The sequence below is a fragment of the Heloderma suspectum genome, chromosome 1 (assembly GCF_057233095.1).
Source record: "Heloderma suspectum isolate Gila_16-S chromosome 1, 16-S_ref, whole genome shotgun sequence".
NCBI classification, from domain to species: Eukaryota; Metazoa; Chordata; class Lepidosauria; order Squamata; family Helodermatidae; genus Heloderma; species Heloderma suspectum.
Genome location: NC_139458.1, coordinates 353,671,025 through 353,799,527, shown reverse-complemented (window position 1 = coordinate 353,799,527; position 128,503 = coordinate 353,671,025). Strand labels below are relative to the sequence as shown.

Sequence of the window (128,503 nt, the reverse complement as noted above, 5' to 3'; positions counted from 1 at the left end):
CTGGATGGCCACTGGGTGAACAGAATGCTGGACTAGATGGACCCTTGGTCTGATCCACCATGGCTCTTCTTATGTTCTTATGACTGTTCTAATTGGGCACAACAGTTACTCTTTTGAAGTGGACACAGGCAGGGGTTCTGAAAAGGAGGTAATAACTGGTTTATAATATATGCCGGAAACTGTTGATAGGCAACTTCGCGGTCCTTGCCCTTCTCTCCCTCCTTATGGTTCTTTGACTTTAAACCAGAGTTGGACTGGTCAGCCCAGGGCCAGCATCAAGGGTAGGCATGGTTGGACACCTCCCAAGGGTCCACACCTGAGCAGGGGCTCCCTGGAGTTGCTTCTCCTCTTCCCCATTGCAACCTGCCTGCTTACCTACCTCTCGCTCTGGCCAGACAATGGTGGTGGGAAGAAAGAAGAGTACTGCCTATTTGTTCACTGCATCTCTGTCAAGCAAGACAGTGGTAGAAATTATGAAAAATAGGATGAGGAGCAATAGCAGCTGGTGATGATGGTGGTGAGGAGGTAGACTCACTGAGGGAGGAGGCCATACAGGGTGCCTTGCCCAAGAGCCCACAAAATATTGGAGTCAGCACTGGGTCAGCCCATCAAATAGAGGATACCTTCAAATAGAAGATTTTCTTCTGAAAGCTCTTCAAATAGAGGTCTGTCCTCTGTAAAGTAGAATACTTGGCCACCCTATACTGGCATGCCACTGCCAACTCACATCTAAGGTGATTGGCCCACAGTGTCCTTGTAGCACATGCCTGTTACTGTGATGTATGTGCTTATATTGTTTTATATAATCAAGGTTAATACAGAGTTAGGGAGTGAGTGAAAGGTGGGAGGGGCGTGTGTGTGTGTGTGAGAGAGAGAGGGGGGGATTCTGAGGTTATAAAAGGAATAAACTGACAGTTAGGCATCACATAAGGCCTTGGGGACTGAAGAAGCAACATCTAGTTAGTGGGGTTTGGGAACTAGGATTTAGAAAGGGTAGAGTAGGTAGGTTAGGACCAAGCATAGATTAATAACATATAAATCAATCTTCCTGTATTGGATACTTTTTTATTTCTTTGTTTTTAATATACAGTCCAACATGTGCCTTATTGCACTACCATTATAAAATCTATTTCCTTGTTACTTCTCCTTTAGCAGGTTGAAAGAACCAATTGAGCATACTGAGTTTCTGTAGAACTCAGAGAGAGTAAAAGGGCTGAAGCTTGGGTGTCAGTGGGAACAACTAAACCAGGAGAAAGCAGGTGTTTCCCAAGGGTTTTGTTTCTCAGTTTCAGAGGTGGCAGCTGAAGAAAAGGTGGAACCCAGGCAGAAACATCACAGTCCTGCTTTCCCAAGGCTCAGGTTTGACTAGCAGACCAAGGTCAATAACCAGGAGACCCTTGAGAGTTCCACACAGATTAGAGAGCAGAGACAAGGCAGTCAGCAAGAGAACCAAGGCATTGCAGCAAACAGGGTTCAGCCAAGAAGAATAGTCAACAGGCAGTCCACAAGGTGCTCACAATAGATTCAATCCAAGGGGGAGTTAGGTAAGGCACCACAGCTGACAAGGTTCAGGCAGGAAGCATAGTCAAAAGCCAGTCTGGAGATATTCACGAGGGGCTCAGTCCAATAGAGAGGTATGGGGCCTAGGACTGGAGCCAGAACAGTAGGACAAAGAACGTTTCCAGTAACTCTTCAGGCTCCCAACTGCTGTTCTTAAGCAGAGGCTGTCAAACCACACTCAGGATCCAGCTGTTGCTTGTTAGTAGCTTCTGGACAGAGTCTCCTCTTGAGGAGCCCCCTTATTCCCAAGGAGTCCTCTGCTGAAGCCAGGCACTTCTGAGCTCGAGGAGTCTGGCCTGCCTCTTCAGGCTACGTTGCTCCCAGGAGGTTGGGGGTCTCTCCTCTCTGAGGTCAAAGTGGGTCCCCCTCCTCCTGTGGGGGTAGGCCCTGGCAGGTATTACTGAGGGCCCAGGCTCCTCCAGGCCTTCTGACCTTGACAGGTCCTAAGCCTCAGCAGCTGCTGCAGGCTCTGGGTCTTCCTCTGAGGTGGATCGATCTAGTGGTGGCATGACACACAGTATGCCAAAACCTATCAGAGCTGGATCTTGTATATGCTGAACACTTCCCACAAGCACCTTGCCATGGGCTAATGTGAGTGCTGCCTTCCTGAAGATGACTTGGGTCAGATGATCACAAGAATCAGCTTCCATTATAATAAAAAAGCACATTGTTCCTTACAACATTCAAGCCATAGAAATAGTGCAACTGTATATTTGATAGGACTTTTCCTTTTGCAGCGTATATTTATATTTTGACCAATGAGCAACAAACACACAGAAAATATTTATATGGAAATTCACAAAATTTGCTTTTAGAGTAAACCTCATTGTCTGGACTGTTACCAAATGTGCGCCTCTAGACATGTGTACAAACTTCTGCATGTTCTCAAGGCACGCATTCATTAAGAGAACTTTTAGCCTTGGCAATAGGGTGTCTGCCAAGAGGGGAGCCACTGACCTGGTTCACATGACAGCCCACTGTGGGTTACTTTACCCATGGGGGCTGTCATGTTGTGCTGGGCACCCACAAGCGCCATTTTTGCATGGCCCCCATGGGCACCCAGCTTGCTGTGGGTTGCCGTGTTGTGGCAACCCCAGTGGCAGGGGTTGTTTGAGGGTTAGACAACCCCCAAATAACCCATGGCCTGTTTTAGGGTCATTTCAGGCTTGTCTGACCCTCAAATAATCCCTGCTGCCTGGGTTCGCACAACACAACAACTGAGAGCAAGCAAGGTGTTCATGGGCACCTTGCAAAAAATGGTGCCCATGGGTGCCCAGCATGATGCAACTGCCCCACAGGTAAATTAACCCCAGTGCGCTGTTGTGTCATGCAAACCAACTCGCCCACACACACATACACGCTGGCTGCTTCAAAACAGGGGAATTTATTAAAGATACTCAAGAATGTAAGATGTACATGCATTAGTCAGGGAAATTAACTTGGTAGAGTGTTCATAAACCAAAATAAGCAAGACATACACAGTGCTCAACAGATGTGGAGAGAACCAGGTCATGGGGAAATTAGCTTAATTCTCTTAGTGGCTGAACTGAGGGATACAGTCCATCAGCTAGGTGGTAGAAATGCATGTAAAATTTGGGCTGATGTGGGCCAGGCTTCTGAGTCCAAGGAGGATAAGGATAAACAAATAGGAAGCCCTAATGTTATTGGGAGAGGAACAGAAAGATGTGGGGTGAGTTTGTAAGATCAGGGAGGAAAGGAAGGATTTCAGAGAGGCATGTCCTAACAGTGGGTAGTGTGATCAGGCTCGCCCTGGTACACAGTGCTATAACAAAAGGGGATGGTAAGACAAGGTTACCTATGACTAGAACACACCCACTCTGGTTTCCAGAGCCTTGTGTACTTCTGACCTTGTTTGCAGCCTCAGATGATGAGCACATCCACTGTCATGTGTCAAACCAGCTTCTTCAAAGGCATGATGTAGTAAAGAGCAAACAATGTAGGAGACCCAGACGTAGTCCTTCCCACTAGATGGTCTGGGAAAGGTTTATACTACATGGGTTGAATGATAGTATAACTATTAGGTTGGATTATACTATAATCCAACCTAATATTGTCCAAAATTAGACTGAATTTGTACATTTGCGCACACACATACACACACCAGAAAAGAAGGTGCAGAGTAGGAAGCTATGAATTGTAGGTGAAGGCCCTCCTGAGCAATATAGAGTTTCAAAAGACACCCCTCCTTGTTTTGAGTAACCTGCTTCTGAAGCTGAAGACTATGATGCATTGAAACTCCTGAGTCTCAGTGGGCAAAGGAAAAAAATAGGTCTGTTTAAAAAGGAATCACGGAGGGTCTTTGTGATGACGTGAAAAACTGACCGACCAGGCTGTGATGAGTCTGGGCAAAAAGTAGCAGAGCAGATGGCAGAACAACAGTGTACCATGACTCTTAATGTTTCTATCTGGGCCTGTCCGAGAGCAATGGAACTCTGGGGTTTGCCACGCTCCAAAAAGCAGATGAAATCCTGCCATTGCCAACAACGGGGGAGGCTGGGAGACCAAGCTGGGCATAGTCCCAGTATGTTACTGGTCCAATAGGCATTGATGGAACTGAAAGGTAAGCCGAAACTGTACACGGAGAACTCAGAACGTGGGATTTTTATACAGTTTTAACAAAAGTTTCAGTGGGACAAAAGGGTGGCATTTCTATCACAACAAAGTCACAAAGGAGTTACAGGAAGTTCTCTAGGTGTTGACAACAGCCATTCTGGGCTGAAACAATAAAGTTGTAACACCTCTTGGCTTGAGTCATCACTAAAACAAAGGGTGATTTGGAAGGGGCAAACAAATCAAGAAAGTGCTGAGCCTCTACCTATTCAGAAACAGTGACCTTTCCGAAAACTTAAGAAATTCCTGGTCTTACACCTGAACAGGTGATTATAATATGCATGGGAATATCACTTCAGGGTTGGCACATGCATGCATAATTATATTAGCATTTCCTCATCCTAGGGCAATATTTGCAGTTTTGTTTAGATTGGTATTGCTAGAAATGACCCTGTGTAAGTGACCTGAAGGGTTATTAGGCAAGATCAATTTGCTGTCACTTTTTCTGCCCTGGTCTTGCTGCACTTAGACAAGGTTTTCTTGAACTACCACCTCCATGGTTGCCAACTATTACTGGAGTTTGCAGTGCCTGCCCTACCACTGAGCAGCCTGCTAACAGAAGTAAATTCTGTCTCTATGTGCCATCCTTACAGTTTCATCCTAATAATGTAATTAGGGTGGGGCAGCATAGCACCCTTTTTATTACTTAGCCTTTACTGAAATTTTCCCAAGAGATTTTTGTATTTTATCATTCATGTTGTAATTAATACAAGAGATCACTGGCACATTTCCTACCCAGCTTAACATTTCCATGAACTGCTTCCAACAACATCAGAAAAAAGAAAGGAACATTGTTTCTATTTCTTTTTTCTTTCTTTTTTCTAATACTTTTTATTCTACTTTTATCTTTATAAATGAAATAAAGAACACCAACAACATAATCATCTTCTACAGTTTCCAACATTACAGTATTCTTAAGAGGACCCATCAATAAAATAGAGAAAAAAAGAGAGAAGGAAAAGAGAGAATATAAAAAGGAGAGAGAAGGACAAAGGGGAAAGAGCATTGTTCCTATTTCTAAAGGGCAACTTCATCCTTCCTTCTCTGCCAGTTTCCCACCTCCAAACAGGCCAACCCACACAGTTTTCAGCCCCATAGAGAAAAACAAATAGGCACATGCATCTTTTCCCCTATAGGGTCAAATACGGCTGGGAGTATATTTGTGGATGGGAAATTTGCAATGAAAGTGTCAAAATGACCCTATTCGCTCCCTGCCCCTTTATGCTGGTGTCCCACTGGAATTTGGAGTTGTGCCTGCTGCTTTCAATTCAAAAAGAAAATAAAAACATTCAGAACATCCTTGTTATTTAACACATTTGTATCAAAATTCACATAGATGATTACATCCCAGGGTGAAAATTAGAGCTGAGCTGAAAGTTCTCATATAAGATCTTTCATCTCAAATCTTAGGAATGGTAGTTGGCAAAAGGATGACACAAAACCACCTTCCACTTTTTTGGGGGGGGGATTAATTCTTTTCAGTGGCAAGGGTCTACCAGCTAGTGTAGCAGTGGCCTTTTCTTTGTTTCAGAATAGTGTCTCCTGCTGCAAGTGGTGGCAGCATAGCTCAGTGGCTACCATTTCCCCAGAATCACCCCTCGGAATGATGCGTGTGGGCGTGAGAGACAGAAAGTAATCTGTTTCGCACACATTGCAATCTTCCCAAACAGGGAAAAGTCTACGTTACTTCTATAGAAAGCCAATGTAGCTTAGGGGACAATCCTATGGCCGCTGGTCAGTGGCTAGACGGCCATAGGATAGGTTGGTTCCCTCACCCCCTCCCGCACTGCCTCGTAGGCAGCGCAGAATGGCCCCGCACTCCACGCTCAGAAGAGCGTGGAGCGGTGAAAACGGGGCGTTCCTCGGGGCATTCCAGGGCGGGAAATTTGGTACGACACATCCAACATGTTGTCTGGCCGCTGCTGCCAACGCTCCGACTTGCCACAGCTAGACAGCCGAAGTCGGCGGTCTAGCCGCAAATGCAGGGTGGCTGAAGCATGGAGGGGATGATCCCCTTCATGCTTTTCCTGCCCTGCATTGGATAGCTGATCACCTCCGAGTTTGGAGGCGGCCGCCTATCCTGGTACAATCACTTCCTCCGTGGTTAAAGTGCTGTATGGACCAGAGAGACCTGGCTTCAAATCCCTGCTCAGCCACAAAGCTTACCCAGGTGACCTTGGGCAGAACTTTTGCAAAGGCAAAGAGGGCAGGGCAGATATGCCACACTGAGCCACTTCGGAGAAACGCTGGGATAAAAATATAATATACTTGTACGATATATAGATATATTTATAAAAGTATGAGTCAGCTTTTAGGCCCAGTGGGGTTCCCAGGGTGACTTAGAGTTAAAACTTGCAAAAAATTAAAGACTTCAATTTAAAAAAAATTAATACAATTTAAAACAATATTTCTAAACCAGATGAGATGGACAGGACAGCTAATTTTTAGGGAAGTATTTGTTCACACACACACACTCCTCCTCCCAGCACTGCCTATGAAGCTCTCCCTCTAAAGATGAATGCAAAATTCCTTTGATAGCATGCAGAGAAGTGAATCAAGGTTCTAAAAGACAAAACCATTCCCTTAGAAGAGATGAAGTAATTCAAATAACATGCAAGTTTTTGTTGTTTAATTTGCTAAACTTCCTGGGCCATTACGGAAGCTTTGATTTTGTAAGAAGCTGGCTGGCTGGCCCCTCCTGTTATGTGTTCAAAGCTTGCAGCTTTGTGCAGTGCCTCCTGCTCATTAGGATTAAGTTGAATGGTTAGTCAGGTGTCTTACCTATTCATTTCCAGCTTTGCCATGCATGCACCTGTAAGCTCCTCACACAGTTTGATGTCTAATCCAGTATCCAAGAGTGGAGTGCGAAGAGGAAGCTATGATGATATTACTACAAAGAATCCAGTGAGTACAAGAGCATCAGTGCTAAATATTTTGTCTATTGTGCATCAGAGGACATGGGTATCAATCCAAGAAGGTGGCACTTCATTCTGATTAGTTTACAACAGTAAACCCAGCGTCTTGTGCCTTTAATTAGGCAGAATTATCTTGTGTGGCTTGTTGTTCTTCCGGTAAAACACAATAATAAGCAAAGTTTTGAGCCTTAAATCTCGGAAAATCTTCCAGCTAATGTTTATATCTTGCAGTTGCCATTATCCACATTACACACAGTTGTAGTTTGATTAGTCTATTTGTATTTATTTTAATACTAATTGCAAAAATAAGAATCTAACATATGGAGAAATAGATCATCTGGTACATATGGATAGCTTAGAAGTGCTAATTCAAGAAAAGCACTGTTTGGTTATGAGAGAGTAATAATAGTATATACAGGAGTTTTAAAAAGGATTAGCAAATTTTGTAGGGGAAAGACGGATATCAAGAATTGCTCAATATTCATCCAAATTGCTTAGTGTTGTTCATTGGCAGCCACAGCCTGCGTGGGAGTGGATGGCAGGAATGGACTGCATTCTCATCTACTGCCTCCAACTTACAATGCAATCCTATGTGTCTCTCCTCAGAAATAAGCCTCATTTAGTTCAATGAGGCTTACTCCCAGGTAGGTGTGTATAGGAATGCAGCCTTAGTTGGAATTAAGCCCAACAAAGTAGGGACCAGACAGGCCTCAGTGGCAGGTCATTCCTGGCAGGTCAATGCCATACAGAGGAAGCCCAATTCCATGGCGTTACAGCTGGGGTGGTCAGAAGCTAGATCTCCAGAAGTTTTGGATGTCAACTCCCAGAAGCCCCTGCCAGCATGGCCAGAGGTCAGGAATGCTGGGAGCTGAAGTCCAAAACATCTGGAGATGTACTTTCTGTCCCACCCCATGCCACCCGCTTTGCAGTCCTCATTTTTAAAAGGAAGAAGACACAGAACAGGGATTCTGCCATGAAAGTGAGAGCATACGGAAGCATGAATGGGAGAAGGCACTCTCCAAAGATAGCTTTTATACACAGTTTGGCAAGTAGTAACAGCAATGTTTCTATGGTTTAGGTTAGTTTGATCTAAGGCAGTAAAAGCTGGTCTAGCTTGCTTTTATTGCTATCATTGTTGCCATTGCAGTGTAATCTAATATATAATAGATTAATGGTAGAGCTGGAAAAAGGGTATCCCCCTATTTTAAGTCTCAGCAAAAAAAAGTCAAACATTTAAATGCTGACTTTTAAAAACTTCCTTTCTATATTTATTTGGCAATACAGGAGTATCAACTAGGAAAATATATAACTGTTCGATAAAAGCAGGTTATTGTGCAGATAAATGGGTCCCTGTGTCCAGCATCCAGAAGTGGCCTGTGGAGAAGGCTCCCTTGGCTATATTTGGCTCGTGCACAATGTGCCAAATCCATATTTTGTTGTATGCAGCAATCAGCTGCCAGTCAGGGCCAAACTTTTAAACATTTGGGTCAACGCATTCTTATGATATATCCAAACTAACCTGAAAACTGCCTGTCTGTCTTCCGGGAAAAGATGGCCCATTAGTCTAGGGGCGGAAAAAAGCTGAAAGATACATGAGAACTGAGTTTCCTTCTGAATATTGTGGGGGAAACTGGATATTCACTGAGTTTTAATGGAGTTTTATTTTTCACATCAAAAGGTGCCTTGGGGGGCAGTGAAATTTCCTTCAACAAAGCAGTGCTTCTCCCCTATCCCCATGACATAAATTACAATCCATACCCCTTAGGGATGGATGAAAAATTCATTCGGTCCAAATGTTTTTGCAAACATGCCAAATTTGCACCTCCTGAACCTATATGAGAACTAGAATGCCCTTGCACACCAAAGTCCACATTTTAAAGAATTTTGTAATGACATTTGCAACTCAAGAAATGCACACACAAATGCGTATATTAAGGGAAAATGCACATAAATATGCATTTATTACCGAACCGATTTGGGTAAAATCTCTTGCAAAAACTGTGCAAACTAGGAAAAGTGCATACAAAAATGCATGTATTAGAATTAATGTGCACAAATGTACAGATGAATTGCGGGGGGGGGGGGTGGCCTCATGCAAACCAATTGCAAATGCAAACTTTGCAAACTCATGTAGAACCAGGTCAAAACAAACTTATGGTTAGGAAAATGAGAAACTACATGAAACCAGAAGTGAGAGGTTTTCCCATCCCTGCTGCCCTGTAGCACTTGCCAAGGTAGGGGAAGAAAACATGTGCAGGGCATCCTGCAGAGGGTTGCATCCTTTAAAATGGAGACAATCTCCAGGGTAAAACTTCTCCCTCTCTTGGAAAGAAAGGGCAGGGCCCCACTGTGGACTGCCTCCCTTAAAGCACCTGTACCTGTTCTTAAAGGAGGCGTTCCACAACACAGTGCCCAGAATCATCTCTCTCCTTCTCAGGGCATCCTTTAAAGCAGCAGCTGCTCCTTCCCCATCCCCATTTCATGGGTCCCTGAACAATCACCAAAATGGTGGGGGCTACATGAAACATTGCATGAAAAAGTGGACATGTTTTGGCTCAGCCATAGGGAAAATGCCTTCCTTATGAGCCACCACTCCCAATACATTGTGATAGCCTATTTTACCCCTTAGGCCATGTGCAACGTGGCCTAAGACCCCCCCTTGTGAGAGGCAGGGAAATTCCCAGGAATGAGCTGATGACACCTTGCCTTGCTAATGTTTGTACTTGCTCCAGTGAGAACAACCCAGTTTTTCTGAGCTATATTGAAATGTAGAATCCAGTGCTCTCTCCTTCACGTAGCTTGCTTCTTGAGATATGGGCCAGATGAAAAAACAGCAGGTAGATTCTAAAATTAAAGTATTGCATTAACTGTCACATGGATTGTTAAGTATATGACTTGCTGCCAAGAAATGGGCCTGAAACTCACCTTCTATCAGGTGAGATACTCTTGGTTTGTCTCGTGGGAGAGGGTCGAGAACCCTTTAGCCACCCATCACTTTTGTGCTATCAATTCCTTAGCCCTAACTGCTTTTCCCAGTTGGCTTTTACTCTAGGACAGGGAAGAGGAACCTTTTTCAGCCAGAGGGCTGCATTTCCTAGTGGCTAACCTTCTGGATGCCACATATCAGAGGTGAGCCAGTTCCCCTGCAAAAAGGAGTGGGGTCAAAGGTAAAGTGGACAGGGCCACTCACTCTCTCATATACACACACTGGCAGGTTGTTGATCAGATGAGCTTTATAGGACCAGGCAGGGCCCGAAGACAGTCCATGTTCCACTCCTCCTCACAAGTGAAGCTACAAGGGATGCAAAGTGGGGTGGGGTATTCTGACTAGAATCTGTGCAAATCCCTCTTTCTGCCTTCTCCACCAGGAGATTATAGAACAGGGGTGGGTAACTTTGGGGCTCCAGGAGCCACCTTCCATCCCCTGGACCCCCACCCCACTCTGGGGCTACAGTCCTGTTGCCGCCACACTGGTGAAATATGGCAGCATGGCAGTGGCAAAAAAATAGTTTGCTGCTGAAATTTGCCAGCAAACTGCTACAGATCCTTAAAAAGGACAAATTTAGCTTGTCCTTTTTAAGACTCCTTAGTGGTTTGCAGCTGAATTTTGGCAGCACACTGCCATTTTTTCCCCTCATCACACAGCATGGCAAGGGAAATTTCAGTGGTTCAGCCAGGGCCGTAGAAGAGAAGATGGGGCACATGCGTGTTGTCCACCCCAACTAGAAGAAGCCTTGGGTGCTTGGGGGGGATAATTTATCCAAAATGTCTATCCTGCCACTCCCAGAATCAGAGTGTGGTAACTCCTCTTCCTCTCCAAGAAGTCTGCAGAGAGGTCTGGTGAATTTGCGGGTTATGAGCTTGGCTCAAAGATATTCTGAAAAGCTGGAGGAGTCTGAGGGCCACGTCATAGTACCAGGGGTGCCATCCAGGGGCGGGCAGGATAGCAGGGAAGACTCTTCTGCAGTGCAGACACCAGCACTGGCCAATCAAATCCTTGCTTAATGGATCTAATCCTTCAATACAAATCACATTGCCCTTTCCCATATAGGCTTGTTTTCTCTGCCAGTAAAAGAGGCCAGGAACTGGCAAAGATCAAGAAGCTAGCAGCACACATATTGGCTAGAAGTCAGTACATTTTCTTCAGAAGTTCTTCATGAGTGCCAATGCAGGGGGTAATTAAAGAAGAACAGTACCTCGTGGGAAAACCAGTAGATGAGGCTCATCGGACAGGACAGGCTCTTCTGGTGCCAGGACAAGGAAGGAATAGGTTTGTTGTTGTCCTATATGCATCTGTGACAAAGTACAACTTCAAGGGACGAATAATCCCCATGCTCTACCAAGCACACCGTGGAATGCATTTAACTCTTTGCTTGTTAGCCAGAGATGCATCTGCTGCATACAGTCCAGCAAAACACTCTTAGAATGAGTTATTTTCAGTGAGAATATCACAGCGTTCAGCAGTTCTTTCTTTCTTTCTTTCTATCCTGCCTTTTTTCCTCTTGCAAAGAACCCGACACGGCTTACATAGTCTCCTCTTCATTTTATCCTCACAACAACAACCCTGTGAGGTAGGTTAGGCTGGGAGTCAGTGACCGGCCCAAAGTCACCGAGTGAGCTTCATGGCCGAGTGGGGACTTGAACCTGGGTTTCCCAAGTCCAAGGCCAACACTCTAACCACTACACAACACTTACTCCTTCCTAGCCCATGGGTCCAAGGCAGCTTCCAGCAATTTCATCGACATATAGCTCAGTTCCCAAATGACTCCCAGTCTTAGGGTGCGGGGCTGGCGTCAAGGGTTGGCATGGCTGAGTGCCTGTCGAGGCTCACAGCCTTGCAGGGGGCACATTACTGACCCTCAGAGCCATCTGTCCCTGCTCTTCCTCCTGGCAGTTGCAGCCTATTCACCTGTCCTCTCCAAGACTACAAGCAGGGATAAGAGCAAGGAGAAGGCACAGCAGACTCTGCTCGCTTTGCCCTGACAGAGATTAAGCCCAGAGGGAGTGCACAAGTAAATGAGCAGTAGCAACAGTGGCAAGGAGGGGGCCCCACTGAGTGCACTTGGCCCAAAGGCCTTCCCAAAATCAGGAGCAGGGCAGGCACACCGTTAGGGTGCATACAGGCCTACTTGGACACCGGAGGGCATGCAGGCTTCTGAGTATCCAGAGCAAAGTAGTAGGAGCAGAGAACTGAATGAGAGCTGTTAACTGAGCAAAGGCCCAGGGCCAGATTGAGGCCTTATATTCTTGCTGTCCCTGATTCACCAGCTGAAGTTGAGTCTGTTTCTTCATGGGCTACAGCTGAGACCTCCTACTCATAAGTAGACCCTTCCTCCTGCATAAAGGGACCAAGGCTATTTGAGCACCCAGGCAGGTGCTCCAGTGATGACTCTGTGTCCCAACTGGTCCATCACTGCCAACGCTCTGGACGCATGGATGCTCCGGATGGATGAGGGAGGAGAGTCAGGAACCCTGGTGGGGCTCAGGATGGGGTCAGAGGGATTTTTGTGGACCTCAGGTGAGCCATTCCTGCAATGGGACTCCTCGGGTTCTCCCATGTCTTCTGTGGGATGCCTTGCCCCATGTCTTGCTGAGGAATCCAAATCCTCCTCCTCCTCTGAAGAGGTCTTCCATAAGTTTGGGTTGCCCAGGAGCCTGACACCATACTACAACAGCGGACCCCAACTTTTGGGGGTGGCTTAGTGGTTAAGACGCTGAACTGCAGACTGGAAGGTCGGCAGGTCAGCAGTTCGAGACCCGAGTGCTGCGTGACGGAGTGAGCTCCCGTCTTCAGTCCCAGCTTCTGCCAACCTAGCAGTTCGAAAGCAAGAAATTGCAAGTAGATAAATAGGTACCGCCTCGGCGGGAAAGGTAACAGCGCTCCGTGTACCTCAGTGTTCAGTCATGCCGGCCACATGACCACGGAAGCGTCTTTGGACAGCACTGGCTCTTCGGCTTAGAAACGGGGATGAGCACCACACCCTAGAGTCGGACACGACTGGTTGGGGACACCTTTACCTTTACCTTTTTTAGGCACATTTGAAATTTGGAGAGTGTTGGGGGCACCATCACAAAATGGCTGCCATGGGGCATGCCCGTTCATGAAATGGCTGTTGTGGTAGGCATGGCCAGTCACAAAATGCCCCTTTCACAGAAGGCATGCTGGTGTGGCTAAAAGACAAGTAACCTGAGTACAAGGCAGAGGTGAGATCTGAGCCCTCAAGCAAAAAAAACTCTCCTAATTTGAACCTACATTAATAGCATCACCCTAAAATCAATTTCCCCCAAACACACACACCATGCAAAGCACACACAAACTCACATGAGAAGAAAAACCATGCCCCAAACACAGACACCCTACACAGGAGCTCCTACCCCACTTTTCCCCCTTGATTACCCAACACCCTGGTCAGCCCCACCCCATGATCCTTACCTTAACCCCACCATGATCATGCCACCCACCCACCCCATTGTTCCCACCCACCTGCCAAGCATACCTGGCTGCAGCGTGGGCCCTTTCCACTTCTTTTTGGTTTAACAGGTAGTTGGAACCTGCTGTCCTCATTTCCTAAGAATGGTGGCTGGGAGGCTTTGCAGTGTGCCACAGCTGCCAGATTTATTTTTTAAATTAAATTATGTTTAAATTTAAAAAAATAGGTGGGGATGGAGGGGTGCCAAAAGAGGTTTCTGAGGGTGCCCTGGTGCCTGTGGACCCCAAATTGGGGACCCCAGTGCTGCAGAATGATCTCTACTTTCCCCCACATTTACTCCTTGATTGACATATATAGAGCCTTTCTACATGAGGCTTTTATTGTGCACTCCTGATTGCTCACTCACAGCAGTTTGTGGGTCCTTTACATGATGTTGTCATCCTTCAGCACCTCTCCCATGCTTTGCCACCATTATTGCATTTTTTTTCCTTATTGGGGGAAGTGTGGTATTTTTTCTCAATGTCCTCTATAAAGTCATAGAAATCCTGTGTAATTGTGCAATTCTGCTATACTACAACACTGCCTAGTGGTTGTATAATGGAACATATAGAAAGGCAGAGAAAGAAAACCCCCAGCAAAACAAAATGTGTAAAGGAGCCAATCTTAATCCCACAAAGAATCCAGAAGCAGAAGCCTCGGTAAAGGTGTGGGTTAAAGCTTCATGTAGAAAAGCCCATAGAACCTCTGGATCAGATTCTGAGCACATCTTCCTCTTTACCCCTCCACCCACGCTTCAGGCTTCTGGTTTGTTTGTTTGCAAACCCTTTGCATGTTTATCGGCTGAGGTGTTTGCTCCACGCTTTAAAGTTGCGATGCTTTTATTAATGGGTTTTTAACCCTTTAAATATGACTGAGAAGGTGGGGGAGGTGCTTTTGTGACTGACCAAAGTGCCAGTCAATTGGCTGTATGCACAGCCTGATTTGAGAAGGCTGGGGAGGCAGCTTCATGACTGACACAAGGGCTGGCCCATCAGTGCAGTCCAAATCTGAACTTCTGCTGAAAACTAGAACAGGTCGTCCTCCAATCTCAGAAGGTTGTATGTGTGTCCAAACAGGCAGTGAGTGCACTTCTACAACAAGCTCACAGCAAATATTCTGTATATCTTTATCTATGTACACTTAAGTACTGGGTTTGGAAACAAAGGAGGCAAAGCTAAAAATACTTCCCACTCACGCTATTGTTCCTCTTAGCCCAAAATAAAGCTGTCTCCCAACATACGCTTTGTTCTTGTTCTGTTCACCTTACCATGCCTGAAATGGCTTCCTGGAATTCTGTCATGATGTCACATTTCACTTCCTCCTTCAAATCCCTCCTACGAACTCACCTTTCCTGTACAGCACCCCTAGATTCACCCTCATCCCCTCATCTTCATTCCCAACCACAGCAACGTTAAATCTGTGCAACTGAAGTTGCTCATATTCACCTGCTTAATCCATTTCCACCAATCAAGGAACCTATGCATTTCATCCAAGATGGAGGTAGTTCTGAGTAACAGCTGGACGTTATTTTTTCAACCATTGTTTTCTTCTTTCTTGTTCCCAGTAGTTCTAGAGGCAGATCCAGGTGAAACCTGAAACCACGTCACCTGGTACTGCCGAATGCCTGCAAACCCTCCTCCCCCATTTCATCTTAAGATTCTGACCACACAGACATCATGTTGATCAAGTTAGCCTTCCCCTCCTATTTCCACAGCACCACTTGCTTTTTGTAACATCTTGCCCGATGAAGCGATCTGGAGATCCCAAAAGCTCGCACATTTTTGTGACCTTTGAGTTGGCCTAATAAAGTTATTACACTAACATGGATTTTGGAATATTTACTCGTTCTTGCCTTAGGCATGGCCTTTTCTTCCATCCCCTCCTTTTCCTCTCCCCACTGTCAAACTGTAGTCTGTCCTCTGTGGGCTGTCTGGTGCATAAAAATAACTTCAGTAACTTCTTTTTCATTGATAATTTTGCTCTGCTCTATGCAAACGCAGAAGGAAAACTGACACAATGCTCTCTTTCTACGGACCGATCTACACTGCGCCTGCCATCGCAATGAATTTGGTGTCCCGTCGGGTTAAACGCTCTTGCATTAAAACGTGATTATCCACACTCACCCATTTTCCCCGTTGCGGTGCTTCATTGAATGTGCAAGCTCAGTTCACACTCAGTTCACACTTGAGCACGGTGCTGTTTTCCTGCTCTTAAAGACAGTAGCTCTCATTGGAGGATGAGAAACTCTTCCTGTTCCTGCTGATTCCACCCCCACCATGCTCACAGCTCTTGACGGCCCCATGTCTTCTTCTGGCTACTGATCGCATAGCTTCCTCAGCACTCAATGTTTCCTCAGCAACAAGCAAAGGTTTCTCATTTGAAGGTATAGAACAACCCCCTGCTCAATGCAGGAAGCCTGATTCCCAGGCGGTCGCCCATCCAGCTACTGACCGGGGCCAACCCTGCTTAGCTTCCGAGATCAGACAAGTGTGCGCACATCCAGCCCTTTGCTTGTTGCTGAGGTAACATTGAGTGCTGAGGAAGCTATGCGATCAGTAGCCGGAAGATGACATGGGGCCGTCAAGAGCTGTGATTGGACAGGAGGGAAATACAAACACCGCCATATATGGACAGGCAGGGGAGGGGACTACGAACAGATACAGTAGCGAAGGCGGAAAATCAGAGCACATTAAGGGGAAATACCAGGATATCAGGCTATTGAAAGCGGGAGCACGGAAGCGGGAAATTCCGGTTCCAATTCGAGGCAGGTACTGCATAGTGTGAAAGACGGACGGTGAAACCTCATTGGAAGCAAAAAAAACCTGTAAGTGTAGATCGGCCCTACTACATTACAAACTAAGGACCATTCTCTCTTGCAGAAGTCAATTAGAAATGTGTTCTGTTGAGAGATACAAAAGAACAGGCAATCATCAAGACAGCCTTTGAATAACAGAACTTGATTAGAACGTAACTTGACTGAAAGTTCTGTGTAGCAGCAACCAGTTACAGATGCCAGACAGGTCCAAAAAAGGCACTGACTTTGAAGCAGTGTGCTTCCTGGTGTACATAACAAAAGGAGAGCAGTAAACACCTTCTCAGGATTGGACGGTGATCTGGCCTGTTTCTTACTGGCACATAAAATTCTGGATATGTGGCAGAGGAAGTGACCCAAAACCAAAGATGAAAAAAGACGGAGAAAAGTTCTTTTTAATTTTAGCTGAATCATGTCTTTCTGATCAAGCCAAAGTAAGGGACAGTGTGTAGCTACACATTGCAAGACTAGGTAGAGGCCTAAATGGAATTCCGAAAACAATATGTTGGCTCCTGGAACATTCTCACCTCAAAGGAAAGAAGAGACAGGTCAGCACTTTTCTGGAAGCTGCTTAATCTTCACTATCAGTTCAGCAATGCCTACAGAGGGTGGTCAAGGAAGGTCAAACATCCCCTCTCTTACAGTGCAATTCTACGCATGCCTACTCAGAAGGAAACTTCCTGGGACTTGCTCCCGGGTTAGTGTGTATAGCGGGGTGGGCAACTTGTGGCCCTCCGGATGTTGTAGGTCTGCAATTTCCATCAGCCCTAGTTATCATAGCCCATTGGGAGGGATGATGGGAGTTGCAGTCCAACAACAGCTGGATGGCACCTAGTTGCTCACCCTTGGTGTATAGGATTGTAGCCAGGCAGGGCAATTGTAAGTGGGGTGGAGAATGAAGTGGCAGACAATCCACCACTTCCAAAGGCCTGCCGTGCAGGAAGTGTGGATAGGGGTGGGGCTTCCTGGAAAGAGGCCTAGTTGATCTAGGGGCAGGCAACTAGCGGTTCTCCAGATATTATTAATAATTATTATGTTCTTATTCTTATATACCACTTAATATAATAACATCTCTAAGCAGTGTACATACAAATATTTAAAAATCACATTTAAAATACACTATTATAAACAATTTCAACTGCAATAACAATAAAAGCAATACAAAGGAGAGTAAGATAGAACATTATATGATTAATTACAATTAATTAACTAGAAGGCAAAGAAAGCCTGGGTGGGCGAGTGTGTTTTTAGGAGATATTTGAAACATGCCTAATTTTTTGCCTCCTGAACTGCATGGGGGAGGGTTTTCCAGCGGATGGGCACCGCCACCAAGAATGCTCACCTTCGAGATATTATGCAGAGACATTCTTTTGGTCATGGAATGACCAGCAAGGCCTCCTCTGAAGATCTTAAAGGTCAGCTGGGTATATAGGGGAAGGCAATCTGCTAGGTTTCCTGGTACCATGTTGTTTAGGCTGCAACTCCCATCATCTCACACCATTGGCTCTGATGGCTAGGACTGGTGGGAGGGCCACAAGTTGCTGCTCGTGACCCAGGCTGGCATAGTTGATGGGCCTGATCCTGGGCTTTTCCACAGACTTTTCCACAGGTGTCCTGGGACCTCTGTGGGAGACATTCCAAGCAGAAGCTGGTAAACTACCCAGAGAGCTTCAGCTATTGGGTGGTATAGAAATGAAATGAAATGAATGAAGGCACACTTCCATCCCATTCTAACCCTCCTCAACCATCCATCCAAAGGGGATAGTTGCACTCTTAGTCTTTATTCTATCTTCCATGCCCCACCCATTTTCTTGCAAAAAAAGGAAAGAAAGAAATAGAAGCATGTCAGTGCCTGGGTCGATTCTAAGAAAAATTCTGAGGAGATTTTTAATCCCATTATTTTGTGTCATTATGCAAAGCGATTCACATTCAAGCCAGGTATAAAACAACCTCAGATTCCAGATGAGCTGCTCAGTTTGCCAGGCTGGCTTCTAAAACCCTTGATCATGTCAGGAAGTTTGTGAGTGGGGATTGGGGAAAGATGGCTTACTATCAAGCGTTTCACACCTGCTACAGAAGAGGAAGCCTTCACTCCCCTCTTCATAAAGGCTGTCAACCTCTAGTTCCATCGCTAATAATAACAACGTATTTTGTTTTGTCGTGGGTGCAGGTTTCAGACAAGAGGCTTTTTGGTTTTAAAAGCAATCAGCCAATCTAGTCCCATGAGACACCCTGGTGCATCAAAGGACTTCCTGCTTTCATAAGGAAGTTGGGCTGTCTATCTGTTCATTTGTCTCCTGGTGCACTATTTCCTTGCACACTTGCTATATTAGCCCTACAAAGGGAGAAAGTTATCGAGGTTAAATGACAAAGGGATGCATAAACCTACATCAGTTTTACTCCTGATGGTTTCACAGAAACCCCTCTCTACCTTGATATATATCTGTTTAGTGTCTGTTTATTAACCTCCTCTGACGTGGGTGTTAGTCACTTCAAAGTGGTTCAGAAAGTGACAGATATGTGGGCAGCTATTCACTCCAAATGTCATGCTATTGTAATGGCCCCAACTCCTCATTTCACTGAAATTATTTTCACTTTTTTAAAACCTACCATCTCAAGCTGTTTTAGAAGGTTGTCATGTGGGATTAGGCCAAAAGCCTGGATAAAATCTATTACACTGTGTTGATTGCATTCTTCCTTCTATGAAAACTGACAAATGATCAAAGAAGAGAAGCATATTATTCTGCCATCATTTTACATCATTTTATGTTTACATTTTCTTCAAGTGTCTATAGATCAATCATGTTACGCATTGCTCTAAATCTAACCCTCTGAGTCTTCTGTCTGCCTTAGGACCATTTCTCCTCAAATATAATAACCAGTATTTCTGACATTTCCCTAGAAAGCACCTTGACTGAATTGTTGGATAATGTTTTGGTTAGAAGCTGCACAGTTAACCAATTAAACAGACATTAATCAGTTGGCAGCCACTACAAGACAAATATATAGATACGGTTGGATCCAACAGTCACATGAAAGAAAGCCCGCTTGTGCAATGTGATTTCCACTAGCACAATGGGACTTCCCCTCTGTGCATGCCCCAAATCTGCTCCAAAGGGTTCCTCCAAAGCAGATTTGGTGGGGGTGGGCAAGGATGCAGTGGGGAGGGAAACTCTGTTCTGCTAGCAGATGACTAGCCTTGGATCCAACTCAGAGAAGTTGAAAACCACATGATGTTTTGTTTTTTTTAAGGTCCTATTAGATTTGGTTTAAATAGGGATTTTCAGCATCCTGACATGACTCAGCCAATGCAAGCTCCTCTAGTAGACAACTCTGGGGATAACTCATATGTAACTAAGGCATCACACTGGTAAAGTTGCAGCAGAACAGGCTTGTGTCAGCATTCTGTCTTCACACAGCTCAGTTACAAGAATTTCTCAGCAGACAAGCTCTCCAAAATGCATGTACTTTAGTATCAGTAACTAATAATATTATGAAAACTAAGGTCCTTGCAGTCTGCCCACTCTGCTGTGAAACTACAAAGTGTAGGTGAGCTCGGCTTTGACACGTTCTTTGCTGAACAATAGTTGGTGGACTTGTAAAGCATTTATGAGAATAATGAGTCAAAAACACCCCTTACATTCAGAAAAAGTGCTCCTCTCATTTACTGAAAAAATCAAACATAATAAGCTTGTCTTATACCATTAACCTTTATTTGCACAGGCTTCTGTGTTAACAGCTTTTGATGCATTTGCAAGGATTGGAACTTGCTGGATATTCATGGTGTCTGGATCTCCAGGGCTTGAACCAGTTGTCATGAACCCAAACTCCCAGCGGCAACTTGGACACAAATGTGTCAATGGGACCTTTTTTAGGGGGGAGGGATTGCAATGCAAATTGCAGGCATGCCCCACCCCCACCCCGATCTGGCCCACAGCGGAGGGGACAATGGGTTAAAGCCCTGGATCGGGGGGCCACACTAGCTGTTTGTCCAAAAAACCCAACCCGGGACTAGGTCAGACCTATGCGACTAACACCACGTGTAGTTTTGCCCTCAGAGGGAAAGGGGCCTAATGAGTCAGAAAGTGCAGTAGCAGAGATTGCAGAGTCATTGGATTGGGATCCTGACATCAAGGCTGAGTCCAGCAACTGGGGATCTCGCCAGCCAAAGATCCCATAAACCACAGTTCCCCAATCTGGGTATCCTCCCTGCAAAGAGCCTCATGCTTCACCAAGCCTAGTCATCATTAGGCAGCACGCAGGGTGAAAGATAATGGACAGGCAACAGAGTATCACGCTCCAGGCCAGAAGGCTGCCCCTTTAAGGCACTTCCTTCCTCAGCAAGGGGGTGGTGCCTGGGATGGGTAGTCAGGTCTAGGGAGTGTACAAGACCAGGATACCTAGCAGACCACCTTCCCCTATATCTCCTATATACACCCAGTTGACCCCTGAGATCTTCTGAGGAGGCCTTGCTGGTTGTTCAGTACAACATTCAATAGAATGTCACCAAGTAACAGCACGTAAGTAGTGGCATCCACTCTCTGGAACACTCTCCCACATGTGATTCAAGAGGCAGAAACTGTGGCACGCTTCAAATGCCTCCTGAAAACATACTTGTTCACAGAGGCATTCCCTGACCTGTAATGGATTGTGTCACTGCCTGCTTTATTGTCATCTTGCTGTAAAGTTTTTAATTACTTACTATTCAATATTGTTTTTATATTGTATTATCTAAACATTTTAAGGTGAACTGCTTAGGGATTTTTTTAAAATATTAAGCTCTATAGAAGTATTATAATACATATGTAAATAACTCTTGTGCGTGTGCATACTGCTTTGTTTAAGCTCTGGAAGAACCTCCCTCACCGTCGAAGTTCAGCTCCTTCACTTGTGTTCAGTAAAACCTTGAGCAAGTCCTGGTTGTCATCAAGCCGGTGAGCCAATTTCTTAAAACATGAGCAGATATGGTAGCCTAGAACAGGAGCCCCAGGTCATGATCAACCAGTTTCTCAGTGCTTTTGGATAAAAACACTTAAACGACACTGAAGATTTATGAGAAATAGCAAAATAGACTTGGTGGCATGCTTTCCCTTCAGAGTGTCTAAAGGCACGATCCTATGGCTGCTAGTCAGCACCTAGAAGGCCATAGGATAGGTCAGTTTCCAGGCCTGGTTCTCAGAGAACCGACCCCCACCCCCTCCTGCACTGCCTCATAGGCAGTGTGGATCGGCCCCGTGCTCATAAGAGCAGCACAGAGCGGCAAAAATTGGGTGTTCCCGGGGGCTGGGCGGGGAGGTCAGAAATGCTGGTACAACACATCTTATGTGTCGTCCAGCCACCGCTTCCCATGCTCCAAGGTCCCACAGCTAGATAGCCGAAATCAGCTGTTTAACCGCAAAAGCAGGGCGGGGGGAGCAAGGAGGAAATCTGCTCCTCCCCACTCCTCCTGCCCTGCACTGTTGCCCCCAGGCTCAGAGGCAACCATCAATCCACATAGGATTGTTCTCTTACATGCTTTTCTTCCTTCAATCCCACTTTCACTTGTAGGCTACAATCCGAGACTGACCTGGGAGGCCGTAACCCCTTCCCCTGGGCCCCTTTCCTCCAACCAAGGATCATTTGGTGGTTCGCTAGCTTTTGTGCATTCCCCCTGCCCAAGTCTAAAAGGTTGAAATGCCTCTCCCAAGGTTTTGTTACTGGCAGCTTTAAGCTAGAATGGGCTGGTATTTTTGGCCTCACTCCTTTTGCCTTTGGCCTCACCCCCTTTTGGCTCTTCCCAATGTGACCCCCAAGAGCTTCATCAAAACTGAATGTGGGCCTCAGGGTGAAAGGGGCTCAACACCCCTAGGTTTATGTAGACAATAATTTTAGGTGTGCATGGCAGCAAAGTAGGTTTCTATTGATTGCTTCTGCTTCCTTTCCTCCCTGTTTGTGCTCCATCTAATCCTTGTCTTTGCATTCTGTTTTTAATAAAGCCAAGCCAAAAATTTCTTAGAAGACGTTTTCTGAGAATATTTCTGGGTTTTTTCTTGTTCTCATTTTCCCTTTGCAGAATTTTCTCCCGATATTCTCCACCATTTTTTTTGTGGTGGCCACCATTCCCCTCACCCACCCAATGCCCTTGAATGATACTATCTCTGGAGCATTGTGGAGGATGCAAAATGGTGGCGAGGCTCTAGTTGCTGTGGTTGCCACTAACAGCCACACCCCAAAACCAAAAACTAAAGTATGAGGAAAAAAGAAAAGTTGTGTTACTGCCACTGCGAATGGTGAGCCCCATGCCCAAGAAACGGTTGGAGAATTTCTCCTCCCTCCTTGAAAAATGTGCTGAAATGGTCCCCCTCCACAAATCAGATGGATAAATTTCTAGAGCCATTTGCACATGGTTCTATTTTACGTTTAATTTTCACTGTGGCATAGCAACTATTTTAATCACATCATTCACCTTAAATTCCCTGGGACACACAGAACTGCTGCTCAGCCTGGCTCTTAGGTATGAAAAGATTAATCCTACTGTTTTGTTTTCCAGAGACAAGCCACGTTGCTCAGCACCTGTCGAGCAATGTCCTTTTGTGCTAGGCTTGAGCAATGGATGTTCAGAACTGATCTTCACAGAGAGCGTTCTCATAAGAGAAGGCCTGAAGACCAGAGAGAGGCATCTTTTCCTCTTCAGTGACTCACTTGTTGTTGTCAAGCTAAAGTAAGGCTATAAATGTAACCTTCTGAAGTTACCCTCACTGAACTAACTTTGGGTTTGCTTGTATGGAGGTTTCTGTCTTCCCCACCCCGCTCTATCACAAGTAGCCTGCCCAGGATTAATATCAACAAATTAGATAGCCATGTAATCCCCTCATAGACACTGCTTATATGGATTTCACACCTGTATGGTACTTTTAACCTGGATTAAAGCATGCCCTTTTCAAATTAGCCATAATCATCTCCTCAACAAGGCTGCCAGCTTCTGAACTGATGTTTTAACAGCTTCATGGTAGAGAATCTCTCAAGTGTAGCTTCTTCTAACATTGCTGAAACTAGAGCTGAGCTGAAATGTCTCATTTTGAGAGGATTTCTGAGATTTTTCTTTTTCTCACCCACCAGCATCCTAGAAAAAGGCCTTTTTACAGATTTTTCTCCAAATGTTTTCCACCGTTGTGTGTGTGTGTGTGGTGGCCATCATGTTCCCTTCTCAATGCCCTGGAACGGGACTAGGTCCAGGGCATTGTGGAGCATGCAAAATGCCGGCCAGCCTGTAAAGACAGTGGTTGCTGATGCCCCTTACAGAGGCAGCAAAAAAGATAAACCATAGGAAAAAAGAAAGAAGCAATGCTATTGTCACTGCTTATGACGACTCACTGATGAGCCCCAAACTGTTGGAGAATATCTTTTTCCCTGGAGAAATTCAGTGAAACCCTCCCTCGCTCAGTTTCTCTGCCTACAAATAGGGTGGAGAATTTTGAGAGGCCATTTGTATACAGCGCTAGCAAAAACTGCACCTGTTGAACTGCCATGCAGCTATGGAAAGAGCAGTAGGCCACTCCAGATCAGGAGCCAGCAGTCCTATTTCCCAAAAGGGCTAGATCAGGAGTGCACAACCTTTTCACAGCCTAAGGACTGCATCGGGTGTCAGCTGGGTGGCCAGGGCTGCAACACATGTTCACGCACATATACACAGGTAGATACATTCATGTGTACACACGTATGCATACATGCGTGCACACCCTCTCACACCTTCTCAGACCCACGCGCACACTTCAGGGATCACCGGCAATCTGGGCTGCGTGGGGATCACTGGGGGCGGGCAGAGGGTACAGCCTCCTTCCCACCCCAGTGGCCCCAACCTGACCACCGCATCACCATCTCCATTAATGGCAGTAAAGCAGCGATCCAGGCTGCTTCAGGGTCACAGGGGAAGGAGAAGGCTGCAGCTTACTCCCTGCTGCCGCAAACCTGACCTGATCACTGCTTTAGCGCCGCTCTTAGCAGAGGTAAAGAAAGCAGCAGTCCAGGCTGTTTCAGGGTCGTGTGGGGCAAAGGAGGCTGCCTCCTTCCTGGCCCACAAGTCCGATTCCACCCTACCACTACCCTTAGCGCTGTGCTGATGCAGTTTTTGGGTAGTGGCCGGTTTTGCACTGGCTTGTGGTTCATGGAGCTGCACAACCATGCTGGGTGGCAACCTGCGGGCCATGGGTTGCATATTCCTGAGCTAGACCTTACAGGAGAGGGCAAGCCAAATGATCAGGGGGCTGGAGCACATTCAGTATGAAGAAGGGCTACAGTGTCTGGGGCTTTTTAGCTTTGGAAAAAAGAGTGAGGAAGCAGGGACACAATCAAGGTTCACAAAATGATGCCTGATGTGGAGAAAATGTCTGCAGGCACTTTTTCTCCCTCTCTGCTAACACCGGAGCCCAAGGTCATACAGTTAACGCTGACTGGATGGACAAAAGGAAGTACTTCTTCACACAGCACATCATCATTAGCTTGTGGAATTCACTATCACGAGATGGAACGATGGCCACCCACATGGACAGCTTTAAAATGGGATTAGACAAATTCAGGGAGGATAAGGCTATCAGTGGCTGCTAGTCCTGATGGCTACATGCTCCTTCCAGGTTGTGAGGCAGCATGCCTTTGAATACCAGTGGTTGGGGAACAAGAGCGGGAGAGCGCTCTTGCCCTCATGTTCTGCTTCGAAGCTCCCAAAGCCATCTGGTTGGCCACTGTGGGAAACAGGATTCTAAACTAAGATATTCCTTTTGTCTACTCTAGCGGGGCTCTTCTTAAGTTCTTATGAAAATGGTGCTGTCTCTGTTGTATATTAAAACCTCGTGCCTAGTTTATGTAAACAAAGTGGAACTTCATTAGCTGGGTAGACAAATGGCTTGCTAAGCAAATGGTCTTTCCTATCATCATCTTTATCAAATTGAGTCAATGAATGCTGTCTTCCTGACTGAGATTGACGCTGTGGTGTTCAGGGAAGCCAACACACAACAATCAAAGCAGTACTGTGTTGTAAAAACAGAAGCAACTTTTATCAAATGAAATCAGTACCCACATTGCTTTTATAAAGCAAAATTGAGGTCTCAGTCAACCTGCTTCTTAATTTGAATGACAATGTAATGTAATAATTGGAGTTAGAAATGCACATGATCCAGAGGAACCATTTCTAGAAGCTTGACATACACGAATGTCCAAAACAGGCATTTTCCAACCTTGTATTTTCAAGCATCTTAAGAGATGAGAGGGACTCTTAAGGCCATTTTAGAAAGTAATATGAAGCTTGTTAGGACCCTTTGTTTGGATCCTCTTTGGAGTTCTCATAATGAGAGAAATAAAAATGGATGTAGAGCAAAGCAGGGCCTTTTCTGCACTTCTCTATGGCTCCTGCACTGCACCTTCTTTATTTCCTTTCAACATCCATGTAAGACAATAGGCTGAGCTAAGGCTGTGGCTCCTGGAGTAGTTTTGATTTTTTATTCCTACTACTAAACTGTTCCTTTTGTGTTTAGTTGTGGTTGTTCTATCAGCATTGGTTTGGGTCCAGAAGAAGTTAGTCAGGTTTTAGTTCCATTGAAATCAGTGAGCATCAAGTTAGTTGTGACTAACAGGTCTCATTGATTTCAACAGGACCAAAGTGTGACTTAACCACCTGTTGCTGCAACTCACTGTAATTACACTACAGCACATTTGGTTTATGGCTTGAGGCTGTTCCTATCTGCATACCTTAGAATCCATTCCTTGGGCTTCCTGGAAATGCCCCAAATCCAGGATTGACTTTATATCACTTAAGCACCCTCAGCGGATGTTTATAATGCTGATATAGGACCATGTCTTCATTTTTTTTATTCCTCTTTCTTTAGCATGTGTCTTGACTTTATTGTTTCAGTCATCTAAAGGAAATTATCCTACTGACATACTTGCTTTCTTATTCTGCCACCCTGTGTGTTGATCATTCTGTGTGTGTTGATCAATGTGTAGATGCCATTCCTTGTGCAAATGGGACTGGAGGACTTTTTGGTCCTTTCTAACTTTATACTTCTTATTTATTTAAATAAGTCAAACTGCACCAGCCAGGACACTGTTCTACATTTGTGAAAAACCTTTTTGGGTGGTTAAAAAAAAAATCCGAAAAGTTTTGGCAATACTGAACTATGTATTTGAATAAGAATAAAAATTTGACTTTTCAATCAAAGCCCATTGCTAAATATTACTGGGCATGATGCCATTGTCAAATGCCATTCTTTGGCTATAGGTGATAGCAATAAACTTGAGTCATTCAAAATCCTATGTTGAAACTCAAGATTGTCTTGAGTGCTTCTTTTTTCTGCAATTAGGTAATATTTTTACAGGTAACTCAAGGAAACCTTGCATGTGCCATATATCAATTTAAAGTCAAAAGTCCCCCAGTTTGTTGTAAACAGAATTTGGGGAAATCCTGAAGTTAATCAACTGAAGCAGAGTTATTCTTCTGGGGCTTTCTTGAAGCTTAGCTCTCAACAGGAGAAAAAGATCAAACTGAAAACAAAACTTTCTGCTGCTTTATTTAGAACACGGTGAATGAATCATGTGTAGACGTTTTTGTTCACAGCCTGCTTCATTGTATTACTGAAAAAGAGGGAGAAACTGTTACTGGGGCTGCACCAAATATTCACCTGTTTCGATTTTTGGTAGGAACTAGCCATTACAGTGCACTGGAATTACCCCCTCCCCCCAATATTTAAAATGTGTGGATATTCACCTTTTCTCAATCCTGTTCAGTACCATTGCTTCCCTTGGTGGCTGTTACTGCTTTGGTGCCATTTTTTTCTCCCTTGGCTGTTTTTTCTTCATCCATCCTGAATTGGTCACATAGAATCTATGTCATAGATGATCCCAGCCAATCAAGGGCCATACAGCGAACCAGATGACATCACAATATCACATAGCCAATCCAATTTGGTTATGTGATGACATCATTAAGGGTAAGGGCAATGTGAAAATAAGCCTTCCCCAACCTGGTGCCCCCAGATGTGTTGGACTACACCTCCCATTATCCTCAGCTACCACAATCATTGGTCTGCTGGCTGGGGATAATGGGAGTTGTTGTCCAATACATCTGGTGGGGATCAGGTTGAGGAAGTCTGGTGTAAGCAAACATTTTTGCTTGAAATGCTGAAGAGGCAGGCATTTTAGGGCTGCCAAGAATGTTCACCAAGAAAACCGAGAGGTAATTTAAGCTCGGGTCTATTTACTCCGCATATGGAGAAAGCAGAAGCTGATAAAATCCAGAGGTTTCTTTTGGACGGCAGTGAGCTGCTGCACTGAACCTTTTAAGGTGACTTCAACTGTGGTGACTTTGGTGACAACTACTTACTCTTGACTAACTGCTTGTATGCAAACAGTAGCTAGCTGCCTCCAATCAGATCCTCGTGTGTGCTACATTGGAGAGACACTGAGCTCCTGTGTGAGCAAACTGCCCAGTGAGCAGGGGAAAGCTTAACACACATCTACTGCATGCTCAGAAGTTGCTGCTGTTTTGAGTTTGAAGGGGAAGTCCTTTGTGGTTAGGGCAGTTCCGTGTATTCATTGGAATCCCTGTATCTAAAACAGACTACTGGGCTGGGCAACGGATATAGCTTAGATTATATAACTCAGATTTGCGAAATTATATTTGTCCAACCCCAGTAAATACTGCCACATATTTTTCATCCTGATCTTGAAGGAAGAGCAATTTTAGATTGTGAAAGTATTTTCTTTAAATGCAGAGACAGAATCCATACTATATCATTGCTATCCTGGAAGTAATTATAACAAAATCTATTGAAAGAACTGAATTTGCATACTGTTCTAATTTTGAAAATTGTTGATCACCTTTCCCAATTCACAAGATTAGAACAATATGCAAAGTCTCAGTGCCAAATTCAAGTATTTCAGTAGATAAATAGGTTTTTATCATATTTTCCCCCAGGATGTCATTGTTATAGTATGGAATAGATAGTTGAGCTGAGAACAAGCCATAAACCTAACATGGATGGATGAAATAATTAATAGCATATAAGGCCATCCTGCATGAGATCAAAGATACACCACCCCATCATTCATTGGATTCTGGATGAACTGGCCTATTTGCAGATCATCTGCACTTCTCATTTGCGAAGAAGAGAAGATGGTGCATCACCATTTTTAAAAGAGCTTGAAAAATGTATGTAAAATAATTTGTCAGAATTTCTCTTTGATCTTTAACAACCGATGTTATCTTCTCTTCAAATCATCAAAGATGTCACCAGGAGGCCAATGGAAATTAGGCTTCTGATATTGTCACAAATTTTGTTCACTTATTTAAGCATTTTACAGAGAGACATGGGAAACATGAATTATATGCATGTCTATGTTTGTCCCTATGCAATTCCACACCTGTGTAACTACAAGCTGATGATCCAAAAATTAAGTTGGGCAGAGGGGATGTATGGTTAAGTCCTAACCGTCCTGTCTCAACACAGATATGCCTACACGGGTCTGGGTGCTGAATTGCATGCCCACATTACTATCTCTCTTCATTGCACATGCAAAGCACATCAGAAAGAAGACTGGACTTGGAGTTCTTCTTCTTAATAGCTTTGCATATACATAAAATCCCTGTCCTTATTCCCTGCACATCTAACAGCCAAACTACACATATCTATGATTGGATCTCTCAACAGCATTTTTTTTCATTATAAGCCACTACTTTTAATGGAACTGCAGATGGGAAGCAAAGATAGGTCATCAATGGGCCAAGGGCCAAACTCTCAGGAGATCCATAATCAGATCTCCTGACTTCATTTTCTTTTATCAAAAGCAGCTAACTTACCTGTCTCTCCATCCCGCTGCTCTGCAGCTAACAACAGCTTCAGGGAACCTGTTTAAGTCAGAGAAATGGTATAGGGAGAAAGAGCTTTTTAAAAAATCTCCCACATCATGTGTGTCGTCTGAATCCACAGCTGCTTTTAATGGGGTGGGGGAGGGATGTGGGAAACCCAAGCACAGATCTCCCACATCATGTATGTAGTTTGGGACCAGCTTATCTGAAGAACTGCTCACACCCATATGAGCTGCTGGAGCCCGAAGATCAGCCACAGAGGCTCTGCTCTCTACCATTAAGGTGATCAGGTTGGTGGGTAGCTATTTGTCCTAATTATTTCTCAATCTGCATCTTTACATATAAATGAGCATATGCACATTTCCTGCAAATCTGTGTCCTCTTTTTTGATGAATCATAAGTAGCTACCGTATGGGTAGCAAGGACAGGGCCTTTTCAGTGATGGTCCCATGTTTGGGAGCTCCCTCCTGCAAGAACTCCACTTGGCCTTCACTCTTGCAGCTTTAACCAGACTCTGAAGACATTTTTGTTCCATCAAGCTTTAAATTTATTTAATTTATTTTTATGTATTTATTGAATTGAATTAACGCCTCATAAATAAAAGTCTCTAGGCATTTCACAGTCATAATAATGCTACAAATACAATCACAACAAAATCAACAGAATAAAATAAATAAACATACCTACCCAGCATACAATACACTATCAGGCACGGGAGGTAAAACCACATTGCAGGGACTAGGATAATGAAACACAAATACACTAAGGGAACAATCCTGTGACCCTAGACAGTGTCTGCGGGGCTGTAAGATTGTTTGGAGTCCTCCTCCGAAGTAGGAGACAATGCTCCAACCTCAGAAGGGAGAGTCAGAGATCCAGCCCCCCTCCCCCTCACAGCTGGCACAGAAAGAATTGTGCCAGCTACCTTCGGAGGTCAGGAACTCGACCTCGGAGAGGGGAAAGGGGGTATTTCAGTGGGTGGGCAGTGGAGGAGACTGGAGACACCAGGAGATGAGCTATCCTGAGCCTCTTCCAGCCTCCTTCCCTCCCCCTGCAAAACATCTTTGCTAGACAGGCAAAAAAGCCCATCTAGCAAACAGTCCAGGGTAGGAGGACAGGGAGGCGAAGATCGCCTCCGCTACTCCTCCCACCCTGCACAGGATGGCTGTAAGCTTCCAAGCTCAGGGGCTTACGATCACTGAGGGTACAATCGATGGGGTTGAGCCCTAATATATTTTAAAACACATTAAAAGATGTAAAAGACCTAGGAGAACAGGGAAGTCTTAGCCTGGTACCAAAAAGACAGCAGTGTAGGCACTGGACAGACTTCCCTTAGGAAAACATTTGAGAGTTTGAGAGCCACCACAGATAAGGCTCTCTCCTGGGCCCTTATATATGATTTTTTTTCTCTGATGCTGTTTTGATTATATGTTATACCTGGTGTTTGTTTGTTTTCAAATTTTTATTGTAAGTCACCTTGTGAGGGCTTGCCCTAAAAGGCAGGGTAGAAATTTCATCATCATCATGATCATCATCATCCAATTCCTGCCCAAGTCATATTAAAAGTTAACTGAATGAGTGCATGTGAATGTACACAGTGTACCTTATTTATTCCAGTTGTTCTTGCTAATTGCAGATCTGATGGGATTTAGAATCCCGCCATTACACATACTGCAACAAACAGATGCACACCCAAGTAACTCCACCAGAATGAGGAGCATAGATGTACCCAAACTAGGTTAAACCAGTGGCAATGATTTAACTGGAAACTGGACTGGAAACTAATTTTATGAGTATAATCGGAATAGTCTGTTTGGGATTTTCAGCCTCCACGCAAAACCCTACCAACCCATAACGCAGATCTTCTTTGCACACTAGATAAGTAATCTACACGTATTGGCTGAGGAAAAACTCCCTGTGCACGAGACTTAAGCCACACCCTTGCTGCTCTGTGGGAGTCGAGGGGATTGCATGGAGATGAGAACAGAAAGAGAGGTTGAGGGTCCCCCAGCCAAAATCATGTCCACAGGCTCTGGGCTGTTTCAACTGAAACCATTGCCCTACATACTTCAGCCCCTCAGGTCCCACCCCACTACCATGAGGCAGAGAGTGAGACGGTTGCCTCAGTGGCAGCTTTGGGATGCCATCAAAGGGCAACAAATTATCATTTATTTAATACAAGTGGGACCTGCAGCAAAATGCTGCAGTATGGGATGCTCCTGTTCAGTGTTCCAGCTACCCAGCAATGTCCTTTTCCAGGATCCTCCATTCCGTTCCCCTTCCCTGAATTCTCTCTCTCTCTCTCACTCTCACACTCTCTCTCTCTCTCTCACACACACACACACACACCAGATATGCAGCATTGCCTGACCACTGAGCATGCTCAGCTGTCATTGGGCTGTTTGGGGGTGGGGCTCACCTCTTATGAGGTATCCAGTTGTGTGGGTGGGGGTTCTTGGATAGCTTTAAAGGGGGATTAGACAAATTCATGGAGGATAAGGCTATCAGTGGCTACTAGTCCTGATGGCTATATGCTCCTTCTAGGTTGAGAGGCAGTATGCCTATGTACACCCATTGCTGGGGAACATGGGTGGGAGGGTCCTGTCGCACTCATGTCCTGCTTGTGGGTTTCCCATGGGCAGCTGGCTGGCCACAGGATGAACAGAATGCTGGACTAGATGGACCCTTGGGCTGACCCGGCGTGGCTCTTCTTATGTTCTTATGTCGTTCTGCCAGTGAGAGGGAGCTGCTGCCTGAATGGCTTTCCCTCCTTTCCCCTGCAGTCTTCATGTGTTCCCCCCAAATCTGCTCTGGAGGGCTGGGGGACCCTCTGGAGCAGATTTGGGGCATGCATGGGGGGCTGCCAGGGGGAGGAGCGGTCTGGGAAGTCCTGTTGCACAAGTGGAAGTCCCGTTGTGCAAGCGGACACCTGCTTGCATGAGGGTTGGATCCAACCCGGGGGGGGGGGGGGTCGCTAAAGATTTCTTTTTCATACTCCTGCACACCTTTGGGTTCCCCCAGGCCTGCTCAGATTGCCCTCTTGTGTGCGGATAGTGCCCTTTTAGCTACATAAAGATCAACATTTGAAGAACTGAATTTGCTCTTCGTATATAGCAGCCTTCCCCAACCTGGCTCCCTCCAGAAGTGTTAGAATATAAATCCTATCATCTCTAGAGAGCATGGCTAATGAGAATTGTAGTCCAACACATCTGGAGGGCACCAGGTCAGGGAAGGCTGGTATATAGGATATTATCGATGTTTTACTTCTGAGGAGCATACATTTTGCCATTCCCAAACTCAGAAATTTTTTTTGTGCTATGTATAATGTATTTTCAATGGTTTTTCATCTCTGTAAACTGCACAGAGAGCTTCAGCTATTGGGCAGTATAGAAATGGAATGAATGAATGAATGAATGAATGAATGAATGAGAAACCCATATGTCTTGGGGCTGATCATGTCAGACACCCTCTGGCAACAAAGATTTTAGATCTGGACCATATCCAAGAGAACGAATTCTTGTAATTGTCCTGCATAATAAACAAGTAAAACTCCCTCAAATTTCCACCTTTGCAGCAGCAGCTCCTTTTTCTCCTTTTGCCACACTCAACCCATACAAACAGATATCACACTGTTCCTCGAGTGGGCAGAAAGCCCACCAAGGTGACTTTGACCTTTAGTTTCCCTCCTACATGCTTCCAATAAAGTAGGTTGTCTTCAGAAGACAGCACTTCACAGATTACTCACAGATTACTTGGTTTTATCACTTATAAATGCTTTGGAAATAACAGAGCTCACCATTTCTGAACCAACCTTGATTTCAATATTTGCATTACTAATTGCAAGATCTGTTTGTCATCACTACTATTAATTTTACTGTGATCAACTTGCTAAGATATTATGGTAGTCCCTGAAAACTAAAGAGTATTATGTCCCGTTTTCACACTGGAGGTAATTGTATTAGAGCGAATTTTCTTATTTAAAAATCTAGTATTTTTTAGATCAAAATGGGCAGATGTCAGGCATGTCAGAACTGCTTTGATTCTTACTAGAATTTCAAGATCCACCAAGCAGAGCCAGGTGCAAAACACTTAGGGCTTAACATTAAATGTGCAGTCTGTAGCTGATGCTGATTCTAACTTTTTAAAAACTTTACTCTAATTGCATGAGACTCCAATCCGGAGAGGGGGATCACCATGTTCGCGGGGGGGGGGGTTAAACCTTCCCACCCAGCTGCTTCCCTACACCTACATTTGCCTCCCTCTGGGTGGAGGCTAAAGAAACAAAATAAACTCCCTTGGTGCGGGGTGAGGGCAAATTTAGGGAGGGGAGGTTTAACCCCCCTCCCCTGCACACAGTGGTCCCAAGATGGAAAAGTGCTTTTACTTACAATCCCATGTGCTTACACTAAAGTTAAAAAAAAAAAAGTTAAGATCAGCTATGCACGTTTTATCTAACGTAGTGTGTAGTTTAGCCTTTACAATTAAAGATCAAGGACCTTCTAGTCACCTCCTGAGCTTAGGAATTTGTTTTCCAGTAGCAGAACTGAACTGATCTCACACTATAATTGTTGCTATTGTTAAACAATTGGGAGTTAGGAACGCTGGCCAATCTATTATAAATCCCCGAGAGATACATCAATAGATCCCTATCTATCTTCTACACACACACACACACACACACACACAGAGTCCTCCTGCTTTATACTATTCAGAGAACTCCAAATATCATTGTAATCCATACAACAACCCTGTAATGTAGGTCAGTATTATTATTATCCTCTTGCTGCAGGTGTTGAGGGTGAGGGGGTGTGGCTTGTCTATGGCTGAGGCAAGTTCAAGCCCGCGGAGGTTTTAATTCATAGCTCAGCACCCTCGCTGCTATGTTTCCTTTTCATGTTCAACCAATCAAGACAGCAAGATGAATTTTAGATTTTGAATTAGACCATTTGGGGTCAGAACTGAACTGATGTGCAAGAAAAGCCACCGTTCCCTGTATTTTTTTTCCTAAGGTTCTTTTGGGCAGGGGGCAAGTAAGGTTGAGAAGGGACCCCCAGTGATGCAGCTAGGGACTTTGGGGCTGAACCCCAGGTCCCCACAGCCCGGGGGGGTGACCACCAACAGAGTGATGGTCCGATGATGGGAACAGAGGCAAACAAGTCCGGCAGCATGGGCATGCCACAGCTCACAGCATCCTTATTCCTTATGTTTAAAATCATGCTATAGTTGGGGCGGGGGGATGTCCATGGTTACAAATGCTCATTTTATTATTGTCTTTCCTTAAATAGATATTATCCCTTTCTTCAAGAAAATGGTGCTTATTCCAAAGTAAATATGTTTTAGCATCAGGGTAGCAGAAGCAAACTCCATTTTATTCCTGTTGTCATGATACTGCTATGATTTGAGTTTAAAATGCAAAACTAAAACTGCAAGTGCTCAGAGCATTTCTCTCTTTTAATTTGGGTTTGCAAACAGGGTTTTTGTTTTTCTTTCTAACATTATAAGGAATGTAGAAGCAATTGTACAGCATAGCATGACAGTGTTGGGGCGGAGATGAGAAATGTTCATTATGTGCCTCACAACTGACATAATACACATGGCCCTCTAAAGGGCAACGGGTGGCATAAAGCCATTAAGTCTAAAATTACCTAGCTGTACTCCTGGGAATCACATTTCTGATTGTGAGTGGTTTTTAACTTAGGAAGCTTAACCATGTTTGATGTTTTTATTCAGCCAGGGCTTTGGCATGTAAGCTGGTGTGTTGCTAAAGGGGTTTTTAGCTGGTGGGGTGCTGTTTATTTCTTTAACTTTGGGGTTTTTAATTATGCTTTAATTTATTCACTTATTTTTTATTACATTTCTATACTGCCCAATAGCCAAAGCTATCTTTTAATAGCCAAAGCTCTCTTCTAATCCAAATTCTGTTTTTTATCTATATTTTATTATTGTTAGTTGCCTTGAGCACCATTTTTGGCAGAAAGGCATGATATAAAATTTAAAAATAAATTATTACACAATTTTAAATTTCCATTATATTAGGATATTTCAGGGAGGGGTGCACACATGTTTTAGGCCCTTGGTAAACCCTGACCCCAAGATCTCCTTTGGATGCTTAAACAAGCATCACTTAAATAGATGTTGGAATTTCCTGCATTTCCTTGATGATATCACATCATTTGGCATTAGTCAAATGGCACATTTTTATTCTTTTAAAAATACCACCTCCAGTGTGGAAGAAGCCACACCCTTGAAGAAATGCCCGGATGGTATGCATTTCTAGGGCAAAATATTTCTAAGTAACCAAAATGCACATTTTTAGAACATCTAATTTCACAGAAGCAAGAAGACACAAGTGTGTATAGAACTGCAGCCTCTGATTTGGACTGTGACTGTTCAGATTTCACATGTGAAAGTGCATTTTGAATTTTCCAGAAAAGACAGAAAAGGATCTTTTGTCCAACTACTTGTTAGCGCAAACTAGTAGGTATTTGAGTAAAGGATGTGCATGTGATGGGCCAGTGCCCTTCTAAGGCTGAACAGACAACTCCCCCCTCCCCACCCTTCATAATGGTAAAGGAGGTGTCATTCCCTGTGGTTTTGGAGGTTTGGGTAGTACATCAAAATCCTGTGAAAACTTCTTGTCCAGAAACTGCACCCTTTTGGAGCTCAGGTCTCACTTCCTTGCTACAATAAGATGTCATAGATCTTACTAATTCTCCAAGCATTTTTCATCTCCTTATGGTGATTTGCATTTTCAATTCTAGGAACAGTGCGACTGTTTTGGTTGGGATGTATTTTTCATATGTTTTCTCATTAGTCATACGCAACCATGATTGTACACAAAATAGTTATTCATATATATGAATTGTATATTCATAATATAGTTGGTGGAGGATTTTAAAATGATTGCCTTCAGCTCTAATGTTTCATTTTTAGATATGATTGCAGGCTAAAGGTTGCTTATCTGGAAATCTTCCTACCTTATACCCAAACATAGATGTTTGGGGGCTGTCTGTGGATAAATGGTGATAAGAGAATGTGCTTCGATATACTCTCTTATTTATTACTGGCTTTGCATGGATGGAAATAACCCTCAGTTTGATACAGCGAAGCTTTCAAGCAAAGTTACACAGCTGTCAGAGTTGGACACATTGTGCCCGCCCCTTCTGCATGAAGCCACGCCCACTGGCCCCTCTAGGCATGGTGCACTCTCATAACCCCCTGAGGGAGGGGTCTGTCCAGTCCATTCCCTCATGGTTTTGGCACTATGGCACTGACAGACAGACACACATCCTCTTTCGTTATTACAGATTTCTTCCTGTCTTCCACAACAGAGCCCTGGCTTCTGGATCAGGTGGTTAGCCTTCCTCATTCAAACATCATTTATTAAACACTCACTACAGATGCACTTTGGGCCGCCTAACTAGATGTGATAGTATACTTGTGTTTGCATCTAAGGTGTAAGGGTTTTGTTTCTAAATGCAAATGCCATCAGCTGGGGGCAAGGGAAGCGGATAATTATTGGGATCACACCAGGGGGGAATCTATTTGGCGATGGTTTCTGAAGTGTTTTCTGGTTATATCTGCATTTTCATGAAATCAATTTAGTCTATCAGCAGCACACGGAGCAAGAAAAGTTTAGTATAGACTACGTAAAAACCTGCTTTCACGGGTCAAACAGCACTTGAGACTGCGATACTTTGAGGTTGGGTGGGCGGAGTCCAGTCAGTAGAATTGAATGTCATCAATTGTGTAGATGCTGCTCAGCGAATGAGAGAGGCTTGTTCCCTGCCCCTGTCCACACTCCCCAGCTCAGGTAAGTTTAATGGAAGCACTGAATTAAGTCCCTGTCATTTCCCCCACACCTCTCCCCTCTTGTCCACCATTGGGATATTGTGAATGGTTAAAGCAGTCTACTGAGATATTATGAATGGTTAAAACAGGCTGCTGTGATATTGTGAATGGTTAAAACAGCACTACTGCGATATTGTGAATGGTTAAAAGAGCTCTAGTTTACTCCACACCTCCCCCCTCTCATCCACCATTGGGATATTGTGAAAGGGTAAAACAGGCTACTGTGATATTATGAATGAGCATTATCTGTCATGAACAACCCCAATGTGCTCTTGTTCCACACACTAAATCGGCTGTGTAGATTGGGCCTAGGTGTGGAGGGCAAATTGAACCCTCTCTTCCTCTGCTGCGGTCTTGAGGAAAATCCGTCTTCTGAAGCTGGTATTTGCTTTGGGGAAAAATCTTGCGAGTTGGGATCTTTCTCAGGACTGCAGTAGTGGAGGAAAGGGTTAAATTCCCCCTCCACACCTGATGTGATCCTGTTATTTATCAGCCCCCACAGCTGATGCTGTTTCCATTTCTTAAAATCCTCTACCTTAGATGCAAGGACTCATTAAACATCACATATAGTTTGGCTCTGACTTGTAAACATTCATTTGTGCCACTGCACACCCATCTGATCACAATGTGCAAGATAAATTTTGCTCTGAAAAGATAGTCAATGAGATCTATTTGTGTCTCATTGTGCTTTGGCTACTCTCTGTGGTACAGATGGAGAGGTGTTTTGTGTGCATAGTGTCCCTTAGCCTATTATTTCCCCCCAGATCTAAACTGCCAACATCTAACTAGCAATGGATTTTGGGCCTCCATTTTGAAATTAATGTGACTAGAAAAAGTGCCCCAGCTTGACAAGAGAGATTAATTATTATGAAGGAAAGGCATTAAGACAGGAGCATGCTCCGCTGATTTTGGTGGGGGCTTACTTCCTAATCTCGTCTCATCTTCCCAGAATCTAAATTCAGTTTGCACAATCTGGATCGTTCCTGACTCATTTTTGTAGTAATTCATCCCTAACTTTCGAAACTGGAATCAGAAGTTCCAAAATACAGTAAGAAAGGTGGGTGTTTGTGGTATGTCTCAAACGGTCAGAAATGGGAAGTTCCCCAAAGCAGGCAGACTGGATTTCACAAGTTTGAGAGTCCATGTTTCATGCAGCCATCCTTCTGCTTCTTCTGGAGCATGAACCTTGACAACTTCCGCTATGAATATATCAGCCAATTCTGCTTATTGAGAAAAATTGATGTCAGACAACTTTATTGGGAAAACTCTCTTGATGTGAAGGCTGCAAGTTCAGGCAACCTCAACAACTTTGATTAACTTCTTAGGAAATGTTTCAGTTCCATAGCAGAGCAAGCAATAGAAAATATGGGATTATTGGACCAGTCAAGTTTAGAATACTAGTAAAAACAAGAATTTTGAGCAGAGCTGCTCTAAGGTTTTCTGTTGCCCAAAGCAAACTAAAAAGTTGGCACTCCTCCCTGCTTGGGTTTTGCCATTTGTTGAGCAGCGTATTATTTTCCCCAGACCCTCTGTAGAGCTTAGGATGGTATGCATGGTTCCCCCCCCCCCGCCTCACCGCCCACTTTCACTCGCACACCTTTCACTCTGTACCCTGTGAGGTAGTTGGTCTCAGGGATGGCAACTGGCCCAATATCACCCAATAAGCCAGGGGGCTGAGCAGGGGTCTGTAGCTGGAACTCTCTGGTCTTCGTCCAGCACTCTAACCACTACCCCACAAACATCTCATTTCATACAGTTGTAACATCTACACCTGCAGATCACAGCAAAGATCCCTGCAGCCAGATCCCTGGGGTGGGGGAGGGCCACTATACCCAGTCCTGGAGATCCAGGAGACTCAGCCTAGGCTGGAAGCCCCAGGGCCAGCCTACCATTAGACAAAGTGAAGCTGCCGCCCTGGGCAGGAGATGCTGGGGAGCCACAGTGGCAGCTTCCCAAGCCATTCCTGCTGAGCCCCTCCCACCCCCAGGCATTCCCGTCTCTTGGAGGACAGATCTCAGTGTGCCACACAGCCTACCTTGCACCACCTAAGCTGGACTGCTTCTCGGGTGTAGTGGAGGACACTGTCCCATTGCCGTTGCTAAAGTGAGGTTCAGCTGCCAAAATTGGACAATGGAACTACACACATACTCCATATATACACATATATAGAGTCAGTATGGCATACAGCGCAAGCCTATACATGTCTACTCAGACGTAAGTCCCCTTGAGTTCAATAGCGCTTACTCCCAGAGTAATGGATATCCCTATTTAATTTTCCCATTGCCAGCCGCACTGCCCTTTGCCAGCTCATTACTCTGTGACTGTCAGCGCATCCTAATAAATTGGGTATTCTGCTATGTACTGCTGCTCTTTGGTGTATGTGTATACCCATACAAGGGGAGGGAGGGAGATGGATGCTGACATTTTTGGACTCTCCTTGGAGCTATTGCTATGGAGACTGCTATGAGGAGCACCTGTGCTTCAAAATTCACCAGTACACCACTGCGTATAACTAGATTCTCAGAAGAACCTCTCAGTATATTGGACAATACAGACATTCCTCGAGAACACAACAGAGATTATCTTTGCAGATAAGAGGCTTAAGCAGAATGAAATGCAATTAAATCAGTGCTGTCATTCATTTCCTTCAGGTCTGGCACAACATTCAGATTAAAACACAAGGTGGACCTAAGTGAACTGGGGGTTGTATACAGTGAAGATGAAGAGAAGGAGGGCTCTTGTGGGTTTACCCTCAACCCTAGGAATTCTGTCATCTTGACGTGGTCCACCAGCACCTGCATTGCATCTTTCAGGTGAGTCTCAGTGATATTTCAGTCTTCTCTATTGGATTCTGATGATGAAGTGATGAATACTCAGAGTTGCCACAATTGTGCTTGAATTTCAAGGCAAATTTGCTACTAGGGATGTACGAAAGGCACTTACCTTTCGCAGATTATGTTGATGGTGGGGGGGAGGCGCTCCGTCCCTCCCCCCGGAATCCTGGATGGGGGGAGGCGCTCCGTTCCTCCCCCCCCCCGGAATCTGGCCGGCCGGCTGTGCTCCGCAGGGATTCTGCGGAGCCACTGGCCAGCTCCGCCAGCAGCCGGACATCCGGCTGCTGGCTAGCAGGGACGCAAATGGCGGCGGCCATAGCCGCCGCCGTTTGTGTCCCTGCAGTCAGCCGTGATAGGCTACGTAAATGTTTACATAGCCTATCACGGCTGACTTAAAAAACAACAAAAACGCACATACACAAATGGCGGCGGCCATGGGCGCCGCCATTTGCGTTCCTTATTTTGGCACGTCTTAGTCTACGTCAAGATTTACGTAGACTAAGACAGCGAAAATAAGGGGAACACAAATAGCGTAGCGGACGTCTTAGTCTACGTAAATCTTGACATAGACTAAGACGTGCCAAAATAAGGAATGCAAATGGCAGCAGCCATGGCTGCCGCCATTTGCGTACGCGCATTGTTGTTGTTTTTTAAGTCAGCCATGATAGGCTACGTAAACATTTACGTAGCCTATCACGTTTGTTTTTTTAAAAACTTAGCCGTGATAGGCTACGTAAATCTTTACGTAGCCTATCACGTTGTTGTTGTTTTTTTAACTGGAAATGGCGGCGGCGGCAGCCGGTCGGAAGACCGGCCGCCGCAGCCGCCGCAGCTGCTGCAGCCAGGAAGATCCACCCCAGGTAAGTCTCGTCCCGGGGGGGGCAGACCGTTCCGCCACCGATTTCGGGGGGCCGAATGCGCTGGCATTCGGCCTCCCCGAGATCCGTGGCAGAATTCTCTGACATCCCTATTTGCTACTCGCATGAAATACAGGAGTAGTTTCAAGCAGTGGTGCCATCAGGGAAGGACCTTGGGGTAGGACTTCAGGGCGCCTTTCAGCAGAATTAGCAGGATGGCCACTAACCTCAGCAGGGTTGGCTCACTACATTTTGAAGTGAATGAAGGAATGCATACATTGCCATCACAAGAGCTCCTTCCACCAATAATAGCTCCCTCCGCAATATGAACTCCCTTCACCAGAGTTCCCTCCACCCTGTCATTAAGTCCAGAGTCTAAAATTACCTAATTGCATCACTGATTTCAAGGGAAGCAAAAGGCAGCATGGGGCAGACATCTCTAAGTTGCCACTAAGTTTCATCAGAAACAAACATTCCAGGCAAATCTGGAGGTTCCTGCATGGGCCAAACATCTGAGAAATATTGAGGGGAAGGGGAAGTGTATTAAAGTGCTTCCAAAACACATAGAAAGCTGAAATGTGGATCTATTGTTTCAAACTCTCTGAAAATTTGATATTTTTACTTCTCCGCTAAAACCCAGGGCATGCAGGACAGTTCACACATCATGCTTAACCATGGTTTAGTGAGAGGTGCATGAACAGGAAGGAGCTGCTGTGAGTCTCAGCCTCGTCTACCTTCCCATTGCTTCTTCTCTTCTTCTGCAGTTTTTAGTTTCACTTTCACCGAAACTCGGCTTGTTGTATCATCCAGACTAGGGATCATGGTTTATAACAAACTCTGATTAGTTTTACAAGCCACCTTCTGAACTCATGATCTCAAGTTGGCTTATTTTGAAACTGACCTGAGTTTGTTATAAACCATCATCCCTTCTCTGGATGACATAACAAACTGAGATTCAGTGAAGGTGAAGAAAAAGCTGCTGAAGTTGTCCACCCAGCTACACAGTAGGAAGAGAAGGGAGGGGGTAGGGATGGCAGAGAATTCCACCAAAGATTCCAGTGAGGCCAGATTCTAAAGAACGGCCTCCTGCCCCCCCGCCCCCCCCACGGAATCCCCCGGGACAGCACTTACCTGGGGCGGATGCGGCGGCAGATGCGGCAGCGGTTCCAGCGGCGGCTCCCGCAGCTGGTCTCCTGGCCGGCTGCGGCCAGGCTGCTGTGGCCGCCATTGGCGTCTTTGCAGCTGTGATAGGCTACGTAAGAATTTATGTAGCCTATCACGGCTAACTCCCCCCCCCAAAAAAAACCAGCGTATGCAAATGGCGACAGCGACAGCAGCCGCCATTTGTGTTCCCTATTTTTTGCCGCTCTAGCCTACATAAATATTTACGTAGGCTATTACGGCGAAAAAAAGGGGATCGCAAATAGCGTAGTGGGTGCTATTTGTGTTCCTTTTTTTCGCTGTTTTATCCTACGTAAATATTTACGTCGGCTTTTATGGCGAAAAAAAGAAAGAAACGCAAATAGCGCCCACTACGCTATTTGTGCTTCCATTTTTTTCGCAGTAATTGCCTACGTAAATTTTGGGGGGGGTTGTTTTGGGGCATGCTGTGATAGGCTACGTAAATACTTACGTAGCCTATCATGGCAGCCTGGAAGGACGCAAATGGCGGTCGCTACGGCAGCCGCCATTTGCGTCCACAGCAGCCTGTCCATGGCTGGAAGTCCGGCTGTGGACAGCCCTGGCCGGCTGCTCCGCGGACCCACCGCGGAGCAAAGTCGGCCAGGCAGGATTCCGGGGGGGAAGACCGGATTGCCTCCCCCCCCATCGAGGATTCCAGGGGGAGGGACGGAGCGCCTCCCCTCCCCCAGCGGATGCCCTGACCGGAACCAGGTAAGGGATTCGTACATCCCTAGAAGAGGGTGCGTGAGCTCAAGGCTCATGGAAGCTCCTTCCAGCTTTGCTGTGATAAGTAAATAAGGATGTACAAAAGTCCCTTACCTGAACCCGAAACTTGATTCGCGGTGGGGGGGGAGGCGCTCTGTCCCTCCCCCTGAAATTCTGGCCGGGGGGAGGCGCCCCATCCCTCCCCCCCCAAATTCTGGCCGGGGGGGAGGCGCCCCGTCCCTCCCCCCCGAAATTCTGGCGGCGGGGAGGTGCCCCGTCCCTCCCGCCGCGAATCCTGTCCTGCCGGGACACAAATGGCGGCGGCCGTAGCCGCCGCCGTTTGCGTCCCTGCAGTCAGCCGTGATAGGCTACGTAAATGTTTACGTAGCCTATCACGGCTGAGTGAAAAACAAACAAACCTGCGCATACGCAAATGGCGGCGCCCATGGGTGCCGCCATTTGTGTTTCTTATTTTGGCACGTGTAGTCTACGTAAACATTTATGTAGACTACGGTGAAAATAAGGGGTACGCAAATAGCGTTCCCCTTATTTTCGCCGTAGTCTACGTAAATGTTTACGTAGACTACACGTGCCAAAATAAGGAACGCAAATGGCAGTGCCCATAGGCGCCGCCATTTGCGTACGCGCGGGTTTTTTTTTCTTCACTCAGCCATGATAGGCTACGTAAACATTTATGTAGCCTATCACGGTGTTTTTTAAAAATCTAGCCGTGATAGGCTACATAAAGACTTACGTAGCCTATCATGTTTTGTTGTTGTTGTTTTTTAACTTGGAAATGGCGGCGGCGGCAGCCGGTCGGAAGACCGGGTGCCGCAGCCGCCGCCACCACCGAACCGCCGCCGCCGGCACCACCGCCAGGGACATTCGCACAAGGTAAGTCCCCTCCCGGGGGGGCGGGGGGGCAGACCGTTTCACCACCAATTTCGGGGGTCCGAATGCGCTGGCATTCGGCCTCCCCGAGATTCATGGAGAAATTCTCTGACATCCCTATAAGCAAACCAGCCCAAAGTTTGTGTTTTAACAGTGGACAGCACTCTAGTACAGAGCAAGCCAGGGCACAGAGAAGATGTAATGTTGGGCTGTGGGAGTTCCAAGATAGGGGTGTTTGGGGCTGATCTCTGGTGCTATCCGGGAATGTATCTATGTTGGCAGAATGCAAGTTAGGTGTACTAGTACTGGTGCGCAGTCTGTCACAGTATCGTGTCACATGGGTTATCTTCACAATGGAATTCCATCCTCGTGGCATAAGAAAGGGTCAGATTCATGGCTAGCAAGCTCTGTCGCAAAACCCAAACATCTCCAGAATTACTGAGGCGCACGTACTTATGAACCATAGCAGCTGTGTCTCTCCGAAATCAGAACATTTCTGCGAACCCCCATTCTTCTTCAGTTCATGTGACAAGACCAGCAGTCAATTCCTACAGTCACCGGATCAAAGTTACGCAGTCCAGTTACTCTTCCTCTTTGTTCCAACTGTCACACAAACGGTCAGTGTTGTGTCACCCACCTTCCTCTAATTGCTGCAGCATTCTAGTAAAACGAGAGCTAGCAGAGTTTATTTACTTCCAAAAATACTGCATCCACTATCTGTGTCAATAGACAGAAAGCAGATGAGGAGTTCCTTTGCAGGAACGCTGGGGTGCTTCCAGACACGGCTTTCATTGTGCAATCACCCTGCCCCATTCATGGCATTTTATGTGGGCGTCTAGACCTCACTGTCTTCCACTCATAACCCTCCCATGTTTTCCCACTGCTTTTTCCATCATTTTTCTTCCTGCAGGAAATCTGTTAAGGAGACAAGTATGGGATAGCTGCCCAATGCCTTCTCATTGGTAGAGCAGGGAGCCTCTGGCAGGAGGCAGCCCTAGTCAGCAAGAAAAAATACTCCTGTCCGGAAGGCTGGACCCAAGTGATATGGCAGCAGACCTGTTTCTTTGTTCTATCCTACATAAAAAGTAGGAGGGAGGGCTGGTTTTTAAAGTCAAAGTGATGTGTGATCACTTTGTGAAGAACCCTGTGGCTTCTTCTTTCTGCAGTCTATCTCCCACCCCCCACCCCCCACCCCAAAGGCACTTTTCTCCTTACCTGAGTTCTGATACTGGAAATGAGCTTGGCTGGGAGAAAAATCCTTAGGGGAGGAGCTCAGGCTGCAAAGCAGTGAGATGAGTGCGGGAATGTCCCTCACCTGCATATCCCTTTTGCTCTAAAAATCAGATCCCAGTTTCTGCTTTAAATCCAGGACTGATTGGGGCAGACCTGGATTTAAATAAATGAGTCTGCTGACATCACATCTAGACTGGCCTCTGAATCTGAATGGATTCACACAACTATTTTTTTGCTGTTGTTTTTTGACAGCAAACGGTCTCAATGAATGGGGTCATGAGAAGAATCCGCAATGTATCACAGTTGTGTAGGGTAGCCACTTACACATTGGCAAAAAAAGAGGATTTTTCATCTCCAGTAAAGAGGACACCCAGTTGAATTACATTTTCATATGCAAATATATATGCATAGGTGCAAGTCTGGAAATAATAACTCTTAAATTATTATAGAAGTACAATGCATCTCACCATAGTGGAGAACCTCCTTATGGTTCTTTGACTTGAAACCAGACTTGGACTGGTCAGCCCATCAAATAGAGGACACCTTCAAATAGAGGACTGTCCTCCACCAGCTCTCCAAGATAGGGGACTATACCAGGGGCGTCGTTAGAGATAGCCCACCTGGTTGCAGGCCCTGGATCTTTTGAGCTATGCCCCGGATCTTTTGAGCTGTCCTAATTGCCATTCTTTTAACATTTTCCCATTGACTTGCACTGGAAAACAAAAACGGCCATAACGTTTTTAGTTTGTATGATAAATATATGAAATGTGGCAGCTTGGTAGCCCCCACAGAACTGATTGAATCTGCCAAATTTCAGGCAGTTCAGACCAGTGGCTTTTGTGCTAGTTGTTGTTGTTCAGTCGTTCAGTCGTGTCCGACTCTTCGTGACCCCATGGACCATAGCACGCCAGGCCTTCCTGTCCTGCGCTCTCTCCCGGAGCGTGCTCAAGTTCATATTCATTGCATCCGTGATGCTATCTAGCCATCTCATCCTCTGCTGTCCCCTTCTCCTTTTGCCTTCAGTCTTTCCCAGCATCAGGGTCTTTTCAAGAGAGTTTTCTCTTCGCATTAGGTGGCCAAAATATTGGAGCTTCAGTTTCATTATCTGTCCTTCCAATGAGCACTCAGGACAGGGACAATTTGCTATTTTCAAGAAAATGTGGCAAAGCAAAGAGCTATATTTTGTGTGTGTGCTTCCACATATATGCATGGAATTTGGCGACCTGCCAGCCCCGCTAGAGATGACTAAGCATGCCAAATTTCAGACAGTTAGGCCTAGTGGCTTTTGTGCTAGCCGCAGGTAAAATTTGCTTTTTCCAAGAAAATGTGTCAAAGCAAAGAGCTATAGTTTCTTTGTTCTTCCACATAAGTGCATAGAATTTGGAAACCTGGCAGCCCCTGTGGAGCTGATGGAACCTGTCCAATTTCAGGCAGTTAGGTCCAGTGACTTTTGTGCTAGTCACAGGTAAATTTTGCTATCTTCAAGAAAATGTGTCAAAGCAATGAGCTATATATTTTTTTCTCCTTCCACATATATGCATGGAATTTGGGGACCTGGAAGCCCCTGTAGAGATGACTAAGCCTGTCAAAGTTCAGACAGTTAGGTCTAGTGGCTTTTGTGCTAGCCACAGGTAAAATTTGCTTTTTCCAAGAAAATCTGTCAAAGTAAAGAGCTATAATTTTTTTTGTGCTTCCACATACATGCATGAATTTGGGGACCTAGTAGGCCCTATGGAGCTGACTGAACCTACCAAATTTTAGACAGTTAGGTCCAGTGGCTTTTGCGCTAGCCATGCATAAAGTTTTCTTTTCTCAAAGTCTAAAACAAAAAGTAAAAACTGTCAAGTCACCCAGGGGATTAGAAATCCTAATCAGAAGGTGTTTAAGGTGACCATTAGGAGGTCACTAATCTCTGGTGTAGGGGTTTTTTGAAGTGCAGAAAACCTCTCTCCCCCTACTTTTCTGCTCTTACATACCCACTGTTGTGAGCTTGCCTGCAATGAAATTTTGAAGAGGGAGAAGGAAGGGAAGAAAGAGCTCTATGTGAAATACTGGTATTTCACACAACATCTGATTTTACTGCCCCAAACTGGAACCTTTGGATTCTGCAGAAGTTTAGTAGCTTCATTACAGCAAAGGATCCAATCAGACTCCACAAACTTCTTTCTCCCCCTCCACTTTAATTTCTCCTAAATAGCTGTAGGACTCAAATAATCCCAAAGGGAGGGTTAGGACTATGTGGCATCATGATCGAGAAACTGCTGGGGCTTTTAAATAGGTTCTACAGTTTTAAAAAAGCTAGAAAAAGCCCTCTGCCACCTCACCTCATAAAGTTCATTTAAGTACGTGCAATCTTTACAAACCCTCCACAGCCTCCTAAATTCCTCTGAAGTACTACCTCTCCGAGAGGAGCCTCTTGGCTTTGGGAATTCTCTCTTCCCCCCCACCCCCATGCACATTTTCAATCACATTTTTCTTCTTTTCTTCTTCCCTCCCCTATCCTGTTCTTTCTTTCTATCTTCTTTATTCCACCCAGAGCATATCTTGAGGAATTCTTAAAGAGAATTCTCTTCGGTGGGCAAGAGAAGTTCTGAACTGTATTTGACTTTATACAAACAGACAAGAGGGTTGGTTTTTCTCCTTCTCACTCAAGCCTTTGAGAAAAGTGGGTTCACATGGTCACAGAGAAACAAATCTGGGGCTGTTCTGTTTGTCAGTTGCCATTATCCAGCAATAGGAAGGGCTGCAACTCAGTGACGGAGCATAGGGGTGCACGAAAGTCACTTACCTGGTCTCGCAGCTTGCTTCGCGGTGGGGGGGAGGCGCTTCGCTGCTCCCCCCGAAGTTCAGGCTGGGGGGGGAGGCTTCCCTCCTCGCCCGGCCTAAATTCAGGCCGGGGGGGGAGGCTTCCCGCCTCGCCTGGCCGAAATTCAGGCCGGGGAAGAGGCGCCTCGCCTCGCCCGGCCGCGAAATAAAAAGTTAAAAAAAAAAAACGCCCCCGTGATAGGCTACGTGACGATTTACGTAGCCTATCACGGCTAGATCTGCAAAGTCAGCCATGATAGGCTACGTAAATCGTCACGTAGCCTATCACGGGTGACTTAAAAAAAAAAAAAAGCGCGTACGCAAATGGCGGCCCCCATAGGGAGCCGCCATTCGCGTTCCTTATTTGGTCGCTGTAGTCTACGTAAATCTTTACGTAGACTACGGCGAAAATAAGGGCAACGCAAATACCGTTGCCCTTATTTTCGCCGTAGTCTACGTAATCTTTACGTAGACTACAGCGACCAAATTCTCCCTATGGCTCCCTAGTGGCGGCTCCCTATGGGGGCCGCCATTAGCCGTACGCGCTGCTTTTTTTTTTTTTTAAGTCACCCGTGATAGGCTACGTGACGATTTACGTAGCCTATCACGGCTGATTTTGCAGATCTAGCCGTGATAGGCTACGTAAATCGTCACGTAGCCTATCACGGGGGCATTTTTTTTTTTTACTTTTCTTGGAATGGCGGCGGCGGCAGCCAGTCGAAAGACCGGCTGCCGCCCCTGCCCCTGTCGAAGCCCTGCCGAACCGCCGCTGCGACCCGCCACCGGGAGCGACATTCGGGAAAGGTAAGTCCCATCCCAGGGGGGGGCGGGGAGGGTGCGGATAATTTCTCCCCGAAACTACTTCGGGGGGCCGAATACGTTGGCACTCGGCCCCCCGAAGTTTCAGGGAGAAATTCTCCCCCATCCCTAGCGGAGCACCTGCTTGGCATGCGGAAGGTCCCACTCTCAATCCCCGGCATCTCCAGGCAAGGCTAGGGAAGAATCCTGCCTGAAACCCTGGACAGCCGCTGCCAGTCAGTGTCAACAATTCTGCGCTAGATGGACCCAGGGTCTGACTCAGTATAAGGCAGCTTCCTATGTTCCTATGAACAGAAAGCTTTAATAAAAATAGGCGTTTGGGGTTTGGGGTTTTTAAGTGGAGGGGAGATAAATCTTGCTAATTTATGCAATCCTACTTATGCCTACTGAGAAGTCCCATTATGTTTAATGAGGCTTACCCTCAGGAAAGTGTGCATAGGATTCCGGCACAAGTTACTTTTGCAGGGAGGTTTGCACCTTGATGTTCTGCATGTTTACTCAGAAATAAGTCCTGATTTGTGAGCATGGTACTGCAAGCTTAATACAGTGCCTACCCAAGTCTGTCTAATGAATTGACTACCCTTTCAGCTCAGTCCTATGCATGTTCTGTTATTTGTGGGTTGGGAGGGGGGTTGCATGAACTCTAGCTTCAGTGGTGAGGGAAAGGCACTTAGTGCATGGTCAGATTTTCTCCATAACTAAGCTCTAGTTTTGAAAACAGACTCATTGGCTGAATCCTGGTGAAGTCTTGGCACAAATGAAGTTACGGGGAGGAAGATGCAATGAGAGCTTGTGCATAACAAGGAGGAGGTAGAGAGGAGTTGCACAAAACAAGACATCTGTTTTGATGAAGAGTTGCTGGAGGATGGTAGGATGAGGAGGGATGGTTGCATGGAGGGGAATAGAATTGGTAGGGGGAGAATGTAAGTGCTCAGTGGTGAGAGAGAAACGTTCTGCACATGCTCAGAGGCATTCTCTATTGAAGAACATAAGAAGATCTATGCTGCATCAGACCAAGGTCTATCTAGTCCAGCATTCTGTTCACACAGTGGCCAACCAGATGCCCATAGGAAACCCACAAGCAGGACATGAGTGCAATAGCACCTTCCCACCCATGTTCCCCTGCTGCTAACATTGGCGAAATGTAAATAGATTCTAATGATGCTAAATTAGAATGCATGTATATCCTTCAGAAACTTTGCAGGTTTCTTGCCTGGGGGACACCTCTAATGACCTGTGCATTTTCTTACAAATGTACCCAAAAACTATTGAGGAAGGGGTGAATGGAAGGGAAAGCAAATCACTCCCTCCCCCAAATTGGAGAACTCCCCTTCCACATGAACTGCTGCACCTATCCTTCTGAAACTTTGCTGGTTTCTTACTTAGGGACAACTCTAGGCTGTCTGTAATTTTCAGAACAATGGTCCACAAGGAACATAGGGAGGTAAGTATTTCTTCTTTTGGAGACCTCAAAATGTCAAGGCCACCCTTGCACAAAAACCCTTGTGGCTATCATTCTGAAATTTGGCAGACATGATCTCCTCTGATGGGGCAATGAATCCTGAAATGTTTATCCAATTCTTCCAAGTAATAAAAATGTTATTGGCAGTTCCCTTTAAAAGAAAATATAAACCCTGCACCTATTTTTCTGACATTGGGCAGGTGTAATCCCCTTCTAGGGGGCTACTATGCCTGAAATTATCCAGTTCTGACCAAGAGAAAAAAGTTACAGGTTTTTTTCTAATTTCCTATGGTAGTCAACAGGAAGCATAAAGACTAATTTTTCCAAACCTTGACTCAAGTTTGGTGCCGAGCTGAAGTGGTCTGACTACAAATTGGCCAGAGCAGAAGTGGGATGTTTTCCAAAATGCTGAATTGGGGTCTGAGTTGAAGTGGGGTGGGGGGTCAGTGCACATTTCTTATGTATGTATGTATGTATGTATGTATGTAATCTATACACACACGCAAGCACACTGCATGCACGCACCAAACACACACACACACATTAGACATGCGCTTAGACTCGTGTGTGTGTGTGTGTGTGTGTGTGTATGTGTATGCACATTTGTGTTATGGGCTTGTGCCCCAGATCTTTTAAGACCCTAGCAACGCTCCTGGACTATCCTCTGTAAAGTTTGACACCTGGCACATTCTTATTGCATGAATTGTTTTCTGACAAATAATAAGGGGTAAAGACATGCCAGTAGCACAAGACTCCAGATCTGACAAGGCTATCTTGTAGGCCAAGAACAAAAGTTGAGCACTTTCCAGCAGCCACTGTATGCTGAGGAGATATGATTCAGCCCTCTGTTGAGACATTTTAAATGAGAAAATTGAGTAGACAAAGATAAGAAAAACTGGAAAAGAAATTGGATTCCAGTGAAAACAATTACAAACCCAAAACAGAAGTGGAAACCAGCAAAAGCAATGTATCATGTGAAAGAGAATTTGGAATTTAATATAAGGAGCTAAAACTAGGGGTTGCCAGATAATATTGGAGAAAACATTTACATGACAAGGAAGAGAAGAAAAACAATGGGTTGGATGCATGCTTAGATACACTTGCAGTAGATAAATTTAAATCAGGGGGATAGGTTGGTCATGACTGATTTCAGCCCCATTGATTTCAGTGGTTGTACTCTAACCATAACTTAAATGTGGATCAAACCCAGTATATCAGTACAATTTCCTCTTACTGTGAATAAGAACTGAAGCCTCTGATACAAACCAGGAAGTCTGTAACTGTCAACATTCCAAAATAGTCAGTTCTCAGCTGTTTCACAACTGCCCACTCAACCAGGCAGTCCACATGAAGCAAGCCCTATTTTATATTTGTTCTGAATCCATATGCCTGATGAGCAATGTGCAATATTCTCTAACTGGTAGTTGGTGGAACTATAAGGAAGGAAGGAAGGAAGGATACCATCTTGCCTCTTCCACATCACTCCACTAAGGCCATGTTCACAGATGTATATTGATTGCCTTTTTTTACTTCAGAAAAAGGTTTAACATTCATTACAGCAAATATTTATCTATTTTTAATTATATTTATATCCCACCTTTTCTCCTAGTTGCTCCAAGTAGTGTGCATGGTTCCCCCTATTTTATCATCACGACAATCTTGTGAGGTGGTTTAGGCTGAGAGGTAGTGACTGGCCCAAGGTCACCCAGTGAGCTTCATGGCTGAATGGGAATTTGAACCTGGGTCTGCCTAGGCCTAGTCTGATACTCTTAACCACTACACCACACTAGTTCACTTGGCATGTCCAAGCATATTCTGATAATTTTCAGCAATTATACCCCTGAGCTTCTGGCACCCAACCCAGTTCACTCCACTTTTTAACTGTCTTACTTCCCTTCCCTTCTCTCTCTCTCTCTCTCTGCAAAATCACTCCATTTTGATCCTGTTCTAGATCTGGTGCTGGCTCCAGGTTTTTGAGGGCCCTTGGGCAAGGCATCTCAATGTCCTGCTCCCCCAGGGAGTTTACCTTCTCACCAACATTGTCACCAGCTGCTATTGCTCCTCCTCCTCTTTCCTATCATTGCTCCCACTTGCTTGCTGACTGGCAGAAAGCCACCGAGCAAGTAGGCAGTGGCATCTACTGTTCCTCCTTCTCTGGGCCAGCGAGGGAGGCAGGTCAACAAGCAGGTCACAATGGTAAAGAGAAGAAACAACCAGGGGCTCTTCTCAGTGGGTCCCTGCTAGGGTTTGGGCCTTCAGCAAGTGACCAACCATGCCTACCCTTGACACCAGCCCCGTATAGATCCACATACATACATGCATACATACATACATACATTACGGTACCAGTGTGTAGATGCACTTGGGTCCTAAATGGGGAGAGGCATGGGTAAGAGACCATTTATAGACCCCATCTGCCCTTGCAGGAAAACACTGGGGGCTAAAACAACCCTCCATTGGGGGCTAAAACAACAGCTTTTAGGGCTGTTTCTTTCCTGACCTTCCAATATGGCATTGCCTTACATGCTTGATGTGGGCTTTCCCTCAATACATTGGACACTAACAGCTACATAGCTGGGTGACATAATTCCTCCCCTGCTCTGAAGCTGGTTTGCCAAGCCTTCTCAAACTCTTATACTCTTACTAAAAAAGGATTCACCATAATTCAGCGAGGATAAGGTGATCAATGGCTACTAGTCGTGATGGCTATATATTACTTCCAGTAACAGAGGCAGTAAGCCTCTGTCTGCCCGTCACTGGGGAACACGAGCAGGAGGTTGCTGTTGCTCTCATGTCCTGTTTGTGGGCTTCCCATAGGCAACTGGTTGGCCACTGTGAGAACACAATGCTGGACTCGGTAGGCCTTTGATCTGATCCAGCAGGGCTCGTCTTATGTTCCAGTTTCTGTGTAATGTTGCAGCTGAGCCGTATTCTCAGTGGGTTCAAACAAACATTATTTTACAGTTCCTCAACCATGCAGATTGAGAGTCGTAAACTGGAGCGGACACTTAAGTCCCCTTTAAATGAGGCTTTCTCTTATTTATGGGTCTCCCAAATACTCCTGAATGTTGTAGATCACAAAGCAAAAGACCTATATTATGGGAAGTTTTAAGCAGATACCAAATAAGGCTCAGTTTGTAAGCCAACAACCACATGCTGTCATTGTTCTTGGAGGGAATGGCCTCGGTTTAATTTATTCATCTGATAAATGAAGGAAAAGGTGAAGCCAAAATTACTCTTTAAAAGGAAGCATACGACTGGAAAATGGGTTTGTTTTTTGTTGTTTTGTACAAGCAAATCTTTTTGTTGTGGTTACACAAACTCAGGCAAGATTTCATGAGCAGGGAAAGTGTGTCAGGGAAAAATGGTTCTAAAGGACACTTATTTTAGGCTGTGTTGTTGTCTTTTGTCACTTCTGAACGCAGATGAGTACATACACATATGCAAACACACACCATCCTCTTATGTGGTTAATTGAACAGGCAAGCAAGGGAAAAGCACACACTGGTGAACTTAAACACCCATCCCTTTTGCTTGGGATCTGGAAAACGGTGGGCTGAGACTGTACTTTCGACTGACACTCTGTTTTCCATCCCTTTTCAAAAGACGTCCTATGACATATGGAATACTGTGATGTCAGAGCACTCCAGAAGGCTTGAAGCAACTTGAGAAGTTATATGATGCCATTCCCAATCATAATCAGGTCACCAGTGCTGAAGTTTGCTTTTAAGTTTTAATATGAGCTGAGTAACTTCATGAATAGCATGATATGTTCTTATCTTTACTGTCATCCCTCACTGGTGGTCAGTGACAGTGAGCCAGGGCTCACAGGGACAAGCGTCAGGACGTTTTCATTTACAGGGATGCTGACGTCATGTGCCACCCCACTTCCCTCGGGCTTCTCTGTTCTCTCTGAGCTTAGCTGCAATTTTCACAGTAGCTGGTGGGAAAATGGATTTTCCCAGCAACAATATATTGTTGTGAGCTATCCCTGATGTAATACAAAGTATTTGGGGGTGGCTTGGTCTTGAATGAGCAACGAAGACCCACTCACTTTACAGAGGAGCTACAAAAGACACATATAGTACACGCAGAGAGAGAGATGGATCGACATGGCTTCCTGCATGTTTGGGCTGCCCTTGGGAGTGTGGCTGTGGGGGTTGTCATGATGAGAGCCTGCACTTTGAAATTTGCCACTACACCACTGCTGCTGGCCTGTTTTAGCTTAGGCGCTGGTTCTTCCACTTAACATAGGAACATAGGAAGCTGCCTTATGCGGAGTCAGATCATTGATCCATCCAGCTCACAATTGTCAGCACTGACTGGCAGCAGCTCTCCAGGGTTTCAGACTGTCCCAGCCCTACCTGGAGATGCCGGGGGTTGGACCTGGGACCTTCTGCATGCAAAGCAGCTGCTTGGCCATTCAGGCTTCAGCTACAGTCCCTCCCCTTCCTCAGAGGCATTAGACAGGGCACGTACAGCCGGAAGAATTACCCGGATTCTAAGGTTTTATTCCCCTCAAGGGGATAAAGATGTTTTTGCAAACAGAAGCTCTCTTAGGGCCAAGCTAAATGTTCATTAAAGCATGCATGGTGGAGCTATGTGTTTTAGCTTTCTCTACTCTCCTGTAAGCATGCGCTATTCAGATCAGGACCAGGGCACTCTGAGAGAGGAGGATTTAAGCTTCCTCCTACCCATGTTGGGGGTGAAATTTCACAACTACCCTCCTTGGGTGGGGGTGGGGGGGATAAAAGAAGAAGAAAAGGCCTCCATTGGCTCCAATGGATATGGGGTTTTTTGTTTTTTTTTTCAACCTTGACATGGGGTGGAATTTCATGGAAAAAAATGGGTTGGGGGAGCATAAATCTTCCTCTCCCAGAGCACCATGGTCCCAATCTGAATTGGGGTTGTGCATGCTTACAGGGGCATACAGAAAGCTAGGCATTTGTGCCCATGACCAGTTGCTGCTCTGTGCAAACATCCAATTACAATTGGATTTGATATCCTGCCCCTCACAAGCCCTGGGGATGCATAAAATGAATGGCATTCTCATTTTCAGTAGAAGCATTCACAGGGCCACACGTGAATGCATGATTTTTTCATCACAACACTTGCTGACTTACAGCAGCTGGATGTGCCAGCCATCTCAATTGGTGAGCTACAGTCATCAAGTGATGTGGATGTCTGTATGTGAACCACATATCCCACTACCCAAGCAACTGACTGCCTTGCCTCAAAGTGTTTTAAGGTGATCTGTGTTCCACTTTATTGCAACACTTCTGTCTAAAGGACTATATTGGTTAAACAATAGGATAGATTGTATTCTGGCTATCTGGGTACATTCTTAAGTGCTCTGCATTTTGAGAAACCTCCCATTCTGCCTTCTTTCTAGACTGTAGGCATACGAATGGAAAGATTTTGATAAATGAGTGAGGGAAGGCAGTGTAGAATATTAAAATTAAAATAGAACAAGGGAGACTTGCACCAAAATGTTGCAGGATAGAGTGCTCCTGATTGGTATTCCCCTCCAAGATCCCATCTCCCCTGCCCCCCACCAAAGGTCAGTCAGCTTTCATGGCCACTGAACATGCTCAGTGCTCACTGGGCTTTTGGAGTGTCCCCCCTCCCCAATTTGGTTTTTCTTTTGAGGATTTTTTGTACTTCTGCAAACCTGGGGTTTCCCCCAAGCTTGTAAATACCTCCCTCTTGTGCACTGGTAATCTTTTGGCTAAAAAGCAATGACACTTGCCTGAATATCAGAAACAGAGGATATAATGAGGAAAATCTGAAGCAATGGCATATATTTGTGGAATATCCCCTGTGCCCCAAAATTGGGGTTCTCACTCGCCACAAAATCCAATATCTATTATCTGGAGAAAGCAAACCTTTTAAAGGTTAATACAAGACCATATCATTTTAAAATATTGGTAGCAGTACAAACCTGAGGCGTCTATCTTAAAACGGCACAACAACAGTAACAGTTGCTAGCAGCAGTGACACAATACTTGGATCACAATCTACTTTCAAGATCAGTTCCTTATTTGTCAGCATGATTTTAATGAATGATGGACACTTCATACTTCAGAACATTTTGTTCTGCAATTTTCTTGGTGAAAATGTGCACAACTTATACAGTGGCTTCATGCAGCAAATAAATTTCTAACAATGCACAGCACAATCTAATATCGAGTTAGGCATACTAAACTCCACAGGAATCAGTGGGCTTAAGCATGCTTAATTCTGTGTTGGATTGTGCCCACTGAACCATGTTCACCTTGGGCAAGTAGTATTCCAACCTATGGAGTTCCTCAGTGTTAAACAGCTTTGGTTCAAGGAGCTGAGAAAAACGTATTGGCCTCAGTTTTTGTATGTAGAACATAGAAAGGTTCCCTCAATCAAAAATCTGGATTTGTCTATTAATGCATGTTTATAAAACCCTGTTTCTGCAAGGTGAGTAAATGTACATGTAATCAAGTTACTTTACCTTGCGGTGGGGGGGCTCATGGCACAATTTGCAACATTTTTTCAAATTTGGCGGGGACAGGACCTCAGTCTTCTTTTTGTCATTCACTGGAGAAAGGGTATTCTAATTCATGGAATGCTAGAAAGCAAAGGATAAAAGGGCCTTATTCAGGCAGTCTGAACATGAGAAAAGTAAATGGGTGAAGAGGGTGCAGTAGCCCCACCCACTCCCTCTTTGGGCTTTTCTACATGAGGCTTTTAACCCGCCATTTTACCGAGGCTTCTGCTTCCGGATTCTTTGTGGGATTAAGATTGGCTTCTTTATACGTGTTTTTCCCCCCTGGGGGTTTTCTTTGTCTGCCTTTCTATATGTTACATTACACAACCACTAGGTGGTGCTGTGGTATAGCAGAATTGCGCAAATACACCAGGGTCTCAAGCCGCCATTCACAGAAATACCAGACTTTCCTCATTCGGGAAAAAAAAAGTATAATGGTTGCAAAGCACAGGAGAGGCCCTGGAGGATGACGACAACATGCAAAGCATCTGCAAACTGCCATGAGTGAGGAACAGGGATGTTAGAGAATTCCGCCATGGACTCCAGTGAGGCCGGATTCTAAAGAAGTCTGCCCCCGGAGTCTGTGGCAGAACAGAGCAATCCCCTCCACCACCCCTCAAAACCTCCCCAGGACAGACCCTACCTTTTGTCAGCCGTCCGCTGCCCTCATCTGCGGGTACGAATGGCAGCCCCAATCTGCGGCTGCCATTTCCCTCACTATGTTAGCCGTGATAGGCTACATAAGTATTTATGTAGCCTATCATGGCAAAGAGCTATGGCAGCCGCCATTTGTGGCCGCAGCCTGGCACCAGACGGAGGTCTGGCTGTGGGTGGCCCCAGCCAGCAGCTCCGCGGACTCGCCACAGAGCGGAGCCGGCCGAGGAGGATTCCGGGGGGAGGGACGGATCGCCTCCCCCCCACTGCGGATCCCCAGAACGGAGCCAGATAAGGGATTCATACATCCCTAGTGAGGAATTACATGTGCACAATAAATACCTCATGTAGAAAGGCTCTCTATTTCCATTGTCCTCTACATGGGATGGTGACTTTCCAAATGGGGGAGCTTCATGCATCTGTGGAGGTTCTCCACATGATTTTGAACACTGATTTTCAAGGCTCTGGAAAGTCACCCTCCATATGTAGAGGGTGTTTACTTCTCACATATTTATGTTTCTCACTTTCAGAATGCCTGAATAAGGCTAAGGTGAGCGGGAGGGATTGGATGGAGTGAAGATGTCCCCCTGCTCTGACCACCCTTGAGTCCCTTTGAAATCCTCTTTGATTAACAAGCAAGCCTTTAGCAGAAACTGTCTACAGAACTTCAGTAATTTCTCTGAATTTGCTAGAGCCTTCACAGGTTTCATGAAAAACAAATTTATCAGTGTTCTACAAAATGTCTAGAGATAGCCTGACTCATATCTATCATTTTGAAAATTATTTTTGCTGCTGAAAATGCCACATCCAACCATCCTACACAATGGGTTAGTCCCAATTTAATGCACACTTTAAGTCAAAACGTGTGTATGAGTAAGACTGAGGGGGGCGGGGAAGAGAGAGACAGAGACAGAGACTACATGAAGCATTATACAAGTAATAGAGAAGGTACATTAAATTCGCTGTCAAGCTATGCAGTCCAAAATATTAGAAAAAGACAGAAGAAAAGAAATTGAAAATCACACTGTCCGTGGGGCCTACGTAACTGCACCCTTTTTATTTGGTCAGTATTTCTATTGTTTCCCAGGAGACGGTTATTCTACCAACTCTGAGGAAGCTGGACTACATTCTGTATATGAACATTCAGAGGCAGCAGTACAGAACTCTATAGTTGTTTCACTAGATTATACACGGGTTGGATGTGTTGGTGGTGCTGAGTAGCATCCTTTTGTCTGCTTGGCTATGTTAAAACTCTGCTGTTTTCTCATTAGCATGACACTGAAACAAACCCAGATTTGTCACCATTTGCTCACATGCAACCCCCTTTTGCAACGGTCATCAGGGTGCTTCACGTGGGTTAAAACTCTATTGAAACAGGCAAACATTTGCGGTCATTGGGATTTTCCCATTTGGGGTTTCACAAAAGGCTTAAAACACATGCTTCTAGAAGAGGAAGAATTAGAAGAAGAAGAAGAAGAAGAAGAAGAAGAAGAACAAGAAGAAGAAGAAACACTTAGCAGTTTGGTTCCTTATCTTTTGATTCCCAAGAAATAGCCTTCCCTCCTCAGTGTCGCAATGTGTATATGTAAGTTTTAATTATTCTTCATATTGTCTAAGAATGTGCCAGGCATTTCAGTTTGGGATGCTTCAAAAATATACCTGGGGCAAGAACAATGAACTGAAAGCATTACAGAGGAAACAAAGCCAAATACTGCTCTTGCCAGGGGGGTTCCCAACCCCCTTCCTTGTGAATTAAAAGCATGCTTGAGGGGGCCATGCAGCCCCCTAAAGCCCCATAGAGCTCTATGTAGCCCCATAGAGCTCCTCCAAGTGTGGGTGGATCCTGAGCCAATTAGGATCTCTCCTTGTGAGGAGAAGCAATTTGTACATACATCTGTACGCATGGCCACCAAACACGCAGCTATCAGGAGGGGAGTCTATCCAACACAACCTTGTGCCCCCCTCATGCATTCTTTCAATGCCTGACAGGTTTCGAGTGAGCCCCCTGCCATTACTTATTTTTCATCCATTTTTATTGGATTTGTACTTTATTGTTTTATGACATTTTGTGTTTGTTCGGGTGTCTCTGGGCAGAGGGCATGATTTATAAATGTCACGAATAAATTCTGGGCATGATCCAGCCTATGCTGTAGCACTCTGTTTGGTTGCACGTGGAAGGGAGGGCAGTGGGGGAGGAGTTGGCCAGAGGGCATTGCACATGCAGGAGCAGTGTGCATGGGAGGGGAGGATCTGGTGGGGCACTGGATTGTGCCAAAAACACTGAGGCAAACCTCACAAGGTGCTGGAAAAATAGCACAATTTATTTGCAAATATATAATGTAATGTATTTACAAAAGCATTCTAGTGAACTCCCAAAAGAGAACAGGATGGATCCAGACCAATCTAGTCAATCCTATGAATGTTTACCCAGAAGTAAGTCTCAGTGCTGCTTACTCCCAGGTCGGTGGGTATATCCTAAGTTAGTTGGACTTAGTTCCCATTTAAATCAATCAGACTTAAGTCGTAAATGACTGGTCCTATTGATTTCAGATTGAGAACTAAATGCAACTAGCTTACAGCACAACCCTACACATGTTTACCTGGAAGTAAGTCCTATTGTGTTCAAACGGGCTTACTCCCTGGTAAGTGTGCTCAGAATGCAACCTTAGTCTGGATGGAGACAATGTGACCACAGCCTCCAGTAATAATAGGAAACTGGAGTGCTTTGCTAAAGAAATGGCACTATTTTCTTCATTCCCTCTTAGTGATTTTTTTTATCTGGAATTGCTTCTGCCCTCCTTTCTTCTTAACTGCCCAGTAATGAAACATTCTAAAAGTAAAAATTAAAGTCATATTTTTAAAATGGGATGCAAAAATACTTTACTGCCCTATCAGATGGGGAGGGAAAGGTGCTAAAATTAAGATGCTGAGTGCATGACTCAGAATTGTTCATATCACCTCATCCCAAGCTTCCCCTTCCAGCCTCCTTTGTTGCACATCTTAGCTACAGTCTTTACTATAGCCAATAAAGGCTTGTAAGTTGTATCGGAATTTTCAATCCTCCTCAATGGAATAGGGGAGGGTTTATTTGCTCACCAAATGGAATGGAATAATTTTAGAGTGACTGCCATTATTCTGAAACAGTTGTGAGAATAAGGCACACGGGGCTATTTATAATGGGATCCTAAGCATTTTTGTTTGGAAGTCGCACTGAATGCAATGTTACTTTGTTGTTGTTGTTCAGTCGTTCAGTCGTGTCCGACTCTTCGTGACCCCATGGACCATAGCACGCCAGGCCTTCCTGTCCTGCGCTCTTTCCCGGAGCGTGCTCAAGTTCATATTCATTGCATCCGTGATGCTATCTAGCCATCTCATCCTCTGCCGTCCCCTTCTCCTTTTGCCTTCAGTCTTTCCCAGCATCAGGGTCTTTTCCAGGGAGTTTTCTCTTCACATTAGGTGGCCAAAATATTGGAGCTTCAGCTTCATTATCTGTCCTTCCAATGAGCACTCAGGGTTGATTTCCTTTAGGATGGACTGATTTGACCTCCTTGCAGTCCAGGGGACTCGTAAGAGTCTTCTCCAGCACCACAGTTCGAAAGCATCAATTCTTCGGCGCTCAGCCTTCCTTATAGTCCAGCTCTCACAGCCATACATTACTACTGGGAAAACCATAGCTTTGATTAGACGGACCTTTGTCGGCAAGGTGATGTCTCTGCTTCTTACTATGCTGTCTAGGTTTGCCATAGCTTTCCTCCCAAGGAGCAAGCGTCTTTTAATTTCATGGCTACAGTCACCATCTGTGGTGATCTTGGAGCCCAAGAAAGTAAAATCTGTCACTGCTTCCATTTCTTCCCCTTCTATATGCCAGGAAGTGATAGGGCCAGATGACATGATCTTAGTTTTTTTAATGTTGAGTTTCAAACCAGCTTTTGCACTCTCCTCTTTCACCCTCAACAAGAGGCTCTTGAGATCCTCTTCGCTTTCTGCCATTAGGGTGGTATCGTCTGCATATCGGAGGTTGTTGATAATTCTCCCGGCAATCTTAATTCCGACCTCTGATTCATCCAACCCGGCATTTCTCATGATGTACTCTGCATATAAGTTAAATAAGCAGGGTGACAATATGCAGCCTTGTCGTACTCCTTTCCCAATTTTGAACCAATCGGTTGTTCCATCTCTGGTTCTTACTGTTGCTTCTTGACCCTCGTAAAGGTTTCTCAGGAGACAGGTAAGGTGGTCTGGTACTCCCATCACTTTAAGAATTTGCCACAGTTTGTTGTGATCCACACAATCAAAGGCTTTAGCGTAGTCAATGAAGCAGAAATAGACGTTTTTCTGGAATTCTCTTGCTTTCTCCATGATGCAGCGAATGTTGGCGATTTGATCTCTAGTTCCTCTGCCTCTTCTAAACCCAGCTTGTACTTCCGGTAGTTCTCGGTTCACATACTGCTGAAGCCTATCTTGTAGGATTTTGAGCATCACCTTGCTGGCATGTGAAATGAGCGCAATTGTGTGGTAGTTTGAACACTCTTTGGCGTTGCCCTTCTTTGGAATTGGAATGTAACTGACCTTTTCCAGTCTTGTGGCCACTGTTGAGTGTTCCAGATTTGTTGGCATATTGAGTGCAGCACTTTAACAGCATCATCTTTTAGGATTTTAAATAGCTCGGCTGGAATACTGTCATCTCCACTAGCTTTGTTGTTACTAATGCTTCCTAAGGCCCACTTGACTTCACTCTCTAGGATGTCCGGCTCAAGTTCAGTGACCGCACTCTCATGGCTATCAGGGACATTCAGATCTTTCCTGTATAGTTCTTCTGTGTATTCTTGCCACCTCTTCTTAATCTCATCTGCTTCTGTTAGGTCCCTGCCTTCTTTGTCCTTTATCATGCCCGTCTTTGCACAAAACGTTCCCTTGAGATCTCCAATTTTCTTGAAGAGATCTCTAGTCTTTCCCATTCTGTTGTTTTCCTCGATTTCTTTGCATTGTTCATTTAAGAAGGCCTTCTTGTCTCTCCTTGCTATTCTCTGGAACTCTGCATTCAGTTGGGTATATCTTCCCCTTTCTCCCTTGCTTTTCGCTTCCCTTCTTTCGTGAGCTACTTGTAAAGCCTCATCAGACAGCCACTTGGCTTTCTTGCATTTCTTTTTCTTTGGGACGGATTTCGTTGCTGCCTCCTGAACAATGTTACGGACCTCCGTCCATAGTTCCTCAGGCACTCTGTCTATCAGGTCTAATCCCTGAAATCTATTCCTCACCTCCACTGTATATTCATCAGGGATATGATTTAGGTCATACCTGAACGGTTTAGTGGTTTTCCCGACGTTCTTCAATTTAAGCCGAAATTTTGCAAGAAGCAGCTCATGATCTGAGCCACAGTCAGCTCCAGGTCTTGTTTTGACTGACTGTATGGAGCTTCTCCATCTTTGGCTGCAAAGGACATAATCAATCTGATTTTGATATTGACCATCTGGTGACGTCCATGTGTAGAGTCGCCTCTTGTGCTGTTGGAAAAGAGTGTTTGCTATGATCAGCATGTTCTCTTGGCAAAACTCTATTAGCTTTTGTCTTGCTTCATTTTGTACACCAAGGCCATGCCTGCCTGTTATCCCGGTGATTTCTGGACTTCCTACTTTAGCATTCCAATCCCCTATGATGAAGAGGACATCTTTTTTTGGTGTTAGTTCTAGAAGGTGTTGTAGGTCTTCATAGAACCGATCAACCTCAGCTTCTTCGGCCTCAGTGGTTGGGGCATAGACTTGAATTACTGTGATGTTGAATGGTTTGCCTTGGATTCGTACTGAGATCATTCTATCATTTTTAAGATTGCACCCCAGTACTGCTTTTCCCACCCTTTTGTTGACTATGAGTGCTACTCCATTTCTTCTAAGGGATTCTTGCCCACAATAGTAGATATGATGGTCACCTGAATTAAATTCGCCCATGCCTGTCCATTTTAGTTCGCTGATTCCCAAGATGTCGATGTTCAATCTTGCCATCTCATGTTTGACCACCTCCAGCTTACCTTGATTCATTGATCTGACATTCCAGGTTCCTAAACAGTATTGTTCTTTACGGCATCGGATTTTCTTTTCACCGCCAGACACATCCACAGCTGAGTGTCCTTTCGGGTTTGGCCCAGCCGCTTCACTCTTTCTGGCGCTACTTGGAAATACCCTCTGCTCTTCCGCAGTAGCATATTGGACACCTTCCGACCTGAGGGGCTCATCTTCCGGCGTCATATCTTTTAGCCTTGTGATACGTTCCATGGGGTTTTCTTGGCAAGAATACTGGAGTGGGTTGCCATTTCCTTCTCCAGTGGACCACATTTTGTCAGAACTCTCTGCCATGACCTGTCCGTCTTGGGTGGCCCTGCACGGCATAGCTTATGGCTTCACTGAGTTACGCAAGCCCCTTCGCCACAACAAGGCAGTGATCCATGAAGGGGCAATGTTACTTACTCCGTAATAAACATGCTTTGAACTGCAGCCTTTCAGGGCCATTATTACCAACTGTTCTGTGGGTAGGATCCCAGAAGAGAGCATTAGGCAGGCAGGCAGGCAGAGATCACTGCAAAACCTGTTCCAGCAAAACTATCCCCCTCCCTCACAGGACCATCTGTCCTGTGGGAAGGATCCTGGGGGAGGGGGAGGGGGCACACAACTACATTAGAGCCAGCGTGGTGTAGTGACTAGAGTGCTGGACTGGGAGTCGGGAGATCCGGGTTCTAGTCCCCACTCAGCCATGGAAGCTCATTGGGTGACTTTGGGCCAGTCACAGACTCTCAGCCCAACCTACCTCACAGGGTTGTTGTTGTGAGGATAAAATGGAAGGAGGAGGAGGATTATGTATGCTGCCTTGAGTTCCTTGGAGGAAAAAAGGCGGGATATAAATGAAATAAATAAATAAATAAATAAATAAACTACATCTCAGAGCCTGCCCCCACAACAGGGCCAGTTGTCACCATCTGCCCTGTGGGAAGGATCCTGATAACTTGTTGTTTTCCTAAATATTGTTTATTGCGTTTTTATTGATTGTTGATGTTACTTATAAGCGGATGTGGAAGGATTTGCATCCTGAAACGTGGGATAGAAATAATTCTAATAAGTAAATAAATCTACAAGTCTCCTCAGAGGTAAGTCTCATTGATTTCAATGGAACGCCCAGCTATGTGGATGTAGTGTTATAGCCTTAGTTACATGTTTGGCTAGCTAGCATCTACTTCCATGAGGTGTAAAAACACTTCTGACAGCTCCTGCTGCTTTCTACAGGGAACCTGCTCACTCAGCCAGCTGCTATAAACCCATTGTCCCTTCCAAAGGCCATTTCCATGCTAGCGACCATTTTTCCTCCCCCACCTGGTGCTGCCGGCCCTCCACCCTCTCTTGTAGCAGCTGCTAGTCCAGCTTTGCAGACCTCACTGGTGTGATGTGGGACTGGATAGGAGCCAGGGCTTAATTTAACCCTCCCTGTTTATGAAGGATCTTATTTATCTGCACAATCACATGGCTGTTCTATTTGCTGAACGCTCAGGAGAAGGTTTAGGTATGTAAGTCTCAGGATATCCAAGTCTGTGATGCCCAGACCTGAAGACTGCACTGACTTTGTGGGGAAAGGAGCATTCTGGGGAATGTACATGTTTGGACAATTGCTTCTACTGTTTTTTTTTTTTTAAACTTAATATTTGATTTGATTTTTGGTCATATGCAATACATATGGGAGCAAATTTAACAAAGGATCTAAAGGCATAATCCTGTTCATGTTGAGACAGAAAAAGGTCCTACAATTCCCAGCATTCCCCAGTCAGCATGGCTGGCTGGGAAATGCTGGGAGCTGTAGGACTTTTTTCTGCCTTAACATGCATAAGATTGCACCCTTAGAGTGCTTCCGGATGAGACTTTTATCATGCCATCTCCTTGCCTCATTCATGGAATTTTATGTGGGGTGCAGACAATGTTGCCTTCCACTCATAACCCTCCCATGTTTTCCCACCGCTTCTTCCAGCTTTTTTTCTTGTTGTGGAAAGTCTGTTAAAAGACAGAATAGCTGCACAATCCATTCTGGTTGTTAGCACTAGGACCCCTCCATCTGGAAGCACAGCACCCCAAGACATAAATAAATGACATTCTATGTCTGAAATGCCCCCCACATCCCTCCCCCAGTTCTCCATCCAACTGCTTTTTTAAAAAGAGAAGATCTTGAAGGTGCTCTTTTTAAAGAGGTGTGGTTTATTTGACATCTTAGGGTGGTCAAGTGAACAAAGACCAACTCTCTTGGTAAGACTGTGATGTTTGAAAGAAATGATGTATTGCCCTTTAGAGAACCTTCAGACCAGCCTACACAGCAATACATTTTTCACACATCCCACCTGATTCCTGTCGTAACGTGGAACTGTTACCTGCGGGACATCTCATCTGTTCCATTGCCTTTCTGTCTATGACAACACTGGGCTTTCTTTAAAAAGAAGAAGAAGGGGAAAAAACCCCAAACACACACACCAGAGCTGCCCTAAAAGGAAAGAGGAAGCCAGAGAACTGGGGCGTCTGCCAGTGAGCACTGAGTTCTGCGTTCAAGCCGTGATGCTTCTTCCTGTCTCTCTTACGTTGTGAGTTTCCACCTGCTTTCTTCCACCACCGCTCATTTAGAATGCAGCACACGTGGTGCTGAAGCACTCTCCGGCAAATCGGTCTCAGCAGAGCATCATGCTGGTTCTCTTTTTCTCTGCAGCTCGCTCGAGGTGAAAGAACTCTGCCTGGATACCCTTCTCCGGTAAGCCTGTAAGATGAGCATATGTTAAAGTTTAGAGTGACTCTGTAGCTTGGGACTCTGCAATAGTAATATATATGTTTGTGACAAGGCAACCACTGCCCAACTTAACTATTCAGCTGGCTGAAGCTGTTTGTGGCTTAGCATTTTGCATGGGACATGACTCCAACCAAAGGTTTGGCTTGTTCATACAGTGACAGGAACAGCTATATAGTCCTAGCATATATTGCTCATTGTTCTTTGTGGGTTTACAAGCGGCTACTCTAGTGGCCTGTTTAGCACTACCGATTATCCCTTCAACTAATATTTTACAGCATGCTATAGTAGTGTGGCTGAAAGGCGGATGTTAGAGCTATTGTTTTCACCGGCATAGTTACTGTTTTTATGGTGTGTGCTGCCGAGAGAATACTTGTGTGTGGGACCGTCCTCGCAAGGCTGAAGAATGACAATAGTTGTTTTCGTTGTTTGTCGAGAGCTGAAGGCAGTATGAAACAGGGATTTTTGTCTGTGGTGTGTATGCAGCCCACTTTTGTCTCCGGTAAACAGGCGCTGTAGATTTTGTATTGTTTCAGAGCCTTTTTTTTTTAAAAAAAAGTCAATAATGAGGGGAAACAATTGTGCGTGTACACCATGGGAAATGAAGCCTCTCTAATCACTTTCAACAAACACTTAAAAGCTATTGTCTGTATCCAGCTTGAGAATGACAACAGGGAGAAGCGGCACAGCTAAATGCTTTAGTGGATATTGCTGATATTTGCCTCTTCATCCTAAACAGGCAAACAAGAGAAAGCAAAGGAGCCAAAATCACAAAAGTTGCATCAATTAAATTCCTGATGAAGGTGCTAAGCAGCTGCAATGCAGTGAGTGTCTTTATTATTCCTTAAGCTAATATACTTCTCTGTGAACACTATTGATATGTGTTATCACATATAACTGAAGGGAATTCTCAACATGCTTTGCCTTTGTTTTGCTCTGCAGCACAAAACCTTAAATGCAAGCGATATGGAGGCTTTGATTGCATGCCAGTCAGAGGTAAACAAACTTGATGCTATTTGCTGATTATTTGTTTTATTTATTTATTTAGAATATTTTTGGATTGTCCCTCCCCTCAATGAGTGCTTGAGGCAACATACAATAAAAATGTTATAGGCTGCAATCCTAAGCATACTTACTAGGGAGTAGGTACCACTGAACTAAATGGGACTCACTTTTGAGCAAATATGCGCAGAATTGTGCTGCGCATCATAAAAGACTACCTCTGCCTCTACAAAATCACAGTCAGTCAAAGTTTTGCTGACTTCAAGTCTTGGACTGTAGTTCTAGTTGGGGCGGGGGAGTTAAGTACCTAAAGTTGCATATGTGGCCCTTAGCCTGTGCCTCGATACTAGTTAAAATAATATTTGGAGATACAACCTTCTCAAAATTCAGTTAAAAAAAAAAAGTATTGAATTGCAATCCACAGCCCAATAACATGTGAGCAGCTCCTTTGAGGTCTGTTTTGGAGTAGAATGGAGCAATAAACTCACAAATGTGGAAGTAAGTCCCACTGAAATGAATGAGACTTATGCTAAATGAGTTTTGAACTGAGCTGTAAGGCTGCAGGCTGGATCATAATAATATCCAAAGCCTAATCCCAAACTTCAGCACCCCGTTAATTTCAGTGGGCCTGTTTCCAGTGATGTGCAGCTAGGAATCACTTCATCGCCTTACTTGGGTCTATGGCTCAGATCCAAGGAGGTTCACAAAAAGAGCTTGCACTAGCCCTGAGGAATTTTTGAGTTTGTTTCTTCCTGAAAACTACTAACTCCCATGCCAAACTGCAAACTGGTCTTGAAACTCCCCTCAGTTACAAAAGCTGTTTGTCATGTAGCATTTGGGGGAAGGGGGGCATTGTTTGAGAAAACAACTCTAAGACCCCCTGAGCTCACAGAACTCATTTCATGGAGTTGGATCCAGGCTTAGTCATGCTGAGAGTTCACCCACTGAAATCAATGGGACTTAAGCTAGGTGTGACTGATTTGTCCATTGATTTCAATGGGTCTACTCAAAGTTTGACTAAGCCTGGATCCAGCCCATGGTTTTTTGGATTAGTGTTTTCTGTAGAAATCAATAAAATTCATTCAACCAAGGTAGCACAACAGGGTTGTATGCAACATCCAGACTTAGTGCTGCCTTTATTTTATATTTGTTTATTCCTAGCTAAGGGCCATGCAGAAGTTATAAGTCGTTGCCCAAAGAGAACTTTCTTGAATCCTGTTTTCTTTCCTTGAGGGGGGGGGGAGGTTGGGGGGGGGAGGAAGAGACATATTGCAGACTTATTATAGCTCTCTGCTGCATGGATGACTACATTAGTCCTTGAGTGACTTCTTCATGATTGATTATTGTTTATTCCAGCTTGACATCAAGAAATGCCACTTGTTCCTGCCGTGCGATGGTGATGATGGGCTGTGTCATCTGACTGGTGCGTTTTTACAAGGGAATGGTACCCTTTAACAAACACAAAAACAAGAATTCGGCCAAGCCATAACTATGCTCCTTAACTTGACTATACAAGCTGGATCAGTGCATGTGAAAGCAAGCACCGATGCATTTACTCTGCTCTGTTGTACAGTAACAATAGGCATAATTAGGTTATCAGTCTTGGCAGAGGGGATACCTTGCCTCCTGCCCCATTCTGTGCAGTGGGGTAGCAGTAGGCTGGTGTCCCCATGTTTAAGATCTAGATTCCATTCAGCAACAGCATTCTAAATTGCCCCCTAGTGGCAATAGTGCATAGAACCAAACTTTCTACTACTCGGAAGTAAATCCCATTGTTTTCAATGTGGCTTACTGTATGACTTTTTAAAAATGTCTATGGGTATTTGATATTCCTCTGTATAATTCAGTAATCATGTATTCTTCCATGGTTGATGTTACTAATTAGTTACACACTGTTCTTACTTCCTTATGTTTCAACAGATAGTAATAAGAAAAGAAAGAAAGTAATATCTTGGCCATTTATGCTGAGACGGATCACCACTGGATCAGAGACTCTGGGACACCTAGAACCTGACTGGAAGCCGTCTTTGTTTGATCAGCCCTTGTCCATTGTTTGCAGTGAGGATGATATGCTTCCCAAGCCAATACAGGTAAACAGGTAGCAGGGTGTTGTTTTCATTTTGTACAGATGGAGCTCTCTGCTTCAGCTATGCAAAATAATTCATGGAGCTAAACAACATGAAGATTTTCTCCCAGAAGGAAGAAATTATTCATAGCCTCCAAGGAGTTTAAATAGGGCTATACATATTCTCTAACAAAACAATGTAAATTCTGAGCCAAGGTAAAACTCAGAATAGAATAAATCATATTGTTCCATATATTTAAGTTGTACAATATTGTTTCAAAGACTCTGATTTCTAGAGTGTGGGGGCAGGGCAGGGGGAGAGAGATGTTTCTTGCAAAATCTGGGGTAGCAGATAAGGAAAAAAATGGGGAGAGGAAAGAACATAGAGAATGGGGAAAATAGCATCATGGGCAGAAAGTAGTCAAGGAAGGAAAATGTGCATGGAATTGGAAGTCTTCCTCCTAGCCTCTTAAAGCTCTACTCAACCTCCTGATTTCTGAGTATTTACTTCTCTATATTTCCATAGACAGACAGACAGACACAGACATCTATATCTATATATCTCACAATGAGTACTTTTACCTTTAAAAAAAGAATGAAAATTGAGAATCACAGGACATAAAATCTCTATGCATTCAGTTTTTTTAAAAAAAACTTTCTTGCTCACTTCTGTTTCTCACTCATTGCTAGAAAATAATAATTCTCTTGAGATCAGTAGTATAGGTGTTGATCTAATAATCACTTTGTCTAGTTGGGGAACAAAAACTAGATGGTACCCCAATTTTGCAAATAAAAAGCTGTAAGTCAAACAAGTTCCTCTCTGATAGCTTTCACCACTGTGTAAAGAGCTTTATTTAGGCAAGCATTTGGCCTGCTTAGCCATTAATGTTAGCTCTGTTGGTATATGAATCTTTGGTTTTAAGTTATTTTACCTACTACCTCTACCGACTTCTTCTTTTTCTTAGCTATGATTTCTTGTTATTGATTTGTCTTTCATTGTATTTTAATGCTGTGTTGCAAGCTGTCTTGAACACTTTCTTGGAAAGGCAGGATATACTCTTTTGAATAAATAAGTGACAATATATGACAATGACTGTGTTCTGTTCTCTATGGTTGTTCCTTACTAAAATGACAAGCAACTTTTTTTTTTGTTCTCACACATATGTAGGATATCCTCACAATACTCTTCTTGAAAGGGCCTTTCACTGAAGGAGTATTCCGGAAAGCTGCCAATGAGAAGGCACGCAAGGAGCTGAAAGACGAGTTAAACTCTGGAGGAAGGGTTGCCTTCGAAAATGAATCTGTGCATCTGCTAGCGGTGGTGTTTAAGGTATACTTGAACTTGGCTTCTTGCTATAGCCACTGGTTTCCCAAGTACTAGGAAGAGACACCTTTGCTCACATTGTAGCAAAACATCTTACCTAAATGCTAAAGTAAGGATTATTTTCTTGCAGGATTTTCTCCGAAACATTCCCCATAAACTGCTGCTGTCTGAGCTTTATGATGATTGGATGACAGCACTGGAGAAGACGAACCATCATGAAAGAAATGAGGCAATGAAAGAGTAAGTTGATCCACCTTCAAAAAGTGTCTTACTGTTGTTCTGTGACATGAAACACAATGGGACATTGATCCTAAGCTTCTTTACTTTTCAGAAGGTTCCATTGATTTCAGTGGAAATTGCTTCTGAGGCTACAGTCCTATACCCACTTCCTTGGGCTGGGAGTAAGGAAAGGGAAAGGTTCCTCCTGTCAAGCACCGAGTCATTACTGACTCCTAGAGGGACACCGCTTGTGCTGGCGTTTTCATGGCAGACTATAGCGGGGTGGTTTGCCATTGCCTTCCCCAGTCGTGACTACCTTTCCCCCAGCAAGCTGGGTACTCATTTTACTGACCTCGGAAGGGTGGAAGGCTGAGTCGACCTGAGCCGGCTACCTGGGACCCAGCTTCCTCTGGGATTGAACTCAGGTCGTGGGGAGAGTTTCGGTTGCACAAGTATAGGATTGCACTGTGTGTTTAGGATTACAACCTTACCCTGTCTCATCTTTATTCTGGTTTGAAAGCATTTCTCTAGTTAAACTGCCTAAGACATTTATTTGTAATGCATGAGGGGAATAGCCAACCATCTATGATAGTGGATTGATATGGAATTAATGAAAAGCCTGCATAATATAAAAGAAAAATGTGCATGCCATGGGTTATTAACCTTATATGTATCAAATTATATGCTCATTTTTAACTTTAACCATAACTTCTACAACAGACAGCATTTCACCACTTGGTGCTTGGTCAGGTGTTTGTGGTTAGCTAGTTTCAAACTTCTGTCCAGGGGCTTTTTTTGTGTGGGAATTTTGTGTAGCCTCTTTGAATAAACATTTCCACATTTTAGAGGAAGTGTAGCCCATGCTAATGAATTTGAAGCTTGGTTTACAAAAAAGCAGAAGTTTTTGAGGATGACCTTTTATTTTCATTTGTTCGTTTTTGTAGGGTTGCAGACAAACTACCAAAGCCAAACCTTATTTTGCTCAAGCATTTGCTCTGTGTGCTTCACTGCATTAGCAAAAGCTCAGAGATCAACAAAATGGATTCTAGCAATCTTGCAATCTGTTTTGGGCCAACCATGCTGACTCCAGATTGTGACCAAAGCCTGCCACTTGAAGTCCAGAAGGAGCTGGCAGATAAGGTTAGCTTGGTTTTACTTCCTGCTACTCTCACATTTTCTTCTTACCCTTGCTATTTGTTTTCCATGGAACATCAACATCCCTCTCAATCAACCCTTCCTATCCATCAACCTTCAAACTGACTTACCATAAAGTAGTCCCACACCATGAGCAGTGGCCCTACACTGGTTTAAGAACGGTAGTCTGAAAACAGAACAAAAGCATTAGTCAATGGGGAGGTCCCACTCCTAAGAATATTCACATTGGTTTTTCGCCTCAGTGACTTTTGTCAGGGGGATTGTTGTTGTTATTCAGTCATTAAGTCATGTCCGACTCTTCGTGACCCCATGGACCATAGCACGCCAGGCCTTCCTGTCCTCCACTCTCTCTCGGAGTGTGCTCAAGTTCATATTCATTGCATCGGTGATGCTATCTAGCCATCTCATCCTCTGCCATCCCCTTCTGCTGTTGCCTTCAATCTTTCCCAGCATCAGGGTCTTTTCCAGTGAGTTTTCTCTTCGTACTAGGTGGCCAAAATATTTGAGCTTCAGCTTCAGTATCTGTCCTTCCAATGAGCAGTCAGGGTTGATTTCAGCTTAAATCTAAAACATCCAGTTGAATATTGGTTTGTAGTTCAGGGTAACCTCAATGAATGCTACAGATGAACCTTTAAGGGAGAAACAGTAACTCAGTGGTAGAGCACATGCTCTGCGTGAAGAAAGTTCCAGGTTCAATCCCCGGCATCTCTAGTTAAAGGTTCAAGAAGGAGGCAACAGGAAGGAGCTCTTTGCCTGAGTCGCTGGAGAGCTGCTACCAGTCACAGGAGATGGTACGGAGCCAGGTGGACAAACAGTCCAACCTGGAATAAGGCAGGTTCCTAAGAGCGGCCGGTGTGGCTACAGAAGAAAAGATTTTTACCTGTGGAATATTTTTGTCTGTTTTTATTAAAAGAAGTAATTCTTGGGGGCCCTTAGAGTCTTGAGTGTAAAGGCCTGCTGCAAGTGACCTGTTCAGACTTCTCACAAGCGCAATCTGTCCCTCTCCCAGAAGCCCACTGGGCAGGGGGTGGGGGAGAGAGAGAAAGAGGGAGGGTTGCAGAGAGAGAGAGAAGGGTGGCCCGGCCCACATTTGGCTCTGGCCTAGGGATATCGGAGAAATCCACAATGAAATCAAATGAGTTTGGATTTCTATGAATCCAACCAGCGGATTCCACAGGGACTGGCTTTTCCCAAGTCACACAGATTCTGCAGACTTGCAAACCAGTTTTTTTACTTTTCAACATTTTACACAAATTTGGTCAAAGAAAAATACATACAATTAAAAAAAAAATCAGCCAAAAATGCATATTTTCCTCCATAGGCTAAAACATGAAAATGTGCATTTAGGGGGGAGGCAATTTGCACATGGGGGATTTGCACATTTTTGCAAGTGCAAATTTCTGCAAATTTGGGAAATTGGAAAAAAAAACCAAATTCTGTCAGTGAGTGGACGACGGAACAAAAGGCACCTGACAATCCACGAAATGAAGATAGAACAAATTTTCAAAATCCATACATCCCTACTCTGGCCCCACCCACCGCTGGCATGTAGCCCCCAACAGATTACTCCTGAGGGCATGTGCCCCTCAACAGAAAAAAGGATTCCCCACCCCTGTTCTAAATGCTTACAGACAGACTATGAAGGTGATGCCCACAGCCATCAATCTAGCGTAGATGCCAGGCCTGAACCAATGAATGAGCCACACTGACCTGGGCAGATGTTAAAACACACAGCAGCTGAAAAACTTGCAGTTGTGGTTAGCCACCAAGATCCAATCCATGCTGCTGGGATCAGGACATGAACTTCGCAGTTGCACAACCAGCTCAGTCCATGGCAACCCAGTTGCAAAGTTATTAACAGGAGCAGATAAACCACAGTTGCCACAGGTTCAAATGGTAATGTGAACAGGCGCTCAGAAAAAATAGATGGGGAAGATCTGGGATGTACTTATCTCTACTGGAGGGCAAGGCAGAATTTATAAAGGAGAAATACCCCATGTATTTCCTTTCAATCCCATCTCTGCAGGGCTGTAACTTATATATCCTGTGGATTTCACATCAAGAGATACTTAATATGGAAGTCTATACAAATAACAGTGTTAGTTATGCAACAACGAAGACAAATGCTTGATTAACAAATATCTTTGTTTGATTTGCACAGGTAAACGCACTGGTGGAATTCCTCATTGATAATTGTTCTGATATATTTGGGGGAGAAATCTACTCACTATTCAGTATCTCTCCTGATGATTCCCTAGACAGGACAGGTACTGTAACATATACGCTATCAAGGCTCTTTAAGAGTTTATTTCGATTACTGTGTGGTTAATCATGTTTCTCTGAATGTTCTAGGATTCCACTGAAAATGCTATACCAAAAGCTTGATTCAATCATATACAGCTAGTTTATTTAGACATGTTCTATCTGCAAAGGAAGTGACTAGAGATAACTGGCAAACCACAATGTTGGATCATTTCCAAATGTGAACCAGAGGCTCAGATGAGAGCCTAAGATCACCGAAGTTCCTTTCACGCAGGATGTCAGGAGCGCCCTAGCTGCCTCTTGCAGTCCCTTCCAATAGCCAAGTCAGGACACAGACGACGAGGATTCTTTCCAAGGCTTTATTCCTTTATTACTTTATGACTCTTTTAGATACTAATCACTAGCAACTAAGCAAGGAACAGCACTGGGGAAAGATAGCAGAGTAGCCTAAGCTCCAGATAAGGCAGTTGGTCCCTGTTTGAAGGGGAACCACAGGAAGACCCTGAATTTATGGGCTATGGAGAGATCCTCTCTCTTTCCCTTGGGTCCTCGGGATGCAACCGTAGTTTGAGCGCCAAATGAGCAGAACGCCTCCTTTCAGCGCCCTCTATCTGTTGTCGCTCCCTGCGTCTGCGCCGAGCATCCAGCAAGCCCCCCTCCAGTGCTCTCTCACTGCCAGGGTCACTATCTATCCCAGGAATGCTGGCAGGAGGAATCTCTGCCAGCTGCTGTGCTTGTGAGAGATGAGCGAGCTCCTCTCCCACGGATTGCTGTTCTTCCTCGGAATCAGAACTGCTCTGGGTCTCTATGGGCTCAGTTTCCACCCTGACACAGGAGTTGAGAGGAAAGGAGGAGAGATGCTCCAGGAATCTTCAACTAGGGGTGCAATTTTGTGCTTGCTGCTTTTTGATATCGAAGGATATCCAGCCATCTAAGGATGGCTGTATGTAAGCTTAATATCAACTAGTTCCATTTTATCTCAGAACAGCTTCTGATCAAATTAGAATGTGAGATTGCAGAGTAAAATGCCTCTAGTTTTTTAAATATCAAAAATATTCTTGGAGACTTATATTCTGTGGTATTGCAGGAGGAGACAAATAATGTAAGCTTTGGTGAAAAGTAACAAAAAATAAAAGTAACTATGCACTCCCCAGTTTTTGGAAAATCCAAAATCTTTTTCTAAATCCTGTGCAGCATGGGGGCACTCATACTTGCCCCTTTTGGGAATTAAACAATTATGGGTTTTCCTCTTTTTTCCCCTCCAAGATCTTCTAGTCATATAGTCAAATATGCCAAGATGTGGCTTTTCAGTGCAGCTGAAAGGTTGTTAGAACAATGGTGTATCATCACTCTGTTTTACTGCTATTTATGTATGATACACCAGCCTTCTCCAACATGGTGCCCTTCAGATGTTTTGGACTAAGCTCCCATCATCCCTGACCTTTGGCCATGCTGGCTGGGGCTGATGGGAGTTGTAGTCCAAAGCATCTGGAGGGAAACATGTTGGGAAAGGCTGTAATACATGTACACACATTATATTGTTGGTAATGGTGATTGGCTCATTTATACAGGTTGAATCTACCTGTCCCATACCAAGCCCTAACATTTACTCTCTTTCCTCCAGAGATGCTGTCTGCAAGTCCGCAACATGATTCTGCCTATGACAGCACTGAGCTTGAAGGGGAATTCAGTTCCAGTGATCTCCAGCCTAATGATCTATCACAAGTCAAGGGGGCAGCCAGTAGGCTGTGCAGTACAGAGCTATACTCCCAACAGCCACTAGCCCAGACCCCCTCCCTCTCTTCGCTGACCCGTTTAAAACAATCAATAAACAAACTGGATAGGAGGTTCTCCGAACCAGACATGTTCTCTTCTAAGGACTGCCAGGAAGGCCGAATGAGAAGCCAGAAGCTCACCAAAAGTGAGGAGAATTTCAGCCAGCAAGAGGAACCAGGGTTGAAGTCCCAAGAGCTGAGAATGCAAATGGAAGGTGAACCTTATCTTTCAGGCCTCTATAGGAACAAAAAGCCACCAAACCTAACTATCAAAGCAAGTTTGCAAGCAGAACTGTCAAGCATTTCCTTGCCCAGAACATCCTCCAGCTGTTCACTAGACAGTGCCTCCTCAGTCTCAGACGGTTCTGTCTTCACCAGCTCACCACTAACATCGCCTTCCAAGAGAAATGCCTTGACTCGGCCTCTGTCCTTTTCTACCAAGACTTCAGATGGAAGTGACACGTCCATCCGAGAGCTCAAGAAGCATTCTATGTCATTTTCTGTCGCAACCCGTAAGAAAGTGCTAGCAAAGACCCAGAGTTGCAGTATGGGAGGCTTTCAAAGGGACAGTTTCAAAGGGGACTCCAAGAAAGAGAGACATCTTTCCTGCCGAATAGTTCAGGCAACTTGCACAGATAACTACAAGCCAAAGATGGTGGGGTGTCCACCAAGGTCTCGTTTCATGTCAGCAGATGAGGTATTTCGCCTTGTGGATCAAAAAAATCCTGGAAAGCCTCCATCCTATGAAGAGGCTACCAAAAACTGCTCAGTTCGTAGACTTCCTTCATATGGGAGCTTAACAGTTCAAAATATGAGACCCACTCTGCTGCCTCCAGAGTCTAAGCCTCAACTTCCCAAGCTCAGCAGAGAGGCTGCAAACAAAGTACATAAGGACCTTTTTAACGACGGGGTGTCTGTGAACAGCGATTCAAAGGACAAAGCTGTTGATGTTGTTATTGGGATACATTCCCGGGCAAATTTGCCTCTGACCCCTCAAGTCTGCCGCCTTAGGACCATGTCTGGGTCTTACCAAAAGAACAAACAAGAATATCTGATGCGGCGGTGCAGCCAGCCAGCCTTTGACCACATACAGTGTGCGAAGGAGTCCTATGTTTAACTCCTCTGTCATCTTTCCACACAATAGCATGAAAGCAAGTTTTTAGCCCAATATTGTTGCACCTAATATAAGCTCATCTGCGTCCACCTTTCCTGAAAAGATGTAGTTTTTGCAGCATCATATGGAATGCGTGTTGCTCTTCTATATATATGTAGATCTTGTACATAATGGATGTATCTGTGGTTGATGTCTGTGAATGTTAAAAGCACATTTTTAAAGCAGAGCAAGAGGATTGGTGGTTTTATCTATCTTGTTCTTATAGAAGCCCTACATCATGTGATGTATTCCTTCCCCCGTTAGAAATATAGCCAGGAGTCCAGTACCCACAGAATTAGAGAAGCTGAAGATGGCGGGGGCGGGGTGGGATGCTTTGGGCCCATCTCAACCCTTTGACAAAGCAAAATTGTTCTTTACAACATACCTGGTTCTACTGGCTTGTCTGGTTTTGCATTACTCAAGTGATACCATTTCCACCATTTCCTTTTTAGATGCTATTTCCTGCTGAAATAAACCTCAGTCTTATGAAATGGCCACTGCCAAAAGATGTAGGGGATATAAAAGCATTTGTACACTAAACGTGTGTGTGTGCGCGCATGCGTGAGAGAGAGAGAATTATAACTGAAGATTTGCCTTTGTAGATAAGACTAAATGTTCATCTAGTCAAGCATACTGTGTCTAAACGTGGTCCATTAAATGGTTCTTAGAACTCACAAGGTGAGCATGACTGGAGATAGCGATCTCTTGTCCCTTCCCCCTTTTATTTAGTAATCAGAGAAGAGGGATGCTGCCTTTGAAACTCATCTTCATTCTCATTCTTATTAGTTAAGCACCTGTAACAGTTTTCTGTACAGAAAATTAGTTTAAAAGCAAAATGCCCTACACCAAAGTTTACCATTTTGAATGCCATCTCCTCTCAATTCCTCCACCCCACCCCATGCACTCACAAGATTCCACTTATCTAAATCAGCAGATAATAATCCATCTCTATGTACGAAATCCTGAACTCCCACAGGCCACTTGTTGTACATACATTTAACTTGGCCATTAGAGGCTTCAGCTATTGGATGCTGCTGTTAAAGGCAATAACCCCAATCCAGCTCCTATTATCCATCTAATAACTAGTGTATCATCACCATCATCGTCATCCAAAGATGCATTAAGCCAACTCAGTGGGGCCTGGATGAGCATTGTGATGCTGATACTTAGGTGTATCAGTCTTGACTCTGGGTGCTTCCAGATAGAAGGCTTCTAGTGCTACCGGTACGAAGGCATTGTGCAGCTATTCTGTCTTTTCTTTTGTAATGGCTTTTCCATAGTCAGAAAAAAACAAGCAAGAAGTGGTGGGAAAACATGGGAGGGTTATGACTGGAAGACATCATCTGGACCCCCTGTAAAATTCTGTGAAGAAGACAAGGTGATTACACACTAAAGACCGCTTCTGGAAGCACTCTCTGTGTACCGAGGCCTGTATCCCTAGTTCAGTTAAGGAAAACGTGCATTGACATAACATAACCTGGTTGCTACTCTGAGGAGTGTGCATTCATGTTGTTGCAAGCACAAGGAAGCGGGGACTATGTGTGATTGCCCTGCCTTGATGAAGGGTTTCTGTGGGTACAGTGGGCTGCAGGAATTGCCGCACCGTGGAATTGTACTAAATGGGACGCGGAGCATGTTGAGTGCACTCTTCTGAATGTGTAAGATTACTACTCGAAGAAATACATTGTCACAATAGCAGCAGCCTTTGATGTATGACTCACACTAGTCTAGTAGAGTGGACATAGCTATGTGCCGGATTTTTTTCATTTTAAAAAATAATTTCACCAGAATAAAGCACTTTTCCTGCCTGAAAAAAATGTATACTGAAGTTGCTCTTTCTTTACAAAGACTCAACCAGTCTCTAACAAAGACATAGTCAGACAGCCAGAGATGGTAACACAGGAATTATCATGTAGTCTGCTCTAAAAACATTTTCCTCAACGTTTTCATGTTTACCCACAAATCTGTATGTTAAGGTGAGACTTTAAAAAAAAGAAAGAAACAACCTGAAAAAGAAAAGCAATTATATTCAGGAGTGTCTTCCGATTAAGTGAACAGATTGCACAAAAAGCCACCCCAGAAAATATTCAGTGAGATGCAGCTTTTGAAGTTGAAAGATCAATGCTGCCGTGGCTTCCCCATTAGCTTGCACCTTCAGTATCACCATGGAATAGCAGTTAATTAAAATCTGCACAAAGTGTGAACGTGAAAAATTCTCACAGGTCCACTGCACACATTACACAGAGACAACCCAGGATTACACTGCACACCTGGAGCTGGCATAGTTAATTCCCTCTCATTATGATCAAGGGAAAGGTGGGTGAGAAGATAAAACAGAGGACAAACAAAATAGAAGAGGTCACCCTATCTCCCATCCTGGCCACAGTGAGCTTGCAAGGGCTTTTGATGTGGCAACTACTGGGCCACAAAATCTCCCCACACAATCATCATAAGGTTGCTCTCCTTCCCAAGGGTAATCAGAAGTATTCATGTGGACAAGTAAACATCTTCAAGAGGAACAAGAGACATCTTTTCACTAGTTCTGCGCCTTGTCACTTGCAGGCTATGATCCAACTGTCAAGCCCGGATGCTGCTTGCATAAAACCATTGCATATCTGCCCATATTCCTGCCGTTAACACTTCTGCAATACCCATGGCAGCAACCTCAAAACCTCACACGCTGATCTGTGGCTTTCTAATTAAATGGTGCTGAATTGCTTTCAGTTAAACATTTTCCCCACCTAGGATGCTTCCAGGTGGAGGGCTCCTAGCACTACCACAGAGAAGACACAGGGCAGCTCTTCTGTCTTTTCCTTCTTATCAGATTTTCTGCAGTAAGAAAAAAGATGGAAGAAGCAGTGGGAAAACACAGGAGGGTTACGAGTGCCCACTGGTATCCCACCCACTGGTATTTTACTCCCCAGTAAAGTTCTGTGAATGAGGCAGAGTGATGGTGCCATAAAAGCCTGCACCGAATGGTATTGGACAACTACTGCCCAGTTGCAAATACCCCTTTCTTAGGGAAGGCTCTGGAGCAGGTCATGACAGAACAACTGCAGGCACTCCTGGAGGATACTGATTATCTGGACCCATTCCAATCTGGGTTTCATCCTGGTGACAGGACTGAATCAGCCTTCAAGAGAGGGGCAGGGACAGCGCAAGCCAGTTAATTCTGATCAATCTCTCATCAGCTTTGATACCATTGACCATGGTATCCTCCTGGATCAACTTCCTGGGATGGGTATCGGAGGCACTGTGTTACACTGATTCCAGTCCTACCTGCGGGGCCGATTCACAGAGTAGCATTGGATGACCATTCCTCAGCCCCTTGGAAAATGAGCTATGGGGTTCCGCAGGGTGCCATCTTGTCCTCAGTGTTGTTTAACATCTCTATGAAGCCGCTGGGAGCAGTCATTAGGGGATTTGGCGCCAAGTGTCATCAATACACTGATGACACACAACTCTATCTCCCTGTGACATCGGAATCAGGAGAGGCTATGCAAGTCCTGGATCAGTAGAACTGAACTCAGTAGTGGGCTGGATGAGGGCCAATAAACTGAAACAATCCTGGCAAGATGGAAGCCCTGTGGGTGAGTGGTTCCCGAGTCCAGGAGATGGGCTCATTGACTGTTCTGGATGGGATTGCACTCCCTCTGAAAGATCAGGTCCATAGTTTGGGGGTAGGGGTGTATAAATCCTACCTACCTGGCTCCGCTGGGGGTCCGCGGGGGCGGTGATCCAGTCCTCCCCCCCCACAGAATCCTCCCCAGCCGCTGCCAGACTTCCAGTGTAGCGGACGCCTTTTGCGCCCCTCTGCCTTACCGTGATAGGCTACATAAAGATTTACGTAACCTATCACAGTAAGGGGAAAAGCCCTTGGCTGGGGCATGCTGGGAGTTGTTGGACTTTTTTCTGTCTAAACATGCATAAGATTGCACCCTAAGAGAGCAATCCTATGGCCCCTAGACAGCATCTGGAGCACCATAGGATGCTGCAGATTGCCTCTTCCGTCCCCGTAGATGGAGCTACAAGCATGGAGGAGGAAATCCAATTGTGGATCTTCCCTCCCCCACCACCTCCCAGGCGCCGTGGAAAGCTTCTCTTCCAAGGTCACAACTCCAGCCTCACAAGAGAAGTCAGAGAGGGAGAAAAGGGGGCATGCTGGTGGGCAAGGACAGGAAGGGAAGGAAGATGCCAGGATATGCAGTGTCTTATAGCCTCTCTAGTCCCCTCCCCGCCACCACCGAAAGGTAAGTCAGCTAGATGGGCTCAGAGGCCAATTTAGCTGCTTTTTTAAATGGAGGATAGGAGGTGAAATCACCTCCATCCTCCTCTCGCCCTGCCTGGCTCTTGCCGGCAGGGCTTAGGATAGGCAGAGGGCTTTGAGATAGACAATCACGAGTACAGCCCACAGGATTGCATCCTAAATTATGGGGATCCACCCTGGTTTGTGTACTTTCAAATTAGATCTTGTTTGACTGTATTCATATGTGAAAATCAGTATTTAAGGGCACAATCCCTTAGGGATAGGTGGCCGCCTCCGAACTCAGAGGTGGCCGCCTATCCAATGCAGGGCAGAAGTACAGAGGGGATTGTTCCCTCTGCACTTCTCCGGCCCTGCATTTGTGCATTTCAGCTGTCTAGCCGCGGGAAGGCAGAGGGGGGGAGGAGGCTGCCGGACAACACATAGGATGTGTCGTACCGGCATTTCCGACTTCCCCAGCCCGGAATGCCCCCCAGAGCGCCCTGCTTTGGCCACTCCACACTCCTCTTCCAAGCATGGCACGCAGGGCCATTCCGCGCTGCCTACAAGGCAGCACAGAAGTGGGGGAAGGTCGGTTCCCAGAAACCTACATATCCTATGGTCGTCTAGCCACTGATTAGTGACCATAGGATTGCTCCCTAAGAGACCTAGCAGAATGTGAAAAAAATCATATGGAGGACAAATTTTTATTATCAAAACCTTATACATTATTTCTAAAACCTGAACAGGTAAAATATTATATGATCAAATGGGCACAGGATATAGGCAAAAAATATCCCAATGGAAATTTGGGGAAATGTTTAGAGGAAAAGTTATAATTTCTCTTTGAACATGACACTGTGACAAAATTGTTATAAAATTAAGACAAGATGGTACTTACCACTGGTTTGTATAAAAAAAAATTGTTGGAAGCGTAAAGACAAAAATGAGATTATTTTAATCTATGGTGGAAATGTTCCTTAGTTCAAATATACTGGAGAAAAATGAAACTTCTTGTAGCAAAGATCTTAAGTTATGAAATTCCCTTGGACCTGGTAATTTTTCTTTTGAACTTTATTGAGGGGTCAATAGTTCAAGAGCATAAGGAATTACTGTCTTTGCTGCTAGGATATTGTATGCGAAGAACTGGAGATCTCAAAAACGTCCCTCTGTGAAAGATTGGTATGACAAAATGTGGAACCTAGCAGTGATGGCTAAATTAACTCATTTTATCAGAACAACAGAAAATAGAAATAGATGGGATACCTTTAAAGAAAAGTAGAAACCTTTTATTAAGTATTGTAAAAATAAGTTAATATATCCCAAGGTGAAATACTATCGTTCTTGAAAGTTGTATTATATTAACAAATACTGTATGGTAAATATTTCGTAAGGTTCCCTCTACTCCCATATTTCACTCAAATTTATTCTTATATGGGAATTTATTCTGAGGCTATTGGAAGCAGAGTATATTATAGAATATGTAGGAACAAAATGAATTGGCTAAAACAGTAGCCATCAGTATAACAGGTGTGATACATGTAGAGATATAGTACATACCCTTTTGGACTGGTGTAAAACAGCCTTCCCCATGCTGGCTGGACCCAATGAGAGTTATAGTCCAGCACATCTGGAGAGCACCAGTTAGGGAACAGGTGGTGCCAAGTCTATAGAAATGCATGGCATTGTCCTCTTCGAGTCTGACTGGACTACTCCATGGCAGGGTTTAGGTATGTCACCATAAGGTTAGGTTATTTATGCAGTGAATCTGACTCTCTTTGAACCAATACAACAAACCTCCTGAAACATACACATATTAGGCAACCTGCTGGATAAATTGGGCAACCCCAGGGTTGCCTTCATTCAAGAAGGGTGCGGGGGGAGGTGCAGGAGTAACTTCAGCTTGTGTCTCATAGGAAGCAAAACATCATGGCAGGAAACTCAAAACCAAGCTCCGTCTTGGCTTTCTGTTTTCTCTGAACTCTGTTGTCATGTCAACATTTACCTCTCACAGCGTATCAGCAGGGAGTCAGAAGCTCCTCATCTATGTTTGTGAAAGCTTCAGTGTCAGGGGACAGGGTCATTTCATTTAGATAACCCACGGATTCCCATCCTTCATGCAGGCTTCCATTTTCGCGATCCCGTGGATTTGTTCTTTGTGCGCATTGCTGCATAGGCATGCCGACTACAGCTTCTAGGATGGTGACTCATAAGTTCCAGTCTGTCCATCAATCTCAACACTTTCCTCTCTGCTTCCCTGGGGTTTCAAGACAGACAATTACGGTGACGATGGTGTGTTTTCCAATTCATATCCCTGGCTCAGCTTGGGTACAATCAGTCCTGATTTTTTTGCACAGAAAAATAAAACTTACTCCCTGCTGAGATACATTTGTTATGGCCACTTTCTGACCAGCAAGAAACCAGCTGAATGGGCTAGGGATGCATGGCTAAGGCAAAATGAAAACAGAAAACTGTGAAGCCTGGACATAAATCATGCCAAGAAGCAACGGGTTTTTTTAGGATTCAGAATACAGTGAACACACTAGTGGGTGGAGGCTAAAGATTTTACTAAGCAGAAGCAAATTAAGAGAGGAGAAGGTTAAAGCAAAACACTGCAATGCAATGAGTGCAGCAAGCAATTACAAAGGAAGATCATAAGCTCACGTCCCTACAGTTCTCAGGGGATCCCAGTATCAAAATATGACAACAGATGCAACTCCTATACTGGCCTCTCCTCATGCAGCACCTTTCCGGATCCGCCTGCATCGAAATCCCCACCTTGGGAGTGTCTCAGGAATTCATATATACTATTATGCTAATGGAATTATTTATTTATTTATTTATTACATTTCTATACCACTCAATAACCGAACCATCCCCTATTCTGAAGCTCTACTCCAATGACTTCAAGAATGTTTGGAAGTAAGCCAACATAGATATAACAATCCCAGCTACCCTAATGAGAAGTGGCCAACCTTGAGATCTTGCCAGAGGCTTATCTACCAGCCTCTCAAGTCTGGTCCTGCTTGCAGGTTTCCCATAGACAGCTGTTTGGCCACTGTGTGAGCAGAATGCTGGACTGTATGGCCCCTTGGTCTAATCCAGCATGGCTGTTCTTATGCTATTAAGACAGGTGTCAAGAGTTGCCAGAGTTTTGTAAGGCCACTTAGATGTCTCCAAAAAAAGAGGAAATGCAACACCAAAAAAGAGGACAAAAGAGGGCCCTGATTTACAAATGATTTACATATGCTAATGCAGAGGTATTGAAACAGATATACAATCCATCTCACCACAGTGGGGGCAGACCTTGACCAGGTGGCCTCCTGCATGCCTGCTGTCCTGGTGCTCACTACCATGGACAACAATGCCACCACCGGATGTCAGCACTGCACAGGGCCACTGTTTGCCTCACAGCCTAGCAGAAATCATGTGGGGGACCCATTTTTGCACCAATGCCTCCACATAGGGCAGATGTGTGGAGCCTGTGGCCCTCCAGGTGTTGTTGGACTTGAGTTCCCATCATCCCTGGCCATTGGTCATGCTAGCTGGGGCTGATGGAAATTGGAGTCCAACAATATTTGGAGGTCCGCAGGTTCTGCACCCCTGATGTAGGAGATGTACACGTGGTCTCTGCCTTATGTTGAGCAGTTGTGATTGTATGAATCACAAGGGCTCTAGCGTACAGCCCCCCTGTGAAAGGCCCAATCCATACAGTCAGCAGTTTTGTGAGATTCCCACCAAGCTGGGGGTTTCTCCATGACAATGGAAGGAGAAGCCAATCATGGCTTACCCTGATTTTTCAAGGAGCCAGCTTTGGTCTGTGCAGGACTCCACCAGCAAATGTATCACAGTCGCTTCACAGAACATACTTCCGGGTGGCGAGGGGGGTTTGAGTGAACGTCACCTGACTGGCAAGGACTGCTCAACCAATAAGAGAGGCTTCCACTATGTCCAGGCTCTCCCCCCACTTTCTTCTTCTTCCTAATTACAAGCCTCATTGAACACAATGGGAGTTACTTCTCAGTAGACACTAATTGGTTTGTGCTAGGAAAGACATGCAGGGGAAACCAGCCCCCTTTCTAACCCAATGGTGCACAGGATTGCTGTAACGAAGATGTGAATTAGCTACATCCAAAGGCAATAAACCAAACAATGGAGAATTGCAGCTTGGGGAAAGCGCTTTACAGCCTTTAGGGAACTAGTGCTTTAAAATGTGCTAATTCGATTCAGGGGGATCTCTGTAAATTCTGAAGTGCACATTCAGGGGACAAGCCTCATTGAGCACAATGAGAAATACTTCTGAGGAGACACTAATGGGTTTGTGCTGGGAAACACAGGGGCGGGAGAAGGACATATCCCTTGACTGGGGTCATGGTGAAAGGCACACCCCTGGGCAGGGCTAGCATACCCGAGGTCAATGCCAGAGTTGGGGCACACAACAACTATAGTGTGGAGAACCCGACTTAAGGAAAATAATCAGACTTTAAGCAGTCTCAGGAAATCCTGTTTTTCCCTGATAAGCTCTGGGGTGGCTGCTGGATGGCCACGACGTCATGTATCCCTAACAACCTCCAAACACAGCCAGCTCATGGAGACACGCATGCACGTACGCGTGGCTTAAAGACACAGTAATGGGGAAAGTTTTGTCTGCTTAATTCCTACATATCAGGCTGCAACATGCTTACATTGTGTTGGCAGTCATTGGTCTGTCTGATATTTTTTACAGAGCTTTTTCTGCACACAAGTGCTTCTCTTTCATCATGGCAATTGTTAGCCTATTTACATCATATATAGTTCTTTGCAAGTTGATAAGTCAATGTGATGTATATGTTTTATATTCAGTTCCTTGAAGCATTATTTTGCCATTATTGTTTATTAAATGTTGCATTATATACAGCAGTGTATTTGTATCTATCTACACAACAGCTGTATGCCCAAGAGCATCTCACTGTCTAGGCAGTTCAAAGCACAGGAGAATATATACAGAGACACAAACATAAGGACTGCAGTGACATCTTGTGGTAAAATCCTCAGGAGTTATCAGTGACAAGTATCCTCTGCCTCTTACATCATACACAACTGGTAGTAAAAGAATAGCACTAGCCAGACCTGCCCTGCCATTAGGCAGAGTGAGGCAGCTGCCTCAGGTGGTGGATGCTGAGGAGCAGGGTGGAGCAATGGCAAGGTATTAGAGGACTGAGCGGTGTGGCCATATGGCCTGCCCTATACTTCCCTAAACTAGCCTGCTGTTCTCAGGTGCAGTGGAAGATGCTGTCCCATCACCAGAGTTGAACAAATATTCAGCTGCCAGTCCAGTCAGCTTCTGTACATCAAATGGGAGCAGTGGGAAGGCACCATCTTGTCCACCCAAGGCAGCAAAAACGCCTTGGGCCAGCCCTGAGCATTGGCATATTCTCATTTTCCTATTGTGCCTAACTGATGTAATCATCAAAGCAGTTCTTTGATTTCAGAAAGGTTTTGAAGAGGAAAAAAGATAACAGCATTTCTTTTTAAAATAAGCTTCTCGTCTAAAATGTCAGTATTTTATTGTAACATCTGGGAATCAAACTAAATGTCCAAAGATTTGGGGAGAAAGAATGAAAGAGCACATCACAACATCATCACCACCATATTTTGCTTATAACGAGCCTAGTTACTAGATGCTGTACAATATTTTGCATATTTTGACTCAAGATCTTAAATATTTTGCATATTTTGACTCATGATCTTAAATATTTTGCATATTTTGACTCATGATCTTAAACCGACCAACACAATAAGAAAAGTAAGATGGAAACGGGGTGGGGAAGAAAAGTAGAAGACACACCCACCCCTCAGCATAAAGACACACAAACAGCAAGGACCGACTGAAATCGAGACAGCCTCTCACAATTATTTTTCGATCAAGTCTTCTCTAGGTAGGGCCAAAACTTAGAAATATGGGGCACCTAATGGGATACTTGGGGCTGGCTCTCCCATGTAGGAAGGCAGCCCACAACAGACTTTGATGTACTATTAATGGGCAAAATAATTGTCAGTTGTATTAGCTGGAATCCTGAATTTGTTCCCACTGGTGGGAGCATCCCCTTGAGCAGAGTTCTGCTCAGTCACAGGACGCTCCCACCAGCAAAAGGGGGAAGGCAGCCATCAGTGATTCCCCCCTCCCCCTGCAGCCCCCTTTGCTCCCCAAAACGCTGCTTCAGAGGGCTGGGTAGAGTGGCCACTCACACATTGCCAAAAAAGAGGACAAGATAGGACACTAATTTGCACATTTGCATATGCAAATTTATATGTATAGGTGCAAATTTAGGAATAACAACTAGAATTTAAATAGCAATTCAGTACATCTCACCATAGTGAGGAAGACTGACCAGGAGACCTGCTTGCTGCCTGCTCAGTCAGCTGTCCAGATGCTAACTGTTGATGGGCAACTTCAAGGCCCCTGCTGCTCTCCCTCCGTACTCGTTCTTTGACTTTAAACCAGACTTCAAATAGAGGACCATCTTCTGTAAAATAGGACACCTGGCCACCATAGCACTGGAAGACCCTCTGGAATAGTGTATGTGTGGGGGGTCTACTGGGGGGGATTGGCAGAAATGGCCTCCCTGCTTCTACTGGCAGGGTCCTCCACTATCCATGAATGGTAGAAACTTTTCCATTCATGGAAGCCTAGTTAGAATCCAAGCCAGAGTTCATTGTGATATTTGTGTTACTATGAAGAACACAGTTTGTTTTTTTCTCAGGCATCAAATATCTTGATCTCTGACCGCTGCAATTTAACTGGGGCAATTAAGGGTGCAACCCTATCACATTGCCACCCACTAGATGGAAGCCTCCAATCTTGGCATTTTCCAAGTAACCTATGCTGCTGCTAACAGGGCAGGAGGAGCAACAGAGGTGATGTTCACCTCATTTTCACATTTTCCCACCAGACAGGCCTATGAGCCCATCCAGTGGAGCTGTGCTGGCAGGGGCAGGCCCGGGGCTGGAGAGGTCACAGGATGCAGTGTATCCTGGCCTCTCCTCCTCCCTCCCATCCCATCCCATCCCCTCCCACCAGCACACCCCCTTTTTCCTCTCCCTGTCCTCATCAGAGGTGATGACACCGACCTCAGAAGAGGAGCCACCATGGAGCTTTCTGCAGTAGCTGGGAGGGAGCAGGGGTGAAGATCCAAGAAGGGATTTTCACTTCCGAGGTCGTGGCTCTGTCTACAGCCTCAGAGGCGAAAATCCTTAGTATCCAAGGCCCCTCAGACAAAGTCTAGGGACCATACACTTGTGCCCTAAGGCACATTTGGAAAAAGGAATATTCACTGATTCTGCCTAAAATTCAGCAGGAAAAGTCTAGGACTTGGGAATGCTGAGGGTGTTCCAATTCACCATCAGAGCTGGTCAGCCCAGGATCAGTTTACCTTGGCAACAGTTGTTATGGATGGAATTCCATGTCACCTAGCAACAGTTGGCAGAGAGGATTGTTCTTCAGCGCCACTTAGACCTTGCTAAGTGCATTGGAACACAAAGTGACTAATACCCAGCATGACCTCAGTGATTCTCAATAGAGAGGATGCTTCAGCTCCTGCTAGAACCTACTCCTACAGCAGCCGCCCTCGAGCTGTGCCCGCCAGAAAGCGGTATCGAGAACACAAGCAGTGAGTAATGGTGTCTGACTGTCACAGTCCTGGCCTCAACACCCAATCCCAGAGCAGGTCTGGCTCATCCTGCCCAGGCCCTCACCTTTTCTTTCTCCACTATCATTTAGTCTGCTTCTGTTTTTCACATTTGTCCCCGGCGTTCACATGAGCATTAAGTGGATCCTGCTATTGGGGTGCCTACTACGGAGTAGCTGCATATTTCTTCACAGAGTTACACTAGAGTTCAAAGGAGAGGTGACAAGGTACATCACTGCACTCAAACATTTATCACAGAATTATTGTCTCCACTGTTATCTCTCTGCTACCATATGAGGAGTGTCGTTTTCCAGTAGGTGGTAAATGGGAGAATGCGATAATGCCTTTCACTGCCTTACCTATTAGTTAATGAGTACATAACAAATGTGTCCTCTTTGGTATCATGGGAGCACACAACATTGAAAGGGGTTATACATCTGGCCTTTTCTGTTACTGGCAAGCTATGAATGTCTACACACACAGTTATAAGCCAAGCTGTCCTATTTTTCAAAGTCCCCATTTGTTCCTCCTTTGAATTACTCCATTATGTTGTGGGCCATAATCCCATTATTCTTGACCAAAACAAGATGCACCAGCCTCATTAAAAGCCAAACCAAATGAATGTTTATTGATTAAAAACTTATTCCATTCAAAGCAAGCTAAGTATCTTCAGATATTTGTCTTGTCTCTTGTGATAGTCTTAGCTCTCTGGAGCTCCGTTTCTGGGATGGCTCGTCTTTTATCCAGATACTCAGGGATGAATTCACATGATCCTGAAACTACAGATTACCAAAGGCTCTCTGAGTCTAAGAACAGCTTAAATTCTGCCTTGCTACATGACACTAGCAGCTATTGACTATTGTCCAAAAACTTGTCCTCAGTGTTGGGGTTCATTTAGACATCTAGGGGACTTAAGTCAAGAAAATTGGGTTTCATGAGGAAATAGCCAACAAAAGCTTATTCAAATAGGTCATCAGGATCTACACAATAGCTTTTATTTTCCCTGGCTTGGCCTGTGAAATAGGCAACACCACAAAACACATTAAAGCTACTTGCTAGATAAATAAAACTAATGTCTTTAAGAATGAAACAAGAAAGGAATGTTTCCCTGCTTCCTTCATGAAGTTCTTTTCTGATTAAGTTAGCATAAAAGTTTTAGTTAATGGCTGACATGGAAACCAAACACAGGATAAATGGATTCAAGATGGCTCCTATTGTGCTAATACCACCACTCTTGCCACTCAGTTTGCCACATGTTAGGAAACATCCAGCTTCATGGGGAGAATCCCCGGGCAACACCCCTTAGCTTTGGAATGGCTTAGTTGTTAACAATGGATATAAAGTGACATGTGATCAGTGAAGCAAATCACCTCCATTCTTCAGATGGCCTGCTCACATCTGCTGTCTTCTGGGTGAGAGTGGACTGGGACAGGGAGAGCAGTTTGCATGTGAGGTGAAATGGCAAAAAGCAGCCCTTTGGAACTGGCTGGCAGAAATGCGAAGCCCGTTTTAGAGGATGTGAGGTACCACTGTTGAATTTGTGGATTTGGTCCTGCACCCCTGTAATGGTTGCTCAGACTGTAAATTTGTAAATAAAATAACTACTACAAAGAGAGCATCCATTGCCAATACTCTCATCTCCACAAGAAAACTGACGCAAGCTGTCCTGGGTTTAACAACTGCTTGAAGAAGCAAGGTGAAGGAAGAAAAACAGGCACAGCGGGGGATAGGGAAGACCTCCTGAGATCCTGGAGAGATGTAACCAGAGTTGACAACAGTAGGCCAGATGGAAAGGTAGTCCATCTAGGCAGTTTCCTATGTCCTGTGCATGTCCCAGTGCATGAGTGCAGTTTTCTCTGTCATGCACCTTGGTAATATTTGGGGCAGTCAGTCACTGAATTTTGTTCTTCTTTAGGTCTCTCTAATATGTATTCATTCATCCATTCATCCATCCATTCAATTTATGAGTCGCCCTATAGCCAAAGCTCTCAGGTCAACATATACAATAAAAGCAAAAGCAATAGAACTTGATTAACACTATCTTAAATCCCATTGAAACTTTCTTCCTCTTCATTTCATGTATTTCAGTGATGAAGGCCCAACTCGCTATGGGAACCTCATGTATGACCGGAGAGTGGTTCGAGGCAACACATATGCTGCTCACACATTCCCTTGGGTGCGTCCTTTTTTACATAAATCTTTGTATCTTTCTTGAATATGAGAAGGCAAGAAAATGATTACTGGAAATGTATACGCTGAACCCAGAGAATACCGTGGGGCCTGGCTCACACACACACACATTGCTAAAGTGATGACTTGTATGTGTGAATGGGCCATCACAGGTTTACCACTAAAGACTTAGGGCTTCTACACACTGAGGCTTTTTGTCCTGCGATTTTACCAGGGCGTCTGCTTCTGGATTCTTTGCGGGATTAAGATGAGCCCTTTTCATGAGCTTCCCCCTCCTCCCCCCACTCCCCCCCCCCCGTTTATCTGTGAGATCTATATTTTTCATTATACAGCCACTAGATGGTGCTGTGGTTATATAGTGCCACGTCCTCTTTTCACATGCAAATTCAGACTGATTGAAAGCTATTATTTCAGTTTCAAATTAAGCTGCAGAAATGCCTGGAAAGCTCTAGCGAGGCGGCGCTGGAGGTTGATGACATCATGTAAAGGACATGCAAACTTCTGTGAGTAGCCAATCTCAATCGCAGGAGGATAAAAGACCTGCGTGGAGAAGCCCAGAGATTTGCTTTTGCCTCAAACACAATGAATTCCAGATGAGTTAGTTAACACATTCAGTTGCCATTTATCAAGGTTACAGTAACCGATTGCGGAGAAATCAAGTGATATACATATATGTGTGAACCTGGCACCAGACCTCAGTGAATCTAGTGTGCATACTTGACTGCGGCAACTGGGGTGATTTTTATAAAGTGGCAAATACCTTTCATCCTCTGTGATTATTCAAGATGCATCAACTCGACATTTGTGACTTGTGAAACTACAGGATGTATCGACATGTAGACACACTGCCATGTGGAATAGCCTTCGTGGTCACCCCAGGGCTTCAGGACCACGTTTTAGAATGCATGGTGAAACTGCAAAAAGCCACAGAAAGAGTTATACAGTTATAAGATGGGGAAGCTGTGTTATTCGTCAGGCAGCATTAAATAGGGACCATGATGGTCACAGAAGGTGACACATTCACATTCCACTCAACAGTCACAATGGCAATGGATGCATTATTATGTGTTACATTTATTCATTCATTACATTTATATCCTGCCTTTCCCTAAGGAGCCCAAGGTGACAGCCATGTCCTCCTCTCCATTTTACCCTCACAACAACCCTGTGAGGTAGGATAGACTGAGAGTCAGTGACGGGCCCAAAATCACCCAGTGAGCTTCATGGCCACGTGGGGACAAGAATCCAGATCTCCCAAGCCCAACTCCAACTCTCTAACCACTATACCACACTGACTCAAGGGAAATGTTTCCTAGATGCAAAATATAGTTCATCTAGGGATGGGAAAATGCAACCTCCCCACTGCAAAAGTGCAACCTTGAGGGGAAATGTTAGGCATCTGCTCAACAAATGCGTTACAGTTTGCTTAAAACTGACCTTATGGAAATGCCTTGGGTGTTTCTAGATAAGGCATTTGTGGTGCTGTTGCCCTGCCTCGTTAATGGAGGATTAAGGGGCTCCAGACAATGCCATCTTCTACTTGTGACCCTCCCGTGTTTTCTTACTGCTTCTTCCATCTTTTTCCTTAACGCAGAAAATCTGTTAAGGAGAAAAAGACGGAACATCTGCACAATGCCTTCTAACTGCTAGCACTAGGAGCCCTCCATCGGGAAGCACTTAGTGTTCAGGAAAAGAAAAATGTATGAACACATCCGGAGGAATGATGTATGATCAAATCAAATCAAAATCTATTACGCTCTAGCAACTCAGGCTTTAGTACAATGTATGATCAGATTACAAGGAGATGGGTGGCAAATAGTTCGGGAGAAATAACCTTGGGAAAACACAGGCCTCCTGCTTCAGAATATGTCAGCTGGTGGTGCTAAAAGTGTGCAGGGCTTCAACAATTATTTTCTCTCTTAATTGTTCCTCACCAATGGTGGTTTCTAACAAAAGATGGTTTGGATCCTAAGACAGGTTAACTTAAGGAAGTTCATGGAAGGATAACTTTTCATCTCTTCCTCTTCTTTGCGGCCACCTGCAGCCCCCACCCCACAAAAGCCTTTCCGGAGGGTGAGGGGCCTTCCTGAGCAATATGGAATGGACTGGGGGCTGAGGGGAAGGGGGAACTGCCCAAACTCAGGCAGACCTCTGCCTGATTTTAGGTTATCCCCCAACAGCCTCTCCACCCTATCCAGTGGAGGATGGTGGCTCCGATGTCAGTGGGAAGGTAAATCCGCTCTGGGTTTCAGTCAGAACTCTAAAGGAGCTACCTTGGCTAGCTCCTTTAGAGTTCTGACTGAAACCCAGAGCGGATTCACCGCCCCACTGACATCGGAGCCACCAGCCTCCACCGACCCTATCCCACATTGTTGCAGAGGGTCCACCAATCCTCGGGGGGGGGGGCAGAGGCACTGCTAGGTTTGAGGGGGCCAGGCCAGTTGCTGCCTCAGCACGACCGCCCTGCCAGCCTTCTTTTTTTTACCTGGGCGTGGAGGGGGGATGGTGTGGCTTGGTCGCCTCTCCCTGCTAGCCCTCCTTCGTTTTGTTTTTACCTGGTGGAGGTTCCTCCTCCCAGCCAATCTGCATGCCAGAGGAAGCGCTATGGCAGTCAGTGAGTCGAAGCTGCAGCCCTGTGGCCTGCCATTTTAAATGAAAGAGGCTTTCTCCTTTCTCTCTTAACTTTGAGTAGCAGTAAGCTGAACCAATCAGAAGCTGCCTTCAGGGAGATGTGGCCAATGAAGGCACGGGAGCCGCAAAGGGGCAGTCTTTACGCCACTCCTGTGGCATGAACCTTTCATTTAGAATGGCATGCTGTGGGGCTGCAGCCTTGACCAGCAGGTTGCAGCAGCACTTCCGTTTACAGGTGAGTCAGCTAGGAGGAGGAGCTGTCACTGCCGCTTGCAAGGGAGGCGTTGGGGGGGCTTGCTGGACTGTGGGGCCCTGGACCTGTGGGGCCCTGCTGGCGCCATGGGAAATGTGTCATTTCGGATAGGAGGAATGTATGGGGAAATGTCCTTCTGTGGTCTTCCTCAAGTTAACGTACCTTAGGATCCAAGCCAGGGCACTTACCAGTAGTAGCTGGCAGGCACAATGAAATTCCTATCTAAATGTAAGAATGGGGTTGGATTCTTTCAGAATTGTTTCACAAATTCCACACAGCAGAAAAATCAGTCGACGTTTCTGGCTCCCCTGATGAGTCTACCGGTATAATACACATGGTTGCAAACACATCCGCACCTTTTTCACATTCACACTTTTCATTTTTAAAACAACCTTGCTGTACTCCAATGAACGTAAAATAAGTGAAGGCGCTCTCTGCCTGACGTATGGTAGATGACACACATGAATGCTTCGGTATTCAGACTCTAGTAAGCCATTCCACTGCTCAGAAGCAATAATCAAGGAAAAAATATTTCATTTGTTAATAGGTTTGCTCTTTATGGATGCTTGAATAAGATATGGCAATATTCCAGTGGTTTTAATCTGCATCCTGGTTTTACTGCAGGTCACTGCTAATCTGCAAATATGGGGTGTAAATCCAAAGATGATTCTACTGAAGCCCCATTGACCTTACCTCTGTGCATATTTACTCGAGAATATCTCACTAAATTCAGTGAAACTTAATTCTCAGTAAACATGCATCATATCAGACTGTATGTCCCATTGGTTTCAGTGGGATTTAAGTAGGCTTGATTTTCTCTGGATTCCCAACCCATGGCCCACAACTGCAAAATAAAGAGTCTACTGAAGTAAAAAATCTGTGATCGTCTGCATCATGGTCTGAGTGAAACTGAGCTGCTCAGTCCATTGCCTTGCGTAAGAGGACGTCAATGGGAGCTGTTACCTGGCAAGAGCCAACAAGGGAAGACTTGCTTCCATCACAGGCTGAGCAAGGTCCAGCTGATCAGCCCCACCGCTTTGTTTCAGAGGTCCTCAGTGGACTTCCTGCCCGGTAGGGGATGGCTAAAGGCTAACACGAGGGAAGACCAAGGATGAGGGCAAAAAATGCTGCCTGAACAATCCTGGCACCATATGGACACTAAGTATGGGGGCAGGGATTCATTCAGTTCACATGTTAATGCATTCTTAGGGCTTCTCTACACAAGGCTTCAATTGTACTTCATGATTGGTCATTCATAGTAGTTTGTGGGTCCTTTACATGACATCATCAACCCGCAGGGCCTCTCCTGTGCTTTCTGACCATTATTGCAACTTTTTCCTTAACAGGGAAAATGCAGTATTTCATTTTAATGGCTCTTTGAAGTGTTCCAACAGCTCATGTATTTCCACAATTCCACTATACCACAGCCATCCCACAGTGTCATCTAGTGGCTCTATAATGCAACATATAGAATGTGTAGACAAAGGAAATCCCCCCCCCCAAAAAAAGCACATGTAAAGGGGCCAATCTTAATCTTGCAAAGAATCCAGAAGCAGAAGCCCCAGTAAAGGTGTGGGATAAAAGCCTGGTGCAGAGAAGCCCTTACTTAATTTTGCATGTTCTATATATCAGGTGTGTTGAATCTCAGCCCTGCGAGTCAAATCTGGGATCCCAATCCAGCTCTCTGGGGTTCTCCAGACGGCCACACCCCTCTCCCTGGACCCACCCTTCCTCCAACTGCTGATTGTTCGGTGGTTGCCCAGCTTTTGCATTCTCACGCTCCATCCCATTCTAAAGGTTGAAATGCCTCTCCTAAGGCTTAGCTACCGGCAGGAAGAGCTTGAAGCTATAAATAAATAAATAATAAATGGATGGATGGATGGATGGATTATGCTGGTATTTGGGATGTTTTGGCCCTGCTCCTTTTGACTCCTCCACCCTTTGCCTTTGCTCCCACCCACCACTGGAATATGGTCCCGAGAGCTTTTCCAAAATTTTATTTGGCCCACAGACTGAAAGAGGGTTGATGCCCCTGCTGTACATGAACCAAAATTCAGCTAATTTCTAGTTCTGTACTTTTCTGAATTTTGCAATATTCTCCAAACAAAACTGCATACAAAAATGCGTGAATTGGGGGAAAGTGCACACAAAAATGTTTACATTAATGAAAATGACATTAACATGCATTATATTAGGGAAAACAGCTCGCAAAAATGTGTATATTAGGCAAAAATGCACACAAATTTTCATGCAAACTGATCTGGAAATGAAACTAAATGAATGTAAGATTGGAAACACAAGAAACTGAGAGAAACCAAAACTGACAGATTCATCTAACCCTCATGGACACCATGTTTTTTCTATCCCTGATACTTGAGTTTTATTGAATTGTGCAAATCTTTTGTAGGGTGCTTTGAGAGCCTCTCGGCACTATTAAATGTGATATAAGTATTCTAAAGAAATAAACAAGTAGTTTTTGAACATCTCTACTGCCCAGAGTAGAACACCACTTTAAAATAGCAGAGGAATTTCCCCCACCCCCTCTTTCCAGAATCCTGAACCTGATCCTGTTGAGATTCAGAAGCAACGAGAAGCCCACAGAAAAATGCTTGCTAGAAAGAGAGCAAAGGAAGAGAATGACATACAGCCCCCAGCGATGGAGAAGAGTGGAAGCTGTGTCGATGTGCAGACAGGTAGAGCACCAGAAAGACCTGTGATTGTCATATGTCAAAATTCCTTGCCTCATTATCAACTCAGCTTAAACAGAGAAACTTCTAGAATCGAGAGATGAGGTAATATGCAATGATGTCAAAAGGAATGGATCAAAATGAAGGTACTTGAACTGTCGAGGAAAGCATGGTTTAGCAGTTTGTAAAATTTTTCACTTTTAATTTTAACATAAATGAAGACATTATATACAGGCAGGTTGTCTAGCAGAGCCGGCACAAGACATTTTGCTGCCTGAGGCAGAGCGGCAAATGGTGCCACCTATCAATTACCAAGTCAAGGTGCTTAGCAGGCAAGTTACTTTGGCACATGAGGCAGAATATCTCACAAGCATCTCTCACCATCCCTGCCAGAAAAAAATACAGTTAACAACAAATGAAATAACTAACAATTTGCTGCCTTTTCACAACACCCAAAATCTGCTCCCTGAAAGCCAAAACAGACATTACTTTAAAGATGTAGTGAGCAGCTAGGTATTTCTTCCTTTTACTCTACACTAGATGCAGATGTTCTGATCCAGATCATGACCGTAGTGTATGGGGTAGGGGAGCTTTAACCCTGTCTCTCTCACTATGGGACAATCTGGATTGGGGGGGGGGGCACCTGCAATTTCTATTGCAAAATAGTGATCCATTTGCTTTATCACTATCCCTGTGCCTACTCTGGAGTAAAAAGGAGGGGGAAGATGTAGCTACTAGCTATGTCTTTAAAGTTGTATCTCTTTTGGCCCTGAGGCAACTGCTTCACTCTGCCTAGTGGTTATTGTTGTTGTTCAGTCGTTCAGTCGTGTCCGACTCTTCGTGACCCCATGGACCATAGCATGCCAGGCCTTCCTGTCCTCCGCTCTCTCCTGGAGTGTGCTCAAGTCCATATTCATTGCATCGGTGATGCTATCTAGCCATCTCATTCTCTGCCGTCCCCTTCTCCTTTTGCCTTCAATCTTTCCCAGCATCAGAGTCTTTTCCAGGGAGTTTTCTCTTCGCATTAGGTGGCCAAAATATTGGAGCTTCAGCTTCAGTATCTGTCCTTCCAATGAGCAGTCAGGGTTGATTTCCTTTAGGATTGACTGATTTGACCTCCTTGCAGTCCAGGGGACTCGTAAGAGTCTTCTCCAGCACCACAGTTCGAAAGCATCGATTCTTCAGCGCTCAGCCTTCCCTATAGTCCAGCTCTCACAGCCATATGTTGCTACTGGGAAAACCATAGCTTTGATTATACGAACCTTTGTCAGCAAGGTGATGTCTCTGCTTCTTACTATGCTGTCTAGGTGTGCCATAGCTTTGCTCCCAAGAAGCAAGCGACTTTTAATTTCATGGCTACAGTCACCATCTGCAGTGATCTTGGAGCCCAAGAAAATAAAATCTGTCACTGCTTCCATTTCTTCCCCTTCTATATGCCAGGAAGTGATGGGGCCAGATGCCATGATCTTCGTTTTTTTAATGTTGTTTCAAACCAGCTTTTGCACTCTCCACTTTCACCCTCAACAAGAGGCTCTTGAGATCCTCTTCGCTTTCTGCCATTAGGGTGGTATCGTCTGCATATCTGAGGTTGTTGATAATTCTCCCGGCAATCTTAATTCCGACCTGTGATTCATCCAACCCGGCGTTTCTCATGATGTACTCTGCATATAAGTTAAATAAGCAGGGCGACAATACACAGCCTTGTTGTACTCCTTTCCCAATTTTGAACCAATCGGTTGTTCCATGTCCGGTCTTTACTGTTGCTTCTTAACCCTTGTACAGGTTTCTCAGGAGACAGGTAAGGTGGTCTGGTACTCCCAACTCTTTAAGAATTTGCCACAGTTTGTTGTGATCCACACATTCAAAGGCTTTAGCGTAGTCAATGAAGCAGAAATAGACGTTTTTCTGGAATTCTCTTGCTTTCTCCATGATCCAGTGAATGTTGGCGATTTGATCTCTAGTTCCTCTGACTCTTCGAAACCCAGCTTGTACTTCTGGTAGTTCTCAGTTCACATACTGCTGAAGCCTAACTTGTAGGATTTTGAGCATCACCTTGCTGGCATGTGAAATGAGCGCAATTGTACGGTAGTTTGAACACCCTTTGGCATTGCCCTTCTTTGGAACTGGAATGTAAACTGACCTTTTCCAATGTGGCCATTGCTGAGTGTTCCAAATTTGTTGGCATATTGAGTGCAGCACTTTAACAGCATCATCTTTTAGGATTTTAAATAGCTCAGCTGGAATACTGTCATCTCCGCTAGCTTTATTGTTAGTAATGTTTCCTAAGGCCTACTTGACTTCACTCTCTAGGATGTCCGGCTCAAGTTCAGTGACCGCACTATCATGGCTATCAGGGACATTCAGATCTTTCCTGTATAGTTCTTCTGTGTATTCTTTCCACCTCTTCTTAATCTCATCTACTTCTGTTAGGTCCCTGCCTTCTTTGTCCTTTATCATGCCCGTCTTTGCACAAAACGTTCCCTTGAGATCTCCAATTTTCTTGAAGAGATCTCTAGTCTTTCCCATTCTGTTGTTTTCCTCAGTTTCTTTGCATTGTTCATTTAAGAAGGCCTTCTTGTCTCTCCTTGCTATTTTCTGGAAATCTGCATTCAGTTGGGTATATCTTCCCCTTTCTCCCTTGCTTTTCGCTTCCCTTCTTTCCTCAGCTACTTGTAAAGCCTCATCAGACAGCCACTTGGCTTTCTTGCATTTCTTTTTCTTTGGGATGAATTTAGTTGCTGCCTCTTGAACAATGTTACAGACCTCCGTCCATAGTTCCTCAGGCACTCTGTCTATCAGGTCTAATCTCTTAAATCTATTCCTCACCTCCACTGCATATTCATAAGGGATATGATTTAGGTCATACCTGAATGGTTTAGTGGTTTTCCCTACGTTCTTCAATTTAAGCCAAAATTTTGCGATAAAGAGCTCATGATGTGAGCCACAGTCAGCTCCAGGTCTTGTTTTGACTGACTGTATAGAGCTTCTCCATCTTTGGCTGCAAAGTACATAATCAATCTGATTTCGATATTGACCGTCTGGTGGTGTCCATGTGTAGAGTCGCCTCTTGTGCTGTTGGAAAAGAGTGTTTGCTATGATCAGCGTGTTCTCTTGGCAAAACTGTATTAGCCTTTGTCCTGCTTCATTTTGTACTCCAAGGCCATGCTTGCCTGTTATCCCAGTGATTTCTTGACTTCCTACTTTAGCATTCCAATCCCCTATGATGAAGAGGACATCTTTTTTGAGTGTTAGTTCTAGAAGGTGTTGTAGGTCTTCATAGAACCGATCAACCTCAGCTTCTTCAGCCTCAGTGGTTGGGGCATAGACTTGAATTACCATGATGTTGAATGGTTTGCCTTGGATTCGTACTGAGATCATTCGATCGTTTTTGAGATTGTACCCCAGTACTGCTTTTCCCACCCTTTTGTTGACTATGAGTGCTCCTCCATTTCTTCTAAGGGATTCTTGCCCACAGTAGTAGATATGATGGTCACCTGAATTAAATTCGCCCATGCTTGTCTATTTTAGTTCGCTGATTCCCAAGATGTCGATGTTCAATCTTGCCATCTCATGTTTGACCACCTCCAGCTTACCTTGATTCATTGATCTTACGTTCCAGGTTCCTAAACAATATTGTTCTTTACAGCATCGGACTTTCTTTTCACCACCAGACACATCCACAGCTGAGTGTCCTTTCTGCTTTGGCCCAGCCGCTTCACTCTTTCTGGCGCTACTTGGAAATTCCCTCTGCTCTTCCCCAGTAGTATATTGGACACCTTCCGACCTGAGGGGCTCATTGTCTGGCGTCATATCTTTTAGCCTTGTGATACATTCCATGGGGTTTTCTTGGCAAGAATACTGGAGTGGGTTGCCATTTCCTTCTCCAGTGGACCACATTTTGTCAGAATTCTCCGCCATGACCTGTCCATCTTGGGTGGCCCTGCACGGCATAGCTTATGACTTCACTGAGTTATGCAAGCCCCTTCGCCACAACAAGGCAGTGATCCATGAAGGGGTGCCTAATGGTAGGGCCAGTCTATTGTTTATTTATATTTCCCATTCTAATACCTTGCAGCCAATTTGTATCACTTTTTTCACATTTCAGGATGAAATTGTCTATATTTTACATCTGTTTTAGCCTCAAGCTGCCAACCAAGCATGAATTCAGGAAATAAGTCCCCCACTTAACTCAGTGAGCCTTGCTGCATAACAGCTGGGCGATCCATCTGTTTTGTTGTGATGGTTTGAAGTCTAATGCAAAGAATGCATTTGTTTCTGACATGCAACTAGTGAGAAATAAACAGCTGGTGTGGGAGTGCCCTACCTTTATTAGATATAGTTGTACCTCTAATACCGAGTTTAGGCATAACTTGTTTTCAACTTTTTCTCTTACAGCCTGACTTAGATCGTAATAGGTGCTATATATTGTTGCATAGCACACATAGAATTAAGTCCCATTTTGTTAAATTGTGCTTACTCCAGGGAAGTGTGCATAAGACTGCAGCCCTACTGTGTTTAAAACCCTTCACATCCTTGATTTTGTTGTAATTTTGAAACCAACCTTGTCAGGAAGGTCAGCATCACAGTGTGCTGCAGCAGGGGAGGGGGTGGTTTTTGTTCTCCTTCCACCACATGCTCCTTTCTATGTAAAAAATAATAGACCCTCCCATGTGTTATATGCAAATGGGACAGACCCATGGATAGCTGTCCCATCAAATCTAATTTGTCTATATTATTAATATAGTAATAGTGGTAGCAGTAGTAGTAGTATTTGATGATTAATTATATTATTATGTTATTATTAAACTGTGAATTGCTAGTTTTCATACATTGAGCATTTCAGAAACTAAGGGTGGCTCCAGATGAAGTTTATGTTGTGCTCATTCACAGAATTTTAGGGCAGGGCACACAATGTCAACTTCCACTTATAATCCTCCTGTGTTTTCCTGCCACTTCCATCTTTTTTCTTACAACAACAAAAAATCTGTTAAAGAGGGAAATATCAAATAGCTGCACCATGCCTTTTGATTGGTAAGTGCTAGGAGCTGTCCATCTGGAAGCACCAAGTGAGAGGGCCAGCCAAGTACATTTTGCTGCCTGAGGCAAAGGACAAGATGGCGCCCCTGTCCCATTCCATATACAGAAGCTGACCAGACTGGCAGCTGAATCTGACTTCAACACTGGTGACAGGACAGTGTTGCACCTGAGGCCAGCAGGCTAGTTTAGGGAGTACAGGGCATGCCACATGGCACACTTAGCTGTGTCCTCCACCATCTTCCTGCCGCTCCCCACCATCCAGCATCTGCTGCCTGAGGCAGTTGCCTCACTCTGCCTAATGACAGGGTTGGCCTTGCCTAAAGCAATAACAGTTGCTATGGAAAGAGGATGTGTGTTCCACAGTTCCTGTTTCATGGCCTTCCATGGAAGAAAGGTGGTACATCAGTGGAATAAATAAGTAAAAGAGGAATAAATTCATATTGTTTCAGTAAATGTTCCATGGAACACATGTTGAATAAGGAAGATAGATAGAAGCTCCCTAAAAAGACTCCTCTTCTGTCATTGTTTCAGAATTGTACCTAGAAGAGATTGCAGACCGCATTATCGAAAATGATATAGAGTGTCAAACAGATGTTTTCCTGGAAAGACCAGACTCGCCGTTCTTCATTCCACAGAAGACTGGGGCTGATGCAGCTACACAAATTGAAGAAGGAGAGGTATTAAGGAATCTAATATTGAGTTGCATAATCTCAAGATAAGGTGTCCCCAACCAGTCGTGTCCGACTCTAGGGTGTGGTGCTCATCCCCGTTTCTAAGCCGAAGAGCCAGCGCTGTCTGAAGACACTTCCGTGGTCATGTGGCTGGCATGACTGAACACCAAGGTGCACGGAACGCTGTTACCTTTCCCGCTGAGGCAGTACCTATTTATCTACTTGCAATTTCTTGCTTTCGAACTGCTAGGTTGGCAGGAGCTGGGACTGAAGACGGGAGCTCACTCCGTCACGCAGCACTCGGGTCTCAAACTGCTGTCCTGCTGACCTTCCAGTCTGCAGTTCAGCGTCTTAACCACTAAGCCACCGCGGCCCCTTAATCTCAAGATAGCCACCTAAATTGTGCAAACCATTCTCCCCATACATTTAGCTTTCTTTTATACTTCCAGAAGTTAAAGCATTTGGAAATGTTCTGCACTTATTGCAGAATAAAATTCAGTACTGGAAGAATGGAGTAGCATATAGGACAGTTTGGATGCAAGTTTCATCCTCTGCAGTTAACAAGATGCTTCCCAATGCTCTTTGGGTCCAGCAGACATACCAAAAGGTACCATGGTTATAGCCCAGCTAAAAGCTGAACAAATAGTTCAGTCATTATGGCATGCCAAGTGATGACGTTATGGAGCTATGGCAAATGCAGCATGGGTAGTGCTAGAATTTGCCTCTCTGCTGTGAGGGGAGAGATGTTGGAGAAATCCACATCAGTTTCAAATGAGTGAAGATTCCGCAGTTGACTGGCTTTTTCTGAGTCACGCAGATCCTGCAGACTTGTGGTTTAGTAGTATAGTTTTGCAAAACATCTTCTGCATTTTGCTACTCCTGGACTGTGGACAGGTTCAGAAAGGTAGCAAATTCTGGTAAGATTTCTGCCCCTGGCAGATTTTACTACCCCTCTGTAGGGATGTACGAAACCCCTATCTGGCTCTGCTCTGGAGTATCCACGGGAGCCACCAGCCAGGACTGGCCGCAGCCGTTTGCGTCCTTGTAGTAAGCCGTGATAGGCTACGTAAGTATTTACGTAGCCTATCACGGCAAAAGGCAGGGGTGCAAATGGTGGCCGCTATGCCATTTGCGTGGCTGCCTTTTGCCGTGATAGGCTACGTACTTACGTAGCCTATTACGGCAAAGAGCAGGGGCGCAAATGGCATAGCGGCTGCCATTTGCACCCCTGCCTTTTGCCGTGATAGGCTACGTAAATATTTACGTAGCCTATTACGGCTTAATACAAGGACGCAAATGGCAGCTGCTACGACGGCCGCCATTTGCAGCCGCAGCAGCCCGGCAGTGGCCGGGCGACCAGCCAGAGCCGCCACCACCACCGGAGCCGCCGCATCCACCACCAGGTAGGTCCATCCCGGGGGGATTCCGCAGGGTGGTGAGGGGGGGAGGCTGTTCCACCACAGATTCTGGGGAGCCGGATTCTAAAGAATCCAGCCTCACTGGAGTCTGTGGCAGAATTGTCTGACATCCCTACCCCTCAAGCAAAGGAGGCTAGAGGAGAGAAATGCAACATTGGTTGGATGCAGACTTGCACTCAGCGGAGTTCTACTAGTGCTGGAAGAAGATGATTTTTCTTGGATTCCTCCTTCCTGCTGCAGCCCCTTGTGCTCCCTGAAAAGCTGTTCTGGAAGACTGAGGGACCATCCAGAAGCGTGATGGAGGTGGCACTGAAGATGCAGGGGGAAGGGGAATCAGCAAAAGTTGCCACCCCACCCCCTTCCGCCAGCAGAAAGTCTCTGCTGCATCCTGGTTCCCTGCATAAATGGAAGTAGCTCTTCCATTCATGGAGGGGCATGTTTGATCCAACCCCATATCTCCCCCTAGTAGATCTTATTATCAGCACTTTGAACAGATTTTGTTTCATGCTCAGGATAACATATCAATAACAATGAATGTAGCAATTATTATTGTTGTTATTATTATTAGCATTTACCTGACACTTCAGCATGCTTCACATACATTGTTTGTCTCAGTAATCCTTACAGCACCCTTGTAAGCTAGGTAAATATTATTAGCCCCACGTTACCAATGAAAGGCTCATCTCATCCACTGTTTCAGGCGTAAATGATTTCTCTTCCTCTTCATAAGACATGACATTGAGTGGAGAGATGCTGAACAGCGTTTGCTTTTATCTTCAGCTCTTTGAGTTTGACATTGAAGTCAAACCGATGCTTGAAGTTTTGGTTGGGAAAACCATGGAGCAAGCTTTGCTAGAAGTCTTGGAAGAAGAGGAGCTGGCCAATCTTCGGGCCCACCAGCATGCGTATCAGGAACTGCGCAATGCCGAGATGGCTGAAGTGCAACGCCTTGAAGAACGAGAGAGAAGACGCAAAGAGGAAAAGGTACACATGAGGCAAACTGCAGGTGGCCAAGCATTCTGTGGTTGTTCTTTATGTATTAATGTTGATGTCTAACTTCTTCTCTACTGGGTTCAACCTTGATTTTAAAAATATTAATTATAGATCACTGCCTTGGTTCAGATACAATGGAAAACCATGGTTTTCTGCCCTAACAAGCCCTAATAACTCTCATGTTCATGTACTCAACCCTCTCCTCCTCATCTGTGCACCAGAGGAAGAGATTGGAAGCTTTGACTTCTAATTTTAAATAAATCTCAGTGCCCTTTGACATCCAAACTCAGGGAACTATGGTTTATTTATACTCTGGATAGTGAACAAACCGGGATTTAAAATGACAGTTTGATCTCACTTGATCCTAGTTTGTTCTCACTTACTAGAGTTTTAACAAACAACACTTTCTTGAGTTCAGATGTCAAGGAGAACTGTCCATTTAAAAGCTTCCAATCCCCTCCCAGTGGAGAGGAAAGTGCAGGGTGACGCACATAAGCCCAAGGCTCACTGCACCTCATTCACATAGTGGGAATCCATGGTTTCTGATGACATCTGAAATGGGCCACTATTATCTACCTAGTATATACATACGCTCATGCAGTCACCTATATATTGTTGTTGTTCAGTCGTTCAGTCGTGTCCGACTCTTCGTGATCCCATGGACCATAGCACGCCAGGCCTTCCTGTCCTGCGCTCTCTCCCGGAGCGTGCTCAAGTTCATCTTCATTGCATTGGTGATGCTATCTAGCCATCTCATCCTCTGCCGTCCCCTTCTCCTTTTGCCTTCAGTCTTTCCCAGCATCAGGGTCTTTTCCAGGGAGTTTTCTCTTCGCATTAGGTGGCCAAAATATTGGAGCTTCAGCTTCATTATCTGTCCTTCCAATGAGCACTCAGGGTTGATTTCCTTTAGGATGGACTGATTTGACCTCCTTGCAGTCCAGGGGACTCGTAAGAGTCTCCTCCAGCACCACAGTTCGAAAGCATCAATTCTTCGGCGCTCAGCCTTCCTTATAGTCCAGCTCTCACAGCCATACATTACTACTGGGAAAACCATAGCTTTGATTAGACGGACCTTTGTTGGCAAGGTGATGTCTCTGCTTCTTACTATGCTGTCTAGGTTGGCCATAGCTTTCCTCCCAAGGAGCAAGCGTCTTTTAATTTCATGGCTACAGTCACCGTCTGCGGTGATCTTGGAGCCCAAGAAAGTAAAATCTGTCACTGCTTCCATTTCTTCCCCTTCTATATGCCAGGAAGTGATGGGGCCAGATGCCATGATCTTTGTTTTTTTAATGTTGAGTTTCAAACCAGCTTTTGCACTCTCCTCTTTCACCCTCAACAAGAGGCTCTTTAGATCCTCTTCGCTTTCTGCCATTAGGGTGGTATCGTCTGCATATCGGAGGTTGTTGATAATTCTCCCAGCAATCTTAATTCCGACCTCTGATTCATCCAACCCGGCATTTCTCATGATGTACTCTGCATATAAGTTAAATAAGCAGGGTGACAATATGCAGCCTTGTCGTACTCCTTTCCCAATTTTGAACCAATCGGTTGTTCCATGTCTGGTTCTTACTGTTGCTTCTTGACCCTCGTACAGGTTTCTCAGGAGACAGGTAAGGTGGTCTGGTACTCCCATCACTTTCAGAATTTGCCACAGTTTGTTGTGATCCACACAATCAAAGGCTTTAGCATAGTCAATGAAGCAGAAATAGACGTTTTTCTGGAATTCTCTTGCTTTCTCCATGATGCAGCGAATGTTGGCGATTTGATCTCTAGTTCCTCTGCCTCTTCTAAACCCAGCTTGTACTTCCGGTAGTTCTCGGTTCGCATACTGCTGAAGCCTAGCTTGTAGGATTTTGAGCATCACCTTGCTGGCATGTGAAATGAGCGCAATTGTGCGGTAGTTTGAACACTCTTTGGCGTTGCCCTTCTTTGGAATTGGAATGTAAACTGACCTTTTCCAGTCTTGTGGCCACTGTTGAGTGTTCCAGATTTGTTGGCATATTGAATGCAGCACTTTAACAGCATCATCTTTTAGGATTTTAAATAGCTCGGCTGGAATACTGTCATCTCCACTAGCTTTGTTGTTACTAATGCTTCCTAAGGCCCACTTGACTTCACTCTCGAGGATGTCCGGCTCAAGTTCAGTGACCGCACTATCATGGCTATCAGGGACATTCAGATCTTTCCTGTATAGTTCTTCTGTGTATTCTTTCCACCTCTTCTTAATCTCATCTGCTTCTGTTAGGTCCCTGCCTTCTTTGTCCTTTATCATGCCCGTCTTTGCACAAAACGTTCCCTTGAGATCTCCAATTTTCTTGAAGAGATCTCTAGTCTTTCCCATTCTGTTGTTTTCCTCAGTTTCTTTGCATTGTTCATTTAAGAAGGCCTTCTTGTCTCTCCTTGCTATTCTCTGGAACTCTGCATTCAGTTGGGTATATCTTCCCCTTTCTCCCTTGCTTTTCGCTTCCCTTCTTTCCTCAGCTACTTGTAAAGCCTCATCAGACAGCCACTTTGCTTTCTTGCATTTCTTTTTCTTTGGGATGGATTTCGTTGCTGCCTCCTGAACAATGTTACGGACCTCCGTCCATAGTTCCTCAGGCACTCTGTCTATCAGGTCTAATCCCTGAAATCTATTCCTCACCTCCACTGTATATTCATCAGGGATATGATTTAGGTCATACCTGAACGGTTTAGTGGTTTTCCTGACGTTCTTCAATTTAAGCCGAAATTTTGCAAGAAGCAGCTCATGATCTGAGCCACAGTCAGCTCCAGGTCTTGTTTTTACTGACTGTATGGAGCTTCTCCATCTTTGGCTGCAAAGGACATAATCAATCTGATTTCGATATTGACCATCTGGTGACGTCCATGTGTAGAGTCGCCTCTTGTGCTGTTGGAAAAGAGTGTTTGCTATGATCAGCATGTTCTCTTGGCAAAACTCTATTAGCTTTTGTCCTGCTTCATTTTGTACACCAAGGCCATGCCTGCCTGTTATCCCGGTGATTTCTTGACTTCCTACTTTAGCATTCCAATCCCCTATGATGAAGAGGACATCTTTTTTGAGTGTTAGTTCTAGAAGGTGTTGTAGGTCTTCATAGAACCGATCAACCTCAGCTTCTTCGGCCTCAGTGGTTGGGGCATAGACTTGAATTACTGTGATGTTGAATGGTTTGCCTTGGATTTGTACTGAGATCATTCTATCATTTTTAAGATTGTACCCCAGTACTGCTTTTCCCACCCTTTTGTTGACTATGAGTGCTCCTCCATTTCTTCTAAGGGATTCTTGCCCACAGTAGTAGATATGATGGTCACCTGAATTAAATTCGCCCATGCCTGTCCATTTTAGTTCGCTGATTCCCAAGATGTCGATGTTCAATCTTGCCATCTCATGTTTGACCACCTCCAGCTTACCTTGATTCATTGATCTGACATTCCAGGTTCCTAAACAGTATTGTTCTTTACAGCATCGGATTTTCTTTTCACCACCAGACACATCCACAGCTGAGTGTCCTTTCGGGTTTGGCCCAGCCGCTTCACTCTTTCTGGCGCTACTTGGAAATACCCTCTGCTCTTCCCCAGTAGCATATTGGACACCTTCCGACCTGAGGGGCTCATCTTCCATCGTCATATCTTTTAGCCTTGTGATACGTTCCATGGGGTTTTCTTGGCAAGAATACTGGAGTGGGTTGCCATTTCCTTCTCCAGTGGACCACATTTTGTCAGAACTCTCTGCCATGACCTGTCCGTCTTGGGTGGCCCTGCACGGCATAGCTTATGGCTTCACTGAGTTACGCAAGCCCCTTCGCCACAACAAGGCAGTGATCCATGAAGGGGCACCTATATATATATATATATATATATATACACATATATATACACACACACACACACACATACACACATGCAGAAATTGTACATTCCGTGTAATGTGTATTCATGCCCTCTGCGTATACTTGTTTGAACCTGGTGCGTAGATAGCATACAAAAGAAGAGTTTATGAAAAAATTACATTTATTTATTTTTAAATGGCTGCTCTCAGGTGCTCTTAGCATTTGAAATAAGACTTGAAATGAAGAGTCTTAAGGATGAATTTGATGTTATCTCAGCACATGTGTGTTCCAAAATCTGTGTTTGCTAAGATAATGAGAATGCAGGGGTGTGGAGTCCTTATAGAGAAGGAGGCTTAACTCTTCGCATACCCACCAAGTGTGCCTTGCAAATACTTTCCATGTTCAGAGAGAACACACTCTTCTCACCTGAGACAAACTAGCAACCATTTGTAGCTGGAGCAGTGATTCCTAAATCCCTGATTTCAAACCAAGGTGGTTTTCACTGACCTGAAGTCAAATACAGGTCATCTAAATCTGACATCACAGCTTTTCTTCTAGCAAATAAAATATGGCAAGCTAATATCAAACCATCAGGCAGCCACTTACTAATGTGATGACCGAGGCATGCAGCCTTCATCGTGTACAAGTGGATTTTTGGCTTTTTCCGTGCACCATCCTTGTAACATCTGAAGACAGTTTGGGTCTCACCAGGGTTGTGGAAATGCAGAGCTGTGCTTTGACAGAACAAAGGGAGCAGGACTACAAGCACAGTGTGGGGGTGGGGGGGAAGAGAGGCAGTGCTGTGGGTGGGTGCCCCTCGCCTGGTCATCTGGAAGCAATTGTTATTCACCATAGTCACCAGGCAACCACTTAATTACATTTCTGCCTTAACCCACCAAAGAACACATCATCTGCTTTGCCATCAGCTGGGCTGGTGTCTTCACCCAAAGTCAGTACCCCAAAAATAGTTTCTGTATAGTTTTACTCAATGGAAGAAAATAAACATTAGAGCAGCCTTCCCCAACCTGGTACCCTCCAGATGTTTGGGACTTCAACTCCCATCAGCTCCAGCCAATGGCCAGGAATGCTAGGAGTTGAAATCCAAAACATCTGGAGGGTGGCTAGTTGGGGAAGGCTCTATTAAAACAATTGATTTAAAGAAGGATCTCTGAATATGCCATATTGTTTTGAGGGATTTTTGGTTTGGGCATGATTTTTTTTTCAGAATAATTTGGTCACACACACCCCAGAATAGTTTCTTTATACATTGCCCAAGTTAATCATGTGATCTTCATAATTAAATAGTTGCATTTAAATATAGTGTGATTACTCCTGATGTTTCTCAGGATTCCATAAGCTTTTCAGTGCTTAATGTGTGTGTATGGGGGGTGGGGGGAGTTAGCTCTATTTTTAAAAGTCCCAGCAGGTTTTATGGACTATGAAAAAAAAAATATCTACACTACTAAACGCTACATGCACCTTTAAAAATTTTTTTTAATTTTTTTAAAGGAACGCCGTATGATGCAGCAGATGGAAATACAGGAAATACAGACAGAAGTCACTGAGAAAGTCGCAGCTCGGGCATTCGCTCTGCAGTACCTGTCAAACCTCATTCCTTCGGTCTTTACTAATCTTCGGAATAAGGGGTTCTTCTATGATCAAATAGAAAGTGGTGTGTGCCATTCTTTATTGAACATAAATGTTGAATAATCCCCCTAAATCATTCTGGCTACTAACACCTGGCCCTGAAAAAAATCAATACACAAGAATATTTGGAGTATTACAGAGGACTTTATACAGTAGTGTAGTGGCAATTCAGAAGTGGAGGGTCCCATCGTGACAGTCACAGCCACGCCCCCTTCTAAGATTGTACAACCCTGTAAGATATACCGCCTTCAACTGGGATCTAAAAACAGTGCAGCTGAGAGTAAGGCAGGGGTATTTCAACTGGATGTCTGAGAAGAAATGCAGGGGTGTTAATCTTTTTCACTCACTCACTCAATCACAAGCATTTTAGGTTTTCAAAATATGATACTCTATGGAAGCTTCACCCTCTCAACTCAGCCCTCATGGGCAGATCCCTTCCCATTTAAACAGCCCCCTCGCACACTCCCTTAGTGTCCCAGCATTACCCATTAGCCTTTCCTAAGCCCCTTCATTATGAACTTGAGCACACTCCGGGAGAGAGCGTCCTGGCGTGCTATGGTCCATGGGGTCACGAAGAGTCGGACACGACTGAACAACAACAACAACAAGCCCCTTCATTATATCTCTCCCATCCTGCAACAGAAACGTCCACACACCCAGCTGGATTGAAACACACACACACACACACACCTTCTTTCTCCTCTCCCCGCAACTGATTTTTTCGGTTTCCCTCCCCTCCACCAGGGTTGGTTTGCCCAGATACATGCCAACCTTGTACCAAAAAGTGTAGCTGACAGAGCAGGTTGCATTTGGCAGTTCTGCTTACTGTAGAAATTAATGTTCAAGAATCAACAGTGCAATCCAATGGGTGTTTATTTCAAGTTAAATTTACAGAGATCTTGGGAAGGCAGCTAAGGCTGCAGTCCTACACACACTTACCTGGGAGAAAGCCCAGTTGGCAACTGAACATAGTGGGACTGACTTCTGAGTAAACATGCATAGGATTGTGCGATAAATCCTAAAAACTGGCACAAACCAGCCACCTGCCCTGCCCCATAAGTAAATAATGGTGGCAGGCCCCACCCACCCCGCTGCTGCCGTGGCCAGCAGCAGCCCCGAAAGGATGGCCAGTGTTGCAGGACAGGAGACGAGGGCAGCACCGGGCGCGCGGGCGCGGAACAGGGACGGGCGGAGAAGCCAAGAGCTGGGGCGGAGAAGCCAAGAGCTGGGGAGGAGAAGGGAGGGGCGAGACGAGACGAGGCTGCAGAGGTGCCTTCGGCTCCCTCGCTCGCTTTGTCTGGCCAGCCCTGCGCAGTAGACGAGAGGCAGCCAAGAGACAGCCGCTGGCACTCCCTCTGCTCCCTCCTCCTTCCCTCGCAGACTGCGCGGCCTGGAGCGACCACCCAACTCAGCGCAGGAGAATATTTGTTATCTTCAGGTTTTCTAAATCGTATTGATTTCATTAACATTTTTTTAAAAAACCTCAAAGTGGTTTACAAGATAAAAATCCATAATATAAATGATATTACAGTAAAACAAACTAAACTGAATTATAACAGCAGCTTAAACTAGAAAGCCATAAAGAGGCATAAATGTTGTGGCTGTTAATTGAAGGCTTAGGAAAACAGGACCATCTTAGCCTGATGCCTAATGACAATATAAACTAATGTCACCAAGCAAAATGTAATGCTTGTTTTGCTCTCATATTATGTAGATGTGGAGGAAGGATTCCTTCCATATTTAATGGACTGCGTAGAAGAGATCATGAAGAAAAGACTTCAAGGAAAAATAATGACTGACTGTAAGTTTGTAGAAATGAGTTAGTAAAAACAGGCTAATGTTTTATCAATACTGATTATTATAGAATAGCAAAATCATAGTGCTGTGATCAACTGTGATATTAGCTAATTATAATTAGAATAATATTTTTAATGAATATTTCAAACACATTTATTGTTAGCTTGTAAATTATCCATGAAGAGTTAATGTATGAAGACTAAATCCATGAAGACATAATGTAGTTAAAATCTGGAGAACTATCAGATCCTATTAAAGGAGTCCAAATGCTACACCTTTGTTAGTAAATAATAGGGAGGATGATTCTAAAACCATCTTAAAGACCTACATTGACATGGGGAAACTTTCATTACAGCCCAGTATTTTAAATGTCATTAAACTATTTATGTAGATCATATAGAATATCTGATTCTGTTGTTAACTGTATACTTTTTGGCACTTTTTGGCTCCACTGATTTGAGCTCTCCTTCCTACTGAAATCAGGGCCAAAGCAGACATTACGTTAAATCCAGATCTAGCAGCTATGTCTTTGTAAAAAAAAATACTCTAGAGTAGGCACAGAGGGCCTGATCCAGATCAGGCCCACAATAGTGGGGGGGGAGGATTAAACCCCTCCTATCCCGCATGCTAGTGTCCCAAAGCAGATCAGATCCCCTGTGCCCACTGTAGAGTAAAAGTGGAGGAAAGACACAGCTGGTAGATATGGAGTCAAAGCAATGTCTGTTTTGGCCCTCAGTGAACACAAGAGCCATAGAGAAGGAGGCTATCAAACAATGGCCAAGATCCAGAGCCCTACCTTAGGTATGCTTTCCAGTGGCCTTCCCCAACCTGGTGCCCTCCAGATGTGTTGGGACTACAACTCCCCCCCACTTCACCCTTCACCCCCTAGCCAGGTTAGGAATGATGGGAGTTGTAGTCCAACACGTCTGGAGGTTACCTGGTTGGGGAAGGATGCTTTAGGGTTTGCACATGCCCAATGGGCCTTTTGACTGTCTATGGGGAGCAAACCCCCCATGTTGTGTCAAAACACAAGCAGGGCATACAAAAGCTAGGGTTCTTCCAGACAGATGGCTCCTAGTGCTGTCAATCAAAAGCCTTGTGCAGCTATTCCATCTTTCCTTCCTTAATGGGTTTTCTGTGGCAGATAAAAAGGGAAACAATGGGAGGGTTACAGGCGGAAGATGATGATGGTCGGGTGGCCCTCTAAAAATTCTCTATTTGAAGCAGGGTGATTGCACAATAAAAACCTCATCAGGAAGCACCCCTAGTTATATGACACTCTCTTTATTGTCATCAACGCTGCTAAGGAGCTCAAAAAGCACAAGAACATCCAAAGATACTGGTGGTAGAGTAAGGGCACAGTCCTATGCATGTTACACAGCAATAAGTCCTACAGCTCCCAGCATTCCTCCCCCAACCAAGCTGGCTGGGGAAGGGAGTTGTAAGACTCCCTGCTCTCTAAGCATGCATAGGAGTACACCCTAAAAGAGTTAGTTGCTGATTTAGATTTCTTTGGTCTCCATCTTCCTGCACATATAATTCTCAGCTTCTAAAATCTGCCCTTCTTGTTGCATTTATTTTATGACCCAGGCATGTTTTATCAATTATATATTCTTTTACAATGGACATGCCCTTCCCTGAACCCTTGCAGATGAGGCAGATTATATATCAAAATTTAATTGACTCAATTGCTTTGCTGACTGTATTTTAGTAGAGATTATCTAAATGTTTCCTTGGATAAACTTTTAACTCCAAGTAACTAACCTTTCAGGGATAATTAATGAGGTGGCTGGAAAGAGATTGGAAGACTTCGCTGAAAATCAGTTCTTTGATCACTATCAAATAGATAACCCCCATCGGCATTCCTTTCAGAACGATTCTAGCAAACTCTTTGGTGGTGGATCTACAAAATCTTTTGGAGCCTTAGATCAGTCATAAACTAAAATGCCTAGACCCCAATGATCATGCAAAGAATCAGGTAAATTGTTGGTCCTTTCAAAAAGATATACGTGTAAGCAAATGTATAAGATGCACACTGGGGCAAAAAATCTCAACCAAGTATAACCTGATGGGATCTGAGCTAGTGGCGACCACCCAATAAAGAGATCTTGGGGTTGTGGTGGACAACTCAGTGAAAATGTCGACCCAGTGTGCAGCTGCTGTAAAAAAAGACAAACTCCATGTTAGGCAAAATTAGAAAAGGAACTGAGAATAAAATAGCCAATATCATACTGCCTTTATACAAATCTATGGTGCAACCACACTTGGCATACTGTGTACAGTTCTGGTCACCATACCTAAAAAAAGATATTGTAGAGCTGGAAAAAGTGCAGAAAAGAGCAACTAAAATTATCAAGGGGCTGGAACTTCCCCCCTATGACGGAAGGTTACAACAGCTGGGCTTGTTTAGCTTGGAAAAAAGGAGGGCAAGAGGAGACATGATAGAGCTCTACAAAATTATGCATGGCATGGAGAATGTGGATAGGGAGACATTTATCTTAGCGTTGTGCAAGGGCCCCTCCATCCACCTCAGAGGCCAGTTCAATGCTTCTGAGGGGGGCCTGATTAACTTCGGGCTGCTTCGGGGGGGGGGGCGACCCGCTTCGGCCTACTCAGTAGTCTCACCTGCTCAGTAGTGTCTCTGTGTGTGTGTGTGTATTCATGCATGTGCCCATTTATACTGTTGTGGTTACTGTTGTGTGATTATTGGGTTTGCCTGAAACAATGGCGGATGAGAGTCTGGGATTTAACAAAATCAATGTTACTATTCCTTGGTAAACAGTTGATGTCACTTTATGGGAGCTGGTTGTTGGAGGCTGGTTTTCTTGATACAGAGATCTCTCTGGAATATTAGTTTAGAATGAGAAATCCATCAAAATTTGGGGAAGGTGGCACATCCCACCCCTCCATCTAAAGCAAGGGTAGGCAGCCTGTGGACCTAGGGCCTAATTTCACAAGGCTTCTGCAAACGATCATTTCAGACATCTGAGGAGAGCAATCTGTCCATCCCCCAGCAGCTGGATGAGGAGGAAGGAGAGGGCCTTTCTACATGAGGCTTTTATTGTGCACTCCTGATTGCTCACTCACAGTAGTTTGCAGGCCCTTTACACAATGTCATCATCCTCCAGGGCCTCTCCTGTGCTTTGCAACCATTATCATGGGGGGGGGGGGTCCTAAGGAGGACAGTCTGCTATTATTTAGAAGTGGCGGAATGAGAGTCTCATTTAATTGCGCAATTCCGCTTTACCACAGTGCCATCTAGTGGTTGTATAATGAAACATATAGAATGGCAGAGAAAGAAAAATCCCAGAAAAAAAGCATGTGTAAGGGAGCCAGTCTTAATCCTGCAAAGAATCCAGAAGCCTCAGTAAAGGTGTAGGTTAAAAGTCTCATGTAGAAATGCCCAGAGAGAGAGAGAGAGAGAGATCTAATAATAAAGGCAAAGGTAAAAAATCACCAGAAGGGGGTGGTGGAAAGAGAGAAAAAAGAGGTGACAGGAAAAAAAAGAGAAAGAGAAGTGGGAACCCCAGTTAGGGGTTCACTCATATGAAGGTCACAGCAAAGATGAAGTTAATATAACCTCTGCCTTGAAGACTGAAATATCAGAATGAACATTTATCCATGCAAAAGTTCAGTAAGCACTCTGAAATGCTTGCAATCTCACATTGTCTGTGCTTACTGCATTTGATCATATTTGTTGTGAAGGATAAAATATGATGCAGCCTTCTAGGAACAAAGGGTTTTATCTGAGATAACAGAAGGACATAATCCATGTAAACAATTATTTCAGCTTCAGAGTTAAGAATGAATGTGTTTACTAGCCATTCAAATGGATGAGATTTTAAAATGCGTAACACTGGCTGGATCATGCCTTGAATATTTGGAGATACCCTTAAAATAACTGACTTCACTGACATTCAGTATGTTTCACCACTAGATGTCAGTAATAGTATTAGAAGCAAAAATGATACACCTGACCTTTTGGTGAATGGCTTTGTTCTTACCCCCTTTAGCTTGCTAAAGTATGTATATTTAGTAACAGCGCAATCTTATGCATGTCTTCTCAGAAGTAAAGCCTACTGAGTTCAATGAAACTTTTGCCAGGTACATGGCAGCATAATACTGCAGAAGTCAGCCCCGCTGATTTCAATGGGATTTACTCCAAAGTAATGGTTGTATCCCATGGATTGTATCCAATGTTAATCTAACTTAGGTCCAGTTCATTTCAATTGATCTACTCTAAGTAGGACTAGAATCATAGACTAGTAGACTAACATTGATACATCCCAGTGTGTGCATAGGATTGCAGCCTAACTGTGGAATCCTATACATGTCCCCTCAGAAGTAACCCCCAGTGTCTTCAATGGGCATTCTGGTAAGTATATTATAGGACAGACTGCAATACTGTTCATACTTACCTGGGAGTAAGTCCCATTGACATTCCTGGGGCTTGCTTCTGAGTAGACATGCTTCAGGATGACACTGTTAGCATCTTTCATTCGCAGCCCATATAACCATTTTTGTCATGAGTATTCTGGGGAGACCTTTGTTTCGGAACCACTCTGGGCAACCTTTAACATCCAAAAGAAAATGAGACTTCATGCTGGAGCATAATGCAGGTTACTCTTTCCTCACAAATCCCACCTCTGGGCTGGCAGACGTTCCTGGGAATCCAAAAACAGCTGGGAGGAAAGCTGGTATCATTCTAGTCACAATGTCCCTATTTCATTCCAGTGGAGTCCCAAACTACTGCATATCAGTCTGTATCAGACTTCCCTAACTTGATGTCCTCCAGATGTGTTGGACTGCAACTCCCATCACCCCTTGACCAGCATGGTGGGAACTGAAGCCCAACACATTGGGAGGGCACCAGGTTGGGGAAGGCTGCTCTATATTATTATCTCGTAAGGTAGTATGCATGTAGCAGCCATAGCTTACCTGCAAGTTGCATGCTTTACATATTAAAAGGCTCTCAGGAGCAATCCCTGGCACCTCCAGTTACAAGAGTAGGAAGCCTGAGTAATACCTTTATCTGAAATCCCAGAGAGCTCCAGGCAGTCAAAGTAGACAGTACCAGGCCGGGTGGACCAGAGGTTTCACTCGGTATAAGTCAGGCTGAACGTTCCTTTCACAACGTCTTCATGGTCATGTTCTGGCTTAAGATGTGTTGGATCAGAATGTGCCAGAACTAATATTGGCCGATGAGTCAGCCTCGTCAACAGTCACAGCAGAATGCTGAATAACGTTAATGAATTACTTTAGGTGTGGTTATGAGTACGGATGTACGAGTCAGTCAATATCCGGTCTGTATCGGTTTCATATGTATTCAGTCGTGTGTTCCAGTGGAGGCTGGTGGCTCCAATGTCAGTGAGCGCTGAATCTGGTAGAGGTTTCAGTCAGAACTCTGAAGTGCGAAGCACCTTGGATAGCTCCTTTAGAGTTCTGACTGGTTCTGACTGACACCTGGAGTGGATTCACCACCCTACCGACATTGAAGCCACCAGTTTCCCCTGGTGTGTTCTGTCCAACTCCATCGTTCTATGGATTTTTCTTTTTAAAAACCACATGAAAATTTACATTTGCTTTCATACACCACTTTCCCTAACATATGCATTTTGCATACCTCGTTCCCTAATATACGCATTTTTGTATGCAACTTTCCCTAATATACAGTTTTGTATGCAATTTTGGAGCTGAGAACCACATCACAACGTTCAGAGAAGTGTGGGATTCAAAGGGTAACCATGTCCTGATCCATATATTAATCTAGGGCCATATCCCTCTTGTATATATAGACCTCGTAGCACACACAGTGACATCTGTTGCAGTATTTTGGATGTTACAGAATAAAAAGTGGGGGAAATGCTAGAAAAGTGGTATACAGAATGCATAATGTGCTTCAACAGTTCAGTGCACTTCAATACCAATAAGAAGCACTAGTGTAGATCTAGCAAATTAGGTCAGTTTGCTTAAAAATGCAGGCCAAGTGAAATTTTCCACCATCCCTAATTATGAGTGTATCTAGTCCAGGACACCTTCTTAAAACTGGGAATTTTGACCAGTTGTAGGTCAGAACTGAGGTGCAGAATACATCTGTCATCTTTTCTATAATCCCTAGTGTCAAGAAATCTAGTTTCTTTTTGAGATTTGACTGCTTGTAAAAAAAACACAAAAACCCTCCATTTCATGAAGATGGGCCTGCACACACTCCTTAAACCACCTGCCTGTGTTATCTCCTGCTATTTTAGTCTCCAGGCCCTTCAAAGCCAGAGCAGAATTTTTGCCAATTAGACTGAATAATTTCAGCTGGGTTGCTGTGAGAACCTTCCACACACATCACTCCTGACAGCTTGAGGAAATTATTCAGCCAGCCAGGTGAACGTAGGAAGCTGCCTTATACTGAACCAGACCATTGGTCTATCTAGTCCCGTATTGTCTACACTAACTGGCAGCAATGGCTCTCCAGGGTTTCAGGCAGGAATTTTCCCAGCCCTACCTGGAGAGGCTGGGGATCGAACTTAGGACCTTCTGCATGCAAAGCAGGTGCTCTACCCAGTAGCCACATCCCACCCCCTGTAGGGATTGGCTAAGGAGGCTCACCTCACATTTGTTGAAGACTTGTATGTATAAAGCAAGAGGGGCTAATGCTGGTCTTCACCTTCATCTTGGCTTTGTGCATTCTTATCCTTCGTCTTGCTTTTGGCTTGTGACTCCAAGGATCTCGGTTTGGGCCCTGTCCTATTTGAAGACCTGTACTTAGGTAACATAAACGGCAGGTCTAGGTAACTTTTGTTATTTTTTGCCTGAGGTGTTGTTTCCAAACTTACTCTGATTCTTTTATGCCTTTTATTCCTTTCTTCCCCCTTCCCCACTTTAAATAAACATAACACTTACCTCAAGGGTTGTGTGTGCTTCCTTCCAATTAAGCCTTGGTACTAAATTCAGAGCCTTCTGCTTGGGTAATTGCTACTATTTAATGTTTGGGGCTTGAGGCTTAGGAATAGGGTGTGATGGCTGAACCCCTATTCCCTAAGCCTTAAGAGTAACCTGCAAGCTCTGAGAGTCCCCTGGCTCAGGCTGAGGTGGATGTAAGGAGTGGTGGCAGTCTACTTTGATCATTATTTGTCCTGCCTACACTGCCGGAAGCTGGGGTAAGCCTTTCCTCCATTCACACCTATATATGAATATACAGGAGCCAGAGCAAACTAGTGTTAATGCATTCCCTCTAAGACACAGATCTGGATGGTGTAGCAACCTGATGAAGCTGGACGGTTGTTCTCTACACCCCTGAGTTGGTAGTGTGACTTTGTTTTGGCACAGTTACATTTCATCTATCCATATCAGAAGGACGGAAACGTAATTCATGACAAGTTTGGGGGCTTCACATTCTTATCTTTTCTGCTTGAATCATTCTGTACTAACAGGTGAATACTGCAGAATGCATTCACTCTGCTGCCTCATGTATCTTAGTGCATACTGATTGCTATGCCAACAGTTCAAGTGGAATATTGCCACTTAAAAGAACACTGCTGCATTCCACTGCAGCAAATCGGTTTAACCATTAACGGCACATGGAAATAGCCCCACCTTGTCAAAACCTGTCACCTATTCTCCCTGCTCTCATCAGAACAATCTGTAATTATTAACAAAGTCCATGTTATAAAACAAAGCCTGAAAGTGAAATACATGCAGTCGGATCCAGGTTTAGTCACGCTGGGAGAAGGCTCATTGAAATCACTAAGATGACTAAGTGAAATCCCATGGATTTTTAATGGGTCTAAGTATAACTAAATCTGGATCCAACCCTAAGAAAAATAATTATTACATATTCTGAATATTCTAAGTGATGGGGGGGGTGTACATGCAGCATTTTTGCATGTATAGATTTCTAGGTCACAAAAGCATGGCTTTATTTGCTTGGCAGTCATTGAAGCAATGACTTGTATGGAAACATTGGTGCAACCTTGCCAATGTAGTGATGTGAAGCAGACACCAGGTTGGGGAAGATTGCTCTATATTATCCCAAAGAGTAGTATGCATGTAGTAGCCGTAGCTTAGCTGTGAGTTGCATGCTTTTAAAAGTTAAAAGGCAGGAATCCTGAACAGCAGCTCGCCACACTGCAGCATTTTGTTGCAGGTTCTACTTGACTCTTGAAACACTCAAAAGATGCCTAGCTATTAGGAAAAAACATCAGCCACCATCTTGAACCCATCAATCCACTCAGCAAATGAATGATCAGCCAGCAGCTGTAATAATATTGTCTCTATTTCATAACAAAGGTTGGGATCTATATCGAGCAATAATTCTCCTGTAAGAATATATCCTATATGGGATTGATCGGGCCAAAGTTAAGAAATTTGTGACACTGTTTTCAATGGGAAAGTGAAGCATGTATTTAACTTTCTCCCACTGAAATCAATGGAGCTTTAAAATGTGTTTTAACTTTGGCTGGATCATGCCATATGTCAGCCATCCCCAACCTCCAGATATGTTAGACTACAACTCTCATCATGCTGGCCAGGGTGATGGGAGTTGTAGTCCAACACATCTGGAGGGCAGCAGGTTGGGGAAAGCTACCATATGTTAAATCTTGTGATGGGATTTTTAAAAAATTATTTGTTCTGGTCTCTGTATGTACATGATACTTAGTGTTAAATTATTTTTTCTGTGTTTCTACAGGGAATCTAATCTATACAAGATTTCACATCATCATTTGGGAACATCTACTGAATACTGAATTTGTTCTGGTGAAAACTGTCCTGAGGGCAAACAATAAATGGGACACTACTAATTTTCAAATGTTTGCAAACTCCGTGATTTTATTTAATCATCAACCTAATTTGTTCTAAGAAGATATAATTATTTGCTTTTATTTCTGTTATTATTTATTGTAATTGTATAGATAACAAAGCTTACTATACTATTAATATGACAAAAATACATAAATGTTGCATGTGCATATATTTTTTCAGTACATAGCTTTCATTATACTCTTTTTAGCTGTTATTAGTTTTAATATTGTTATATGTTTGTGTTGATTGTATTTTGTTTAATGTCCTGGGGACTGTTATTAGTTTTAATATTGTTATATGTTTGTGTTGATTGTATTTTGTTTAATGTCCTGGGGACTGTTTGTTAAGAGTGTTTATAAGAGGGGATATAACTCTTATGAATAGAAATAAATATACATACTATTCGTTGTTATATATGCTTTATATAAAAAGTATTAAAATGTATTAAAAATATATGTTCTACTTTTAGAAACTGTTGTTTTATTTTGTAACATCCTTATAGCTGTTCCTGGGATATAATTACTTTCATATAACTACTGCTCTTTTTTCTATTATATTCTGTTGAATTGTGGAGTTTATACATACACACGTTTGTAGAAAATAGAAGGATAATTCCATTTTCACTCTGTTTTGTTGCTTCTGAAGTCAGAGAGGCATTTTCCACTTAAAGAGTGTATCTATGTTACAGGGGACGCGTGTCTGCCACCAACCTCCTCCCACTTATCTTAGGGACACTAAGGCTACAATCCTATACCCACTTTCCTGGGAGTAAGTTTCATTAAACTCAATGGCACTTACTTCTAAGTTAACATGTACAGGATTGCATTCTGAAGAATCGCTTATAACTGCATGAAGGTTTTAAAACACGTACATAGTCAGTATGGAGGGACTGGCCAGTATAGGAGCTGTGGCACACTGGGAATTAACCCTTCCCTCCCTGCCATGATCCCAATGGACACCATTACCCCTGCAGCCGTTAGGCCCAGAAAGGGAGCTCCCATTGGTGCCAATGAGAGCAATGTTGAGTTAAAGAAATGCGTGGTGTGACAACTTCTTGTTCAACATTTCTAAATTCCCTGCAAGCAATAGCCAATGATGGGAATATGCTGAGTGCAATAATGTATGTCACGTTTCTTTTAGTAGATATTATGGGGAGAGACACAGGTTTGCAGCCACCCATGTGTCCCCTTTCACATCTAGTTAGGCACCAAAATTAATCTTTTACTGGTATAAACCAACTACTGACCAACACTGAGAAATAAAAGGAGTGATTGCTGTTTAATGTTTTGTATTTTTCTTGAGAAACTGTACTGCATTCTTGGTTCCCAGCAGAAGGTCACTTGTTTGATACTTTTCTGTGGCTGAGTTTATATTTACAGATTTAATGTAAGTCTGTAATCATATCTGTACTTTTCAGATTACTTCGGTAAAAACAAATATGCCGTGACGATATTTCTATGATATAAAGTTTTTCTGATGATAAAAAACACCCCATGACAGGTTCCCAATCTGGTTTTGCATGAATGTTTGTTTTATGGTCTGCTAGTAGTTCTAGGACAGTATTCAATGCTGCCGTTTGACTCTAGTGCCATTGACATAGCGCAAAAAGAAGTGATGTCTAGCACAATGCCAATAGCATGCGCTAGAGTGATAGGTTTTCCAGGGAGGTTCATATCATCAGCAGTGCCAGTTAGATAATAAAAAGCCCTTTAGAAAATCTTGGATCCTGTCCCGTCCCTTAAATCTTGAAATGTATTGGCTAGGTGAACCTCCTTTGGAAGGAAGTTCCACATGGAAGGTGGTACTCTGGAGAAGGCCCTGGCTTTGGTAACCACCTGCTGAACTTCAGATGAGGGGAAACCCACAATCCAGATGTCCTCAAGGCACATGGGACATCATATGTGGATGGTGTGGACTGAATTCCCAGTGGAAAGAAACTGCAGGGTAGATGATGGAGCAGAGATGAAACTTGCACAGGAGACCAGCTTTCCCCCCTTATTTATGCATTTATTTACACCACCAGTCCATACACGTTTGCCCTAATCAGGCAAATAGCACTGCAGGGAGGTGTTTCATTGGTAGGGTGGCCACTTACACATCACCAACAAAAAAGGACAAAACAGGACACCAATTTGCATAATGTTTGCATATGCTAATTTTTATATATACCTGCAAAACTAGAAATAATTATTATAATTTAAATAGAAATATATCTCGCCATATTTGGAAAGACGTGCTAGGTGGCCTGTGTGCCTGCTCATTCTGCTGTTCAGGTGCTAGGTTTTGATGGGCCATGTCAAGGCCCTGCTCTCCATTCTTATGAGTCTTTTTCTTTAAACTGGACTGGACTGGACAGCCCTTCAAACTGGGGCCACCTTCGAATAGAGCACTGTCCTCAGTAAAGTAGGGCATGTGGCAACCCTATAGGGGGAAGCAGTGCTTAGGAAAAGAGCATTCTAAACAAAAAGCCTTCCCCAGTTTCACGAGCCTAATCTGGATCCCACCAGTGGCTGCTATTTGCCAAATTTGAAAGAGACAGGAGATTGATCACATATTTCCATTGCCTCACCTAGTTTTGCTGCCTCAACAATAAAGGGAGGGCTTTTGCCACAAGCTTGGCACACAGCTGGAACACCAGAGCATTCATCTTTAGGCAGGATAAACATTTCAAGTAAGACAAAAAAAATGCCGCACACACAGAGGGTGTGTTTCTCTAATTATAATGACCCAAGAACCAGTGCATCCTTGTGAAAATATAACTTGTATAACTTTGCCTATGTAATTGTTTGCCTGGAATCATCAGGGGAAGTGGCAGTTCTATAAGGCAAATTGATCTTTGTGCAGCGGCTGGCTGACATGCAGATCTTAGGCCTGACAATGATTTTATGATTATTTTGAGCTTACCTTCTTGGCCCGTAATCTGGGATATACCAAGCCCTTCTATATTATCATGTCTGTTAACAGGCCTGGATTATGGATGCATTAAAATTTCAACATTTCTTTCTCATTCTTAAAACACACGCACACAAACCCTTGACATGTGGAATCAAATAAAATGAAGTTTTGAAGGCCAAAGACAGAGGTCTATCAATTGTATTAAATATTTCTGAGGATGTAAAAATGACATTAAAAGTGAATTGCAGAGGGGTTCCTGCCCCCCTCAATACTTCTGTGCATTGAAAGGACTACTTGAGCTTTGTAAATCAGGGTTTTACTGCTTGTAAAAATACCTGAAATTGTTCCTAGTGATTCAAAAGAATGTATGAGAGACAATTCAAAGAAAATTCAGAACACCAGCTGGAAGATGATGGGAGTTGGAATGTAATGCATCTGGAGGGCACCAGGTTAGGGAAGGCTGCTCTACAAAACTAGTCCCCATAATCATGCATCTTGATAATATGTAAAAGAGTTAAAAGGCATTATCTCTTTACTCTTTGCACTGTGAGATTTGCCTGACTGAAATTAGTGGGATAGACAAAAATGGACCCTAGATAGATTTGGGGCCTGTAAGTTTCAAACGCTCTGTATGAGATCAGCTACTGTTTTGCTTTAATTGTACTAAATACTTTTTTCAGCAGTGGTCGCTCTCACTTATACCCTTTGTTCCTTATACCCAGCTTTCATGATGCAAATGAGGAGCGACACTGGGGAGAGCTGGGCAGGAAGGAATTTACCCACACTTCAAACCGCATGTGGTTATTCCTCAGAAGCACCTGTTTCTGGCCAACTCACCGGTTTACCGACAGCGTTACTACAGTTCTACAGTTTTTCTTGTGTTGGGTGTTTTTTAATCTTTTGTTAAAACCACCCAATGGAATATAGTACATATTTTATTAATGTATTTTATTAGTGTATATATTGGAAGAGGTGGGTATAACTTGTAAAAAAAATAAATGTTTTCATCAAACTCTTACTTCAGGGTCAAAATAACACATGCTGTTGACTTAAAACTGACATTTTGATGGAGAAGCAAAACATACAGATGTTTATTAAATCTATGATAAATAATGGGTGCCAATTACTTTGGAATCATTGCTGAAATGCACCATTGGGAGAAAAGCACAAAACTCTTTAATGATCAAGACAGAGAGACTGACAGACAGACAGACAGACAGACAGATATTTGCATCAGTCACCAGTCATTGTAAATGATCAAGACACTATATACAACACTATGTGCAAGATGCAATATATATTAAGAGGAATGACAATTCACAAACTCCATCGCTTTTTTTAATTATGGAGGCCATAAATACAGAACACACAGTAAAAACCCACACCAGGAAGTTCCCTTGAGTAAGCAAGCCCCATTAAGCGAACAGCACAAAAAGGTAGGGTTGGCGGAGAATTTCTCCCCAAAACTTCGGGGGGCCGAGCGCCAACGTGTTCGGCCCCCCGAACAAGTTTCGGGGAGAAATCCTCCGCACCCCCCCCGCACCCCCCCCCCGGGACGGGACTTACCTTCGCCGAATGTCCCTCCCAGCGGCGGGTCCGGCCGGCGGTTCGGCGGGTGTTCGAGCGGGGCGGGAGCGGCAGCCGGTCTTTCGACCAGCTGCCGCCGCCGCCATTGCAATGAAAGAAAAAAAAACAAAACGCCCCCTGATAGGCTACGTGACGATTCACGTAGCCTATCACGGCTAGATCTGCAAAGTCAGCCATGATAGGCTACGTGAATCGTCACGTAGCCTATCACGGGTGACTTAAAAAAAAAAAAAGTGTGTACGGATAATGGCGGCCCCCATAGGGAGCCGCCATTCCCGTTCCTTATTTGGTCGCTGTAGTCTACGTAAAAATTTACGTAGATTTACGTAAAGATTTACGTAGACTACGGCGAAAATAAGGGCAACGCTATTTGCGTTGCCCTTATTTTCGCCGTAGTCTGCGTAAACATTTACGTAGACTACAGCGACCAAATAAGGAACGGGAATGGCGGCTTCCTATGGGGGCCGCCATTATCCGTACACACTTTTTTTTTTTAAAGTCACCCGTGATAGGCTACGTGACGATTCACGTAGCCTATCACGGCTGACTTTGCAGATCTAGCCATGATAGGCTACGTGAATCGTCACGTAGCCTATCAAGGGGCGTTTTTTTTTTTTTTTTAACTTTCGCGTTCGCGGCAGGGCGAGGCGGGAAGCTTCCTCCCTGGCCTGAATTTCGGCCGGGCCGAGGCGGGAAGCCTCCCCCCCCGGCCGGAACTTCGCGGGGGGACCAGCGAAGCGCCTCCCCCCCACCGCGAACGTCCTTCGAGGACAGGTAAGTGACTTTCGTCCACCCCTACAAAAAGGACAGTAGTGACAGGTTGGGCTCTGTTGTCCTTCTGCTGGCAGGCAAAGACTTTTTTTTCCAACAGGCCTTTGGCATGTAAGTTGGTCTGTTGCTGAAGGAGCTTTAATCAGTGTTTTAGGGAGCAGTCCTACCGGGATCAGCAGCCGCCTCCTCCAAACTCGGAGGCAGCCGCCTATCCAATGCAGGGCAGGAGAAGTGCGGAGGGGATCACGCTTCAGCCGCCCTGCATTTGCAGCTAGACAGCTGATTTTGGCTGTCTAGCCGCGGGAAGGCAGAGTGGGCAAAGCAGCTGCAAGACGACATGCTGCAAATGTCATACTGGCATTTCCGCCTTCCCTGCCCCAGAAATGCCCCATTTTCACAGCTCCATGCTCCTATTCCAAGTGCAGAGCATGGGTCTGTTCTAAGCTGCCTGCAAGGCAGCATGGGAGGGGGGGAAGGTCGGTTCCCCAACCTTGGAGCATGGGCTCCAAGGTCGGTTTCTGGAAACCACCGTATCCTATGGCTGTCTAGCTGCTGACTAGAGGCCATAGGATTGCTCCCTTAGGGTGCAAACCTAACTAGATAGGCAGCCGCCTCCAATAGCCAGCTGTATAGTGAAAAATAGCAAGGCAGGAGAGGCACGGAGGGAACAATCCCCCCCGAGCCTCTCCTGCCTTGCTTTGGATAGGCAGTTGCCTCCAAGGTTGGAGGCGGCCGCCTATCTAGTTAGGTTTGCACCCTAAGGGAGCAATCCTATGGCCTCTAGTCAGCGGCTCGACAGCCATAGGATACATTGGTTTCCGTTTTCGGCTGTCTAGCAGCAAGGGGGCCAATCGGGACAGGAAGCTGCCGTACGACACATTGGATGCGTCATATGCGCAGCTCCACTCTGCCCGCCCCTTTTCAGTCGCTCCGCGCTCCTCTTGCGAGCACAGAGGACGGGGCTTCTCCATGCTGTCTCGGAGGTAGCACAGACGAGAGGGGCAGTCAGTTTTCCAGGAACCAACCTCAAAGCACGGGATCCAAGGTCAGTTCCCAGAAATGTACGTATTCTATGGCCCGTTAGACAGTGTCTAGCGGGCCCGGGCCATAGGATTGCTCTCTTAATGGATGTTTTTATGTTATGTTTTAGTTAAAATTCTGGGGTTTTATCTGTATTTTATCATTGTTAGCCAGAAAAAAAGAGCTACATGACTGGCTGGGGAATGCTGACAGTTATAAAACTTTTTCTGTCTATGTATAGGATTGCAGCCTACATATATGCACTATTTTAACTGTATATGCTTCCTATCAGGCCAGTCTTACCATTAGGCCAAGTGAGGCAGCTGCATCACCCCACCCCAGCTATTCTTCTTGAGCCCTCTTGGCCATTCCCATCTTTTGGAGGACTGAGCTGTGTGGGTCACTAGGCCTGTCCTCCACTTGCTAAGCTGGCCTGCCATCCTCAGGTACAGTGGAAGATACTCTCCCATCACCAGTGTTGAAAGATGCTAAAGGGCCAGTCCTACCATTAGGCAAAGTGAGGCAACCGCCTCAGGCAGCAGATGCTGGCAGGTGGGGTGGCAGCCACCTTGGGCATCCCTCGCTACATGGATAGGATCAGGCTGCGTAATTCCTCATGCATAAATGCAACAAAAGGGGGGTGATGTATGTATAAACCAGTAGGATATGCTGTACCTTATAGCAAATATTTATCTCTCACCCTGCCTCAGTTTTTTGGGTTTGGGGGGCCCACAGCTACAGCCACATGGAAAGAGGAGGCAGGTGGCATAGTAGCATGGATTATGTTTGCTCTATCTACTCATCTAAAATCAAATATTCCTTTAAAGCCAATTCTGTGCATGTTCAGGGGTACAATGCACTATGACTTGGGGGTGGGGGATTTGCTGCTCTGCCTCAGGCAGCAAAATGCCAGGGCCTTGCTTGTCACAACCAGAAATAGGGAAAGGGGGACCAAGCCTAACTTGTCAACTGAGAGAAGAGTAACTGTGCCAGCCAGCAGCAGCAGCCATCATACTAACGGAGGGCAAGATCTGCAAGCCTCTCGCGTTCCACGCCTCTCGTTTTATAGGCCAACGTGCGCCCAGGCCGCCTTCCAGAGAAGCAGCCCGCTGGAGACTGAGGCGTAGCGGCAGAACCGCCTCCCCTCAGGTACAAGGAGGAATCCGACTCACCTCTCGGCACGTATTCGGCTCGCTCGCCGCAACCTCAGCTATTTATACGGCGCTATTTTAACCGCCCTCGCTCATTGGCCGGGCGGCACTTGTGACGGCACAATCGCACCCAGGGCAAAGTTCCACTGCCCTCCCTTTCCCCGGGAGAGCGAAACTAGACAGGGAGGGGCGGCGACCGAGCCGGGGCGGAAGCCGCCTCCGCTTCGCCCGTGCGGAGCTTCAGCCCCCCAGTAGGGGCGCCGCGCCTTTACTGCAGAAGGGAGGCTGCTGCAACCGAGCAACGCCGCCTCCGCCAACATGGGGCGCGGCTAGTTTCCTGGGTCAGACGACACGTGGCGTGGGAGTCCCGTGACTGGAACTCCCGACGTCTTTCTCTTTTCCCAAAAGCGGTCCCGGCGGCCGGGGCGGGTT

The 128,503-nt window shown here is 44.7% G+C and overlaps 2 protein-coding genes and 1 long non-coding RNA gene across 6 annotated transcripts; 2 read left to right on the top strand and 1 right to left on the bottom strand.

The window, feature by feature from the left end:
• The first annotated feature begins 6,929 nt into the window (after positions 1 to 6,929).
• Positions 6,930 to 78,603, top strand: TAGAP (T cell activation RhoGTPase activating protein). Of its 3 annotated transcripts, XM_084827934.1 has the most exons (14): positions 6,972 to 7,095; positions 21,234 to 21,322; positions 22,918 to 23,088; positions 39,726 to 39,887; positions 65,764 to 65,805; positions 66,578 to 66,662; positions 66,781 to 66,834; positions 68,197 to 68,263; positions 68,761 to 68,930; positions 70,074 to 70,235; positions 70,360 to 70,469; positions 71,393 to 71,588; positions 73,765 to 73,870; positions 75,490 to 78,603. In XM_084827934.1, exons 1-14 carry the CDS (start codon positions 6,994 to 6,996, stop codon positions 76,755 to 76,757), a joined length of 2,784 nt encoding a protein of 927 aa, XP_084684060.1. In that variant the 5' UTR covers positions 6,972 to 6,993; the 3' UTR covers positions 76,758 to 78,603. The 3 variants fall into 3 exon arrangements, with proteins under 3 accessions (XP_084684061.1, XP_084684060.1, XP_084684062.1); XM_084827935.1 differs by lacking the exons at positions 21,234 to 21,322; positions 22,918 to 23,088 and having other exon boundaries at positions 6,930 to 7,095; XM_084827936.1 differs by lacking the exons at positions 6,972 to 7,095; positions 21,234 to 21,322; positions 22,918 to 23,088; positions 39,726 to 39,887 and adding an exon at positions 58,497 to 58,621.
• LOC146359692 (uncharacterized) lies at positions 64,710 to 117,018 on the bottom strand. Its single transcript, XR_014786748.1, has 3 exons — positions 116,881 to 117,018; positions 91,654 to 91,807; positions 64,710 to 65,811 (listed from the first exon to the last, which is right to left on the bottom strand). It is a non-coding gene; the product is annotated as an uncharacterized LOC146359692 (long non-coding RNA).
• Positions 93,668 to 122,128, top strand: RSPH3 (radial spoke head 3). 2 transcript variants are annotated; one of them, XM_084827939.1, is made up of 8 exons: positions 93,672 to 93,759; positions 96,329 to 96,470; positions 102,033 to 102,178; positions 104,371 to 104,574; positions 109,920 to 110,082; positions 111,772 to 111,858; positions 113,626 to 113,832; positions 120,535 to 122,128. In XM_084827939.1, exons 1-7 carry the CDS (start codon positions 93,682 to 93,684, stop codon positions 113,790 to 113,792), a joined length of 987 nt encoding a protein of 328 aa, XP_084684065.1. In that variant the 5' UTR covers positions 93,672 to 93,681; the 3' UTR covers positions 113,793 to 113,832; positions 120,535 to 122,128. The 2 variants fall into 2 exon arrangements, with proteins under 2 accessions (XP_084684064.1, XP_084684065.1); XM_084827938.1 differs by lacking the exon at positions 113,626 to 113,832 and having other exon boundaries at positions 93,668 to 93,759; positions 120,535 to 121,108.
• The last annotated feature ends 6,375 nt before the right edge of the window (positions 122,129 to 128,503 follow it).

What these genes read in the sequence shown, in the direction of transcription:
- TAGAP (XM_084827934.1), top strand. Translation starts at nt 6,994, where the DNA reads ATGCATGCACCTGTAAGCTCCTCACACAGTTTGATGTCTAATCCAGTA. An exon ending in TCCTGGTTGTCATCAAGCCG is followed by an intron (nt 21,323 to 22,917) that starts GTGAGCCAATTT and finishes TTTGTTTTCCAG; the next exon opens with AGACAAGCCACGTTGCTCAG. An exon ending in AGAAGGAGCTGGCAGATAAG is followed by an intron (nt 71,589 to 73,764) that starts GTTAGCTTGGTT and finishes TGATTTGCACAG; the next exon opens with GTAAACGCACTGGTGGAATT.
- RSPH3 (XM_084827938.1), top strand. Translation starts at nt 93,682, where the DNA reads ATGAACCTTTCATTTAGAATGGCATGCTGTGGGGCTGCAGCCTTGACC. An exon ending in AGCAGCACTTCCGTTTACAG is followed by an intron (nt 93,760 to 96,328) that starts GTGAGTCAGCTA and finishes CCCTCTTTCCAG; the next exon opens with AATCCTGAACCTGATCCTGT. An exon ending in CACAAATTGAAGAAGGAGAG is followed by an intron (nt 102,179 to 104,370) that starts GTATTAAGGAAT and finishes TTTTATCTTCAG; the next exon opens with CTCTTTGAGTTTGACATTGA.